Source organism: Schistocerca serialis, chromosome 11 (assembly GCF_023864345.2).
Source record: "Schistocerca serialis cubense isolate TAMUIC-IGC-003099 chromosome 11, iqSchSeri2.2, whole genome shotgun sequence".
NCBI classification, from domain to species: Eukaryota; Metazoa; Arthropoda; class Insecta; order Orthoptera; family Acrididae; genus Schistocerca; species Schistocerca serialis.
This window is the reverse complement of record NC_064648.1, coordinates 92791637-92935815: the sequence shown is the minus strand read 5'-3', so window position 1 is coordinate 92935815 and position 144179 is coordinate 92791637. Positions and strand designations below refer to the sequence as shown.

The window sequence follows — 144179 nt, the reverse complement described above, 5'->3', positions numbered from 1 at the left end:
ACAAAGTACGTAATGGATGCGACTGTGAGAACTTCAATGGTTTAAGACATGTTACTATTACGGCTGGTCCTGCCATCGAACGGCGGGCCACGCAACTACACCGTGCTGCAAGCCGGCGCCCCAAGATGGCAGCACGGCGGGCAGTCTCGCGCTTGTCACGATCGATCGATACTCGATGGGCAGACTGTAGCGTAGAGCTCGCCGTCGTCAGGCAATGCCACCTAGAAACAAATTATCATTTTAAATAACGTAAAATAAATGTGTTCATAATTGCCTTCACTTATGCCTATTATCACTGTAAGTCTCATATTTGCAATATCCTCTTTTGAAGAGCAGCTTTGTAGTTTTAACATATGTTCTTAGAGTGACAACACCTCAATCGTAATTTGTACCTTTTTGTGCTACAGTTAGAGATCTACGTCTGTGAATGTTTTATGTTATATATTTCATCACAGAAATCATTAACACCTTTTAATGGAAAACAAGTGCGGATGTGAACTACGAATTGTAAAATATAGCTAGAGCATACCATGTTCATTTTCCGTTACTGGAAAATTACCGAATTCGCTAAAACTTATATAGAAAATTTTGTTTCATACAAATACACATTTAAAGAAACAGCGCATAAATTAGTGCAAGTATTTTGAAATCTATTGATTCGTGTAATATCATGAATGAGTAAGGAAACACACATTCATAACTCTTTAAAATAATTGAGACATTTTGTTACATGTAATTTTCACTCTTACACATGCAGACAGGAAAAAACCGCACACAAACAATCACAGAAAGCAAGGGGGTGGGAAGAAACGGAAAATAATAAATAAAAATATTTTGTAGCGCCTTTATATTTCTTGCAGAGTAATTCTGTCTTGCTCGTTCGAGAGCCATCAGTAACAGCGCTTCTCGATTGGGAAATGAATGGCCTATTAGCGTCATTCCGCATCGTAGTTGATATACCACTCCTTAACCAGGAGGAAGCCGCCTGGTCGAATTTTGCACAGAGCACAACATAATCATAACTAACACTTGGTTTAAGAATCATGAAAGAAGGTTGTATACATGGAAGAACCCTGGAGATACTAAAAGGTATCAGATAGATTATATAATGGTAAGACAGAGATTTAGGAACCAGGTTTTAAATTGTAAGACATTTCCAGGGGCAGATGTGGACTCTGACCACAATCAATTGGTTATCACCTGTAGATTAAAACTGAAGAAACTGCAAAAAGGTGGGAATTTAAGGAGATGGGACCTGGATAAACTAAAAGAACCAGAGGTTGTACAGAGATTCAGGGAGAGCATAAGGGAGCAATTGACAGGGATGGGGGAAATAAATACAGTAGAAGAAGAATGGGTAGCTTTGAGGGATGAAGTAGTGAAGGCAGCAGAGGATCAAGTAGGTAAAAAGACGAGGGCTAGTAGAAATCCTTGGGTAACAGAAGAAATATTGAATTTACTTGATGAAAGGAGAAAATATAAAAATGCAGTAAGTGAAACAGGTAAAAAGGAATACAAACGTCTCAAAAATGAGATCGACAGGAAGTGCAAAATGTCTAAGCAGGGATGGCTAGAGGACAAATGTAAGGATGTAGAGGCCTATCTCACTAGGGGTAAGATAGATACCGCCTATAGGAAAATTAAAGAGACCTTTGGAGATAAGAGAACGACTTGTATGAATATCAAGAGCTCAGATGGAAACCCAGTTCTAAGCAAAGAAGGGAAAGCAGAAAGGTGGAAGGAGTATATAGAGGGTTTATACAAGGGCGATGTACTTGAGGACAATATTATGGAAATGGAAGAGGATGTAGATGAAGATGAAATGGGAGATATGATACTGCGTGAAGAGTTTGACAGAGCACTGAAAGACCTGAGTCGAAACAAGGCCCCCGGAGTAGACAATATTCCATTGGAACTACTGACGGCCGTGGGAGAGCCAGTCCTGACAAAACTCTACCATCTGGTGAGCAAGATGTATGAAACAGGCGAAATACCCTCAGACTTCAAGAAGAATATAATAATTCCAATCCCAAAGAAAGCAGGTGTTGACAGATGTGAAAATTACCGAACTATCAGCTTAATAAGTCACAGCTGCAAAGTACTAACACGAATTCTTTACAGACGAATGGAAAAACTAGTAGAAGCCAACCTCGGGGAAGATCAGTTTGGATTCCGTAGAAACACTGGAACACGTGAGGCAATACTGACCTTACGACTTATCTTAGAAGAAAGATTAAGGAAAGGCAAACCTACGTTTCTAGCATTTGTAGACTTAGAGAAAGCTTTTGACAATGTTGACTGGAATACTCTCTTTCAAATTCTAAAGGTGGCAGGGGTAAAATACAGGGAGCGAAAGGCTATTTACAATTTGTACAGAAACCAGATGACAGTTATAAGAGTCGAGGGACATGAAAGGGAAGCAGTGGTTGGGAAGGGAGTAAGACAGGGTTGTAACCTCTCCCCGATGTTGTTCAATCTGTATGTTGAGCAAGTAGTAAAGGAAACAAAAGAAAAATTCGGAGTAGGTATTAAAATTCATGGAGAAGAAATAAAAACTTTGAGGTTCGCCGATGACATTGTAATTCTGTCAGAGACAGCAAAGGACTTGGAAGAGCAGTTGAATGGAATGGACAGTGTCTTGAAAGGAGGATATAAGATGAACATCAACAAAAGCAAAACAAGGATAATGGAATGTTGTCTAATTAAGTCGGGTGATGCTGAGGGAATTAGATTAGGAAATGAGGCACTTAAAGTAGTAAAGGAGTTTTGCTATTTGGGGAGCAAAATAACTGATGATGGTCGAAGTAGAGAGGATATAAAATGTAGGCTGGCAATGGCAAGGAAAGCGTTTCTGAAGAAGAGAAATTTGTTAACATCAAGTATTGATTTAAGTGTCAGGAAGTCATTTCTGAAAGTATTCGTATGGAGTGTAGCCATGTATGGAAGTGAAACATGGACGATAAATAGTTTGGACAAGAAGAGAATAGAAGCTTTCGGAATGTGGTGCTACAGAAGAATGCTGAAGATTAGATGGGTAGATCACGTAACTAATGAGGAAGTATTGAATAGGATTGGGGAGAAGAGAAGTTTGTGGCACAACTTGACCAGAAGAAGGGATCGGTTGGTAGGACATGTTCTGAGGCATCAAGGGATCACCAATTTAGTATTGGAGGGCAGCGTGGAGGGTAAAAATCGTAGAGGGAGACCAAGAGATGAATACACTAAGCAGATTCAGAAGGATGTAGGTTGCAGTAGGTACTGGGAGATGAAAAAGCTTGCACAGGATAGAGTAGCATGGAGAGCTGCATCAAACCAGTCTCAGGACTGAAGACCACAACAACAACAACACAACCTCTTCACGCTTAGCATACTGGCGCGAGCGCGCATACACAGCGAATCTAGAACACTGATTAGAGGCCCAAACCGTACGGTTTGGGCCTCTGCCAAAAATTAACATAACATTTGCGATTGGAAATAAATACTCGGAAAAGTTGTAAACTATATGCATTTGTCACGAACTATAAGAACGAGTATGAAATATTCTTGGAATAAGTAGTGTAAACAATCGCTCGCTTATATAAAGGTCTTGAAAGAACAAGAGATATACAGTTGTAGGTTTGAGCTCTACTTCAAATACTTTCCGATTTGACGCCAAAATGCGAAATAAACGTGCCTGCCAGCTGTCGGCTGCTACTGGATGGCGAACGGCGGCCACACAGCTGTTGCCTGTCGTCGCCAACAGATGGCAGCGCGGTAGTCAATGTTTTGCTCACGGCAGTACGTGTTGGTTAACTATGTAGTATTAACACCTGTATTCAAGATGTTGACCTCTTTACAGATTCATTGTAAGTAAAATATAGGCTTAGTATTATACATATTCAGTGTTAAAACTGCAATTACGCATATCGAGAAGAGAAAATTAGGACTGAGGGGAAAATGACAAATGTAAATGTTTGTTAAAATGTCACAAAATTTATTCCAAACTAGTTTACAGTTGAAAACTTTCTCTTTTTATTGTTAGTACCGTTATGGCTATCGTTAATTTTTTTAACATAATTATTGAGTAACATATTACACACTACTTTTACAACCGGTACACGCTAAAGAAATCTGTAGTCTGTGTGATCTACCTTACTACAAGACAACTCCCTTAGGTAGCAGTCTCTTTTAATTGCATCAACAGCAAATTTCTCTGGGGAGAGCATCTCAAATAAGTAAAAATAACATCATTAATAACCTCATTATTATGACAATACGACCTATTTCTGTCTGTGTTTCTTATATGTTCATCATTTCTATTACTAGAAGACTTTATCTAGCTCTAAATATGTTTTAGATGTCTCACATCTCAGCTTCTTAGGAACAGATCTGGCATAATACCCTGACAAGTATGTGAAAACAGGCAAGTATTCCTGAACAGACTGAATTTGTTCCTCACTAAAATCGATTATACCGTAAATGTTTGTTGGAGGTAAGGTCACATCATCTTCAAAGTCAGTTATAAAAGAATCTGAATCTATTCCAACTTCCCCAAGAGCGGATGATGGAATTTTCAGGGACAGCAGCATCTAAAACCTAACCTTGAATTGAATGTCAAAATCTGTCTCAAGATACCAAAGATACCAATCACTGAGATCCTTCCACTGTTCGCTGTTTCCAAAATCTCGCTTCTACAGCACCTGTCTGAACATTTCATGGCAAAACATATTTAAAATTCGTGTCCTCGCTGCAGTACTTGGTCGTCTCTAGACTGCGAATGGAATCTGAAGTGGCCAAAGTGTGTTATTTTATAATTCAAATGTGTGTTCAGGACGACATTCCCATATATCCAACAATGATGAAAAACTTTCTAAATAGCTGATATTTTGGCCGTTTGTTCCGGAAAGTGGTTTTTGCAGTGCATCCTTGAAACGGATAATCTACCAGGACATCAAACATTTTGAATATTCCACCATGTACAAATTAATTTTGATGAATTTAGCAGTGCTCTCAAAACTTTCAGCAAAATAATGTTCCTCCAAGGCTAACTAAGCGATCTCACCGAAACTATTAAGCACAGGTTTGGCATTTTTGTTGCTCAATGATGCTTTTACAAAGAGCCTTTAAATTAAGTTTGTTGGCAGATTTTATTATCTGTGGATGCACTCCATCGTGTACCTTTTTAACAGCAGGGAACTTGGTCACAAGCAATTGTATACTTTCTGAAATTGTTTCAAACTGTGGGTACTTTATTTTCTCATCAGTATCTTTCTTACTGATTCAGTTGTTTGTGACGCATTTTAATATTTGAACAGAACATAAAACACAAAGAGGGGTTTTGTGTCATCACAGGGGTGTTTGTAAAAATTTGACAGTTGAGGAGGGGAATGATGTGGCACATGTGTTAATTGAAATCTTATCACTAACAACACAGGCTAATTAAAACAAATTATGCCTATGAAATATTTTCTTAAGTAGAGTGTTCATCAACTGGAGGTATAAAAACCTGAGTACTAGTCGCCACAATTTTAGAACTGAATCCAGTCTCCAAAATGTTACCTCCTGTGTACTCCAAATAAAGTTTCAAGTGCGTTTTGTCAACCATTAGTGAAACAACATAATCTGATTCACAAAGGAACTGTATCTTCTGTTTTGTACAACAGAAAATTGCCACCTAGCTACTCACCTGTTTGGTGTGTTTCAAAATATGGACTAATCTTATGCAGTGTATTAGGACAGGGTAGCACAAGACACTCGTGATACTGAAAATAAAATACTACAAAATATAATAAAATCTAGCTAATATCTGTAATGTTTCTTTTGTTCACCCATTACATTCACTTCCTCACATAAGAAATTAATGTTTCTACTTTCAGTTTCTTCAAAAAAATTTACCGTATTTTCAAATATGGCTATGAATAGTGAGTGAGTGGTCTGTTGTGAACAATCATCATTGTTTCTGGTGAAATTTCCCAAGTTATCAATACAGTCAATCAAGTCTTTTAAATGGTTTACAGTTACTGGGAAACTCCTTGTACCAAGTTTTGTGGTTTCACTTTTACCAACTGCAAAAAAAAAATTTTAGATTAATGTACTTACTTCTCCAGTAGTCTATCTATTGAAGGTATCGGTTTCCTGACTGTATTTCGTTCTAAAAGGAAGTAATTGGTAAAGGCTGATAGTCGCTAGTTTGTTTACGTTTTTTAGCCGTAAATATGGCATGAGTGTAGATTTTCGTTTCTGACTAGAGTTATTCCTTCAAATCCTAACTAATTCGTTTCTCTCATACAGTGTTTGTGTAGATAAAACTTTCGGAAATAAGTTTAAAAGTTTGTATACATTAGTGTTTATTTACGGATTAGTACAGGTCTTGTGCCAACTTATTGTCTGCTATTGTGTTAAGTTTGTCTATCAATCCATATGTGAGAAATGTGCTGTTTGCATAGGAATTTGAAAGAGGGGGTGCGCTGTGTGGACTGTAAGTTATGGTTTCGTGGAGGGAAGAAAATGAGGCTCTTCGATGGCAGTGTAGGTTATGTAGAAAGGACAGAAAAATCGATGAACATGAGGCAAAAAGTTGTGCCCTTAAGGCTGAACTAGAAAACGCAGACTAGGAATTATGTAATTTAAGGAGGGAAAAAGAGACTGAGAACTTGGAAAAAGTAGAAAGCAAAGGGTGAAAAAGGGAAACACTTGAAAAGACTCCAGAAATTCAAATACTAAATCAGTTTGGGTTGCTATCTGAAGTGGAGGAAGGGCGTCATCCAGATGTAGTTGAAAGTAGGTTGAAGCAGAATATTAGCTTAAAGAAGAAAGACAGGTCAGGATCAAACTGGAATAGGAAAAGAAGAAGTCTGCTTATAGGGAGCTGTCATGGGAGGAGTGCGAGAAATTAGGTTCGGGGTACCAGGAAACAAGTTTTGTGAAACAAAGTGCTAGCCTTAGGCAGGTGACAGAAAAATCAGCTATGCAATGACTTTGAGAAGGAAGATCAGGTAATTATAGTTGTGGGAGCAGGAAACACCCTGGCTATGAATCTAAGATGTGACCTGGATGAAACAGGAGCAGAAACTGGGCACACAAATGTGGCGTCTGTGGAGGTAAACACTGCTTTAAGGCATGTTAACAGTGAGTTGAATGTGCTGCTCCAGACACCGACAAAATCTCACGTAAGTGTTGTTCCAGTTAATGCTATTGGTACGTTGGGATACACAACATACAGCCTGCACCTGATTAGGAAGGGGAAGAAAAATAAGTTGGCTTCTCTATTAGCACAAATCGTAAGGAGGGGGGGGGGGGGCGGACAGTCACACAAGAGGTGATACCCGTGGTGAATGGGTCCGGGCAGACAGGTTTTTTAGCTTAAAGTCAAAGTCCAGACAGACAACAATCAAAATAAATATAATAAAAGAAACTTCATGTACAGTAAATAGGGGCAAAGCTAAGGGCAGTATCAACTTACTTCATCAAAATTTCAGGGGAATAAAAAATAAAGTAGATGAGCTATTAGCATGTTTAGATGGTCTCAGAAATAAGAATGTGGTTGATATACTCTGTCTGTCTGAACACCATGTAACTGTAGGGATGGATAGTGTCATTATAAATGGGTATAATTTAGCATTTTAGACTTGTAGATGTAGGATGGATAAAGGAGGAGTTGCCATTTTTATAAAACAAGGGTATAAATACAAAATGCTGGCCGGAGTGGCCAAGATGTTCTAGCCATTATAGTCTGGAACCGCGCGACCGCTACAGTTGCAGGTACGAATCCTGCCTTGGCATGGATGTGTATGATGTCCTTATGTTAGTTAGATTTAAGTAGTTCTCAGAGCTAAGGGACTCATGACCTCAGAAGTTAAGTCCCATAGTGCTCAGAGCCATTTGAAACATTAAATACAAAACTATAGAAGTAAGCAAATTCTTTGTTGATCAGCACTTTGAGATTTCTGCATGTGAACTTCACCTAGATAATGTAGTACTGATATTAGCAACAGTGTACAGGTCCCCATTAGGAGACTGGGAGCTATTCATTATAAAGTTTGACTCACTATTTTGCTGTCAAAAAGGAGAATTTATTAATATGTGGTGATTTCAGTCCAAACTTTCTGAGTAATTCTGATAGGAAAACTGAACTAGAAGTGTTATTAACAACATATAACTTAGAATCAGTGGTCAATTTCCCTACACGTATAGCACTCTAATACATAATGTATTTGTACAGAAAGAAGATGTAAAACAAACACATGCTTTCCTGTGGTAAATGGATTGTCAGACCATGACGCACAATTGATTAACTTACAAAACCTAACAGCGTGTCCAGTTGAGAAGCCATTAAGTAAAAGTGTTAGGTTGCTCAACATGGTATCTATAGATCACTACAGAGAAAGTTTAAGAAATGTTAATTGTGGAGATGTATATAATGAACCAAATGGTAATGATTAATGCAACATATTTCTTGATAAATTTTATCCATTTTTGAACATTGTTTCACAAAGAAAATTACTAAATGTAACATCACAAACTTTTCAAAGAACTTTGGATTATTACAGGTATTACAATGTCTTCAGAAAGAAAAAGAAAACCGTATGAGACAGCAAGAACTAGTAAATATTCAGGAGTAGTTTTACACTATAACAATTATTGTAATACTCTGAGAAAAGTTGTAAGGAAATCAAGAAATATGTATGTTAGAGAAGAAATTAACAACTCTGGCAATAAAATCAAATCAATGTGGAATATTGTTAGAAGGGAGACAGGAAAAGTAACCACTGGGGGAAGTAATATTACTATTAAAGTACATAGAAGAGTCAGTTTTGAAAAATTTTAGTCAGATTGAGTTTCACCTAACAACCTCTTGTGAAATGAGTAAAGTTATTAAATCTTTCAAAAATAACTGTTCTGTTGGAGTAAATGACATCTCAAATAAGATATTAAAACAATGTGGAGCAATTATAACTGATGTCCTGAGTCGCATATGTAATGCATTACTAACTCAAGGTATTTTCCCAGACAGGTGAAAATATACACTTTTCAGGCCTCTCTGCAGAAAGGGGGACACCACAGATGTCAATAATTATTGGCCAGTATCCTTGCTTACAGCATTTTCAAAAATCTAAGAAGAAGTAATGTACTCAAGAGTGGTTAACCATCTCAACAGTAATGAGATACGAGTAAATCACAGTTCGGATTTCGAAAATGCTGTTCCACCGAGACAGCAATATACAAATTCACTGTCCACATAATAGGGTCTTTAAATAGTAAAATGTCACCAGTAGAAATTTCTGTGACTTGTCCAAAGCATCTTATTGTGTGAACCATGACATTATGTTACAGAAAGTACAATACTATGGTGTAAATGGAATAGCATAAGAGTGGTTTAAGTGATACCTACAGAACAGCAAACAAAAAGTTTCTTTGTATGGGTCAAGTGATTTATGGAAGTTTCCCACTTCATCTAACTGGGGTAAAATTACATTAGGTGTTCCACTGGGTTCAATCATGGGGCACCTTTTGTTCTAATATATGTGAACGACCTTCTTTCTTATCTGAAACAAGAAGCTGAACAGACACTCTTTGTTGATGATACGAGCACCATTATTACTCCGGTAAAAGAATATACATTTCAAAATGATAGAAATAAAGTCTCTGGAAAAGACATTAATTGGTTTCCTTCAAATGGGCTTACTTTAAACTTTGAAAAAACCCAGTACACCTAGTTTTCTTCTGTAAAAATTACAGTTACTTCAATACATATAACTCACCAACAGAAGTCAGTAGACAGGGTAGAGCATACTAAATTTCTGGGTGTACGTACAAATCACAATCTTAATTGGAAAGTATTTTAGATCTTCTAAGGCGACTAGGTTCCGCAACTTTTGCAGTCAGAATAATTGCCTATATTGAGGATACAGAAATCGGTAAGCTATCATAGTTTACATACTGTCACTCTCTGATATCATAGGGAGTAGTCATTAGGGGTAAGGTCAGCAATAATTTTAACTGTCAGGGCGGGAACAGTCTCAGTGTTAAGAGACTATACAGGAATTCGAAATATTTATGTCTGACTGTGCGGAAAGGGAGTCGCAGACTTCGACAGTAGGATTGCAGTCAGATGTTTCGGCAGAAGCCGATGGAGGTTTCCGTCCTGATTTCGCGTTTTTACTCAGAATTGACGCAGCAGACATACCGTGACCATGAGTGTCCGAAATTCCGTTCCCATTTCTAACAAAATTTTAACCCGGAGTTGTTTTGGGGGCACCCTTTTTTTTGTTACAAGCCATCTTAGTTGTTCCGTTATCCGATCCTGACGAACTGTAAACTAGTGAGCTGGGGTGACATGTAGTGACGATGGCTCCGGACCTCTGGCAGGCTGCTCGGACAGTGGAGCCAACTGCAGTCGATATTGGCTACTTGTGTGTCCCGTCATAGCATGATACTCAAGTGTGTCGGTCCCATACCAGATAGCACCGACAGCAGCTACTGAACGTCTACGGAGAAGGGCAGCACAAATAATCACAGGTGTGGTTGACCCACGTGAGAGTGCCACACAAGTGTTGAAACAACACAATCGGCAGACACTTGAAGAGGGCGCAAGTTACCCCACGAGAGGCCGCTTACGATATTTCGCAGGCGACTGTTAAGTGAGGAGTCTTCTGTTTTTGTTTTGAACTGCCAGTGTCGGTTGGTCACAGCCAGTGTGCTCCCTGCCGCCGTTGGACAAGCAGCTGCCAGCATAAAGTCGTATACTCCTAGCTCACTCATTTGTTACATAGTTTAATTCTTAATTTCTTTGCGTGTTTTTGGTACTTGCGTTGTTTAAATTAATAAATTTCGGGCGTGTTATAGTATTTGAGAGTTGTAGCATCGCGTTTTAGTACCTGAATAGTGTAAAATCACGTAGTCTCAATCCGCCGCCAAGCAGTGAGTCAGCAGTGCGCAAGTAGCAGCATTACTGCATTTACTAGGCAATCTTGTATTTTAATAACCGTTTAAATTTTGTGTTGATTTGTTTGTGCTCTCTGTAGATTAGTTCAGACGTTCTTTGCATAACAGTTTTTAGCATGGATAGGGACTGCAACTGCTGTGTTCGGATGCAGGCTGAGTTGGCATCCCTTCGCTCCCAGCTTCAGGTAGTGTTGGCTTCGGTCACACAGCTTGAGGCTGTTGCCAATGGGCATCACTGTGGGGGTCTGGATGGGGGTTTGTCGGGGACGGCCAGCTCGTCCCACGCATCCCCCGATCGGACTACGACTGTGGCTGCCCAGGATACTACCCACATCGAGGCTGATCCCTCACCTGTGGTAGAGTGGGAGGTCATCTCGAGGTGTGGCAGGGGGCGAAAGACATTCCGGAGGGCTGAACGGAAGGCCTCTCCAGTTTGTCTGACGAACCGGTTTCAGGCTCTGTCTCCGGCTGATACTGATGTTCGGCCGCAGATGGCTGCTTGTCCTGTTCCAAAGGTTGCCCCTCAGTCTGCAAGATACGGGCAGTCGCAGAGGTTGGGCTTACTGGTAGTTGGGAGCTCCAACGTCAGTCGCGTAATGGGGCCCCTTAGGGATATGGCAGGAAGAGAGGGGAAGAAAACCAATGTGCACTCCATGTGCATACCGGGGGCAGTCATTCCAGATGTGGAAAGGGTCCTTCCGGATGCCATGAAGGGTACAGGGTGCACCCATCTGCAGGTGGTCGCTCATGTCGGCAACAATGATGTGTGTCGCTAAGGATCGGAGGAAGTCCTCTCTGGCTTCCGGCGGCTATCTGATTTGGTGAAGACTGCCAGTCTCGCTAGCGGGATGAAAGCAGAGCTCACCATCTGCAGCGTCGTCGACAGGACTGACTGCAGACCTTTGGTACAGAGCCGAGTGGAGCGTCTGAATCAGAGGCTGATACGGTTCTGCGACCGTGTGGGCTGCAGATTCCTCGACTTGCGCCATAGGGTGGTCGGGTTTCGGGTTCTGCTGGATAGATCAGGAGTCCACTACACGCAGCAAGCCGCTACACGGGTAGCAGGAATTGTGTGGCGTGGACTGGGCCGTTTTTTAGGTTAGATGGCCTCGGGCAAGTACAGAAAGGGCAACAGCCTCAAAGGGCAAAGTCAGGACATGCGGGGACCAAGCAGCAATCGGTATTGTAATTGTAAACTGTCGAAGCTGCATTGGTAAAGTACCGGAAATTCAAGCGCTGATAGAAAGCACCGAAGCTGAAATCGTTATAGGTACAGAAAGCTGGCTGAAGACAGAGATAAATTCAGCCGAAATTTTTACAAAAGCACAGACGGTGTTTAGAAAGGATAGATTGCATGCAACCGGTGGTGGCGTGTTTGTCGCTGTTAGTAGTAGTTTATCCTGTAGTGTAATAGAAGTGGATAGTTCCTGTGAAATATTATGGGTGGAGGTTACACTCAACAACCGAGCTAGGTTAGTAATTGGCTCCTTTTACCGACCTCCCGACTCAGCAGCATTAGTTGCAGAACAACTGAGAGAAAATTTGGAATACATTGCACATAAATTTTCTCAGCATATTATAGTCTTAGGTGGAGATTTCAATTTACCAGATATAGACTGGGACACTCAGATGTTTAGGACGGGTGGTAGGGACAGAGCATCGAGTGACATTATAGTGAGTGCACTATCCGAGAATTACCTCGAGCAATTAAACAGAGAACCGACTCGTGGAGATAACATCTTGGACCTGCTGATAACAAACAGACCCGAACTTTTCGACTCTGTAAGTGCAGAACAGGGAATCAGTGATCATAAGGCCGTTGCAGCATCCCTGAATATGGAAGTTAATAGGAATATAAAAAAAGGGAGGAAGTTTTATCTGTTTAGCAAGAGTAATAGAAGGCAAATTTCAGACTACCTAACAGATCAAAACGAAAATTTCTGTTCCGACACTGACAATGTTGAGTGTTTATGGAAAAAGTTTAAGACAATTTTAAAATGCGTTTTAGACGGGTACATGCCGAGTAAAACTGTAAGGGACGGTAAAAGCCCATCGTGGTTCAACAACAAAGTTAGGAAACTACTGCGAAAGCAAAGAGAGCTTCACTCCAAGTTTAAACTTAGCCGAAACCTCTCAGACAAACATAACCTAAACGATGTCAAAGTTAGCATAAGGAGGGCTATGCGTGAAGCGTTCAGTGAATTCGAAAGTAAAATTCTACGTACCGACTTAACAGAAAATCCTAGGAAGTTCTGGTCTTACGTTAAATCAGTAAGTGGCTCGAAACAGCATATCCAGAAACTCCGAGATGATGATGGCATTGAAACAGAGCATGACATGCGTAAAGCTGACATACTAAACACCTTTTTCCAAAGCTGTTTCACAGAGGAAGACCGCACTGCACTTCCTTCTCTAAATCCTCGCACAAACCAAAAAATGGCTGACATCGAAATAAGTGTCCAAGGAATAGAAAAGCAACTGGAATCACTCAACAGAGGAAAGTCCACTGGACCTGACGGGATACCAATTCGTTTCTACACAGAGTACGCGAAAGAACTTGCTCCCCTTCTGACAGCCGTGTACCGCAAGTCTCTGGAGGAACGGAAGGTTCCAAATGATTGGAAAAGAGCACAGATAGTCCCAGTCTTCAAGAAGGGTCGTCGAGCAGAGACGCAAAATTATAGACCTATATCTCTGACGTCGATCTGTTGTAGAATTTTAGAACATGTTTTTTGCTCGAGTATCATGTCGTTTTTGGAAACCCAGTATCTACTCTGTAGGAATCAACATGGATTCCGGAAACAGCAATCGTGTGAGACCCAACTCGTTTTATGTGTTCATGAGACCCAGAAAATATTAGATACAGGCTGCCAGGTAGATGCTATTTTCCTTGACTTCCGGAAGGCGTTCGATACAGTTCTGCACTGTCGCCTGTTAAACAAAGTAAGAGCCTACGGAATATCAGACCAGCTGTGTGGCTGGATTGAAGAGTTTTTAGCAAACAGAACACAGCATGTTGTTATCAATGGAGAGACGTCTACAGACGTTAAAGTAGCCTCTGGCGTGCCACAGGGGAGTGTTATGGGACCATTGCTTTTCACAATATATATAAATGATCTAGTAGATAGTGTCGGAAGTTCCATGCGGCTTTTCGCGGATGATGCTGTAGTATACAGAGAAGTTGCAGAATTAGAAAATTGTAGCGAAATGCAGGAAGATCTACAGCGGATAGGCACTTGGTGCAGGGAATGGCAACTGACCCTTAACATAGACAAATGTGATGTATTGCGAATACATAGAAAGAAGGATCCTTTAGTGTATGATTATATGATAGCGGAACAAACACTGGTAGCAGTTACTTCTGTAAAATATCTGGGAGTATGCGTGCGGAACGATTTGTAGTGGAATGATGATATAAAATTAATTGTTGGTAAGGCGGGTACCAGGTTGAGATTCATTGGGAGAGTCCTTAAGAAAATGTAGTCCATCAACAAAGGAAGTGGCTTACAAAACACTCATTCGACCTATTCTTGAGTATTGCTCAACAGTGTGGGATCCGTACCAGATTGGGTTGACAGCGGAGATAGAGAAGATCCAAAGAAGATCGGCGCGTTTCGTCACAGGGTTATTTGGTAACCGTGATAGCGTTACGGTGATGTTTAGGAAACTCAAGTGGCAGACTCTGCAAGAGAGGCGCTCTGCATCGCGGTGTAGCTTGCTCGCTAGGTTTCAAGAGGGTGCATTTCTGGAAGAGGTATCGAATATATTGCTTCTCCCTACTTATACCTCCCGAGGAGATCACGAATGTAAAATTAGAGAGATTCGAGCGCGCACGGAGGCTTTCAGACAGTCGTTCTTCCCGCGAACCATACGCGACTGGAACAAAAAAGGGAGGTAATGACAGTGGCACGTAAAGTGCCCTCCGCCACACACCGTTGGGTGGCTTGCGGAGTATAAATGTAGATGTAGATGTAGAGTCCAGAGGCGCTCTCCAGCCACTACGCGTCGCTGCTGTAAAGAGGCTGAAGGCAGAGGCAGGCCAGCCACAACACCGAGTCGTCTCAGCACTCGCCCTTAACGCAATCTGTACGCGAAAGGAACGGGAAAAAATGTCGAAACTTGTTACCATGCCAAGTATTCTGCCATGTACCTCACAGTGGTTTTCAGTGTAGTACGGGAATGTAGATGTGACGGTGAATTTGGTGCTTGTAAATACATCACGTAAGTGGGCGATTTAATGGCACAATTGTGAACAATCGCGTGAGACATGCAGCCATCAAAGGAAATATACGGCACACTTCCAAAGTTCACTATTACGTCTCCCTATGCGTTTTAGAATCTGGACGACGTTGACGTATTCTTACGATCGGGTGTGATGTAATCGCTTGCCGATTCATAGAGAAAAATGTGAATATTAAGAAACTGAACATATAAATATTTTTGGATGGGGTCCGCATTTAGCAAAACACTATTTTGTTTCATATCCGAAACGTGTTTCACTACAATTGCAGCATCATCAGTGGACTTTTATTTCATGGCTGTTTCATAAAGAATGTTCTTTGCTATTTGCAATATTACGTTTTTTTGAAGAACACATAAAGTTATATATTCATACATTTTGGTGAGAGATTATTTTTTTATAGTGCCTACTTTCTTTCACAGATATAGATCCCACACTGAAGAGCAGTACTCAAGTATTGGTCAAACGACTGTCTTGTACACTACTGCTTTGTTGATGGATTACATTTCCTGAGGATTCTTCCAATGAATCTCAGTCTGGCATCTGCCTTGTTTCCTTTCTACAAGTAGTTTATCTTTCTAGATCGCTGGAGCAACGAACGGTATGTAGTGTTGGAGAAAAGCACAGGTCATTGCAGTTCCAAGAAGGGTCTTACGAAAGATGCACACAATTACAGACTTATGTTGTTGATGTCAATCTGTTATGGGAGATATTCTGCATGCACGTATTAATATGTTTTTGCGTAACGAAAATATCTTCTGTAAAAATGCACACCGATTCCAAAAACAGGGACTTTGCGAAATTCAGCTCGCTCTGTTCCTCCACTAAACATCAGCGCCCAGGTCCATGCCATGGAGAGAGGGAGGTATACAGCAATAGAGTTGCAGCAACAGGGGTGGGGTGGGGGGGGGGGAATGGAGAGGAAGGAGGAAACCAGGGGGTGGGGGGATCAAGCCTGTGGGCAGTTTAAAGGATGTGAAGATGTTGGGGGAATAAGAAGAGGTGGGGGAAGGTGATGAGGCCATACAGGAGTCTCGTAGGGGAAGGAAGGCAGATACGGAAGGAAAGGCATGGCATTGTAGCATCTGGGGAGCCTTATAGAAGTGGGGGAGAGGGTGGAGATCCAGGCACTACTAGCATGGCAGAGGATAGTATGCATGAGGGATTTGTAGGTGTGGAGGATGGTGTAAGTTTGCAATCCCAATGTCCAACCAGACAGGTGTTTCAGGAGGCAGAGGTGGGAATGGGCTTTCTGCTGGATGGTCAGGAGATGAGGGGTCCAGGTGAGGTGATGGTCGAGGGTGAGGGCAAAGTATCTCAGGGTGGGGGTGATCTGGATGGGATGACCATAAATGGTGAGGTAGAAATGAAAACAGTGGGTTTGGAGAGTGTGCTAGGACCATTAAAGGGTAGGATAGAGAGGCAGGAACGTGGTGACATCAGCGTATTGGAGGAGGTGGACAGGAGGAGGTGATTTGGGCATATTGGCAGTGTGCAGGAGATAGAGGAGTATGTAGAGGATGGAGGTCGGGGGGACGCCAGCAGTGGGATAAAAGAGATAGGATTTGGTGGCTTGGAGAGTGAAATAAGAAGGACAGCATGAGAGGAAGAAACCGGCCAGACAGACAAAATTGATTGGCAGGGCGTAGGCTTGGCGTTTGAAGAGTAGATCGGGATGCTACATGTCGTCGTAGGCATTTTGGAGGACGAAGGAAACAAAAAAGGCCCGGCGATAGGAGTTAAGCTGGAGGGAGAGAAGGTGGACGAGGTTAAGGAGTTGGTTGGGAGTTAATTTGGAGGCAGAGAAGGTGGATAAGGTTAAGGAGTTGGTCTTCGGTGGAGAATGAGGGTCGGAAACCTCACTGGGTACGGGGGAGGTGGTGGTGTTGATGGAGGTGGATATGGATACGACAGGAGAGGATGGATTCAAAGACCTTACTGAAAACAGAGTTGCGGCAGATGGGGTGATAGGAAGAGGTGACAGATGGGGGTTTGTTGGGTTTGAGGAATAAAAGGATGTGGGAAGTTGTCGACAGGTTGGGGCAGAAGCCAGCAGAGGTGATGACTTTGTATAGAACCTTTACATATTTTAACTACCTTTTAAATACAGTTCATGTAACTTCTGGCTGAAGTGCGGTTTTAATCTGCTATCAGTGCGCCCACTTTGAGAGGAGTTGAAATCACATTAAAGAAGGAGACTTTTTTTATTTAGGGCTTTATCACAGTCTAACATAACAGCCGCTACACTCACTGGTGTAAAACTTATTACCGTTTGACAAGTGGAGCGACACTAGCACTCAAAGCGGCGAGGAAGCAGAACTTAAGATGCCTCGTAAGCATAATCTTCTTTTGCATCCCTTTGCTATGTGATTTAAGAAATATTTGAATAATTTTTTTTTCCTCCAAGAGTTTGTGTAACATCAGAAGACATATATGTTTCTAAAAATGATCAGTGGCGTAGCGTGGTTGTAAAGGTTGGGGAGACTCTACAGTTATAGGGAGACAAAAGAGTACAATAAACAATAATTTAAGCAAATGAAACAAAAGGCATCAAATTAAACAACAACTACTACTACTAGTACTACTACTACTACCACTACCACTACCACCACTACCACTACTACCGCCAGTAATAATAATAACAGTAATAATAATAATAATAATAATAATAATAATAATAATAATAATAATAATAATAATAATAACACATTTACTATACATGGATGATCTAAAACTACTGGCAGCAACAAATCAACAACTCAACCAATTACTAAAGATAACAGAAGTATTCAGCAATGATATAAATATGGCTTTTTGAACAGACAAATGTAAGAAAAATAGCATAGTCAAGGGCAAACACACTAAACAAGAAGATTACATATTGGATAACCACAGCGACTGCATAGAAGCGATGGAAAAAGCGGATGCCTATAAATATCTAGGATACAGACAAAAAATAGGAATAGATAATAAAAATATTAAAGAAGAACTAAAAGAAAAATATAGACAAAGACTAACAAAAATACTGAAAACAGAATTGACAGCAAGAAACAAGACAAAAGCTATAAATACTTATGCCATACCAATATTGACCTACTCATTTGGAGTAGTGAAATGGAGTGACACAGACCTAGAAGCACTCAATACACTTACACGATCACAATGCCACAAATATAGAATACATCACATACATTCAGCAACAGAAAGATTCACATTAAGCAGAAAGGAAGGTGGAAGGGGATTTATAGATATAAAAAACCTACATTATGGACAGGTAGACAATTTAAGAAAATTCTTTCTAGAACGAGCAGAAACTAGCAAAATACACAAAGCAATCACTCATATAAATACATCAGCTACACCATTGCAATTTCATAACCACTTCTACAACCCTTTAGATCACATAACATCAACAGATACAAAGAAAGTAAATTGGAAAAAGAAAACACTACACGGCAAGCACCTGTATCATCTAACACAGCCACACATAGATCAAGACGCATCCAACACATGGCTAAGAAACGGCAATATATACAGTGAGACGGAAGGATTCATGATCGCAATACAGGATCAAACAATAAACACCAGATATTACAGCAAGCATATTATTAAAGATCCCAATACCACAACAGATAAATGCAGACTTTGCAAACAACAAATAGAAACAGTAGATCACATCACAAGCGGATGTACAATACTAGCAAATACAGAATACCCCAGAAGACATGACAATGTAGCAAAAATAATACATCAACAACTTGCCATAAAACATAAACTAATAAAACAACACGTTCCCACATACAAGTACACACCACAAAATGTACTGGAGAATGATGAATACAAATTATACTGGAACAGAACGATTATAACAGATAAAACAACACCACATAACAAGCCTGACATCATACTCACCAATAAAAAGAAGAAATTAACACAACTAATTGAAATATCCATACCCAACACAACAAATATACAGAAGAAAACAGGAGAAAAAATTGAAAAATACATCCAACTGGCTGAGGAAGTCAAGGACATGTGGCATCAGGATAAAGTCGACATTTTCCCAATTATACTATCAACTACAGGAGTCATACCTCACAATATCCACCAGTACATCAATGCAATACAGCTACATCCAAACATATATATACAACTACAAAAATCTGTAATTATTGATACATGTTCAATTACCCGAAAGTTCCTAAATGCAATATAACATATACCATACAGTTACAAGGAAGTCACGCTTGACCGAGGTCCGCGTCACGTTCCATTTTTAACCAGACTTAAGTCTGAGAAAAAAAAAGATAATAATAATAATAATAACTTGTTGAAGAAACGATGACAAACTCCAAGTAGTGTCTTTTCTATTGCTAACGTGCTCAAACACGAGAGCCGGGTGTTGGACATTGAATTCCTTAAATAATTCTTCACTCGTTTAAGAGTATTTATGCTTCGTTCACCTGCTTGCTGTCGTTGCCCGTAGGGTCAAAACCAAACGCAGAAACTTCGTTGTTTCTTCATAAACAGAGTCTAAATCATTGTTGACAATGTACTTTAAGAGGATTCTTGTAGATAAGTGTTTTTCACATCAGCGTATATATTACTCAATTCATTTTCTAGTTTTTCTTGTTTGAAAAAAGGGCACTGTTCTAATAACTGAAGCAGTATCAACTTTGAGAATTCTTTTTGATAGGTCTGGAAACACTTTTCGTTCAAAAATTCAACAACTGAATTTGGGGAATGTCTTGAAATCTTCTTTACATCTGAACAATTTGCAAATTCAGTATCTCGTAAGCTAGTGCCCTGAGAGATGTCTTTTGACTATCACAGAATGATAAGTTGCCATTCAAAAACAAGCTGCATTTAATGCATTCATCAACGAATGCTTCCCTGTTTAGCTGTCGGAAGTTTCTCAAAACAGTTCTTATTTCGTCGTGGCAAGCAGTTATACTGACAGATTTTTACTGAAGAACATTAAAGAGATGATCAACATAAACAAAGCACCCTCGGTAGAAGCAAAGCAAGTAGACAAACGTAGTATCATCCATCCGTTGTTTCATTCCCACAGCGCAACTGAAAGATTCTGGGTACCACTGAGAGTCTGCATCATCAATTATATAATTAAAAACACTATATAGCTCTGAGAAATTACTAGATATTGTTGAAACTGCCTTGGAACGAAAGTTCCAGCAAGTGTTGCTTGCATATGGCAGTTTAAATCCTTTCTCAGTTAGCAATACAGTTCTTTTCGATGATTTGCTGAAAAACGAATGGATTGCAGTAAGATCACTTACAAACATGTGTACTTGTCGTATGATTTAGGAGACATGTAACAGTACCAAATTCAGATGGTGTGCGTAACAATGAATAAACAGCGCATAGGGCCAGAACTGCTTCACCAATTGTTGTAGTCCTCTTTCTCTGTTCTCTGCCCATCATTCCTGAAGCGTCATCATATGTTTGACTAACCACTTTTCCTTCCACATTCCATTCTTTGGATACTGCATGAATAATGCTTGACAAACCTTTAGCGCTTTTATCTCCAGCAACATCGTAAAATCCTTCGAATCTTTCCTCAATTTTGTCTGCAATACAGTACCTGAATATTATACTCATTCGACTCTTGCATAACACATCTAATGTTTCATCAGCCTGAATCGAACTGAAATTGCAGTTCTGAATTTTAGATTTTACTTTCTCATTAACTGCCAGAGTTATCATTTCTATTGCATCATTCTGTATATCTGGAGAAGTTCCTTTAAAGGTTGAAGATGATGATAGATGGTCTCGGATTAACTGCTCTCCCTGAGCTAGTAAACCCAACAATGCCAGGTAGCTTCCTTTGTTGCTGGAGGATTCGTCTTCTCGATGGCCGCGAAAGGCTAGTTCTCGTTTACAGAGAAATACAATTGCCTGACTAAGACGAGCCAAAACTCTCCTGTTGGATGCAACTTGTTCGTTGTATTTTATTGCTGTCAGAGGAGCGGTTTCAGAAAGGGCGTGCTCAATTCTACTTTTGCCCAATAACTGAAATGATTCTTTGTTCTGCAGGTGACGTTTTGATATGTGATGCTTTTGTGCTTTCCTGTCAAAGTTCTTTATTATACAAATGCCCTCATTGCACCATTCCTTTCACCACCAAACAGAAGACATATATAAAATATAATCTGTTATTAACTGCATTCGCAGTCAGTCAAGTATACTTTTCGTACCAGGCTGTCTGAAAAGTGCGTTTTTGTATGGCTTCACTTAAAACTAAACTGACTATAGGAGTAGGTCGTCGCACTTTTTTTCGTACGTTAATGTAGAAAAAGGCGTCTTTAATAAAAAATTCTATAAGGTATTCAGTTGCTGGCTCACTCATTTGGCGACACAACGAAAATATGCACGAAAATCGCACAGGACTGTCTATGAATACAAACAGCGCGACTGTTCACTTCCGTGTTAAAAGCCAACATAGAAGCAGCAGAGACTAGTCTCGATACCTGCTAGCAAGTGTAGCGCACCGGCCTTCGGGGAAGAGGGGAACTGGAGGGGAGCCGAGAATGCCACTAACACAGCCAGGTAAGGGAAGGGAGGCAGAGACTGAGAGCAGTCGAGTCTCAAGCAGGCAAATACACCAATACTCAGGGTGCGGCGCGGGGTACAAAACTGTTGTCTTCACACATTTAGAGCTCTTAGTAGAAAGTGGTTTATATTTTTGTTATAAATTAATATTGCATCTTTTTTAAGCACGAATACAGGGGACACTAAGTCTCAAAGTCTCCCCTCACTCTACGCCACTGAAAATGATTCTAAAACAAGTGCAAGTAGGGATAAAACTCATGAATCCAGTGGCAAGCTACAGCACACTCGTGAAGAAACGCTTTTGACCTTGCATAGAACTGCAGCTTACCGCCTTTATATTCACGGAATATAAACACATAGATTCACACTTACGAAGCACAGACGCGTACCTCTACATGCAAAAGGGACCGACGCCCAATTTGTCATTCCGTAGGTCTACTGTGTCTTAGTCATTGTCGTCTGTTGCCACTAGTACGAACTTCATCTTTATATTATTCTAAGTGGGGCAATTAACTGCCAAATAGTGTAAACTCCAAGCCCTGAAAGCCAAAAACACTGTCAGAAGTGCTACCATACATTAAATTTGCCTTTAAAGACTTTTCATCCAATGACATACGCACTAGTTTATCAGTGACGGAGAAATGCTGTACCTTCTGCTTTAAAAGGTGGAACATATTGTCACTTATCCCACATTTTATTTGTGTGCCTTTCATATACCTCTGTAATGTGCACACTGATGGAAACATAAAACATTCTGACAAAGCCTGTATGCCTGAGTGCTGTAATATAATAAATTTAGAGCGAACAGCTTAGTTTTGTCTTTCCATGTTGCACATGGCATGCTAATCTGGTTTTACAACAAGCCAATGGCATCTAGTTTTAAACATTGGGATTCTACAGCCTTCAAAATTGGTTTCCCCCTTCACTTGATCCTTTTTATACAGTTTCTGTGACTGTCTGCACTTAATATGATAGGCACTGTCCTTGTACCATAAAAGTTTTTCGCCAAGTCTAGCTATCTGTACAATCTCATTCTCCAAACACATTTTATAAACACGAATAACTGCACTTAATTTCACCATTTCATCATCAACGCAGATCTGTGTTGTTGATTCAGATGAATCTGGCACTGTCGTATGGAGAGTTGAACCGATTGCTCTTGTGCCATAGGAGAGTTTCACAGCTTTAGACGGATTGTCGAACATTTGTGGCAGTCTCCTCTTCATAATCAGTTGAGATGGCGTATTTGGAATGTCAAACAGTGTGGTTAACTGCATTCCACAAGAGTTTTTTATTCATGAATTTGTTTTTTTCCACTTGCAGTGGACAAAACTCAACATTATTATAAATGTAATTACGGTCTTTCTTCATAGGCACTTCTTGTCTGCTATTCACTAGCCATTTACTACTCCTAAAACTAAACTTGTTTTTTCTTTATTGTCACTTCGCTCCCCAGAATGGGGCAGGCTGACAGCGGCACAATATGCCTCTCTTCAGCCAAGAGAGTTACAGAAAAAACATAGTCAAATGAGAAAATAACACATAACATAGAATGGTATAAAGTGATGAATAAACATGAACAAAAATAGATGAGTATAAACGGTAGATTTAGAAACAAAATAGATGAGAGCCACACACGCATACAGAGAATCAACACTGTGTCAACACAAAAACAAAGAAACACCATACTGTGGGAACACAAATGAATGATGCTGGCGACACTGTTGGTGCTGGTGGGGCATAGCACTGCACACGGCACTGGAGTAACACTGACACCACAACGAAAATGTTAAAAATCATGGTACTGAAGGGGACCTACCACTGGGTGAAGGGAGGATGGGGGAAGAAAAGGGGGAGAGACGCTAGGTGGGTAGGAGGCGGGTAGGAGGGGCAGTGGAGGGGAGAAGGAAAGGAGCTGGAAGCCTGGGGGGGGGTGAAAAGGAAAAAGAAGGTGTTTGGCTGGGGAAAAGGAGAAAGAAGGGATGGGGGAGAGGGAGGGAGAGAGGGAGCCCTGAGTGGGGGGAATAAGGAGGGTTTAGATCTGGTAGGAGGGATAGATGGAAGGCACAAGGACATCATTTGGGAGGGGGAGTTGGTGGAAGCCACCTTGGGCGAGGGTATGGAGCATGTGGAGATGGAGACCAGGCAAGACACTGTGGTACAGGCCGGGCAGTGGGCTAGGGTGGGAGAGGATGTGTGAAACCAAAGGTTGGGGGAATCCAGTTTGCAGGAGACATATGGGATATGTATTTGTTCTAGGAACAGGAGGTGATGGGGGAAGGGAATCAGATCATAAAGTATCCATGTGGGGGCAGGAGACGGATGCAGTAAGTGAGGTGCAGAGCACAGTGCTCAAGGACTTGGAGGGATTTCCAGTAGATTGGGGGGGGGGGGCAGAGATCCAAGTTGGGTGGGCATAGCATAGGATGGGGCAGATGAGGGACTTATAGGTATGTAGGATAGTGGAAGGGTCTAATTCGCATGTTCGACCAGGGAGGAGTTTGAGGAGACAAAGGCGGTTACATGCCTTAGCTTGGACTGTGAGGAGATGGGGGGTCCAGGAAAGGCAGCGGTCGAGGATGATGCCAAGGTACTTGAGGGTGGGAGTGAGGGCAATGGAGCAGCCATAGATGGTAAGGTAGAAATACAGAAGGCGGAAGGAGGGGGTGGTATGGCCTATGATGATTGCCTCAGTCTTTGAGGGATTAATCTTAAGGAGCCATTGGTTGCACAAGGTGGTGAAAAGGTCAAGGTGTGACTGGAGGAGGCGCTGGGAATGTAGGAGGGAGGGCGCAAGAACAAGGAAGGTGGTGTCACTGGCATATTGCAGAGGATGGTGGTGGGGACTGCAGCATGTCTGCCTCGTATAAGAGGTAGAGGAGAGGGGAAAGGACAGAGCCTTGGGTCACACCTGCCGAGGGGTAGAAGGTAAAAGTGGTGGAGTTGTAGATGGTAACGTAGGAGGGGCAGTGAGAGGGGAAGGACGCTACGTTCAAGGGACACAAAGATGGCGGAGCAACAGGAATTGAGGTCAGTGGGAAGGAAGTGTGTCAGGTGGAGGAGGAGATCATCGGCAGAGAAGGAAGGTCAAAAGCCACATGGGGTCAATGGAAGGAGACAGTGCTGGTGGAGGGGTGGTGGATGCGGCGGGTAAGGATGGATTCCAGGACTTTGCTGAAGACTGATGTGAAACTCATAGAGTGGTAGGACGAGGTGTTGGAAGGGGGTTTGGCAGGTTTGGGAAACATAAGGATCTGGGAAGTCTTCCACAGGTCGGGGTAGAAGTTGGTGGAGAGGACAACATTAAAGACGGTGGCTAGTACTGTATCGAAGGAGAGGGGGATTCTTTGAGGTTGTGGTATGTAATACGATCGTGACCGGGAGCTGTGTTACATTTGGTGTGTAATGTGGTGACGATTGGGGTATTGAGATCGGTTGGTGGTGTGGCCCGCAAGTACTGGAAGCTAGGAGCAAGTGGGGGGAGAAAAGTGTCAGTGTGGTCCTGGATGTCATGGAAGAGGGAATAATCAAATCACGGATCATCAGGGTTGGAAAGGTCGTCAGACAGGTAGGATGCAAAATGATTGGCCTTACTGGTATTGTTCAGGAAGAAGGTTTTGTGTCAGTAGGGCGGTGGACGGTTGACTAGTACTTCGAGGAATTATTATGCAGTGAAGCATTAAGACTGGTGCATGTCTGTCACCAGGCCTGGCGTTTTTTGGCCATGAGCATGTTTCTAATATGGTGTTGGAGTTGCCAGAGGTGGAGGAGTGTGTCCCAGTTCCAGGTATGGAAGAAGGAGCGGTAAAAGCGATGGGATTCGTGGAGGAGGAGTATGGCCTGTGGTGGTAAGGTAGGACGGTGAGGGTGGTTAGTTTTGGTGGGGATGTGCACCTTAATGGCCTCTGACAAAGTCCAGTGGAGAAAGGAAGCGGCATGGATGATGTCATCAGGGTGCTGGTAGGTGAGAGGGTGGCGTCCGAACTGGGTATTTAAGGTATCCCAGTAGGCATCCCAGTCAGCACGGGAGTCATCATGGACGAGACTCGGGGGCGGGTCTGGGTCGTGGGCTGAGTAAGGGCGAGGTCTGCCTGGTAGAGTGAGCAGTATCGGAAGGTGATTGCTACCTATAGGGTCAAGGATGTCTGTAGTAATTCCCCCAAGGAGGTTTCGAGGGGCACAGACTACATCGGGAGTGGTATTGGATTCTGGGCAGGTATGTTGAAGGAGACGGGGGAGGTCACCTTGGAGGGTGGCAATGAACCAATGCCACCGCCATAACTGTGTTAATGTGCGGCTGTGGATGTTGAGGTCGGCGGCAATCATGTAGGAGGAGAAGCTGCGGTCTATGTGGGCGAGGAAATCATATGGGATCGGGGTATTAGGGCGGATATAAATGGTGGCACAGGTGACGGTAAGGCCAGGGAAGAAGAGACAGAGAATCAGGTGTACAGTAGGGTCATTAAAGAGAGGTTCAGGTCGAACAGGGAGATGGCAGAGGTGGCCAATGACAACTACACCACGCAGAACAGGAAGGGGATTGTTGGTGCGGTGAAAGGTATACAGAGAGGTGTTAATTGTGTGAGTAGGCTGAAGAAATGTTTCATTGAGGATGAAGGCATCCACGTGGTGGTGGGGGAGGGTGTGGAGTAGGAGATGTTTGTTGGTGGGGAGGGAGCGGATATTGTTGAACAGAATACGGTGCTGCCGTCGCACCTTAGCAGGGAGCCTAGACTACGTAAGACTAATTTTTTTTTCTTTATTGTTATTTTAACACCTTACATAAAAAGGTGGGCCAGCAGTGGCAATAATACGCCGCTCTTCGGCCACAGACAGTACAAACAGAATCAAGGAAGATATAGAAACATAAAACATAATGGTGGACAAAAACAGTAGACACAGGAGCAAAAAAAAACACGAAGCTGTTCACAGGTGTAGAAAAATAAAAAACTGTCAGCACTGATGGTTGAGATGACCTACGTGAATGATGGAGCGTGGGCGGTAAAAACACTGAAGCACTAACACATGATGGCACACACACAGAACTGATGGCGATGATCCCCAGTGCACGAATGTTCACTTGACGTGTGCGAGTCTGGGGACTTGCCAAAAGGGGAAGGTGGAGGAGCAGGGAGAGGGGAGAGTGTAGATGCCATGGGCAGAAGAGAAGGGGGGGAAGAAAGATGCTACAGGGGTCTACGTAAAGCCTGGGAGTAGGAGGGGGAGGAAGGGAGGAGGGAGAGAATGGAGAGATGGTGCCCTAGGGAAAAAACACAGGAAGTGGAAGAGGAGGATCAAAGTTGATAGGAGGGGGAGATGGAGAGGATGAGAGCATCATCAGGGAGGGGAAGCTGGTGCAAGCCACCTACGGAGAGGGTATGGAGAGTGGAGAGATGGAGAGCAGATGGGACGTGGGAATACAGGCGCGGCAGTGGACAGGGGTGGGAGAGGATGGGAGAGACAAGCGGGTGAGGGGGATCAAGTTAAAGGGTGGTGTAGAGGATCCATATCCGTTTGAGGAAAAGGAGAAGGTGTGGGAACAGAATAAGGTCATTGAGGATCTACGTGGGGGAGGGGAGACGGATGCAATAGGTGAGTTGGAGAGCATGTTGTTCTTGGATTTGAAGGGATTTGTGAAAGGTAGGAGGGGCGGAGCTCCAGGCAGAGTGGGCATAGCAGAGGATAGTGTGGATGACGGATTTATAGGTATGGAGGATGGTGGCGGGATCCAGACCTCATGTGCGGCCAGAAAGGAGCTTGAGGAGATGTAGTTGAGAGCGTTCTTTGGCTTGGATTGTCCAGAGATGGAGGGTCCAGTAGAGGCGAAAGTCAAGTGTGACGCCAAGGTACTTGAGGGTGCGGGTGAGGGCGATAGGACGGCCATAAATGGTGAGACATAAATCAAGGAGATGGAAGGAAGGGGTGGTTTTGCCTACAATGATCGCCTGGGTTTCACAAGGATTGACCTTGAGCAACCACTGGTTACACCAAGTGATGAAGCGGTCGAGATGGGATTGGAGAAAGTGTTGGGAGCGTTGCAGGGTGGGGGCGAGGGCGAGGAAGGTGGTGTCATCGGTGTACTGGAGAAGGTGGACAGGGGGTGTAGGCAGTGGCGTGTCTTGTACAGAAGGTAGAGAAGTAGGGAGAGGACAGAGCTTTGGGGCACACCAGCAGAGGGGTAGAATGTGTAGGAATCCATGTTACGAATGGTGCAAAAGTAAACATAAATGGTCAATATAAATATAATTTGCAAGCAAATCCTGAAGACGCAGTTTTGTAACATGATGGTATATACCTCTCAGGGTCCTTAGGAAACCTAAAAAAAGGCAGATGTGTTATCTTCTTCTTGTTGTTGCTGCAATTTACGCTACCGCTCCCATTTGTAAAAACTATTGTACAAACTAAAATAAACAACTACTGTTCGCTCTCGCTTTCTCCGTCGCGCTGAACTCAACCGTTAACTTACTGGCCCCTTGGCGCGCTTCTGGCGTAGTAGGCGACAAAACCGAGGCAAAGTGTCGCATCTGTTATGTTAGACTGTGGCTTTATGCCGAATAGCTCGGACCTGCTCTCTGTCGGTGTCAGTCCGTACTACGTGGTGCCGGCTGCGAGCATCTGCCACCAGCTGCTATTCTCTGACGTCAGTATCTTGCACCACGTGGAGCCGCCCTTGTGCAGACTCCCCGCCTTTACACGACCTGCAGTCTTTTGCTGCCCTGTTCCTTCACAGCTGAACGTTATGGTCAGACAGACTGCAACCTTTTTTTCTCGTTTATGATCATTACACTACTGGATCGAAGAAAGACTGATCCCGAATCAGTTGGTACGAAAATAGGAGTTCGTAGCTGATACCATAGCAAGTTTCATTGGATAAGACGCAACATGTCAAATAATTCTGTGTGTAGCAGCTCTCTTTGACGGTATGGTGCTGTTTGCGGCTGGTGCACGGAAAACACCGGAAATTTGGGTAACAACCTAAGATATTACTACTCTTGAAATTCAATTACAAGACTAAGAAAAAAGTATGCACAGGCAAATAATTGATAAAATTCGTAGAAACTAAGCGTGAGTTTTTATCTCCACGGCAGGGGTTCCCAACAAAATTATCTCGAGGACCCCCTCATCGAGCATGATTGGTACCTTGTCATATCACAGTATCAAGTACCTAAAAAGCCAAATTAAGAGTCTTTTTATATGTTTCCTATTTTTGTAACTTAGAAAAAACACTGACATATTCATTATTGAAATAATATTGAGCTTAAAACTTTTTCAATTTAACCATCATTGCTATTGTTAAATTTTTGATTATTGCTCAAAATCTTTGTCTTCAGATCTTGGTGTTTAGTATAACAAACTCCTTAAAAAATAAAAAATTGAGTATGAACTGAAATTGTCAGGAAAAATTTAAAACTGAATGTATTGGTCTTTCAAGTGTACTACTCTTGACATTGCATTGAGGAGACATGTGTGAAAAATAAGGAAACACTAATTTCATACAAGGTATTATTTATATGAAAAAAAAACGGTTGCAACAGAGTACTCCATCCGTAAACAGTTAGTTTTAATTTTCAGTTCTTAGTGAGATCAGTTCAATCTGACCTTTGGGTCCATTATTTCTGAAATATTAGGTTCCAGACTTGAAACTTTCACTCTGAGATCCGACCACATGTCGAACCAATTCCTATATGTGTTTTTCATGAAACACATGGGGGAAAATGCTTACCTTTACCGATACGTGGTTGCAAATGGATGGTTCTTTTTCACTCCTTATCTTCAAGTTTCTTGTGGTCCTTGCGTGCTGATGCCCAGAAGTCTGTAATTCAACACCGATGAAAATGTTTATTATTGTACCACAGCTGGCCAAATCCACAAGCCTCGGATTTTGTTTATTTCTTCACAGCTGAAGGGATTTCGAATCCATCTGTCGTCAGGGTCAGGTTCAGGGAAATACTCTTTAAAAGCGGTGGCTAGGCTGCGTAGATTCTCGGATACATTGATCTTGATCTGGTCAGGCAAACTCTCCTGTGATGACTCCAAGAATTGTTTTAAAGTAGAAAAGTTAGGGAGTGACTCGTTTTCTCTCCTTGACGCCCAGATCTGACACTCTTTGACCATAGCACTAACCTTATCCTCAACTTTGATCATATCTACATTTTTTCCTTGTGAAGTTTAACATATTCAAGTGTTCAAACGCTTCAGCTAAGGACGCAACTGAGCAAAGCCAAGAGAAGTTAATGAGAAAATCCGCGTACTTTGTGTCAAGAAGGAAGACACGAAACTTCGTCTCTAAGTTAAAAAAATCTTGACGAGATCCTACCTAGAGAAAGCCGTCTTACTTCCGTATGAATAAGAAATTGCTCATGCTCACTGCCGATCTTTTTACACAACAAAGAAAATAATCTGGATTGCAGATGTCGAGTTTTAATGTAGTTGATAACTTGAAGTACTTCATTAAATATCTTTTGCAATCTTTTTCCTACTAAGGCTTCACGATGAATACAGCAGTCAGTCCATTTCACCTCAGGGGCTACTGCTTTGATACGAGCTAGAAGTCCTGTTTTTTTGCCAGCCATTGACTTTGCTCCATCTGTCGACATGCCCACACATTTTTTGCAGGTGACATCGTGTTCATTGAGATAAGTATTCAATCCAGTAAAAATATCGTCTGCTCTTGTACGCAGTTGTTCGCATGAAAAAAGAAAAGTTTCAAACACTTGGTCCTCCCAGAAGAATCGTGCGAAAACGAACATTATAACTTTTTTTTAATGTGTCTGTGCTTTCATCCAATTGTAGAGCGTACATGTCACTCATGCAAAGTCTAGCCAGCAATGTTTCTTCGATATTAACTGCCATATCAGTAATTCGTCATCGAACAGTATTATTTGAGAGCGGGACAGTTCCTATTACCTTAGCAGCTGCATCACCTAACATTCTTTTGCAAAGTATTATTGCTTATGGCAGTATAAGTTCCTCAGCAATTGTTTGGTTTTTCCCACATTTAGCAACAAGCTGAGCCACCTCATAAGACGCAAGGGTTGCATTTTCAATTTGCACCAGTGTTTGGCAATTGTTTTACGCGATGTTTTCAACTCTCCTAATTTATTTGTCAAAAAATTTAATGACTTACATTTGTACTGTGGGTGAGTTTTTTAAAATGGCGCCGGAGTTTTGCTGGTTTCATATATTTCTTAGAAAGGCTTTCACAGCAAATTATACATTGAGGTTCAAGCTGTAGCTCGGTCCAGTAAACGTAAAATCGATTTCCAAGTAATCAGAGTTGTATTTTCTAATTTTTCCAATAAGCTTAACACTGATCTTGGAAGGGTTAGGTTCAAGGGACGCCGACGATTTAGGTTCAATGGACACTGACAACTTCGGTTCGAGAGTCACTGACTTACTTGCTTGAACATCAAATGCATTATCTTCCTCTTCATGTTTTAATGAAACACTTTTTAACCAACGGTCGATTTTTAACTGTAGCTTCCGCGAAAACATCGCTTTACAAACACAATTGTTTTAATACAGATTATTGAATATATAAGCAACATGGTCTGTGAAAGCACTGGCAATAAATTTATCAATGGGCTATTGTCGTCTGAAAAGCGAGTTTCTGTGCAAAGTGACTGGCAGTTGTCAGCTGCAAAGAGGCAGCACGCGCAGTCAATCGGCACACAGAAGAACTATATGCCTCTATCTAATTCTAGTTTTGCGCTAGAGTGTCCTAGTGTCAGTTGGCTCTAGGGAGACGCCAGAAGTAGAAGTTAGCGTTCGCTAAAACTCTGCTCATGCAGGAAGCGGTCAAAACAAAAACTCTGTTATCATACGAAATATATTTAATATATCTTTTATCCTAATAGCATCTTGCAGACCCCCTCTGGCATAGCTCGCGGACCCCTGGGGGTCTGCGGACCACCTGTTGTGAACCACTGGTCCACGGTAACTGAAGATGATGATGAATAGATGGGCAGGGAAAGGAGTAAACTCTTAGGACCTCGAAAACTAAGTGTCTCATTTGTTCAAAAGGGGATGTTTAGAAATACTTCAAGTAGCAATTTTGTTGGTTTTTAACAAAGAGATATGATGATGGACATTAAACACAAGTATTTATCAAAGAGCTGAGTGTTGTAGTGAGAGCAATGTGAAGATGCATGATGGCAGGGGGAGAAAGGAAACCACAGAAATGGGCCAGAAACCACACAACTGGGCCAGAAACCACATTGCTGAAGTTGACGAAAATGCAGCTAAGAAGGAAATAATGAATTAGAAAAAAAATGGCGTTTGCAGCGACGCGAATTCGTGATAGGAACAGGTTCCTCACTGCCTTTCTACCAACCCGAAATAAAGATATACATAAACACGCAAATTGGTGACGTGCACAGACACGAACACTGGTACCATTCTTACAATACATTCTTTGGCGCGAATCTAGTGATTCACACCGCTTCAAATATTCGTTACAGAACAGTAGCGGTCAGTTGCCTATTGTCTCAAGATCTTTTTGTTTTTCCTTTATTGTATTTCAATGCCCCCATCTGGGGCAGGCTGGCAGCAGCATATGCGCTGCACTTCAGCCGAAAGACAAGAATTATTCAAAAGAAGACACTTAAAATAATAGAAAGGAGAAAATATGGTGTACATAGATATAAAAAAGGGGGAAAAGTACGGAAGAGAAGAGACAAGAAGGGGGCAACTGTAAAAATGAGATAAAAACCGTAATAAAAGTAGCGCACACAAAACAAAATCACACACAGGATTATAAGAGTAACGACGTAATACATAACAATCACTGGCAGTAACGCTATGTATAAGTCCAGCACACAATTAAAATCACAGCTCTTGACACACAGGAGAACAGCACCAAACACAACACTGACGTAGCACACTGATGACGATGAGCAAACAGCGGATCTGCCAGGGGCATGGAGATGAGGGACAAGGGAAGATGGGAATGAGGGGTGGAGAGGGGAGGAGATGGGCGGGGGCGTGCCGAAGAGGGCTGGGGAGGAAAGAAGTGGGAGGTTCAACATGGCTCTGAGCACTATGCGACTTAACATCTGAGGTCATCAGTCGCCTAGAACTTAGAACTAATTAAACCTAACTAACCTAAGGACATCACACACATCCATCCCCGAGGCAGGATTCGAACCTACGACCATAGCGGTCGCTCGGTTCCAGACTGTAGTGCCTAGAACCGCACGGCCACTCCGGCCGGCAGACGTGGGAGGGAAACAGTCGAGGAGGGGGTGCAGGGACTCAGGGGGGAAGGAGAAAAATCCATTCTGGGAGGAGGAGGGGAGAGGAATAGGGGGCCCTGGGGAGTGGGGGGAACAAGGCCAGCCTACAGTTGCAAGGAACGGTAGATGTCATGCCGCAGTTCAATGTCAATGAGGGGTGTTGGTGAATTTGGCCTTATAAACGAAATGGGGGGTGTGGAGGTGGAGAGAGGAAGGAATACAGCAATATAGGCACAGCAACAGGCAGGGGGTGGGAAGGAAGGAGGAAACCAGGAGGTGGGGTGGATCAGCCTGCAGTGTAAGGGATGTGGAGATGTTGGAGGAAAAGGAAGAGGTGGGGGAAGGGGGTGAGATCATATAGGAGACACATGGGGGAAGGGAGGCAGATATAGAAGGCAAGTTGGAGGAGATGGCGTTCTAGGATTTCAGGATCTTATAGAAGTGGAAGGGAGCGGAGGATAGGACCAATGAGGGATTTCTAGGTGTGGAGGATGGTGGAAGGATGCAATCCCCATGTCCAGCCAGACAGGAGTTTCAGGAGACAGAGGTGGAAATGGGCTTTCTGCTGGTCATGAGATGAGGAATCCAGGTGAGTTGATGGTCGACAGTGAGGTCAATGTATCTGAGGGTGGTGGTAAGGTTGATGGGGCAACCATAAATGGTGAGGTGGAAATTGTGGAGACAGAAAGAGTGGGTGGTGTGGCCTATGATGATTGTTTGGGTTTTACAGGGTGTACATGAAGGAACCACTCATTACACCAAGTGGTGAACTGGTCAAGGTGCGTTTGGAGGGCGCATTGGGATCGTTGAAAGGTAGGATAGAGAGCTAGAAATGTGATGTCATCAGCGTATTGGAAGGTGGCTGGGCATATTAGTGGTGTACAGGAGATAGAGGAGAGGGGAGAGGTGAGAACCCTGGGGGATGCCAGTAGTGGGATAAAAGATATGGGATTTGGTATCATGGAGGGTGACATAGGAAGGATGGCGTGAGGGGAAGGATGTGACCAGCTGGACAGAATTGATAGGCAGGGTGGAGGTTTGGCATTTAAAGAGGAGACCGAGATAGCATACATGGTCGTAGGCGTTTTGGAGGTTCAAATGGTACAAATGGCTCAGAGCACCATGGGACTTAACATCTGAGGTCATCAGTCCCCTAGAACTTAGAGCTACAAAACCTAACTGCCGGCCGAAGGGGCCGTGCGGTTCTAGGCGCTGCAGTCTGGAACTGCGAGGCCGTTGCTGTCGCAGGTTCGAATCCTGCCTCGGGCATGGATGTGTGTGATGTCCTTAGGTTAGTTAGGTTTAACTAGTTCTAAGTTCTATGGGACTGATGACCTCAGAAGTTGAGTCCCATAGTGCTCAGAGCCATTTGAACCATTTGAAACCTAACTAACCTAAGGACATCACACACATCCATGCCTGTAGCAGGATTCGAACCTGCGATTGTAGCGGTCGTGCGGTTCCAGACTGAAATGCCTAGAACCGCTTGGCCACTCCAGCCAGCTTTTGGGAGGTCGATGGAAATGAAAACAGCAGAGTGACGGGCGTTAAGCTGGAGGGAGAGAAGGTGGACGAGGTTAAGGAGTTGGCCTTTGGCAGAGAAGGTGGGTCAGAAACCACACTGGGTAAGGGGGAGGAGTTGGTGTTGATTAAGGTGCTGATGGATGTGATGGGAGAGGATGGATTTGAAGACCTTACTGAAGATGGAGGTCAGGCAGATGGAAGAGGTGACGGAAGGTGGTTTATTGAGTTCGAGGAGTAAGAGGATGCAGGAGGACGGTGGAGAGGATGACATTGTATAAATTGGCAAGGAGAGTCAGAAAGGAGAAGGGGTGTTCTGTAAGGTGGTGGTAGGTGACACAGTGTTGACAGGGCCCATGTTACGTTTGGACTGGAGGATAAGTTTAATTTCGTTTGCTGTGATTGGAGTGTTGACATTGGAGAGGGGAAAGTGCCACAAGTACTGGAGACTTGGAGCAAGTGGAACGAACGAGGTATCTGTGTGGGGAAAAGACAATAATCAAAGTGTGGATCATGAGGGATGGAGAAGACGTCAGAAAGGTGGGAAGCGAAGTGGTTGGCCTTACTGAGATTATTGGGAAGGAGTGGTCGTTATAGAGAAGGAAGTAGTGGGGTGCATAATGGGAGCCAGTGAGATGGACCAGTACTTTGAGGAGTTGGTAGGGAGGGTGTTATTGAGTGGCCTGTCCTGGCGTTTTTTTGCTGCAATAAGGTTCTGTAGGTGTCACTGTATTTGTTGGTGCTTTTGGAGTGTATCCCTGTCACGAGTGTGCGTGAAGGAGCAATAGATGCGGCTGGATTCACAGAGGAGGAGGACAGCCTGTGGAGGGAGAGTGTGATGGTCTGAGCGGATGGTTTTAGTTGGAAAATGGGCCTCCATGGCATCAGTAATGGCCTTCTGAAGGAAGGACGTGGTGTGGATGATGTCGTTAGGATTGTGATAGGTAAGATGGTGGTCTTCAACATGGGTGGCGATGGATTCCCAGTAGGTATCCCAGTTGGCGCAATGGTAGTCATGAACTACCTTGAGAGGGGGTGATGGGCAATGAGGCAGAGGGGAGTGGTGAGTAGATGTTATGGTGAGAAGGATGGAGAGGTGGTCACTACCTGTGGGGTCAAGGATGTCGATGGCGACACGCTAAAGGAGGTTGGCAGAGGCAATGACAACGTTGGAGGGTCGTGTTGCTTTCGGGCAGGTGTGCCAGAGAAAGGTAAAAACGTCTCCTTGGATCTTGAGGAAGAACTGATGCCACCACCAAAGTGCGGCAGGGGAGCAGCTATGGATGTTGATACTGGTGGCAGTCATATAGGTGGAGAACATGGGGTCAATGTGTGAGATAAAGTCATAGGGAATAGGAGCAGTGGGGAGAACATAGGTGGTGGTGCAGGTAATGGTGCAGGAGGGAAGGAGACGTTGAGGATAAGGTGTTTGGTGGGCTCATTGGGGAGGGGCTGTAACCAGACGAGGAAGTGCAGATAGTATGGGGGGGCTGGAGAAAGGTTTCATTCAGGAGGAAGGTGTCGATCCAGTATTGAAAGAGGGTGTTCATCAGTAAGTATTTGTTGGTGTTTAAGAAGTGGATTTTCTGGAATAGGGTGCGACACTCGTGCCATGCCATGATGGGAAGATACGGGGGTGAGGAGAGAGGAGATAAGAGGCTTAAACTAGGGTGTCAAGGCGAGTGAAGGTGAAGTGGGCTTGGTTGTGGGAGTAAGTGGCGAAGGTGTTCAGGTGAAAGAAGGAGCAGGCAGTGAGGGAGATATGTTGGTGGGTGTGGGGGCGTTAGAAAGGGAGAATATTTTGGAGGACTATGGTGAGGAACTGGATGATGTCTTCAGCAGTGGGGGGTGGACAAAGGGAATTGTTGAGGTGGATCAGAGGGATCAATGGGATGGACAAGGACAGTAAACTTGGGGATGGCAGGAGGCAGTTTAGTTTTACACTTGTGGGAGTAGGTGGTATGGTGGCCATTGCATCTGTTATAGAAAGGAGTGGTGGCAGGGTTGGGGCTGTTTTTAAGAAAGTAGGAGACCCTGCAATGCGGACAGGTGGGATGGGTGGTTTGCATTTGGGGATCAGGTGATCACTGTGCATGAGGCTGTACTAGCAGTTGTAAGATTGGGGAGGGGATTTTGAGGATTCAGCAGGGTGGCAGCGATGGAAAATCAGCACACCCTGGGTGAGGAGGTGGTCAGTGGAGGGGGTGGACTGCAAAAAGACAAGCATGAGATAAGTGGGACCAGAAGCATTTTGGATATGGCGGCCAGAGCGAATTTCTAGATCCCGGTGTGAGTTCAGTTCTGCCAATCCCTTATCCTCCATGAACACCAGGTTGTCTTGGTGGAGGAGGGGTGGTGTCCATGGAGATGATGGCAGGAGTGGGAGGAAGCAGTGACTTTTTGTGTGAAGTGGGGGTGAATCGGCAATGTTGCACTGATGGTTTTTTTTGGTGATTGTAGGCCAGGAGAAGAAGAGAGGGCTGGGGAAGAGAGGGAGGTGGCAGGTGGCAGATCCTGTAGTCATGGTAGAGGTGCCAGGAGATGCAGCTGGTTCAATTGTGGTGATTGTAGTGCAGCGTGATACGATGCATGTGGGGGCACAGATGATGAAGTGATGGGGGTGAGAGAGGTGAAGCCAACCACCTGAAGGGTGGCAGGAGAGGGGCAGTGGAGGTGTAATTGAGGGCAGGGGCAGGAGTGGGAGCTGTCGTGGTTGTGGAGGCAGGGGGAAGGGTGAAGATGTTAGGGTAAACAGCAGGGGAGGAGATGGAGGAATGGGTGAGTGGGGGGAGGGGAGGCGAAGTATAAAGAGGGAGGCTGGGTGCCACACTCCATGACGTGACAGTGGAAGAGGGAGAGGGGGAGGTTTAGATGACAGTTGAGGCAGGAAGGCTCATGACAGATGGATGGCGAGATGGATGGCGGTGAATGGATGGATAGACAGTGACAATAGGTGGCAATGGATGGATGGACAGTGACTGACCGACAGCAGGCAGGCAGATGATGGACGGTGGTGGGTGGACAGCAGGCGGTATGACGATGAACGGTGGTGGGCGGACAGATGGATCGCAACAGACAGACAGCATGCGGAGGTGAGCACCAGGCAGCGGTGAGCCCTGGACGGCAGCTAACAGGCAGGCAGGCAGCCATTCAGACAGAAATACGGCTACAGCAACAGCAACACGTGCTTCGAAACTGCAGATTACCCCTGAGGGTAGTCCAGGCTGTGTAATCCAGAGACTTCAAAGGACGTTTCTGAGGTTTTTTTTCCTTTATTGTAATTTTAATACCTGTACGTCAGGTAGGCTGGCAGCAGCATTCTACGCTGCTCTTCAGCCTTCTAGTCCTCAAAGATAATACAGAAAGAAGACACATAATAGACATATTGACGGGCAAAAAACAGTAGACATAGAACACAAAAACACGGAGCCATTCACACTCGACGAAAAATGCAATGAAACACGTTGGCACAGCGCACAAACACCGATGATTTCGACGGCACAGGTGAACGTTGTGAGCGTGATGGCGAACAGTAAACACAAACACGATGGCACACACACGAGAAATGGATGGCAATGATCTCCAGAGCGCGAATGTCCACGTAACATGCGAGTCCGGGGACCTGCCTAGTGGGGAAGAAGGGGGAGGGTTAGGGAGAGGGGAGAGCAAAGACGTCAATGGCAGAGGAGATGGGAGGAGGAATGGAGGGATGGGGTTAGGTGAAGCCTGGGGGAGGAGTGGGGAGAAAGGGAGGAGGGAGGGAAGGGGGAGAGAATTGGAGAGGGGGAGCCCAAAGGAGCAAACACAGGAAGAGGGAGGATCAAAGTTGTTAAGAGGGGTAGATGGAGGGGAGGAGGGAATCATCAGGGAGGGGGACCTGGCAGAAGCCTCCTTGGGAGAGGGTGTAGAGAGTGGAGAGATGGAGAGCAGATGGGACGTGGAAATACAGGTGCGACAGCGGGCGGGGGTGGGAGAGGATGGGAGAGACAAGCAGGTGAGGAGGAGGATCGAGTTTACAGGAGGTGTAGAGGATCCGTATCCATTTGAGGAAAAGGAAGAGGTGGGGGAAGGGAATAAGATTGTACAGGATCCGTGTGGGGGAGGGGAGACGGATGCAATATGCGAGGCGAAAAGCATGGTGTTCTAGCGTCTGAAGGGATTTGTAAAAGGTAGAGGGAGTGGAGATCCAGGCATGGTAGGCGTAGCAAAGGATAGGATGAATGAGGGATTTATAGGTATGGAGGATGGAGGAGGGGTCCAGACCCCATGTATGGCCGGAAAGGAGCTTGAGGAGACAGAGTTGGGAGCATGCCTTGGCTTGGATCGCCCAGAGGTGGGGGGTCCAGGCAGGTGACGGTCGATGGTGACACAAAGGTACTGAAGGGTGGGGGTGAGGGCGATAGGACAGCCATAGATGGTGATGTAAAAATCGAGGAGGCGGAAGGAAGGAGTGGTTTTGCCTACAATAATCGACTGGGTTTTGGAAGGATTGACCTTAAGCAACCACTGGTTAGACCAAGCGGTGAACCAGTCAAGATGGGATGGAGAAGGTGTTGGGAGTGCTGCAGGGTGGGGGCAAGGGCAAGGAAGGCGGTGTCATCAGCGTACTGGAAAAATGGATGGGGGTGAAGGCAGTAGCATGTCCGCCATATACAAGAGGTACAGAAGAGGGGAGGGGACGGAACCCTGGGGCACACCGGCGGAGGGGAAAAAGGTGTAGGAATCCATGTTGTGTATGGTGACGTAGGAAGGACGTTGGGGAAGAAAGGACGTAGTTAATAGGAAGGGCAAAGGTTTGGAACTTGAATAGGAGACTGGAATGCCACACGCGGTCATAGGCTCGTTTAAAGACAAGGGAGAGGAAGATACCGGAGCGACGGGAATTAAGTGAGGTGCAGGTGACGGGTATTAAGTGAGGTGAAGGTGAAGGTCATCAGAAGAGAAGGACGGATTGAAAGCCACACTGGGTAACGGGAAGGAGGCGGTGCTGGTGGAGATGTTGGTGGATGCGTCAGGTGAGGATGGGTTCCAGGACCTTGCTGAAGACCAAAGTAAGGCTGATGGGACGGTAGGAGGAGACAGCGGATGGCTGTTTACCGAGTTTAAGGAACATCAGGATACGGGAGGTTTTCCACAGGTCAAGATAGTAGCCGGTGGACAGGACTACATTGTAGAGCCTGGCCAGGGTGGAGACGAAAGGGACAGGAGCTTCACGGTGGTGGCGGTAGGTGACACGATCGTTACCAGGAGCGGTGTTGTGTTTTGTGCGGAGTGTAGCAATGAGGTCCTGTGTAGTGATAGGGGCATTGAGTTCTGTGTGTGCCATGTTGTCCAAGTACTGGAAACCAGGTGCGACGGGGGGGGACAGAGGTGTCAGTTCGATCGCGGACATCCGGGAAAAGGGAGTAATCGAACTGGGGATCGTCAGCGATGGTAAAGACATCAGAGAGGTAGGAGGCAAAGTGATTGGCCTTACTAATGTTGTCGGGGAAGGGTTGGTTGTCGTGAAGGAGATGATGGAAGGGGGGGGGGGTGTTAGATCTGATAAGGAGGCGGAATGCTGACCAGTACTTGGATGAGTTGATACGAAGGGTAACGTTTAAACGGGTGCATGTCTATCGCCAGTTTCTGCGTTTGTTAGCTGCGAGCAAGTTACGGAAGTGCCTCTGCAGTTGCCGGTGGTGTCGTAGTGTGTCTGGGTCACACATGTCGAGGAAGGCACAGTAGAGACGGCGAGATTCACGGAGGAGGAGGACAGCCTGTGTGGGTAAGGTAGGATGGTGGGGGACGATGGCGACAGAAGGGACGTGGGCCTCCACGGCCTCAGATAAGTTCTGCTGGAGAAAGGAGGCGACATGGGTAATATCATCAGGGTGGCGGTAGGTGAAGGGGTGACCATCGACCTGGGTGGATAGGGTATGCTGGTAGGCATTCCAGTCGGCACAGGAATAATCATGGATGTACTGCAAGGGGGATTCATGTTGAGGGTTGGGGTGGGGGCGACGACTGAAACAGTGTGGAGGACAGGCAGATGGTCACTACCAATGGGGTCCAGGACATCCACCATTATGCGGCCAAGGAGGTTAAGAGAGGAGAGGACGACATCAGGAGTGGAGTTGAATTCAGGGCAGGTGTGCTGGGGTTTGGGGATGAGGTTGCCTTGAAGGGAGGAGGGGAGCCGATACCACCGCCGTAACTGGGTGGCGGAACGACTATGGATGTTGAGGTCGGCGGCGATCACATAGGAGGAGAAGGTACGGTCTATGTGGTAGAGGAAGTCAAAAGGAATACGGGTGTTAGGGCGGACATGGTGGCGCTGATGATGGTAAGGCCAGGGAAGAAGAGAATAAGGATCAGGTGTTCTGAGGGGTCGGGAAGGAGGTGTTGGAGCCGAATTGGGGTCTGGCTGTGGTAACCAATGGCGACTCCGCCACGCACTATCAGGAAGGGGTCATCAGAGTGGTGAAGGAGGTAGGGCGAGGTATGAATGGTGTGGTGGGGCCGAAGAAAGGTTTAATTGAGGAGGAAGGCATCCACGCGGTGGGTGGCGAGGGTGTGCATGAAGAGGTTCTTGTTGGCGGGAAGGGAACGGGTGTTGTTGAACAGGATACGGTGCTGTCTCGCCATGACAGCGATTTAGACGAGGGAGTCGAGACGGGAGAAGGTGAAATAGGCCTGGTTGTGGGAGTAGGTGGCACACATTTTTAGGTGGAAGATGGAATGGGCGGCAAGGGATATCTGCTGGACGGTGTGAGGGCGCTGGAAAAGCTGGACATTCTGTAGAACAATGGTGAGGAACCTGATGATGTCCTCAGCGGTGGGGGGACGAAGTGAATTATCAGGAGGGGTGGGGGTGTCCAGAGGGCAGACAGGGACGGTGAGTTCAGGAGTCGTTGGAGGGGTCGGGCTTTACATGTTTGGGAGTATGTGGGATATGGGAGATTACAGGAGGGAGGGGACTGAAGGTTAGGGCACTGCTGGAGGGGTGAGTGGTGACATGCGGAACAGGAGCAACTGCGAGGTGGCAGGAAGTGGCAGGTCCCGGCGTGGACGCAGGAGCCAGCGCTGGGGATGGCGATGATGAGGGCGACGGCGACGGCGATGATGGAGATGACGGTGACGGCGAAGGCGAGGGGGAGAGCTGGGCATGAGCAATGGCCTGTCAGGCCACCACCCTAGTTGGAGCTGCAGTGACAGGCTGGGGGAGTTGGGGGAATGGATCAGAGGTGGAGGTGCAGGAGGAAGAAGATGGGGAGGGGGTGACGAAGAGCGCGAGCAAAGAGAGAGTGAGAAGAGGAGGGATGGAAAGAGGGGTGGGCGACTGAGCACACCATGTAATGGTGGTTGTGGCGGCGGAGGGGCAAGTATAAACTATTGCGGTGGTGGTGGTAGTGGTAGTAGTGGTGGTGGTGGGGGGAGGCTGACATGATGACAGGTAGGAACTAAGACAGTACAGGACGAAAACAATCGAGGAAATCCGGGGACGGACGAAGACGGACGAATACGGACGACAACTGGGGCCAAAGTCCCACGCTGCTGGCGCTGGCGACTGCTGGCAGCAACGCTGGCTGGTAGGAATGCCGCAGCTGGTGCTGCCGCGGACGCTGCTGCTGCTGCTGGATGGCTGGCTGGCACCTGCAAACCTAACACTTCGATTAGTGACAGAAATCACGAATCGCAGGGCGGTACTCGTTACAAGGTACCACTGGACAGGTTTCTGTTTTTTTTTTTTCTTTATTGTTATTTTGAAACCTGTAGTACAGGCAGGCCTGCAGCAGCATACGACGCCGCTCATTGGCCGCAGAGAAACACAAATATACAAATGAAGACAATTAGAGAAAAAACATGGTGGACATATAAACGGAGACAAACACTTTTTAAAATACAAGGTGCCGTTCATGGGCGTAGAGTCCAAGATAAAATTGTTCAGACACTTGGACACAGACAGAGACGAAAATTGGCACACATGAACGTAGGTGCACAAAACGAATAACACTGAATCACTTAAGCACAACAACGGCACACACAGAACACGAGGATCCGTAGCCTTTCAAGGAAAGGAGGAGGTGGGGGAAGGCGATGAGATCATACAGGATCCGCGTGGGGGAAGGGAGACGGATGCGATAGGCAAGGCAGAGAGCATGGCGTTCAAGGATTTGTAGGGATTTATAAAAGGCAGGGGGGGGGGGTGGAGATCCAGGCTGGATGGGCGTAACAAAGGATAGGGCGGTTGAGGGATTTATAGATGTGGAGGATGGTGGAGGGGTCCAGACCCCACGTACGGTCGGAAAGGAACTTGAGGAGACAGAGTCGGGAGTGTGCCTTGGCTTGGATTGTCCGGAGATGGGGAGTCCAGGAGAGGCGATGGTCGAGGGTGACGCCAAGGTACTTAAGGGTGGGAGTGAGGGCGATAGGACGGCCATAGATGGTGAGGAGGCGGAAGGAAGGGATGGTTTTGCCTACAATGATCGCCTGGGTTTTGGAGGGATTGACCTTGAGCAACCACTGGTTGCATCAAGCAGTGAACCGGTCAAGATGGGATCGGAGAAGGTGTTCGGAGCACTGCAGGGTGGGGGCAAGGGCAAGGAAAGTGGTGCCATCGGCAAACTGGAGGAGGTGGACGGGGGTGACGGCGGCGGCATGTCCGCCGTATACAAAAGATACAGAAGGGGGGAGAGGACGGAGCATTGGCGCACACCGGCGGAGGGGATAAAGATGTAGGAGTCGATGTTCTGGATGGTGATGTAGGAAGGACGGTGGGAGAGACAGGAGCCGATCAGACGGACGTAGTTAATGGGAAGGGCGAAGGTTTGGAGCTTGAAGAGGAGACCGGAAGGCCATACGCGGTCATAAGCTCGTTCGAGGTCCAGGGAGAGGAAGAGTGCGGAGCGATGGGAATTAAGCTGGTTGGAAAGGAGATGAGTGAGGTGAAGGAGAAGATCGTCGGAGGAGAAGGACGGCCGAAAGCCACACTGGGTAATGGGAAGGAGGCGGTGGTGGCGGAGATGCTGGTGGATGCATCGGGTGAGGATAGATTCCAGGACTTTACTGAAGACCGAGGTAAGGCTGATGGGACGGTAGGAGGAGACGGCAGACAGCGGTATGCCAGGCTAAAGGAACATCAGGATACGGGAGGTTTTCCACAGGTTGGGGTAGTAACCGGTGGACAGGACTACATTGTAGAGCCTGGCCAGTGTGGAGAGGAAAGAGACAGGAGCTTCACGAAGGTGGCGGTAGGTGACACGATCGTGACCAGGAGTGGTGTTGTTTTTAGTGCGGAGTGTGGCAATGAGATCCTGTGTAGTGATAGGGGCATTGAGTTCCGTGTGTGCAATGTTGTCCAAGTACTGGAAACCAGGTGCGAGGGAAGGGACAGAGGTGTCTGTTCGATCGCGGACATCTGGGAAGAGGGAGTAATCGAACAGGGGATCATCGGGGTTGGAAAAGACATCGGAGAGGTAAGAGGCAAAGTGATTGGCCTTACTAAGGGTGTCAGGGAAGGGGTGGTTAGCATGGAGAAGAGGATAGTAGGGGGAGGGTTTAGTTCCGGTAAGGCGATGGAAGGCTGACCAGAACTTGGACGAGTTTATAGGTAGGGTAGCATTTAAACTGGTGCATGTCTGTCGCCAGTCCCGGCGTTTCTTAGCCGCGAGCAAATTTCGAACGTGTCGCTGGAGTTGCCGGTGGCATCGTAGTGTGTCCAGGTCACACGTGTGGAGGAAGGCACGGTAGAGACGGCGGGATTCATGGAGGAGGAGGAATGCCTGTGGGGGTAAGGTAGGATGGTGGGGATGGATGGCGACAGTAGGGACATGGGCCTCCATGGCCTCAGACAAGGTGTGCTGGAGAAAGGAGGTGGCATGGGTAACATCGTTAGGGTGGTGGTAGGTGAAGGGGTGGCTATCGAACTGTGTGGAGAGGGTATCCCGGTAGGCATTCCAGTTGGCACGGGAATAGTCATGGACGTACTTTGGGGGAGGGTCATTACGAGGGTCAGGGCGGGGCCGACGACCGTCTGAAATGGTGAGGAGGACAGGGAGATGGTCGCTACCAACAAGCTCCAGGACATCCACCATTATGTGGCCAAGGAGGTTAGGGGAGGAAAGGAAAACATCGGCAGGGGAGTTGGATTCGGGACGGGTGTGCTGGGGAATGGAGATGAGATCGCTTTGAAGGGAGGAGAGGAACCGATGCCACTGCCATAACTGGGCGGCGGAACGACTATGGATGTTAAGGTTGGTGGCGATCATGTAGGAGGAGAAGGTATGGTTAATGTGGGAGAGGAAGTCGATGGGAATAGGGGCGTTTATGCGGACATAGATGGTGGTGCAGGTGACACTAAGGCCGGGGAAGAAGAGACTAAGGATCAGGTGTTAGGTGGTGTTGGGAAGGAGAGGTTGGTGCCGAACTGGGATCTGGCAGTGGTGACCTATGGCAGGGGGGTCGGGCATTACATTTCTGGGAGTAAGTAGGATGAGGGAGGTTACAGGTATTACAGGAGGGAGGACTGGAGGTTGGGACACTGCTGTAAGAAGCGGGCTTGCTTACAGTTCGGGCAGGTGGGGTCCTCGCAGTACTCAGATTTCGGGTGTGCATTATACTGCAAGCACCTCTGGCAGCGGAGGGATTGAGGAGGGGAACGGGAAGGGTCAACTTGGTAGCGTTGGTGAAAGAGAAGGGCACCCTCCTTCAGGAGACGGTCTATGGAAGGGGCGTGTTCAGTAAAGACCCGCATAAGGCGGGTGGGGCCAGCGGAGTTGTGTATACGGTGAACTGCGTGCACCTCCAGATGGGGATGCGCCTTGAGCTCCACCAACACCTCCTCCTCCGTGATCGTCGGACTAAGCCGAGTGATCACGGCGGTGAGGGTTGGCGGGCGATGTGGGGGTTGGGGTTGGCAGGAGGGTGGTGGGGAAGGGGCAGGTTTGAGGGAGTCATTAGGGCCAAAGCGGGTGGCAGGGATGCGGGAAAGGAGATCTGTGTGAATGGTAGGTCTGGTGGAGGAGATGAGGACCGAATCATGGCGAGGAGTGAGGAGGGAGATGGGGGCACCAGGAAGATGCTGGCAAATGAAGAGGGCAAGGTTCTGGGCCTCAAGAAGGGAGGGATCAGGACGGGAGAGAAGGTACGGTAGGAGGAGGTGGAGGAGGAGGGGAAGGGGCAGGGACGGGTGGGGAGACATCCATAGCATCATGGGCTGGGGAAGGGGGACGAGGCGGAGAATTTTTAGGAGTAGAGGAGGCAGGGGTGCCACTGGGGCGTTTGACGGCGGCGGAGGAGGTGTGGGGGATGGGAGCAACTGGAATGTGGCAGGGAGTGGCAGATCCCGGTGCTAGAGTCGGCGCCGGAGATGGTGAGGGCGATGGCGAAGGCGATGGTGAAGATGAAGGCGAAGGGGAGAGTTGAGCATGAGCCGTGGCCCTCCAGGCGACCACCCTAGCGGGGGCTGCGGAAACGGAAGGAGCAGAGGGAGGGAGTGGAGGGAAGGGATCAGAGGATGCGAGGGAGGGGGGAGCCGGGGATGGGGTGGCAAATAGTGAGGGAAATGGGAGAGTGAGGAGTGGGGGGATGGCCACATTGGTCAACCATTACTGATTGTATACAGCATTCGTCAGAGAATGCATCAACGATTGTGATATATTATTGTCATAAATCGCTCAAGCGCAAGATGATTCATAGGAAGGTAATCAAATAATTAAAAATATATACCTATTGGCCTGAGCTTTAATTCAACTACTCTCCCTTGAAACGTTAAACTGCGGAAAAAACTCGACTGCCACAATAGGCTATTATCGAACGGTGGAACGGCCACGGCACTTTTGCTTGGCGCCACCAACAGATGGCAGCGCGGTAGCTGCTCTTGCAGTTACTCCAGTGTTTGTTCGTGGGAGTGAAGTTTTTAACGTTAGTTTAAAAGGAAAAAAAAGCGAGCTGAATGTGTGAATTAGGGTCTTCAACGTGTCCGATAGGTAAAGATGACAGACTAGCGTCGTATGTATTAAGGCCAGTTCCCAGCAACGACAGTGGCAACCATTTTTTGTGGTGACGCGTCTTCTGGAGCAATTGCATTCCCACCTGGAAGTGGCAGACGCTAGCGGCAGCCAATGGCTACTTTGCTTGTGACATATCCTTCCATGTGTTTCATGATTCATGTTCACTTGTTTCACCGTACAGAGACTGGATGAAATATAGCTCATGATTGGTCCCTGTTTCATTATGTAGTCGATAACATTTAGAAAACTAATGGCCACTTGCTGTGACCCCTATAACAACTTTTAGTATTGACAGATGCAGTACCTAAATACAATTTACGAGAATTATAATGCTTTATGCAGCAGACATTTACCACACATTCGAGGGTTGCATCCCCTCAAAAGCCACCCACTTGCCCCGACCTTTCCCCAGACGAACTACACGACGAATACGATGTCCTGATAGCTGTTGCCGCTTTCCGCAACCATCCACCTCTGTCTGCCCCCTGACGCCCATGGCAGCGGATCCTACGACGGAAATGTGGCCGGTGAGCCCCTGTATTGGACGGAATTTTCAATGAACATCATTGCCGCCTTCCGCATACACCTCTCATCTTGTTCACAAAGATTTTAAATGGTTGTCTCACGTCTGGCTTTTCCCCCTTCAGTGGAAGCATGCCCAGCTGATTGCGATACCCAAGTGGTTCAAGGACCCTGTTGTCCTCACTAACAAAAGGCCCGTCAGCCTCTTAAATACCAGGGCGAAGGTCCATCAATCTGTGATCCCCCATCGACTTTCCCAATCCCTGGCGGTGTTTGGGACGATCCGACCTGAACAGTTCGAATTTACTTCGCACCTCTCTGCCGAACTTCAGGTCCTACGAATCACTGAACAAGTCACCAAAGGTTTCAACACCATCAAGTCGACAGCTGCCATTTTTATCGACTTGAAGAACTCCTACAACAAGTTCTGGCATGACAATTTTCGTTGATTTGGGGGAAGAGACCAAGCAGTGAGGTCATCGGTCTCGTCGGATTAGGGAAGGATGGGGAAGGAAGTTGGCCTTACCCTGTGAAAGGAACCATCCCAGCATTTGCCTGAAGCGATTTAGGGAAATCACAGAAAACCTGAATCTGGATGGCAGGACGTGGGAATCAACTGTCATCCTCCCAAATGAGAGTCCAGTGTGCTAACCCCTGCGCCACCTCGCTCAATGGTATGACAACCTAGTGCACAAGATGCTGATGCAGACCCCTACACCGGATATCTATGTCAAGATTGTAGATGACTTCCTCTGCAGTAGGTCTTCCCTAGTGGCTCAACAGGGAATGTGTTCCAGCATTCACCAATTGTCGGTAGGCACTCCACAAGGATGAGTGCTGTCTCCCATTCTTTCTAATATCCATGTGAATAATATGCCAGTCACCCTTGAGTGCCACCTGGCACAATATGCTCACGACATAGCACCATATGCCACTGGCCATATCATTGATGCCATCATCGCCCGCCTCCAGTGACAGATAGATGCCACCATCATCTGGTGCCGGAAAAACAGAATAGATCTTAATGTCGCCAGAACTATGGCTGTCTATTACATGAAACACCGCCCAGTCCTCCACTTCAATCTTTTGGTTGCAGGCGGGCAGGTGAACTGGTCCCTATCTAGGGGTCTGGATAGACCAAAAGTTACTATTCCGCTGACATGTGGTGTATGTAACCAACAAGGGGCAAAATTTGACCAGGGCTTTGTACCCCGTCTTTCGCATTAGGGAACTTAACTTGCATACCAAACTCCGCATCTGCTGAGCAGTTATCCTGCCTGCCCACACGTATGGCTCCACTGTATAGGCCACAGTTAGTGTCACTAGGGTGCGGGCGTTGCAACACTTGTAGAACAAGGTTCTCAGGTGCAGCCTGCATGCCCCACCACTCAAGAGAATAGTGACTCTCCATGAGGAAGCAGATATTGTCCCTCTCAAGACAACCACATGCAACAATGCACAGTGACTCTATGAGAAAGTGAATGCCCTGCAGTACGCTGTCCATGGGCTACGCCATGTTCGGACCACACTTATACACCGCTGGCATCGATATCTCGTTCCTCTAACCATCCTTGAGGAATCGGATACTGATCTTGGTTAATGATAGACCTGGCACACCCCATCCATCCATCCTCATTCCTTTGGTGGTACAAGCCCCAATTCTAAACCCAATGCTTTCCCACCCTACCCACCAATGTCGGGCTATGTTTTTCTGCCTGACTGATGTAGTACTGTCACCATTGGAGGGTGGTACAGTAAGTCCCACCATCACACCTCCAAAGTGTATTGCAGTGATGCAGCATCACTGCCGTGTGGATAAATTTACTGCCTCACAAACACAGTTAGACCTCGAAAGACCAATGATGCAGTATCACATATGAAAAAACATCCTCTACTGGATATGAGGGTTGGATATCCTCAGTTGCAAAGAGTAGAATTACGCTGTTTGGGCTACAGTCAGGGCCTAATCGTCGCTTTGGAAGAGCCCCTGCCATTGCCGTCTGTCTGCTGGCCACTGCCATCTGTCGGTTTGCTCACCATCGCTGCTACCCATCACCTGCCACCTGACGCTTGCCGCCGCTCTGTGCTCGCCACCATTGGCCCCTGTATTAGTTCTTTTCCCACTTTGGCGACTCCTGTCGCCAGTGGACACTGCCTTCAATCATGGACACCCCCACTACCGTCATAATCTACACCTCCCCTTCGCCTGCACCCACTGTAACCTTGTGGGCCAAACCCTTCTACTCCAGCTCCCCTCTTCAGTCTCCTCCCCTTCTATGTCCCCCTCATTCCTATAAAACCATCAGTATGGTGCTCCTGCTCCTGCTCCTGCCCCCCCCCCCTCCCACTGCTATCGCCAACCGAAATGACTCCCTCCCCCCACCTGCCCTGCTACAACTACTCATGCTTCCCCTACCTGAGTCACCACCTGCGGCACCACAGTCGCCACCACATAGTGCCCCACCTCCATTCCCAGTGCTGTCACCTCACAAGAGGGGCCTGCCTCCCACCACCCCATCCATCCAGTCCCTCACCTCACCTTCCAGGCCACACCTGGCAAAAAACCTCCCAAGCACCCAAGTAGTGACCTCATCTCCTCCCCCTCCTCCAAAAAACCACTGCCCGCCCCACTTTCCTCTGATCCCTTCATGGATTCCACCCCTCCTCCTGCCTCCCGAGCCTCCACCCTGTATACCTTCATCCTTGCCAACTGAGATCTGAAATCCATAGATGCCCGCAGCCCCACCCTTGAAATCTGAAAATACATCCCCAGTGCCCCTATTACTCAACTTATCCCACACGGAGACTCTGTTCTCATCCAATCCTCCTCTTTGTCTTTCCATACTGATCTCCTCTGGCACCTTCCCCGTATCACCTTTGCCCCCATACATCCCTCACCCCCTTCCTTATATCCTCCTCTCCTCAGCACCCCCAACCCCCTTGTCATCTGCCAACCCTCACCACTGTGATCACAAAACTCAGTCCTGTGATCACCGAGGTGGAGGTGTTGGCAGAACTGAAGACCCATCTCACCCTGGAAATCCGCTCAGCCTGTCGTATTAACAACTTCTCTGACACTACCTTCCATAGGCATATCTGTACTGAGTCCGCCTCCTCCATCAACCACCTCCTCACACTGGGAGCCCTGAATTTCATCACTACTACCTGTCCCGTTTCCCTCCTCAATCCTACCACTGCCAATGCTGTCTCCTGTACAATGACCACCTCACCAAAAACTGCAAGAACCCCCACCCCCACCTGTCCCCATTGTAAGGCCTGCCACTTCCTTAAACAGTATCCCAGCCTCGCCTCTCCTCCTTATTGCAACACCTGTGAGCTGCAGTAAAATTTGCTGCTTTGAAGAGCACACCACAGCGCGTAGTGTGAAACAGTTGTCCTCCATTTCTGGCGGTGGCGCCGCTGTGGCAATTGCAGCTTTGGTGTCTCCCTCTGGTGGGAAAGGTTGCCTGTTCACGTGCATTTAAGGGGTCCTATGAGCTCAGCAGTCGGTCAGTCTGTCAGTCTCAGGAGTCTGGAGTTGGTCAGCTGGGTCAGTGTGGGGCAGTCAGTGTCTGTCTGCCGTCAGAGTGCTAGTATGACACGAGAGCAACAAGACTCAAACCATGACATGGGGCTGGCTGGGGCGAGCTGCAACGCCATGAGACGGGAGATCAGTGCGCCTTCCTGCGTCCGTTGAAGCGGCTGGCAGCGGACGATTCGGGAGAGTGTTGGGGGTGCTGCGCCAGGTCTTCGACAGAAATCACAGTTTATTAGAAGTTAAGTGAGTGGAGATATGTTGTTTCATTTTCTTGTTAAATTCTTCCTGTTTTCTCGGTGAGCTCACCAGCCGCTTTGTTTTGGGGTTGTCCCACCATTCTTCTCCCTTTGCCCACCTGCAGGAAGGTGGTTATTTATGAATTTGGTGGTCCGTTTTCCCTTGCGGAGTTGCGGCAGGTTAGAACAAGCTGCAGTTCGGGTTGTTCAGTAATCCCCCTGTCAATCTGCCATACGTTAATAGCTGCCTCTGTCATGTTTATCAGATTCGATGTTAACGAATTTATAGAATTAAAATGTAAAGGCAAAATTCCTGAAATATGTTTTTATCTTGCCTATCATCTTGTGAGGTGGTATATGTGTAATGTAGAGCATGTTGGTACATTTTATGTAAAACTGCATTTCATTGATTTTATTTAAGTGGTCATTTTAGTATATAAAGTTGCCACCCTTCCACCGTAAGAGTTCTTTTAAAAACAAGTTGCACTTTCGGTGGCAAATAATTTTTATTAGAGTTTTGTACCATTTCCATCCCTCTTATGTGTTTGTGTGAGTTGTTAAAATTTTTTGTTTAAAGTAATCTGGTGTGTTGCAGATTTGCACCAGTGTAGTCTCAAAGGTTGTTGTGAGCGGTCGTGACTACAGCTGTGTTAAAAGGGAGCGGCAAGGTTCTCAGCCCAGAAGCTCATACTATAAATAAAAATGTTATTTCTGCCTCTGAATAAATTGTAACTTGATATTTACAGGGTGCTTTCTGATTATAATTTTAAATCTGTTTGAAAAAAAAAAAAAAAGGCTTTTAGGAATAAAATTTCCATTGATTAAAAAAAAAAAAAATTGTGTGTTCAGTTACCATTGGCAACTACTTCCACACTCACATAGTGTGTTAATGTTCTTGATGAATCGCTAGTAAATAAAGTAAATTCTTAAGAAAAGGTTTTGAAAGTAAATTCACGGTTCAACATGCAATGAACTCCCACCCCACCTACTCCACCAAATGGAAAGCCAAACCCACTACCACCAACCCTGAGCTCACTATCCCCGTTTGCCCCATTGACCAGCCCACCCTCCCCAACAATTCCGAACGCCCTCCCCCTATGCCTGAAGACATAATCCAGTTCCTGACCATCATCCTGCAGAGCATCCACCACTTCCAATGCCCCCACACCCTTCCGCAGATTTCCCTTTCCGCCTGTTCTGTCTTCCATCTGAATACCTACGCCACCTACTCCCACAACCGGGCCCGCTTTACCTTCAATTGCCTAGACACCCTCGTTTAAGTCCCTCTCTCCTCCCCCCTCCCACATCCTGTTGCATCAACACTATCATCTCCTCTATGTCAAAATTCGCTCCCTCCCTGTCAACAAATACCTCTATCCCAGCACCAGGTCGACTCCTTCATCATTAATGAAACCTTCCCCCAACCTCACAATGTTGTCTGCACCTCTTCCTATCCTCTTCACCACACTGACAATCCTCACCTGAGGTAGAGTTACTGTTGGCCACCTTAAGCATCTCCCTGTCCAGCCAGCCACAACCCCCACTCAGTGACCCAACTGAAAACCTTCTTCCCCAGCATCTTTCTTCCCTCCCTCCCCATCACCTGTGCCACCATCTATATCCGGAGCGCCCCCCCCCCTCCCTTACGACTTCATTTCCCAGATTGATTATACCTTCTCCAACTATGTGATTGCTGCCAACGTCAACACCCACAGCTGTGACCATGCCACCCTTTGGCAGTGGCATCAGTTCCTTGGCACTCTCCATGGTGACCTTGCTCCATCCATACAACACACCTGTCCTGAAAGTAACTCCACCCCAGATGTTCTCGACCCCATTGGTAGTGACCACCTCCCTGTCCTTCTCACTGTCTCCTCTGCCCATGATCCCCCCTCACAGCCCACTGCTAAGTTGCCCCTCCAGAGTCCATCCACAAGTACAGCCACACTGCCTGGGATGCCTACTGGGAATCCATTGCCTCACTGGTTGACAGCAACCCCTTCACCTTTCCCCATCCTGCTGATATCATCCACGCCTCTTCCTTCCTTCCGAAGACCATCACTGATGCTGTGGAGGCCCACGTTTCTACCAAACTCGTCCACCCTCACTGTCCTGCACTTCCTCCACAAGCTGTCCTCCTTCTTCGTGAATCCTGCAGGCTCTACCGCTCCTTCCTCCACACTGATGACCAGGATACACTTATCTACCACCGGCAATTACAGCGACACATCTGGAATCTCCTTACAGCAAAGAAACGCCAGGACTGGCGCCAGACATGCACGTACCTCCATCCTCCCTGTCATGTCCTCAAGTAATGGTCAGCCTTCCACCACCTTACTGGTAGCCATCTCACCCCACATTACCCTATTCTCCATGATAATCACCCCTACCCTGACAACCTCAGTAAGACTAACCATTTTGATTCCCACCTATCTGAGGTCTTCCCACTGTCCTTGACACAACTGATATCTCTCTCCCACCACTTGCCCCTAGTTTCAAGTACTTCATTTACTTAATGGAGCAGAAACTTTAAATTTAAATAGAAAGAGGGATATTGACGAAATTCAAAAGAAAGAAAGAAAGATTGATAGATTAATAGGAAAATATTAGGCCCACAGTTACTGATGGAGAAACTTATAGGCTGAGAAGTAATAAGGAAATACATGACTATACGAGAAAACAAAGACTTAAATTTTATGGGCACATTAAAAGAATAGTACACACTAGGTTGACAAAAAACAAATTGCAGAATTCTATGAAAACAGAAGTAAGGCCAAATCTGAGCCAATTAAATGGATCACAGTAATTAAGGATCTTAAAGAAGCCGGTATAATTCAGGCAGATGTTAAAGATAGAAAAACATTCAGACAAAAGATATTTGATTGGAAAGCTGGTCCGAGGGAAATTAGAAAACAGACTGGAACACCATGGTCTGATGAAAGAAAGCGACATCACTCTGAAAGGATCAAACGAATTTAGACATAAAGGAAGGCCAACCATAAAAAGTGCCAGAGATGGATTGTACCTCACATAGTCTTATTGGGCCTGTATGTGAATAATAATAATAATAATAATAATTAAGCGTGGAATATACCAAGGAGACTCATTAAGTCCTTTCTGGTTCTGCCTTGCTCTGAACCCAGTATCCAACATGCTAAATAATACAAATTATGGATACAATATTACTGGAACATACCCACACAAAATCACACATTTGCTATACATGGATGATCTAAAACTACTGGCAGCAACAAATCAACAACTCAACCAATTACTAAAGATAACAGAAGTATTCAGCAATGATATAAATATGGCTTTTGGAACAGACAAATGTAAGAAAAATAGCATAGTCAAGGGAAAACACACTAAACAGGAAGATTACATATTGGATAACCACAGCAACTGCATAGAAGCGATGGAAAAAACGGATGCCTATAAATATCTAGGATACAGACAAAAAATAGGAATAGATAATACAAATATTAAAGAGCAACTAAAAGAAAAACATAGACAAAGACTAACAAAAATATTGAAAACAGAATTGACAGTAAGAAACAAGACAAAAGCTATAAATACTTATGCTATACCAATATTTACCTATTCATTTGGAGTAGTGAAATGGAGTAACACAGATCTAGAAGTACTCAATACACTTACACGATCACAATGCCACAAATATAGAATACATCACATACATTCAGCAACTGAAAGATTCACATTAAGCAGAAAGGAAGGAGGAAGGGGATTTATCGACACAAAAAACCTACATTATGGACACATAGACAATTTAAGAAAATTCTTTCTAGAATGAGCAGGAACTAGCAAAATACACAAAGCAATCAATCACGTAAATACACTCCTGGAAATGGAAAAAAGAACACATTGACACCGGTGTGTCAGACCAACCATACTTGCTCCGGACACTGCGAGAGGGCAGTACAAGCAATGATCACACGCACGGCACAGCGGACACACCAGGAACCGCGGTGTTGGCTGTCGAATGGCGCTAGCTGCGCAGCATTTGTGCACCGCCGCCGTCAGTGTCAGCCAGTTTGCCGTGGCATACGGAGCTCCATCGCAGTCTTTAACACTGGTAGCATGCCGCGACAGCGTGGACGTGAACCGTATGTGCAGTTGACGGACTTTGAGCGAGGGCGTATAGTGGGCATGCGGGAGGCCGGGTGGACGTACCGCCGAATTGCTCAACACGTGGGGCGTGAGGTCTCCACAGTACATCGATGTTGTCATCAGTGGTCGGCGGAAGGTGCACGTGCCCGTCGACCTGGGACCGGACCGCAGCGACGCACGGATGCACGCCAAGACCCTAGGATCCTATGCAGTGCCGTAGGGGACCGCACCGCCACTTCCCAGCAAATTAGGGACACTGTTGCTCCTGGGGTATCGGCAAGGACCATTCGCAACCGTCTCCATGAAGCTGGGCTACGGTCCCGCACACCGTTAGGCCGTCTTCCGCTCACGCCCCAACATTGTGCAGCCCGCCTCCAGTGGTGTCGCGACAGGCGTGAATGGAGGGACGGATGGAGACGTGTCGTCTTCAGCGATGAGAGTCGCTTCTGCCATGGTGCCAATGATGGTCGTATGCGTGTTTGGCGCTGTGCAGGTGAGTGCCACAATCAGGACTGCATACGACCGAGGCACACAGGGCCAACACCCGGCATCATGGTGTGGGGAGTGATCTCCTACACTGGCCGTACACCACTGGTGATCGTCGAGGGGACACTGAATAGTGCACGGTACATCCAAACCGTCATCGAACCCATCGTTCTACCATTCCTAGACCGGCAAGGGAACTTGCTGTTCCAACAGGACAATGCACGTCCGCATGTATCCCGTGCCACCCAACGTGCTCTAGAAGGTGTAAGTCAACTACCCTGGCCAGCAAGATCTCCGGATCTGTCCCCCATTGAGCATGTTTGGGACTGGATGAAGCGTTGTCTCAAGCGGTCTGCACGTCCAGCACGAACGCTGGTCCAACTGAGGCGCCAGGTGGAAATGGCATGGCAAACCATTCCACAGGACTACATCCAGCATCTCTACGATCGTCTCCATGGGAGAATAGCAGCCTGCATTGCTGCGAAAGGTGGATATACACTGTACTAGTGCCGACATTGTGCATGCTCTGTTGCCTGTGTCTATGTGCCTGTGGTTCTGTCAGTGTGATCATGTGATGTATCTGACCCCAGGAATGTGTCAATAAAGTTTCCCCTTCCTGGGACAATGAATTCACGGTGTTCTTATTTCAATTTCCAGGAGTGTACATCGGCTACACCACTGCAATTTCATGACCACTTCTACAACCCTTTAGATCACATAACATCAACAGATACGAAGAAAGTAAATTGGAAAAAGGAAACACTACTTGGCAAGCACCCGTATCATCTAACACAGCCACACATCGATCAAGACGCATCCAACACATGGCTAAGAAAAGGCAATATATACAGTGAGATGGAAGGATTCATAATTGCAAGACAGCATCAAACAATAAACACCAGATATTGCAGTAAGCATATTATTAAAGATCCCAATACCACAACAGATAAATGCAGTCTTTGCAAACAACAAATAGAAACAGTAGGTCACATCACAAGCGAATGTACAAAACTAGCAAATACAGAATACCCCAGAAGACATGACAATGTAGTAAAAACAATATATCAACAGCTTGCCTTACAACATAAACTCATAAAACAACACGTTCCCACATAGAAATATGCACCACAAAATGTACTGGAGAATGATGAATACAAATTATACTGGAACAGAACCATTATAACAGATAAAACAACACCACATAACAAACCTGACATCATACTCACCAATAAAAAGAAGAAATTAACACAACTAATCGAAATATCCATATCCAATACAACAAATATACAAAAGAAAACAGGAGAAAAAATTGAAAAATACATCCAACTGGCTGAGGAAGTCAAGGACATGTGGCATCAGGATAAAGTTGACATTATACCAATTATACTATCAACTACAGGAGTCATACCACACAATATCCACCAGTACATCAATGCAATACAGCTACATCCAAACTTATATATACAACTACAGAAATCCGTAATTATTGATACATGTTCAATTACCTGAAAGTTCCTAAATGCAATATAACATATACCGTACAGTTAAAAGGAAGTCACGCACGATCAAGGTCCGCATCACTTTCCATTTTTGACCAGACATAACGTCTGAGAAAAGAAAGAAATAATAATAATAATAAATAATAATAACAATAATACAGTAAGTATAAAATTCATTGCTTGTTCTGCATGTTTGGCATAAATTTGGGGTGATAACTGTTTGTTGGCTGAATTATATGCCTGAAATTGATAACAGTGTTTGAAACAATTTTGTATGTATGTCCAAATAACTTGATGTGATAATTTTTAATTTTAATATCTAAAGTCTGTACTGTTAACAATGGAGTAATTGTTCAAAAGCAACTGTGAGAGTGTGAGTTAGTTCACTAGACAGCACTGTTAATCAGAGGATCTGTAACAGACTACCTGTGCCACTTTGAGCAATGAAAATGTAATGAAAAGCATAAAGGGACATCTGTAACTTAATCCAAATAGCACACTAAACGAACTTTAGAGCTGAATCCAGTTCTTGTGAAGAATTCCAGGATAATGAGCAAGAAAACAAGATAAGTATCCTAGTTACATCTGCCATACAGGCTGTTCACATTTCATCAAGTTTAAAATTGCAGCAAGCTCATATCTTTTTTTTTGTCAAGATGAAAATACATTTAGTTCAGAGAAAGAAAGAAGTTACTGCACTGAACCATGAAAATGCTGCTATGCCCCTTGCACTAGCTCCAGGCCATAAACAAACAAGTATGCCCCTTGCATGTCTTCATATCCTAATCTCAGTATGCCTGGAAAAACTGTGTCAGCACCCCCGATGATGAAAGAGAAGTTGAGTTCAGGAGAGTGAGAACATATTACTATCAAGCACTGTAGATCTTGGCACATGATTTTCTTGCAAAAACATTATATTGTGATCATACTTTTAGATTAAAGAAGACCACTCACCAAAAAGCAGAAGCGCTTAGTTGGGTTGGATTAGGTTGTTTGGGGGAAGAGACCAAACAGTGATGTCCCTTTCAGAGGAACCATCCTGGCATTTGCCTGGAGTGATTTAGCGAAATCACAGAAAAAATAAATCAGGATGGCTGGACGTGGAATTGAACCATCGTCCTCCCAAATGCGAGTTCAGTGTGCTAACCACTGCGCCACCTCGCCCAGTACAGCCACACACATAAAGAAAGGAAATGTGGTACAGTAAAAACACACACACACACACACACACACACACACACACACACACACACACACACACACACAAACACACACACACACACACACACGTGTGTGTGTACTTTGTGTTACATATGAAGAATGTTTATACTGTCTTTTTAAACAGATATATTTTAGTAACATTTTTTAAATTTATTTCATTATGAGCAATACTGTTTTGCGTTTGTTTCTCCATGGTGAATATAAGTCCAAAGTGGCACTTCCTCCATGATTATGAATAGAAGTGTCAGTGAGATACTGAGAAAAGTTTTCTCTGATTTACACAACACATTGGTAGATTTACTCCTTGGTGAAGTAAGGATACCAACTTTGTTACTTAGTTCCATACAGTGAGGTTGGATTATCTGTTTTTTTGATAATCCTGATGGCCTATGGTCTCACCTAGTCTAAATAACTGACGTCTCACTGTAACTATGCTTTACTGGTTCATGAATCTGTACAGGAGGTAGAGTTAGGTAAAGAAAATATTGTCATTAATAGATTATGAGAGATGGAACAATGATTGCTGTCTAACATGAAGTGAGGCCACTACCTGTACCATCCCACATTACATGGTTGCATAGAAAATGGAACTATAATACTATGAAACTGGTACGCAGAACAAATGCATTTGGTAGATGAACAATAAAGATGGGAAGGACTGAACAGAAACTTCCAAGAAAGTAATGGTTCAGTCCAGTGAAACTGGAAGGAAGAGGTGTAGAAAGAAGCAAGTCTGCATTTAATTCTTTACACTACAAGCCACCTTGCAGTGGTGTGTGGCAGAGGGTACTTCTGGGACCACTGTCAATTGTCCCTCCACCTGTTCCATTTGCAAATAGTCAAAGGAAGGATGGCTCTCAATAAACTTCTCTAGGAGCTCTCGTTTCTCTAAGTTTCTCATTGTGGTCATTTCACAACATGCATGTGGGAGTAAGTAATTCAATGCTTGGCCGTTCTTGGAATATACACTCTCACAATTTCAACAGTAAACACCTCCACGATCCACAACAGCTTTATTCTAGACCCCCCCCCCCCTGTCGTCTCTCTCTTTCTCTCTCTCTCTCTCATTTTGAGGTAGAAACCACCAATGCTATTGCAAGATGGAGACATCGGTAGAAACCACCATTGCTATTGCAAGATGGAGAAATCTAATGGTATACTGAGGTACTTCTACAAATATATTGCATTATCACTCTGTGTTTATTAACCAAAGTGGCAATTCTTCTGGAACCCCTGGAATTCTTAGGGAAAAATTTGAGGCATCTCATGGAATTTTGTAAAATGTTGGGGATTCTTTTTTTTCGTTTTTTTATGCAGTACTGAATTTTAATTTTATTGAGTTTTATGAAACACAAATTTTAAAATACTTGGTTGTTTCTATATGTGTTAATTATATGAATATTATTCCATCTAAATTATCGATGTTTAAAAACTGCAATTGAACAACAGATAATATATTTTAGCTGAGAAGAAAGGAACATCATTATTGTGTCCCCCCCCCCTCCCTCCCTCCTGCTCACCATTGATTTATCACGAACTTCTTATGGCACCATCTTTCCCCCATACCTGGAATTCTCAGGGATTTTTTTTCCCAAGTATGAGTAGGCACTGTGTTAATAAAACTTGCTGTTCATATGTTTGGCAACTACTTTAAAACAACTTTTTCAATCTCAAGCCTGACCTACTGAGGCTACACCTAAAGTTCCTGATCTTCATAAGACAAATCCGAGTCGCAGTACGTGCTTTACAAAGTGATCGCAGGTGACTGTCCCACTCAACATGCCCCTACTTAGCATGTCAAAGTGATCGCAGATGACTGTCACACTCAACATGCCCCTACTTAGCATGTCAGAGTCAAACTTACAGGCGATGTTTGTTGTGAAGATCAGGCACTTTCAGTGCAGTCTCAGTAGGTCAGGCTTGAGTATGAACCATCTGGTTTAAAACTAGTTGTCAAACTATGTACTGCAACTGTGACTGATCTGTTAATAAACACTTAATGAAATACCGAAAAAAACATTGCTCGTCATGTATCAACAAAATGTTGAAACTGAAAATTGTGCATTATACAGAATTTAAAGCACCAGTCAGCACAAATGCAACTCACACACACGACTGCAGTCTCTGGCAACTGAAGCCACACTGTCATATGTGAGAGAGTTGTGTGTGTGTGTGTGTGTGTGTGTGTGTGTGTGTGTGTGTGTGTGTGTGTGTGAGTGTGTGTTTGTGTGTGTGTGTGTGTGTGTGTGTGTGTGTGTGTGTGTGTGTGGGTGGGTGGGTGGGTGCGTGGGTGGTCTATTTTCAATGAAGCCCTTGCTGGCCGAAAGCTTATTTGTGACAGTGTTTTTGTTGTGCCTATCTGCGACTCCGCATCTCCGCCATGTGGTGAGTAGCAACTTTCCTCCCATATTGTTGTACTGTAAATTTAATTTTATGCTACTGCTTTCTTGAGTGGTTTCAAAATGAATTTATTACATTTTATGCCTAATTTTATTGTTATTTTGGACTATAGTTTGTTTTAGGCATTATGAGATCATGGGAGTTTTGGAATGTCGGATCGTGTCTAGGAAAAATGTGATATTGCTTTCAATATATCACTTAAAATAATGGGTGATTAAAACCGTATGTCCCATTGGTTCCAAAGTGAAACCACCTGCTTAAAACAATTGACTTTTTACTTTTTATCCATTTCTTCTTATACTCATTGCTTCCTATGATAATAGAGATTAATTATATGAAAAATGTTTAAAAATTATATTCCAAAGTCAAACCATCTCCTGAAAACAATTCATTGTTTGCATTTGCCGATTTCTTGTCATATTTGTTGCTCATGACAACGATAAAGGTTAATTTTGTGAAAAAAAATTGAAATAGTTTTTTCTTATTGTTGGGACTGATGAGAAAATAGTCCGGAATTGCTCATACAAATGTTCTGTAAGCCACTCCTTTCATGTATCATTCAAATATCCTTACTATTTTTTGAATGAATTTCAGCCTGTCATCAGGCTTTCCTACTTTTAATTTTATATGGTCAATCCAGTTTAGGTCATTGTGAATGTTTGGTCTGTGGTATGTCAAGTTTGTTGATTTATCCGGTGGTTTGTCAACAGTAGTGTAATTGGACAGTAGTGAATCTCTCTAGCTTTTTACACACAGCATGTTGTTATTTGCATTCTGGGCCAACTGCAAGTCTGTACACCAATAACGGATTCATCGCAAGACTTCTTGCACTTTACTACAGCTTTCTGGCATTTCGACCTTCTTACAGAGAACAGCATCATCTGAAAACAGCCTCACAGAGCAACTGGCATTATACGGTAGATCTTGATTGTATACTGTAAATAGTAAACATCCTTGGAGTTTGAGCAGCTGCTTATAGCAGGTGCTCTGTCACACATTGGTGTGGATCCAATTGATTCTGTTAGCAGATGGGATTATACTAGGTACAGCCTTCGCCTCAGATAGAAACTCAATGGTAAACTGGCTGGGCTAGTAGCAGGGGACTTAAATGGGGGGGGGGGGGGTCACTCTCATGAGTGGCAAAACACCAGTGCTTACTGGTGTCACAGCAGCACATTTTTTTAGGACAGGAAAGTCAGAAAGAAATAGTTTTAAGAGAAGTTAGGATGGAAATAGACCTTCAGTTTAAGAAAGACACTGCATCCGCACAAACAGCTGTTGGTAAAAAATTTTCAGCAATCAGCAGAAATTTTTATTTTCAACCACTTACAAAGGGCTGACAGATAAAAACTGAACGCCCATCACAATGGGACCATGCAATGGTTCCATTCAAAAGTAATCACCTCACAAATCAAGACATCTATATATATACTAAGATGGTATCTGTTCTTTCAGACATGTCCGAAAGAACAGATACCATCGGTGACCATGCAGCTCGTTAGAATAAAATTATAATGAAATGAACACCCTTAGCTGCTTACAGGCATTGACATACGTCAACGAGGACAGATGAAAATGTGTGCCCCGACCGGGACTCAGACCCAGGATCTCCTGCTTACATGGCAGACGCTCTGTCCATCTGAGCCACTGAGGACACAGAGGATAGTGTGACTATAGGGATTTATCTCTGGCATGTCTCCTGCGAAACCCACATTCTCAAAGTATTGTCCCACACTACATTTGTAGTGCCCCCACCCATTATACTCATTTCTCGCGGTGCATTGCCTATTCCTGTAAGAGTTCGGCCACTGTTTGTGCATTTGCACAGAAGAAGAAGATGGTCAAGTGGCCGGTGAGCCTTAACTTCTTCTGTGCGAATGCACAAACAGTGCCAGAACTCTTACGGGAATCGGCAGCGCGTCGCGAGTAATGAGTATAATGGGCGGGGGCACTACGAATGTAGTGCGGGACAATATGTTGAGAATGTGGGTTTCGTGGGAGGTGTGCCAGAGATAAATCCCTGTAGTCACACTATCCTCTGTGTCCTCGGTGGCTCAGATGGATAGAGCGTCTGCCATGTAAGCAGGAGGTCCCGGGTTTGAGTCCCGGTCGGGGCACACATTTTCATCTGTCCCCGTTGACGTATGTTGATGCCTGTAAGTAGCTAAGGGTGTTCATTTCATTGTAATTTCAAGACATCTATCACATTGGCACAAAAGATCATCAATTCACGTTTCACAGAACACAGTCGGCTGCTGACATATCCACAACCTCACCCTCTTGCACTTCCTAGGCTGACTGAAACTGATGTCCACACGTATTTCTTCAGGTCATCAAAGATGTGAAAATCACAGAGTCAATTCAGAGAACCATAGCCTTCATCTGATTGGAGGTGTGGGGGTGGGTGTTATCGTGCAATAGGATGATTCGATCAGACAGCATTCCTCGATATTTTGATGTTATAGCACGTCACAGTTTTGCCAGAGTGTCTTTCTGGCATTGCACATTGATTGTGGTTCCACACTTGAGGAACTCGACAAGCAGAGGAGCAGAGGAGTTGAAGGAGGAGGTTATCGTGACCTTACTGGAAATTGTGTGAACAGCTTTGGATTTCTTAGGCAAGGGAGACGTGGGATCTTTCCGCTGTCTGTTTTACAATTTGCCCTCTGGCTGGAATCAACCTGTTGCACAATTATGCCTGCCGCCACACCACCAATCGGACCAAAGCTGTGCCTCAACAATTTGGCTGGGAAATACTGCAACATCCCGAATACAGTCTGAACCTTTTGCTGTAAGATTTTTACATCTTTGGCAATGCCTTAACAAGTTTGGTGATTACTTTTGAATGGAACCATTCCACGCGTTCAGTTTTCGGATCCCTTATATATTTAAGTCATCATATATTTGAGTACTAACAACTAAAATTAATGAACTACAGTACTTATCTGCCTTGGTGAATAAAAGACATCAAATCATCTGACATAATTTACCTCTATGAACATTATATGCCCACTGATACATAAGTGATAAGTATAACAGGATTTAGATTAGTCTCTTGCTTCTGTAGAGCAGAAATGGAAACAGAAGGAGCAGCTGCATTCATCAGGAATTGTCATCTGCCTAAAGCAGCTTGTGGAAGCATGCAGGACAGAACTAGAATTTCATAATAAATCATTTATAATGGTAAGGTTGTACTGAACGCCACTGGGTAATTTTAATCTGTTCATAGATCACATTGATGTTATATAGGCCTATGTAACAGCAATAAAAAAAGATAAATAGTGATTCTGATAACTTTAATGTAGATTATCTTAAAGACTTGTCCAGTACGGATTTATCAGTTAGTAACACTATCATTCACGTAATCCATACTGTCAACTTCCAAAATAGGGTAGCTAATTGTTCAAACACAGCTATTGATAACAATGCACTATTAATATTATCTGCAGGGTCATTTATATACAACAGGAACAGCAAGGTCCCAACACGATTTCCGCACATCTGAAGATACTTCTACATCTGACAATAAAATTCTATGACTTCTCTACCAAAAAGTCCTCAATCCAGTCATAAATTTCACTCGACATCCCATAAGATCGTAGTTTTGATAATAAGCATAGGTGAGTTACTGAGTCAAATGCTTTTCAGAAATGAAGCAACACAGCATCTTCCTGACACCCTTGATCCAAAGCTTTCAGTAGGTCGTGGGAGTAAAGAGTGAGTTGGGTTTCACATGACTCATGTTTTCGGAATACATGGTGGTTGGCAGTGAGGAGATCATTCTGTTCAAGATGCCTCATTATGTTAGCGTTCAGACTATGTTCTAATATTCTACAACAGATCAGTGTGTGGGATATCGGACAGTAGTTTTGTGGTACACTTCTACTACCCTTCCTGTATACATGTGTGACCTGTGCTTTTTTCCAAGAACTGAGCAAGGATTTTTGTTCGAGGGATCTGCAATATATGAAAGTTAGACGAGAGGCCAACTCGGATGCGAGTGCAGTCAGACCTGCAGCGAGAAAGAGAGGAGACGAGGATGAAGGGAAAGATGTCAGAGAGAGTAGCTCAGGGATAAAGTACACTGCCAGCTTCAGTGCAGAAATGACTCTGGCACAGTTAAAAGTAAAGATAGATTAGAAGGAAGAGGAATGAATAGTACAATTAGGAACTATGACAGTATAAGGGGTGGACAGAAAGAGGGCAGGTAGGTAAGAGAGTGAAGGTGGACAATAAAAGGAGAGAAAAGCTTAGTGAAACAAAATGAGGAGGAGGGATGTGTTAATGAAGATTAAGATCAGGATAGGATGGTGTCGAAATGTGAGGATGTCACAGATGGGCAGCTCCAAACTATGGAGTCCAGGAAAACAGTACCAGGTGGGAGCTGGAGGGGGGGGAGGGGGGGGGGGAGGGAGATCCAAATGGCCTGTGTTGTGTAGCACCCTTGAATCATGTGGTGGAGTATATTGAGCAACTGGGTACTGGATGTCCCAAAGGCAGAAAGTTCTTCCATGCACATTTGTATGCTCCACCAGTTTAGTGATGGTCAGGTATGTATATAACACAGTGTAGTGGACACAAGTTAATTGATAAACAACATGCACGGTTTTGCAAGTTGATCTGCCTTTGATATTGTAGGATTTACTAATGGTGAAACTGGAGTAGGTGGTGGTCGGTTGGTGCACGGAGAAGGATTTACACTATGACAATCCCAATGGCAGGAACACTGGAGTGTGGGTAATGGTTTGGGAATGTCATATAGTCTGACTAGGATGGTACGGAGATTAGGAGGGTGTTAGAAGGTGACACTGGTTGGTGCGAGAAAGATATAAGGGACAGAGGATCCCATTTCAGGGCTCAACTTGAAAAAGTTGTAGCTGTGGCCTCATAAAGTAATACCCGATATTTGAGGCTGACTGCTGAATGAATCCACTGCTCCCAAAGTACATTTTCCACAAGGTCCATGACGATAAGATGTGAGATATTAGGACTTGTATTGACATTTTTAGGCAGTTGTTTTTTCCTCACTCTTTTTTGCTAGTGGATTAGTACAGGAAATTACTAGTATGGTAGAAGTTACCCTCTGTCGTGCTCTGTGCAGTGATTTGAGCAATGTGTATGTAGATGTAGGAAATATAGAATCATTTGAGGCCCGGGTGGTCCTGGGCACAAAGAGGGGTCCGTCAGCACTCTTTTGTGATTGAGAACTGCATTAACGAGAGGGAGAGAGTATGAAATTGGCCAGAAGATTTGTTTGTGAATAAAATCTGTGAGGTAGCTGTAGTTGAGGACAGTCAGAGAGAGACTGTCAGTGTCAGTGTATGTGTTGAGGGATTTTGTGTTGTTGTTGTTGTTGTTGTTGTTGTTGTCGTCTTCAGTCCTGAGATTGGTTCGATGCAGCTCCTCATGCTACTCTATCCTGTGCAAGCTTCTTCATCTCCCAGTACCTACTGCAGCCTACATCCTTCTGAATCTGCTTAGTGTATTCATCTCTTGGTCTCCCTCTACGATTTTTACCCTCCACGCTGCCCTCCAGTACTAAATTGGTGATCCCTCGATGTTTCAGAACATGTCCTACCAACCGATCCCTTCTTCTAGTCAAGTTGTGCCACAAGCTCCTCATCTCCCCAATTCTATTCAGTACCTCCTCATTAGCTATGTGATCTACCCATCCAATTTTCAACATTCTTCTGTAGCACCACATTTAGAAAGCTTCTATTCTGTTCTTGTCTAAACTATTTATCGTCCACGTTTCACTTCCATACATGGCTACACTCCACACAAATACTTTAAGAAATGACTTCCTGACATTTAAATCTATACTCAATGTTAACAAATTTTTCTTCTTCAGGATCGGTTTCCTTGCCATTGCCAGTCTACATTTTATATCCTCTCTACTTCGACCTTCATCAGTTATTTTGCTCCCCAAATAGCAAAACTCCCTTAGTACTTTAAGTGTCTCATTTGCTAATCTAATTCCCTCAGCATCACCCTACTTAATTCAATTAAATTCCATTATCCTCGTTTTGCTTTTGTTGGTGTTCATCTTATACCCTCCTTTCAAGACACTGCCCATTCCGTTCACCTGCTCTTCCAAGTCCCTTTCTGTCTCTGACAGAATTACAATGTCATCAGCGAACCTCGAAGTTTTTATTTCTTCTCCTTGGATTTTGATACCTACTCCAAACTTTTCTTTTGTTTCCTTTACTGCTTGCTCAATATACAGATTGAATAACATCGGGGATAGGCTACAACCCTGTCTCACTCCCTTCTCAACCACTGCATCCCTTTCATACCCCTCGACTCTTATAACTGCCATCTGCTTTCTGTACAAATTGTAAATAGCCTTAGTTCCTCTAAGTCTGCAAATGCTAGAAACGTAGGTTTGCATTTCCTTAATCTTTCTTCTAATATAAGTCATAGGGTCAGTATTGCCTCACGTGTTCAAACATTTCTACGGAATCCAATTTTGTGGTGGAGCAGATATTTTTGCTGCAGATGTGAGTGTTTATCAGAGATGAGAGTATTGCCACCAGTGCCCCAGGGAAGTGTAATCAGACTGCTGTTGTTTTCTATATACATAAATGATGTGGCGGACAGGAGGGGCATCAATCTGCTGTTGTCTGCTGATGATGCTGCAGTGTATAGTAAAGTGTAAAAGCTGAATGACTGCATGAAGCTTCAAGATGACTTAGACGAAATTTCAATTTGGTGTGATGAATGGCGGCTAGCTCTAAATGTGGAAAAATGTAAGTTAATGAGGATGAGTAGGAAGAACAAACCTGTAATGGTCAGATACAGTATTACTAGTGACCTGCTTGATACACTCCAGTCAGTTAAATATCTGGTCATAATGTTGCAAAGCAATATGAAATGGAATGGGCATATAAGGTTTGTGGTAGGGAAGGCGAATGGTCAACTTCAGATTATTGGGAAAATTTTAGGAAAGAGTGATTCACCTGTGAAGGAAATCACATACAGGATGCTGGTGTGACCTATTCTTGAGTATTATTCAAGTGTTTGGGACCTGTACTAGGTCAGATTGAAGGAAGACATTGAAGAAATTCAGAGATGGTCTTCTGGATTTGTTTCTGGTAGGTTGGAACAACACGTAAGTGCTACGGTGATGCTTTGGGAACTCAAATGGGAATCCCTGGAGGGAAGGCAGCATTCTTTTCGAGAAATACTATTGTGAAAATTTAGAGAACTTGCATTTGAGACTGAGTGCCGAATGGTTCTACTGCCAGCAACATACATTGCGTGTTAGGACCAAAGATATAAGATATGAGAAATTAGGGCTCCTACAAAGGCGTACAGACAGTCATTTTTCCCTTGCTCTATTTGTGAGTGAAACAGGAAACAAAATGATTAGCAGTGGTACAGTGTACCCACCACCACACACCATATGGTGGCTTGTGGAGTATCTCTCTAGATGTAGATGCAGATGCCTGGGTTGTAGGGAAGGAAGCATTTGATGTAGACGGGGTGGTAGCTTTCATAAAGTGTAGGTATTGTTGGTTTTATATGGACTGAGGTTTGGATGTGAGCTTCAGTGAGGCAGAAGTCAGCATGAAAGGAATTTTCTTTGGGTTTGAAAAAAGACCAGGTGAATTTGATTTGGGAAAATTAGTTAAGTTTTTGCAGGAAGAGGAGGAGAAATTGTTCTTCACCACGAGTCCAGACCACAAAGATGTTGTCGGTGAATCTGTATCAAACCGGGGGGGGGGGAAAGCTTATAGGTTTTGGGGAATGCATCTTTCATGCACCCATGAAATGGTTGTCGTAGGAATGGGGTGCCCTGGTCCCCATGGCTTTGCCTCTGGTTTGTTTGCAGGTCTGGTCCTCAAACGTGAAGTAGTTATGGGTAGGGCCGGAGCTGGCTTGTGTGACAATAAAGGAAGTTTTAGAAAGACTTTCAGGCAACTGTTGGAAGAGGTGGCATTCTAGGACAGAGAGACCATGTGTATGTGGGTATTAGTGTAAAGCAAAGTTGTGTTGATGGTACATAACAAGGATAGCACCCTGTGGGAGAGCATTGGAAATAAATTGGACACATTCCAGGTGGTGATTGGTGTAGGAGTTGGACACAACTATTGAGGTATTTGAGCAATTAGAAACACAGATTCTTAAGATGGTGAGAGGTTTTGTTCAAGTTTATGGCTGGCTTCAAGGAGAACCACACTGAGTGTGTTAGCACATTAAGGGGCTGAGAGGTAGGATTTTCAAGAGAGAAAGCAGCTGTTGGGAATGGCAGTTTGGGAGGCAGTTTATTTGTCAAGGGCAAGGTGGGTAAGGAGTACAGATTTTTCAGTCTGGAATATAAGGAGGGAATGGTAGAATAAAGGGCCACATCCAAAGATGGGTCTTGGCCTTTGGGAACAGAAACAAAGGTTAAGCATGTTGGGAATGTGCGTTTCGCGGGGAGCATGCAAGGGATAAGTGCCTGCAGGTGCACTATTCTCTGTGCCCTCGGTGGCTCAGATGCATAGAGCGTCTGCCGTGTAAGCAGGAGATCCCGGGTTCGAGTCCCAGTTGGGGCACACATTTTCAACATGTCCCCAATGAAGTATATCAACGCCTGGTTACAGCTAGGGTGTCCATTTAATTATCATTTCGTTCTAGCAAAGCTGCATGGTCATCTACGGTAACTGTTCTTTCGGGAACAGATACTACCGTCATATATAGTTAAAAAATATGGCTTCCCGGCCATTGACCTTCTTGTGTGAACGCACACACTATGCCCGAACTTGTACGGGACTTGGTAGATTAATCTGCCACGAGTAATGAGAATGATGGGCGAACATCTATTAGGCGCACTACGAATGTAGTGGTGTGGACATGTTGGGAATGTGCATCTCACGGGGAGCATGCAAGGGATAAGTGCCTGCAGGTGCACTATACTCTGTGCCCTCGGTGGCTCAGATGCATAGAGCATCTGCCATGTAAGGAGGAGGTCCCGGGTTCGAGTCCCAGTCAACGCACACATTTTCAACATGTCCCCAATGAAGTATACCAACGTCTGGTTGCAGCTAGGGTTTCCATTTAATTATCACTTGATTGTGGAATTAATCAAGCCTTAAAAAGGAGTAATTTTGCTGTAGTGTTTCTAGAACAGTTTTGACATCTTGTGCTGAGTTTGATAGCGTTATCTTTATGAACAATCAGTAAATCACTCAGAGCATATTTCCTGACGGACTTAAATACGCTGTCACACCAATCTAGAAACTGGACAAACACAGAAAATCACTTTTAATTACAGAACTATATCACTCCTTTCAGGCTTTTCAAAAGTGATTGAGAAAGTGGCATGTGATAGAATACGGACTCAATTAACTGAAGAGAATTTGTTAACTGCCTCCCAGTTTGGCGTTTATAAAGGATTATCCACACACAAAGCAATACAAGGCCTCTGAAATAAAGTCTTAGCTAGCGGAGCTAAACAAGAAAAAAATCTTATTGTCATATTCTGTGAGCCAACCAAACCCTTTGATTGTGTGGAACGCAAAGTTATACTTTGCAAAATAAAGCATTACAGCATTAATGGTGTCTCTCTTGCATGGATGGGACCTTACCTTCATGACAGGAACAGACTGTACCTCAGGCTTGAAAATAACTTCAGAATGGAGGAACATAACACATGGAGTGCCACAATGATTGGTACTAGGCCTGCTCTTGTTTCTAACCTACAAACACTGATCAGCCAGACCATTATGACCACCTGCCGAATGGCTGGTTGGTACCACATCTGCACACACAAGTCACCTAATTCCTGTAAGGGGGGTGATGAGCTCTGATGCCAGTTTCAGTCACATCCCAGATGGGTTTGGTCGGGTTCACATCTCGAGAGTTGGGGGGCCAGCACATCAATTGGGACTCGCCACTGTATTCCTTGAAACACTCGATCACACTCTTTTCATTGTGACATGGTGCATTATCTTGCTGAAAAATGCCACTGCCATCAGGAAACATCAACATCATGAACTATGTGGTCTGCAACGAGTGTACAATACTCCTTGGCCCTCATGGTGCCTTCCACAAGCTCCAATGGTCCCATGGATGTTTACATGAAAGTTCCCCAGAGCACAATGTAGTTGCCACCAGCTTGTATCTATCCTGAAGTATGGGTGTCAAGGAGCTGTTCCCTAAAAGACTGGGACTCATCACACTGTGCGATGCTCTTCCACTACCCCAACGTCCAGTGCTGATGGTCACGAGTCCATTTCAGTCGTAGTTACCGACATTATAATGTTAACATTGGCACTTGCCAGGGTCTTCAGCTGCAGAGGCCCTTCGTTAGGAGTGTTCCGTCTTCTGTGTGTTCAGACACACTTGTACTCTACTCAGATTAACGTCCGATGGCACAAGTTGCTACCTGTCCTGTTTTACGAGTCTACTCAGCCTACAATGTCCAACATCTGTAGTGAGCGGTGGCTACCCAACCCTCTGACATCTAGACTTGGTTCCACCTCGGTTTCGCCATGTGTTGAAGACACTAATCACAGCACTCCTTGAACACCTGACAGGTTGTGCTGTTTCCGAAATGCTCGTGCCAAGCCTCCGGGCCGTTACAGTCTGCCCTCGCCCAATCTCAGATAGATCATGTACCTTCCCCATTGTACACACAGACAGCATGCTCACCGATACAACATATACCGTGCATGTGCTGGACTATGTTATTCCTCGGCAGGTGACACTGCTATCACCTTGACGGATTTATATTTATAGTAGGTCGATGGTTTAGTTCTGTATCATTTTTTTATGGTACAATCTACATCCCCCAAAATATTGTTCAAGCTTTTAGTAAGGGTTCGAAGTTTTTTTAATAACCCAATAGTCCAAAATACTTTGAGTTGCTTTCATGCTATGCCCCCAACCACGGCCGCCTGTATTAGAGGCCGGAGGACTGAAATGTGGCAACGTTACGTTAAGGTCTACCGCATGGCTGTGACTATAAGGTACCGAACGGAAGCAGTTGTTTACATACTTTAAAGGTGTCTGTTTTATCCGAAATTACAGTGTAATTACGCTATACTGGACTTATAGCAAGTAGTCGTGACTACAGTTGAAGATATAACACAATGTAAGTATACAATTCTGTGAAGTTTGCAGTGTTTTTACATGTATATGTGCAAGTGTGCTACGTGAACAACTTTCGTCTACACAATTGCAAGGAAAGTTCTACTATATTCTAGATACAATTTGAAAATAAAGTTTTGAATTCATAAGTTTAGTATCAGAATCTTCTCCTAAGTGATTTTGTGTTAATAGTATGAATATTTCTACACATTTGATTCTGTTTGTAGACTTCTGTTTCGTGATATCCAAGCAGTAGAAAAAAACCAGTCCACTCAAATTCTCATTTGCTATTTTTACATAATAGTATTTTGATTTAAGATGTTAGCAATTAATGCATCATTCTATTTGCAGATGCCAGAAAAATGTTGTGTTCCTGGTTGCAACAGCAACTACAAATCCAGCAAGGAAGAGGGTTACATCTCAGTGTTCAGATTCCCTACTGAAGAGGAAAACAGAAAACGGTGGACAAGAAATATCCCCAGAAAGGACTGGACTCCATCAAATAGAAGTGTCGTTTGCATTAAACATTTTGAAGAATGTGATGTATCAAGAGTGGAGATTTACAAGGACTCTGATGGGAACTGTCACGAGTTTCCTCGTCAAAGGCCATTGCTTTTACCAGAAGCTCTGCCAAAAATATTCCCTGGGTTACCGTCGTATTTAAATAAGGTGCAGCCTCCAAGAAGGTGTGACCCAGAAATAAGAAGGAAGCGTGCACGCCATGAAGAGGAGGAGAAGAATGAAGCCATGCTAAATGAGGACATTATTGCAAATTTTCAATGTTTGTGTGCTGAGTACCAGGATAGAATAAACAGTGTAGGAAAGTGGAGTGTTAGTGTTAAAGAGAATAAGATATTCTTTTATACTATAGATTTTTCTGAAGACATTCCTCAGGTCAGAGCGAGTATGGAAATTAATGACAAACTCATTTCAAGTGTGTGTGTGAATGGTTTCATTCTGTCACATGAGCAGCTCAGCTGGATTTTACCTTCCTCACTTAGAGTAACCAGATGGTCACAAATTGAAAATATTTTGAGTAGAGTTATCAACTGTGATAGCTACACACTCACCTTTAGTTCTCTTTTAAATGAATTAAAGAATATTGTAAAGAAACTTACTCTGCATTGAGAAGCTAATCCAAATTGCTGTGCCACACTCTTGTTTCTGTTGGAACAGATAGATTTGTTGGCAATGAATAAGCGGACATATTCGGTTGATATGATGATGCATGCATTTATCATCCACAACCAATCTCCAGCATGCTATGCAGCACTCCGGTCAAGTGGATTGCTTACCTTACCACATGTGAAACACATTCAGCAGCTTTCATCTTCACTGAAGATTTGTCCAACCAATAAATCACAAAATGCCCATTTTCTTAAAATTGTTGTGGATAAATTAGATGAGAGAGAAAAATTTGTAATTCTGCAAGTGGATGAAATTTATGTTAAGCCATGTATTCAGTTTAAAGGGGGGAAACTCCATGGATATGCAGAAAATAATGCCCCATCTGAGGCAAGAACTGTACTTGCCTTTCTCACATCATCTTTATATGGCAGTTTCAAAGAAGTTGTTCATTTGGTTCCTGTCAAACAGTTTTCAGGCTCAGATCTCCATAAATTAACACTTAATGTGTTGCAGTTTCTTTCCTCATGTGGTCTGACTGTTGTTGTTATTATATCTGATAACAACAGAATTAATAGGAATATGTTTTCACTATTGGTAAAAAATTCCAGCAGTCCATATTCCTTTCTGTCATGTGGTTCCCCTGTATTTGTAATGTTTGACACAGTTCATTTGTTAAAAAGTATTAGGAACAACTGGTTGAACCAGAGGGACAGTGACAGAACATTTAAATTTCCCCATTTTGACTCAACAGCCAATGATCTGCTAATGCTCGACCAGCTTTTGAAATTAGCTCCTCGGTTGACTCACAAGTCAGTGTATCCCAGTAGCTTAGAAAGACAAAATGTCAGTCTTGTCTGCAATATTTTTAATGAGACAACACTTGCAGGCTTAAAAGCTGAATATGGTGAAATTTCAGGAACTGTACACTTTGTTGAAATCATTCTCCGTTGGTGGAATATTATTAATGTTAAGAACTGTACAAAGGGAATTCACAAACAAAATGAATTGTGTCTGCCTTTCACTAGTGCTTCTGATGACAGGCTTGAATTTCTTGACAAATTTTTAGCTTGGTTAGAGAGATGGAGGGCTTTGGACACTACCAGTTGTCTGACCACAGACACTCATCAGGCACTGTATCAGAGTACTTCTGTTATTTCAGAAGTTGTTGAATATTCTTTCAGTGGTGTAGGTGTGCAATATCTTCTCACGGGAAAACTACAAACTGATAATTTGGAATCAAGGTTTAGTAGGTATCGTCAATTATCGGGTGGAAACTATAACGTTTCTGTAACCCAGGTATTTGAATCTGAAAAGAAGTTGCGTATAATGAGTGTTTTGGGAATAAAGTCTGCAAAATATGGCCCAGTAAAATTTTCTCCAGAAATAATGAATGACAAGCATCTCAGATGTAATGTCTACAGATGTTGACGTGAATCCGTTTGTTAGTGTTTTGAACTACATAGGCAATGAAACCGTTGATGTACACCAATCTGTGCTTCTGTATGTTTGTGGTTATGCAGCACACAAAACAACACAATTGCTCAGTTGTACAACATGCACTGATTTTGTTTTAGGCACACATACCACAGATAAATATTTTGATAACCTTGTCCGAAGTGGATTGACTGTGCCATCAGATATTGTTGTGGAACTTGGCACTTTTGTATATACAATTATGCAGCTTTTAATATCTGAAGAGTATGAAACAAAATTCTTCACTTGTCAAAATCAAAAGCAGTTACTACTCAATCTGGTTGGCCAAGGAGTTAAATCACATGTTTCTCTGCAAATATTTGTAACAGATTCATGTCTCTGTGGAAGGCCACTTACTGATATCTACAAAAAGCTGGTTTCCATTATGTGTAACATATTGTTAAATAATTATACCAAACTCCAAAATGATCATTTAATATGTTCCAAGAAGGAGGGAGTTAATAGAAAATTAAAAACATTACATAACTTTTGACACAAAATTATGAAATTTCTTTCTTACCCATAACCTCAGTCCTTAAATGCTTCGATTAGTACTGGTAAGGAGGAGGTCGCCACTATGAAATAAACTTTAATGCACTGATAAATTTCAGTCATGCTTCTTATGCAAATCCTACAGCAAGGTCCCCAGTTCATTCTGACTCAGAAAGATGTGTGAAAGTATTTAAATAGATTGTGTATCACCTATGATTTTAAAAGAAATCTAACATACCAATGAACAATACACAAAAAAGTTCGTTAAAAATTATTATTATTATGCCACCCTCATATATAAAGGTGTGAAAGATATGTTGCAGCTGCCAGAAACTTTTATATTAGTTTGTCATTTATATAGGAAGGAACATGACAATACATTTCAAATAACAGACTGAAATAATTGCAAGTCTGCAAATAATGTTACTAGGCACCTCACAAAATTGTTTGCTGAACTTGTATCTCCAAATCTCGGGTAAGAAACGTCATAGTATACTGCTATGAAGCACATGTGAGTTATTTAAAAGTTCATCGTTGCAAGGAAACGAGAATAAAATGCGTAATTCCGACATAAAGTCGGCGTAATACTGCGAGAAATTAGCTTTTCCAGGGTACTGTGTTATTTATAGGGCCCAAATCTACAAAAAAAGAAAGTGATTGCGTATTTATATCTGACACGTCGTCTGCAATCGGCGAAATCTAAACTTCAGTCTGACATGCGTAACCGAAACAGATTTTCGGGATTAGCAATGACTGATGCAGCAAATGGGCGATCGAAATAATTTGAAAAAAGCAGTCTCGATATAAAAAAATTCTCACTTCCATGTCAGTGAGAGAGTGATTTTCGATTAAGTAAAATGAAGATACAACAGGTTCACGTAATTTAAACGCCTTTAGAAATAGAATTAATGTTTGAAACAACTTAAAAAAAATAAATTTGTGATATTGAGGAGCGTGTAGTGATACTTTCGCGATTTTGATCTGCCTGCAGCTGTTGGGTAAAAAGCAATAATTTGGTTTTTGTCGCCAAAGCTACGTAGTACGTTGGTAGCTTTGGTCTCTGTTCATTTGTTTTAGTTATTCCGTAATAATATATGGAGCAATATGTTTGTTATTGGTTACAAACAAAAACAAATGAATAATAGTGTGGTAACGGGATTACTGTGTTCAGTAATGCCCGATTTGAATTCAAAAAACGTTACCGAAGATCTGCAGTTTTTGTACATTTTAATACATGGCTGTAAGTGGTTGTACGTCACTAGTGTACCGCTTTTGCTGTTAATCAAGGCCTGTGAACAAATAGTACAGTAACTTGAAGAATGAGCATGTAATGTGATGCAAGTATTTATCATCCTTGTTATTCGTTTATTTTTGAAACTATGTTAGGTACGTCACGTTACATTGAAAAATGCGTAAGCGTTGGCAGACAGACAGATGGTTTCAGTTTTGCCGTAATTGAAGCTCATAATATACATTTGAACTTCATCTCACTCATACCACTACTCTAACACTTCTTCCACTGCCTTAATTTTGTACCCAGCGTAGTCTATACTAGATCAGACAAATTTGATTAAGTTTTGGACCTTGATGTCCCAGTTGTCTCAGATTTTTTGAACATCTGGCCATACCCAGGTAGTTAACAAACACCGCGAATTCCAACAGCGTTTCCCTATGCTAGACTATTTTCTTCGAAATCGTGATAAACTGCGTGAATTCCCAAACCTTTTGAGAAATATTTCTGCATATAGCTCTATAACTATTGAAGCTAGATAGTTAACACTTGTCAGTTGAAAGCATGTGAACTATACGTTAATTACTGTCAGATTAAATTTTCCTTGCAAAAATTGAAGAAAAAATCTATTTGAAAATCTCAAAAACACACTTTTTATTTTTCTAAGAAAAATGTGTTGCTGCCGTATTTCTGTTTGCTTTTGATAAAATTTGAAGGTGAGGAGAGGATGAGTAGAAAGGGGAATTGATTTTTAAATGTACAAGTCTACTGCACTACATTGATTTTTCTTAAGTTACAAGGGATCATCAATAATGAGGAGTGGAAGTTTTGGTGTAGCTTCTATTCTACTTTTAGATGATAATTACGCTGTTATGTTATTGGAGAGATTTTTTTAGAAATTTGTGGTAAGGTCTTATGAGACCAAACTGCTGAGGTCATCGGTCCCTAATGTTATTAAGGGGCAATCAGTTTTCTTATGATACAAGATGACTCGCAAGTTCTCATAACCTATAATTTTGCTGAAAATTACTCATTTGTGCTTTGATGTATGAAATTCAGTCTTACCGGTGGACCGTCGGCCAATCCACAATGCATCCTTCGGTTGCATACTGCAATGAGGATAATACTGAATTCGGATACATGTATTACACATAGACATTTTAGAATGCGTAAAATGCAGCACAGTGATATTTAATGTTTTCCATTCAACAGCCTATCTTAAAATGGCAGCATTCACAAGACTTCAACAATAATGAAGGAGAATTCACTGTCTTCTCATAACAAATTGTAAAAGTGCTTATAGCATATTTATGGGCCAGTGACAACAGACTTTCTGCTAATGCGATGTCGATTTGAAAATGAAATTATGACACACAAACAGCTGTGCAATAATAGCTCAAGAAACCATTGTCGGAATCTGTTTTGAACAAAGGAATACCGTCAGAACCAAGCGATTCAGAAATCATCCGAGGGACTTCCCTCTCTCATTCCAATGTGTGAATTTTAGGTTGCAATTCAGCCATATGCTGTGAATGATAAATCAGGTGCACAGACCATAGACCATTCCTAAACAGAAGACTTCTACAGAAAATGTGTCATTGGACCTCGATTGATTGCATCTGCTTGAACCAAGAGTAGCCTACCATTTTTCAAAGTTGATGGTATGTTGCTTGCCAACATTCAAAGAAATTAAAAGTTAGTGTTCTGTGCCCAAAAGGATCAACTGCTTCATTGTTTTTCCTTATCTATATCTTGAAATATCTTACACATCTTAACTGGTTGTACTCTAGGATAAGCTGAGCCCAGTACGGCCACTGGGGAGTCTGTACTTTGATTTTTTATAAACTATCATAATAACCACTTTGTTTGTTCTTGTTTACAATTTGTTGTAAAATCCAAACAAAAGGCATCTTACAAATGAGACTTCAGGTAACATAGCTCAAGTGACTGCTTTGTGTAATCTTATTTTATTCATTTTTATTCTCTTGTGGGAGAAAGGGATTGCTTAAACCTTTCCAAACAAAATGCAAATGATTTTCATTAAAGTCATTGTTAGCCTTTGTTTCTATGGTGGGTAACTTTTATTACTTAAATATATCATCATATTCATACTATATATAGGATTGATAAACATGTAGTTCAGTTCTTAGTAAGACTAATACCATAGCTTTGCTTCTGGAGGAAAGTTGTTGGTAGGTCGATTTGGGAGAGGGGACCAAACAGTGAGGTTATCAGTCCTGAAGAAAAGTCATCATTTCGCAGCTTGTTACTTAAACAACTTAAAATGTACATAATAGAATGGTCTTAACATTGTATCTCAAATACCTTGCTTTCTTTATCTTGAAATTTAACCCATTGTACGAGGGCCGTTCAGAAAGTAACCTCCGGTTGATTTAAAAAAATACACCAAGTTAAATAAAAATATTTTAATATATACATCTTACAACTACATCTTTGCACTATTTTTCTACATAGTCTCCATAGCGATTGAGGCACTTATCGTATCTCTTCACAAGCTTTGAAATTCCTTCTGCATAAAAATCACCCGCTTGTGCCTGGAGCCAGCCTGTGACCGCACCTTTGAGCTCTACGTCGTCATCAAACCGCTGTGACCCGTGTTCTTTTGTCTCAGGGTTCACGTACTTAATCCAGGTTTCGTCACCGGTCACGATTCTGTTTAACAATGGTTCTCCTCCGTCCTCATAACGTGACAGGAAGTCTAATGCAGAGGCCATTCTTTGAGTTTTGTGGTGGTCGGTAAGAATTTTGGGCACCCATCGTGCACAGAACTTACGGTAACCCAATCTTGCTGTCACTATATCGTACAAGAGAGTCTTAGAAATCTGTGGAAAACCAGTAGACAACTCCGACATTGAGAAACGTCGATTTTCACGAACTTTTGCATCAACTGTCTGAACGAGTTCGTCAGTCACCAATGATGGTCTACCACTCCTCTCTTCATCATGAACGTTTTCTCGTCCACTTTTAAATAAACGTACCCATTCACGGACAACTCCTTCACTCATAACTCTTGGTCCGTACACGGCACAAAGCTCACGATGAATAGCTGCTGCAGAATATCCTTTGGCTGTAAAAAACCTTATGACAGCACGCACTTCACATTTGGCGGGGTTTTCTATTGCAGCACACATTTAAACTGCCACAAAAACTAAACTAGCGCAGGTACGACGTTCACTCGACCACGGCTTGATGCCGACTGACCTGTTGAGTGCGTGAACGCACAGATGGCGTCGCTACTCCCCCCACAACCCGCACTGTGACCAATCGGAGGTTACTTTCTGAACCGCCCTCGTATGTAAACAAAAGGACTGTTTTTGACACATACCAAACTTTTTTTAATTTTTTTTTATTTTTATTTTTTTTTTCATTTATTTAAATTGAGCATCACTTTAGATTTCTAATCAAAGCTCAAACCAAGACATTTACATTATTTATGTTGCTGGTGATTGACAACTGTTTGAAATTAATTCGCTAAATAGGAATAACTTGGTACCATTGTATTAGGTACAGATGCTGTACCTTCTGGTGTTATATGAAAATATGTGCCAGACTGGGACTCGAACCCGGATTTCCCGCTTGTCGCAAGGACTCCTCTTACCATTAGGCTATCTGTTCACACCTCCTGGACCGATCCAAACACTGCGTTCCTATACTGTAGTCTTACTTTCATCACTGAATGCCTGCAGCTTAATTCTGTATGCCTGCATTAGTGGGAATAAGACTGCATAGCTATTCATTATAATCTAGGGGCTGCACCAGTATGGAGTATTACGTTAATAATGATTAACAGCCGCTTGAATTCAGATCAAAATAAATTAACTGAATGTGAATTACCTGGTGTCAGCTATTTTAGGTACTAATGTTTTACCTGTTGGTGACATTTGAAAATTTGCACCGGACTGGGACTAGAACCCAGATACCTTGCTTATCGTGAGTGGTTGCCTTAGAATGAAGCTATCTGTGCACACCTCTTGGATCGACACAAACTGCTATACGTTACGTTGTCCTCATCCCGACACCATAGGTGCTGGTCGGTCTGGGAGGCAAGTACAGACAGCCTAATCCTGAGGCGAGCACATGTGATAAGTGGGAAAACTGGGTTCGAGTCTCCATCCGGCACAAATTATCACGTGACCATCTGGTAGGACATCCGTATTGTAACAACTGATGTCAAGTTACTTGGATTCGGTGAATTTATTTCGATCTAAGTCATTTATGTTAACATCAGTTTCAGATTTCTAGCAACAGTAGTTTTGAAGTTTCATGGCAATCTCAAAAAATGCTTCTCTTGTTATTTGAAAAACAAATAACCTGTGCTTCAACAGAATATTACATTTGTTAGGCCTACTTTTTGTTTAGTCTGTGGGTGTATACTGTAAATAAAAAATAATAAATACCTGACACTTTGATGTCAAAATCTTTTGGCGATTTGTTATAAACTAGCCCACAGGTACCAGAAGCACGGGTGATAATTTCTACATTATCCATATTGGTATCATATATCACGTTTAATAATGATGACGATAAGATATGTAATAGTAGTCCTAAGCCTCGACAGTACTAAGAAGAGGAATTGACATTTTGTATTAAATAGTCACAAGGGGACAAGATCACAATAAAGCAATGGACAGCACTAGATCTGCTGTTCCAAAAAGCTGACAAAACAGAATGGGGAAAAATAGCACTGCATTGCACCACATGATCAAATAGTGTTCACTCTGTGACAAACCCCATTGCAGTGTCCTTGCTAATCAGTGAAATTACCTTTTCACCTGTCAGCCCCAAACACACACACACACACACACACACACACACACACACACACACACACACACACACACACACACACACACATTGATTACATTTTGTGTAATGTAGAATGGAGTATATGGGAAGCGGCCTGTTCTTTTCAGTAATCACAAAGTTTTTCATGCTCAAATTGTAAACATTCTTAGTGTGGTATCCACATTTTTAGTGTCTCCCAACTTATCTTCAACCACGTTGTTGCCATTTGACCTGACTTATATCCCTAGCCGTATTGCTTAGCAATCTCCCACCGCAACCAAGATTTCAGGTGAGAAACAGTGCCTTAGTGTTGGCAGTAATAACTAACATTTAGAAGGGTGCATAAACATTTTCAGGAAGCTGTTTCTAGGAGTTCTATGTGACACGGTGGGGTTGGGTGGGACTAGTGAATACAAAAGGGGGGGACCCCAAAATCACTGGAATTTCTTTGTAGAAAGCATTTACTTTATTGTTTTTCAAACACAACCTTGACCTCCTCCTAGGTACACTCCATTAGCATCAATGCACTTGTCCAAATGTTTATTCCAATGTTGGCAATACCTTCTAAATTCATCCTCTTTGTGAAGTGCTAATACCTTCGTGACACTGCGTCTTACATCTTTGATATCGGCAGAAAAGTTCCCTTTAGAGTCTCTTTTTATCCTCAGGAACAGGAAGAAGTCAGAGGGTGGTAAATCTGACGAATAAGGCACAGGGTCAAGGTAGTCGTCTTTGCTGAGGACAAAAACTGGTGAACACTGAGAGCTGTGTGTGTGTGTGTGTGTGTTAGTGTTGACAAGATGCAGGGACCAATTACTGGAATCCCACAAAGTTGGACGTTTTCACACCAAACTCCTGTGCAGACTTTTCATAACTTCCATATAGAGTTGGTGTTCACTGTATGGTCTTGAGGGACAAATTATGAGTGTGCAATCCGTTTGATGCAAAAAAAAAAAAAAAAAAAAAAAAAAAACGTGTCTTCACGTTCGATTTCACTTGCCGAGCTTTTTCTGGACAATGTGGGCCAGTTAACTTCCATAGAATTGACTATTGCGTACTATCTGGATCATGCCGATAGCACTGTTTCTCATCACCTGTGATGATTTTGTTGAAAAAGTTTAGATCGTCTTTGAATGTATCCTTCAGTTTGTGACAGGCTCAAACGTGATGATCCTTTTGATCTGTGGTGATAATTTTCAGCACAAACTTTGCTGCCTCTTTACACCTCCCCAAATCAACAGTCAAAATGCTCTGAATTGAGCTCCAGGACAACCCTGGCATGTCCTCAAATTGGTCAGTTGCCTGCATAGATCTTTGTTAATCAGATCACGCATTTTGCTGACATTGTCCTCGCTCCGAGCAGTCGAAGGGCGATTGGAATGAGGCAGATCTTCAGTGGCCATTTCTCTGATTTTGAACTGAGAAAATTGTTTGTACACTTGAGTTTTGCTGAGAGCATGTTGTTTGTGCGTTGTTTTAATCATCACATCTGTTTCCGTTACTTGTCAAGAACATAGCGGAAACAGCTATGATGATGCAAACAGCTCACAAACAACATGCTCTCCGTAAGACTCAAGTGGTTAAGTGAATTTTGAAAATAAAATGAAAATGATAGTAATGATGAGGAAAATAATAAGAAATGGTAATAGCAAGAAAAAAAAGCATATGTTTACCTTATGTATCAGGAACGTGTGCCTTTTAAAAAGCAGACATAATTAACATGAAAGTTTAAGTAAAAGGAATTGAAGAAAATATGTTTAAGGTCAGAAACTGGTTATTTTCCTTGACTTCAGTAAGTGTGGTAAAACTGTAATAAGCCTGATCATAAACTATTTGTACTGACATTGTTTCACTACTTCTGTGGACTACACTGCAAAGAGAGCCAATTAGCTGTTAGCATGTCTTGCTTAATCATTAATCTTTTAGTTAAACCAGGTTAAGCAATTAATGTAACTACGTGAAGTAAGTTAAATTAACCTTCCCTGAAAATCCATACCAATTAATATTACTGCACCCAGTATAAAACAGTGTAATCCCAGTTTTGTCATGTAGCAGATGAAATATACAAAACCCATTTTAACTTATACAACATAAGAACTTCTTATGTAATTTGTTGTTGGAGAGTCCTAATCATTTATTCACAAAAAACCTTAATCTACACTTGTTAAGGCACCAACATCAGTAAATAATAACTTACCTCTCATACAAGACTTAGAGGATGTTCCTTTTCTTCAAGCATTTTGATTACTGTTAGCATTACCATTTCTGGAGGACTCTCCCTTCTGAGCAATTCCAGCCAAAAACTAGCCAGTGTCTGTAGCAGGGGAAAAAGGAAAAGAATTGTGTCTCTGCAGAGAAAAAAGGGTTTAATTACTATTAGATACATGGGTAAATCAATTGTTATCCACAATTTAGTTATATTTTTGTTTATTTTGGTAGTACTGTCATTTTACGTTGATGACGCATACTTTGTTCATTGGCTGCTCTGCTGTCTATTTGCACCAAAGAAGAGCAATGTTCGGTGATGCTTTTATTGTGGTCAGAAGGCGTATCGGGCCGAAATTCATCGAAGACTTTCAGTACAGTACGGGAATAGTGTTTTGCCACAACGGAGTGTCTAGGAATGGATTGAAAAAGTTCTGAAATGGTCGCACAAGTGTTACACACGATGAAGGAGCCGAACAACCGTTTACCGCCACAAATGAAGAAACCACTGAGCATTCATGTGAAATGATTCTCTTAGATAGACGATTAACTATCGATGAAGTGGCACATCGTCTGCAAATCAGTCACAGTTCTGCCTATGTAATCATCCACAACAGACTTGCGTTTCATAAAGTTTGTGCAAGATGGGTCCCAAATTAACTCACACAGTTGCCTAAACGAATGCGGTTGGACACCTGCAAAAAATATTTGGATTGCTATGGTAATGAAGGGAACAACTTCTTAGACAAGATCATTATTGGTGACGAAACATGGAGCCATCATTACAAGCCGGAAAGTAAACAGCAGGGTGTGGAATGGAAACAACCAAATTCGCCATGCAAGAAAAAGTTCAAGAGACAACCGTCTGCAGGAAAACTGATGCTTACTGTTTTTTTCGACGCACAAGACCCAATACTGGAACATTATGGGGAAAGGGGCACAACAATAAACAATGTACATTATAGTGAGATGTTTACTGCCAGGCTAAAGCCTGCAGTTCGAAGCAAATGCCCAAATGCTGAGGATTGCTGTCAAAAGGTGTTGTGTTGTTGCACGACAAAACCCTTCTGAATACTGCTGCCCACACTGCTGAAACGCCCCAGAAACTCAAATTTGAAGTACTGGATCATCCTCCATATAATCCTGATCTTGCCCGTTCTGACTATCACTTGTTTGGTCCAATCTAACAGGCATTAAGGGGCCGTCGATTTGCCTCGGATGAAGCAGTGAAAGAAGCGGTGCATTCCTGGTTCACAGCTCAACTGAGAACCTTCTTTTATGAGGGAATCAGGAGGCTTATACAACGATGGACCAAGTGTGTTGAAACGCAAGGAGGCTATGTCGAAAAATGATGTTCTTGTTAAGTTTCCTGTTTGATTACAATAAAATTTTATAACTACTTTGTGTATAATAATTGACTTACCCTCGTAGGTTCTTCCTTGTAGCAAGGGGAGAAAGATTTCGCACTACATTAATCTACACCGTGTAGGTGCTCACCCCCCTCCCTCTTTTTTTAATGAAAAGAAGGAAGAAGAAACATTACTTGACCTCAATACTAATTTTAACATTCGCAATTTTAACATTCGCTATGAATTTTTACATCATTTGGTTCATCATAATAGACCCTAACAAATGGTACCTCCTAATCAGGGCACAAAGTCCTTAGGCCACCATCCAGTCACACTTATACAGGGTATAAATGATAGAAGCTGCCATAATTATACAGCAGGTACATGTCATTGTGCTTGATAAAAAAAATCTATTGAGATATCACTGTATCACATTCTTTATTTTGGTACTCCTAAAAGGCAGATATTTGTGGGTTTGATAGTTGATGCACTTCTGTTTACATTGTCATCTGACGGCATAGAGCGTTTCTTGTCTATTACAGACATTGACACAGTGGTCAGAGAAAGGTAATGGATGAAGCAGAGCAATGTAAGCATTGGACGTGTACAAGAATGCTGCGTGGTGTCTTAGATATTAAAATACTACCGAAACAAGCAGTTTAAACAGTCACTGGGTGGTTGACAACATATAATCCATTTTACATAACCAATGAATTAAGTATAACCAAATGTTTTCTCTTTTACAACATTACCATAAAGGAGGCCATGGTAGTAAAGAAAAGCTACATAAAATAAAATGTGTTTCCCGTAGTACAAAATGAACCAATTATAATTTGTTGTGCATTAATTACAATCAACTGTTTTCTCTTTTTACAATAAAACTGCAATGAAAATTAAATTCAGGTTGTTTCCCTTTGCTACAAAAGTACTGTAATGAAACCCACATTACATTGTTTAGTGTTACACCAGTGTTCAAAATGCCCGCCATTCATTTCAACACGTGCTTCATGATGGCGACCCCAGTCTTGTCACACTCATTCACACGTGTGCCCATTTGCCTTCACGGTATTGGCAGCATCGAATATCCTCTGTGTAAGTTCATCCACACTATTTACTTTCTGGACATAAGTAAATCCCTTCATAGGGCCCGAAAAGTAAAAAAAATCCAGTGGATTTAAATCAGGACTGCATGCTGGCCATCAATGTGCACAAAAACATCCTATCCATTGTCCTAGAAATCGTCCATTCACAACCTCCATACTGTGTGACCAGTGTGGGGTGGAGCACCACCATGGAGGAACCATGTATTGTGACATATGGCTAATGGAACATTTTCCAATGAAGTTGTTAGCAATGTCTCCTCTAGATAGTTTCGGCAATTGTTAGGAATCCATCATGCAGGTAAAACGTAAGGCCCAATAATTAAATCATCGATTGTACCTGCTCGTACATTTACAGAAAAGTGGTACTGAAAATGTCTTGCTACTACTTGGCATGGATTGTGTTCATTCCTCGTGTGCACGTTATGAAAATTAGTTATTCTGTCGTGAATCAAACACGGTTCAATCTGTGATGAGTATTTAGTTTACCATACGATCTGTTGTTGCCTACCTGTTTCCGATTCACTCTCGCTATATCTTTATGCGCAGGGGCAGGGGTGATCCTAGAAGTCGGTCTAGGGGGGTTTTGGGGGAATGGAATATCGCTTAACTAAACGAGAGTTGGGGTCCTCCACCGACAAATTGTTAAAATTTGGTGTTGCTTAAAGTAGTTTTTGGTAACATGTCTACAGAATGTGTGTGCTCGTGAAAATAATACGATTTGTCCCAGATGTCTGGCAATTTCGAATTTGTTTGTCTGGGGTCAGCAGTTTGTGTTGGTAGGCATACCCAGCATAGGCCTATTTAGCTTCCTTGATTGTTGTAGGTGGTATTCGTACGTTAATAATCATCCAGTGTATATTAATAAATAATAAGATGCCCTTTTTAAGTTAATAATCATCTAGTGTATATTAATAAATAATAAGATGCCGTGTTTAAGTTAAATGATATTTATTGGTTTAGATAGTAAGCAATTTGCTGCTCTTATTCTTTTGTTGAAATGTGTTTGAAATACATAGCCCCATAGCTAACTCCTTGCCACCGCCCCTGCACAACAGTAAATAATGCAAACCGATCGCTTACATAAGCGTACCTGTGTTGGAGGACGTGTGGGACAGGCTACCTTAGTTTTTCATTCTCTTTAATGGATTCTTCCAGTCTACTATGCATAATGTTTCCACAAGTCACATCTAATCCGTGTGCGCTGTCCAGTGTCAACTTTTCCAAAAACATTGTCCTGAGCCGAACTTTTTTTTTTTCCCTGGAACATTTGTAGGAAATGGACAAACATTTTACTAGATGTTTTAAATCATTTGGTTGTGATTTACTAACATGATTTTTTTTTTTTGGCAGCTTATACCAATTACATCTTGTATGTCGGTTTGTATATGCCTAAAATACTTCTCCTTAACTTTCTGCCAGTTACTCGTCTTGTTCGCATTGTGATAATCTAACTACTTCTCATCTTGTAGCAGACTCTTACAGTTAATGAGACAAATGTATTGTCATCTATGAAACTTCCAAAATAAATATAATCTTAAATCATTGCAGTGCCAAATGTTTTATCTGCCAAGTGCCTAAACCTAGTCTGAAGAGCCAGTAGTTACTCAGATACCCTGAATTTTGAAAATACGTGTTGGTCAGTTGATAAGACTGTCAGGTTTTCCATGATAATAGCTTACCCTTGCTCTTTGTAGGAAGGTGCTCCCACAAACAGTGATGTTATTTTATTCCTTATTTGTCTTCCGCATGTACACTACTGGCCATTAAATTTGCTACACCTAGAAGAAATGGAGATGATAAATGGGTATTCATTGGATAAATATATTATACTACAGCTGACGTGATTACATTTTCATGCAATTTGGGTGCATAGATCCTGAGAAATCAGTACCCAGAACAACCACCTCTGGTCGTAATAACGGCCTTGATACGCCTGGGCATTGAGTCAAACAGAGCTTGGATGGCGTGTACAGGTACAGCTGCCCATGCAGCTTCAACACGATACCACAATTCATTAAGAGTAGTGACTGGCGTATTGTGACGAACCAGTTGCTCGGCCACCATTGACCAGACGTTTTCAATTGGTGGGAGATATGGAGAATGTGCTGGCCAGGGCAGCAGTCGAACATTTTCTGTATTACATTTTGCCATTCGTGCACCCAGGTTCGTCATTGAGTACACCATTGCAGGCGCTCCTGCTTGTGATGCAGCATCAAGGGTAACCGGAGCCGTGGTCTCTGAGCTGATAGTCCATGCTGCTGCGTCGTCGAACTGTTTGTGCAGATCGTTTTTGTCTTGCAAACATCACCATCTGTTGACTCGGGGATCGAGACGTGGCTGCACGATCCGCTACAGTCATGCGGATAAGATGCCTGTCATGTCGACTGCTAGTGATACGAGGCTGTTGGGATCCAGTACGGTGTTCCGTATTACCCTCCTGAACCAACCGATTCCATATTCTGCTAACAGTCATTGGATCTCGACCAACGTGAGCAGCAATGTCGTGATACGATAAACCGCAATTGCGGTAGGCTACAATCCGACCTTTATCAAAATCGGAAACATGATGGTACGTAATTCTCCTCCTTACACGAGGCATCACAACAATGTTTTACCAGGCAACGCCGGTCAACTGCTGTTTGTGTATGAGAAATCGGTTGGCAACTTTCCTCATGTCAGCACGTCGTAGGTGTCGCCACCGTCGTCAACCTTATGTGAATGCTCTGAATAGCTAATCATTTGCGTATCACAGCATCTTCTTCCGGTCGATTAAATTTTGCGCCTGTAGCACGTCATCTTCGTGATGTAGCAATTTTAATAGCCAGTGGTGTAATAAAATAATCTTCAGTCTTGATAAATTTGCTACACGATCAAAGTCCAAACAGAAAAGGGTAATAAATTCCTGTAGTAATTTCTTGATGCAAATACTTAGTCTCCTCATGTATTATAAGTTTCAGTACAGTCCAGATATCTAAATCCAAGGCATGAGATGACAAAAATATAGTAAATTTTGATTACAAATATGTGTAGCAAGGTGTTAGTAATTATTTTCTATTTTAACTGTCAAACCAAATTTCTTCCATTCCAGATTCATGTTACACTCCAGGACTGCCATGTGAGAGAGTCTGCTGTATGTAAAATCCATTAAAATTTTGTTACTCTTAAAGTGTTTTCCTTTTCACTATATTCTTTACTATTATTTATCATTATTATTTACTCCTTCATACTGGGAAATAGTTATCGACAGAATTAGATAACAGAGTACCTTGTTATATGCTACCTCTGTATATACATCAGAGCAACTTTTAGTACTCACTGTCAGCTTTTCTGTACAAGTTTTTACAGAAGCATTTTTGCGTGTAGCTTTCATTGACGACATGCTCCCTGCCCTTTTACTAGATGACTCCGCCATGGTGGACTTAGTTTTGCATTTTATTCGGGCAGGGGTTTTTTATAGTTTAAACTGAGTGTTTGTTTTTTTTAGCGTTGATTCTGGCTTTTAGCCTCTGATTTTAAACTGAGTTTTTAATGTGTTCTTGGTGATTGGCTTTTCCTCTTTTTTTTCTCTATGGTCGGCCAACCACCGTCACACTCTGTTTTTTTTACTTTGTTTTGTCTGATCTCTGTCGGAGTCTTTCTCATCCTGTGTCGTCTGACGTCTTTCCTGCTGTTTGTTTTTTTATTCTCTTTGGGCGGTTTTAATTTTTTTTTGGAAAAAGGGACCGATGACCACGCAGTCTGGTCCCTTTAATCCCACAAACCAACCAAGCTTTCATTGACAGTGTTAGATATCTCTTACTCTGAGGCGCTCCTTAAGACATCCATGTAGAGTTGGAAGCTCTGTCATGTACTTGGTGTGACATAAAGGCATTTGCTGACAAAATTCTAATGCCACACGTCTCCCAAGGAATACCTCAAATAAACAATAATACAACACAAACAAAATATGTGTACTAATATGTAACAATACATGCAAAATGTGGGCCTATGTGCCTTACATTATTAATAAACTGCACAATTCCTCATTTCTAGAGTTCCGTATCTCAGCTGATAAGAATGGAACCCATACAGGATCACTATGTTATTCGTCCGTCTGTCTGCCTACCCGTGCGACCATTTTTATTTTATTTATTTACACGTCAAGTTCTGTAAAACCAAATTGAGGAGCAAATCTCCAAGGTCCTGTAACGTGTCAGTACATGACATTACAACATAAAAGTAATAACAGATAAAAATAAAATGTGTATGAGCCTGAAAAACGTCAAGCCATAAGTTTCAGTAAACCCAGTCAGCAATATAACGTAAGAATCAGCTTAATTTTTAAGGAACTCCTCAACAGAATAGGAGGAGTGACCCATGAGGAAACTCTTTAGTTTAGATTTGAAAGCGCATGGATTACTGCTAGATTTTTGAATTCTAGTGGTAACTTCTTGGAAATGGTTGCAGCAGTATACTGCACGCCTTTCCGCACAAGAGTTAAGGGAGTCCAATCCAAATGCGGGTTTGATTTCTGCCGAGTATTAACTGAGTGAAAGCTGATTATTCTTGGAAATAAGCTAATATTGTTAACAAGAAATGACAGTAAGGAATATATATATTGAGAGGCCAATGTCGAAATACTCAGACCTGTGAACGGGGGTCTACAAGAGGTTCGTTAACTTACACGACTTATTGCTCGAACCACCTGTTTCTGGGCCAAAACTATCCTTTTAGAATGGGAATAGTTACCCCAAAAACATAATACCATACAACATAAGTGAATGAAAATAAGCAGAGTAGACTAATTTTCATGTCGGGAGATCACTCAATTCAGATTGCATTCGAATCATAAAAATGGCAGCATTAAGTCTTTGAACAAGATCCTGAGCGTGTGCTTTCCACGACAGTTTACTATCTATCTGAACACCTAGAAATCTGAACTGTTCAGTTTCACTAATCATATGCCCATTCTGTGAAATTAAAATGTCAGGTTTTGTGGAATTGTGTTAGAAACTGTTAAAACTGAGTCTTACTGTGATTTAGCGTTAGTTTATTTTCTACAGGCCATGAACTTATCTCATGAACTGCACTATTTGAAACCGAGCCAATGTTGCACGCAACATCCTTTACTACCAAGCTAGTGTTATCAGGAACAGAAATATTTTAGAGTTATCCATAATTATTTATTTATTTACATAGTTTATGCCCACATTGGAGCACTAAAATCAAACATAATACAACAGAGTCTACAATGATTAAATTTAGGTCTTAGCAGTCAGCAATTTCTTCGTTTTCCAAAACTTCTTCATTCGCAGTGATCTGGCTGCTCGTTCTTCTGCAGGTATGACATATTTCTTCCATTCTGATGGTTTGAATCTCAGCCGTGTGTATTTGTTCTTCAGAAGCAGTTTCTCTTCACTTTGTTGAATTTGGTGTGTGGTGATGTTCAGTTCATCCAGATCACTTTGTACTTCTTTAACCAGATGTTTTTGGTTTTACTGTTCCAGAAGTAGTCAAAAAGTTGCTTCAGGATTCTAGTATTTGGAAGGTGAGATATGTGGCCGAAAAATGCAATCCTTATTTTCTGCATTTTAACAAATATGGATTCACTTTCTTTATACACTACTGAATTTGGCAAAAGTCTCCTCTGCCCATTAACTTGATGTTTCTTACTGATAATTGTTAGGAGTATTCTTATCTCAACTTTCTGCTATTTGTCAGTTGCTTGAGTATTTGGTCGGAATAGTGTTTCGCTTGCATATGTTGCTTCCAGTTTAACGATGGAGGAGTAATGTCGAAATTTAGCATTTATTGAGAGAGATTGTTTTTAGTAGGTGGCCACATTGTTCTCTGCGCTCACTGAAGTTCTAATGTTCTACTATCTACTGATGCTCTTTCATTAACATTCCAGGTAATAAGCTCACCAAGATATTTAAACTTTATTTTAATTTTTTGATCATTATGGAGTATGATATGGGATGTGTCAACCGAGAAAGCTGGGCATCATTTCTGTTTTCTCAAACGAAATTTGCAATCCAATCTTTGCAGCTAGTCGTTCTGTTTGTTCTGTCTGAACCTTTTCTTCATTAATATTGTTTGCTAACAGCGGCAAATCATCTGCAAATGCAAGGCAGTTAAGTTGAATCTTTCATCCAGTCTTAACAGGTGGTGGGCATATCTTTTTCCATTTACACATGATTTTCTCCAGCACCCAATAGAACAATAATGGAGACGATCCATTGCCTTGTCATAGACCAGTATGGATCTCAAAAGGGTTAGAGAATTCATTTCTGAACCTTACTCTAGCTTTAGTATTTTGAAGGGTGACTGCAACGAGGTTGACACGTTTCTGATGTAAACCAAATTCTTTAAGAATTGGCAGTAGAGATTCACGAGGGATACTATCGTAGGCCTTTTTAAAATCGACAAAGGTGATCACTAGCTTCTTGTCCCTGACCCTTCGATGTTTCATTATCCATATGAGACTAATAATTTGATCAGGACAGCTTCGTCCTGGACGAAAGCCTCCTTGATATTCGCCTACTTCACCATCAAGCTGTTCATGAATTCTGAAATACAGAACCTTGGAAGAAATTTTATAAGTAATATCCAGCCAGGATGTACCCCTATAATTATTTGGATCCAATCTATCTCCTTTTTTGTGTAGTGGATGGATTATCGCAACATTCCATTCCTCTGGTAACTTCTCAGTATTCCAAATGTCAGTAAGATGTTTAAGTTCAGGATAATTTGTACATTTGCATATTTCCAAAGTTCTGCCACTAGTTGGTTCTCACCTGCTGCTTTATAATTCTGAAGTGAGTTAATCGCTGCTTGTACTTCATCTGGAAGTGGTGGTATAAGTCTTTCTAAATGTGTTTTGTTTCTTGGATATGGGTCAGATTCAGAATGATGTTCAGGTTCCACACTATTTAGTAACTGTTTGAAATATTTAGCCAATATCATTGAATTGTCATAATTGTTGTGTGCTACCTTTCCGTTTGTATCCTTCAGCATAAGAGTAGGTGGAGTGTATTTCGACTGGTACTGTTTGAATGTCTGTTAGTAATGTCTGGTTTTGTGGTGATTAAAAGCATCCTCAATAGATTTTTAGCGATTCCTTATGAAATTGCCTTTTGACCCAACTGATTTCTTTGGCAGTTGATCATCTAGCATTTATTAATTCCTCCCTGGAGCTTTCAGTTCTCTTTTGTTGGTAATTTAACCAGGTCTTATGTTTACATTGAATCACTACATCGCATTCCTCATTCCACCAAGCATGTTTCTTGCGTTTCCATACAGGAGCTACTTCTTCAGCTAAGGCTTTTAATCAATTGACAGTGGCTTCTAGATTGTCACTTAAAGGTATTCTTGATCTCTCGTAATATATTTGATTATTAATATTATAACTAGGATCATATGTTCTTTTTGTATCTAACTTTTGAGGTTTGCTTTTTCTTTTAGGTGTCAGTTAGATTTTAATTTTAGAAATGTGGTGGTCTGAATAAACATCAACGCCATGCAGCACTTAAAATAGACTTCCTTATGGTATTTCTGATCCATCACCACATCTATCTGGAACTCTACTAGCTTGACGTTAGGACATTTCCATGTCATTAACTTATGTGATCTTCTCTTAAACCTTGTTGTCTTAAACACCAATCCATTTGTAGCATAAAATTTAATTAATCATTCCTCATTCCTGTTCATAAGTTTATGAGCTGGCCATCGCCCCACCACACCTTCGAAATTCCTTCTCTCGTCTTGTCTTCGCATTACAGTCTCCAAGCATCCAAGCAGAATTTTAATGTTAGTTTCTAGTATGGTCCTTACTAGTTGATCAAGTTCATCCTAGAATTTTTCTGTTCCATCCTTGTCAGTTCTATTTTTAACATTAGTTGGAGCATGAATATTTATCAGTGTGTATCTTTTGTTTTCCACCTTAATTGTCAACAATGCCATTCTTGAGGAATTGGACGAAAGATCGTCAATGGAATCAAATATTCTATTGTGTACCAAGAAACCCGCACCAAATTGGGAAAGATTTTCTATTACCCTTTCTCCTGGTGGTCCCTTATAAATTCGATATCCCCCTGATTCGATAGTGTCCTGGTTAACTCTTGAAGGGCTGTGATAACTATGTTCTGTTGATCTAAGACATCTGTTAAATGTTTCAATTTACCAACTTTCCTTAAAGAATTAATTTTAGCACCTTCTTATGTGGAATATGTTGCTTGTTTGTTCATTCAGTGCATCGCTAGGTGCTCAGACTCGCCTTTGTGCTCTACGTGACACCCCACCGTATTCGAATGGTGTCTTCGCCTGGATAATCTCTACGTGACTGTCCAAACCGGTGGATTCTTTTAATAGAAGACTCCTCATATTTGTTTGATTATCTGATCAATGATTAAGTGTCTGACCAAGGTCAGGGTTTACAATTCCAGTTACCCGTAATACTAGAGGGCATATCATTTATATAAATAAGGAACAGGAGTGGCCCCAACATTGATCCATTTGTTGAGACTCCTTTTTTCTGGGAATGGGTACAGGTATCAAGTGTGCCAAGTTGAAATTTTTTGTCAGCTACTATGGTTCCTTGGCAATGTAAAATATTTAAGCTTCTCCAAGTCAGTGCAGTATGGCCACTTATTTCACATATTTGACACCCATAAACCCACTCGCGAAATCCTATAGCGTGCTTTACATTGGCTTACAATAGTAAAATTTGGCAAGAAGCACGGTTTCACAGTACAAGTAAAGGAATAAAATCCAGAAACTGTTGAGTTCTTACTATGTCACATAAAGCAATATTTTTTTGCTATTTATTGGCCCCAGTATGCTGTTCGCCTGCCTGTCAAGACACCTTTTCCTCAGGAGCAGGTATAGGTATGACAATGAAAGTTATGTCAAGTACTAAGCTCTATGGTTCCTTGACTGTGTAAATAATTTAAGTTTCTAATTAATTGCAATCAAAAGATATCACCATATATGTCACATTTTTTATATATATATATATATTTGCAATCTGTAGGTGAACTATCCAAGCACATGTTGGACCTGGTGGTTTAATGGTAAAGTGCATGCCTAAAAACCGAGAGGTGTGGGATCGAATCTCAGTTGAATAATGGCTTTTTCAGTCTTCATTTTAAAATAGCCTTCACCTCCCAACAATGTGAGAAGTCTCCAGAAAGCCCCATATCTAACTACAGTCGGGAATAAATCCGAGATTCAACAGTGGGACTGGATTGTGTACGTAGCATACACTTATGACACCAACTCCAGCTGGTTCATACCAACTTGTGTCAAAAATATACACAAAGACAAAAATGGTGAACAGTTTAGAGTCAGAAAGAAAAAAGTTGCAGAAAAATACCACACTCAGGTTCCATGAAAACAGTTGGAATTTATGGATCTGCTATGTGATATAAGGCATGCGCATATGTAGTGTATGTGTGTTTGCAAAATGACTGGACAGAATTCACACCTACACACAGAAATACACCTCCTATTGTTGCAGTCTTTCCAGGATTGGAAGGTAACTGTTGATGGTGAATACTTTGGAACACCAGCTCCACCCCAGAGAGCACTAGCCTCCTCCTCCAAACCCTACAAATGCTATCGGCCGACTCCTCGATTTCAAGAATTGTGAACTGCTTTCACCCGATCGATTTAAGCAACAGAATTCAGGCATTTCCATTGCCTTTTATTGACACCCACTAACAACACGTACTGCTCAGTAATTCGTGGGACATATATCGAAGAGACATTGATAAGAATATTTTCTCGATTGAGTTTTAATTAGAGTGTGATGGAGAAGTTGTCTGGTCCTGTATAAGGACAGTTTTAGAGTCATTCGAAGATAGTTTGACCACTGCACAGACCCTCATATGGAAGATAGAATAACAGATACACTACTGCTAATTAATTTCAGTACACCCAATGAATGACATCTAGATTCTGTAGATAAGGTCTAATACCGTGGGTACGGTTGACGAAGCAAAGGAATAGTACAACAGTTGTACACATGTCATGATTTTTGTTTGTGGTCATAGAGATACAACAGTATCCAACAAACAATGTTGTATACATAAATATTATGTACCTATCTGATACGTTTGTTTACCTATTTGGCGACAGATGCCGCATTAATGGACCTGCATTTTCCCTGTAGTGATGTGATGTCCGCAGTGAATGACAAGCGTTGCTAAGATACGTAACGTGTGGTTCCTGCATTTCAGTTCCTTCGTGACATTGAAGTGTGCACACTGCTAGTATGGCTTCACGAGTGGAGATGTCCGTAGAAAAACTGGCTGGTATTGTAGCACTTAGCCAAGCAGGTTTCTCTATTTGCCAAATTGTGAAACAGTGTAGTGTGTCTGTAGGGGGAGTGCAACACACCTTTCACTGCCAGGAGACAATAGGTAGCAATAAGGACATACCATGACCAGGACGACCTCGTAAAACAACCAAAAGTGAGATAAATATATCAGAATTACCAGTAAGAGAAACAGATTTAAAACAGTGCCCCAAATTCATGCAGAATTGGTAGAAGTGAACACGACAACAATATCTGTTGCAATAGTAAAAAGGAGACTGACTGAAATCGGGTTGAAAGGATATGTCATAGTAAGGAAACCCCTTCTAAGGCCCATAGATAAACAGAAGAGATTTGAATGGACTAGAAAACACCGTAGTTGGACACTGGAAGAGTGGCTGAAGGTGTTATTCACCGATGAATCAGAGTTAGAGATTTTTGGAACCAGAAGGATAATATTTGTTCGCCGATTTGTAGGGCAAACGGTAGTCCAGAAGTGTGTTCTACCTACAGTTAAACACAGTGGAGGTTCTATTATGGTTTGGGGATGTTTTACTGGGGATAGAGTTGGTGACATAGTGAAAATAGAGGGGTGTATGGATCAGAAGCAGTACCACTGCATACTTCAGTATCGGGCAATATGAAGTGGATTGTACTTAATAGGGAAAGGGTTCACCTTAAGACAGGATAATGACCCAAAACATTGGTCAGCATACTGTAGAACTACATTGCATCAAAGGAAGATCAGAAAGTACTGAATGATATGGTATGGCTGTCTCAAAGCCCTGATTGTAATCCCATTGAAATAGTCTGGGATGAAGTGTACAGATATATCATGGAAGTTAATATATCCAGCAAGGAATATCTCTGGAGTATTGTTAAGGATGTGTGGAATCATATAGATCCACAATACCTACAAAAACTGATTGACCGCATGCTTCGACTTTGTGAGACATTCATTAAATCCAAAGGAGGGTACTGTAATGAAAGTGAAATATAATGATTGCGATTGTATTATATATGTGGAAGTTAACATAATAATATTTTGTGAGAAATAATGTTCGATTTGTGTTGTAAATCTGAAATAGCAGGGTGTGTCGAAAATAATGAGCGGTAGTGTACCTCTGGCATAGAGAAACAAGGGAAACAGCTGAAAACAAGTGTCACCAGGTTGGTTTCAAAGAGTACTCTATGGCATTGGTTCTGTACTTAGCTTGCATTTATCTTGAATCTCCTGCCCAACTCAAAGTCCAAAGTGAGTGGAAAAAAGCGTAAAGGTCTCCTGTATGTAAGAAAGTTTGAAGAACCGATCCACAAAATTACAGACTAATATCTTTAACATTGATTTGCTACAGAGTTCCTGAATGTATTTTCAATTCAAATGTAATAAATTTCCTGAATACTGAAATGCTTCTGTCCTTCAGTCAGCACAGTTTTAGAAAGCATCACTCATGTGTCATGTGAAACTTGGCTTTTCCTTTTCCCATATGATATCCTTTGAACTGTGGATGAAGGGCAGGGTGTAGATTCCATATTCTTAGATTTCTAAAAAAACATTCGACACAGTGCCTCACTACAGACTGTTAACGGAGATACGAGCATATGGAATAGGTTCTCATGAGTGGCTCATAAGTAACAGAACACAGTATGTTGTTCTCGATGATGAGCGTGTCATCAGGAGTGACCCAGGGAAGTGTAATAGGAGCTATGTTATTTTCTGTATACAAAAATGATCTGGCAGATAGGGTGAGCAGCAATCTGTGGCTGTTAGCAGATGATGCTGTAGTGTATGGGATAGTATCATCACTGAGTGACTGTAGGAGGATACAGTATGACTTAGACTATATTTCTAGTTGGTGTGATGAAAAGCAGCTACCTCTAAAAGTAGAAATATATGAGTTAATGTAAATGAGCAAGAAAAACAAACCTGTAATGTTTGATTATAGCATTAGTAGTGCATTGCTTGACAGTCATGTTGTTTAAATATTGAGGTGTAACATTGCAAAGTGATCTGAAATAGAATGAGCATGTAAGGATTGTAGTAGGAAAGGCAAATGCTTGACTCGAGTCTATAGAGAGAATTTTGGGGAAGTGTGGTTCATCTGTAAAGGCGACAGCATATAGGGTGCTAGTGTGACCTGTTCTTGAGTAACCTATTCTAGAGTGCCAGGGATGTGCACCAGGGAGAATTAAATGAATACATTGGAGCAATGCAGGTGTGGGCTGCTAGATTTGTTACTAGTAGGTTCGATCAGCCTGCAAGTATTATGGAGATGTTTCGGGAACTTGAACTCAAATGGGAATCCCTGGAGGGAAGAGTTAGAGATTTTTGGAACCCAGTTTTCGAGGAACACTGTTGAGAATATTTAGAGGACCGGCATCTGAAGCTGACTGCAGATTGATCCTACTGCCACAAATGTACATTTCATGTAAGGACCACGAAGATAAGAGAAATTAGGACCCTTAAGGAGGCATGTGGACAGTCATTTTTCCCTCGCTCTGCTTGTACTTGTAGAAGGGTTATGGATATCTCAGCCCTCTCCCTGGGGAACCGTAGCCCCCGTCGCCAGAATACCAGAAACCTAGTGTAGCACCCACAATGGCGAACACGACAAAGACACGTATGTGGCCAGGAAATGATACACAACGAGGCTTTTTGCTACTGTGTGTTTCTTAAATATGAATAAGTTTTTGGAATACTGATACCAGTCACAAAATTTGTTGACTACTGAAATTATTTAATTAGCAACATACTTTGAAGTTAGGCATCATCATTGAGCTGCAGTGGCAGTAGAAAAATATTTAGCGCAAGGGTGCGTAGATGTTAAAGTTTGTGTGTGTAGTCTTGGCAGCTGCTGTGGGCATCCTGCAGAGAAACAGAAGGATAGCTTAATAAGAGGCGATCCCTCTCTGTTTGTTGGTCTGCTGTTCACACGGAAAAATTTTAAATAACAACTCACTTTGTTCATCTGAAGTGGCTGTCTTCTTACGATGTGTTCAGCAACCTCCATTTCTATGAATTTGTTAGCCATCATTAACAAATTCCTGAAGGTAACTCGAAACACGATATCGCAAAAGAACTTGACTGTGGAGCAAAGCAACATGGCAGTCAGAACAGACTGTGTTTTGATCTACCTATCAGTATGTCTACCTGGCTGTTGGAAGTCACTTGCGATGCATTCTACATATTATACTGTCACATCACTGATATTGCTCGACAACATATATTACAGAATGGGAGACTGTGACAATTTTATTGTAGAAATGACACTATAAAATTTTATTTTAAAGAATTTCAATGGTGTTGCTCGGACCTAGGTTTGTATATGATCTTAATGTGTATATGTTTTCTATTGAATTGAAGTTGGTCAACAAATGTGAGTTCTTAAACTCCACTGTTTCATTTACGATCTTGTTTTTCAACTTTTAACGTGGAAGACTCGTCCATTTCCCCCGAGATGGCCATTTTGCAGCTCTTTTTGAAATTATGCTGTTGCAACACTGTGGCCTGTTTTGTCCATGTGTTTTGCTGTGGCTGACTTCTTAGGTTCATCAAGTCTGAAACGGTCAACAAGTTCTTTAAAATGGGTTTTAAAATTTCTGTCCATTTGATCATTGTAGTATTACAGTAGTTGCAATGACTGCATATAGCTCTGTAAGTTTGTAATTTGCTCAGTTCTTCTGTTGATTGTGAGATGTCATGAACCAGTTAAGTTGTTGTTGGCAGAAATGATCCTGATACCTCTGCTTTCGAACAGGTTGGCTGTTTTGTATAAAATGGCTCTGAATTGCGGTATAGTTACACAGTTGGGTTTTTGTATGTTGGCTGATGGCCCTGTCAGTTTGTTTGCTTTTGTTTTCTGGTATGTGTTGTGATAGCGCACCTAGTTCATATTCATCATAGCCATTGTTTTGTGAAATCTATTTGATTGTGTGTGTTTGTGGGTCATTGTCGCCAGCACAAATTGGGAATTTCTGTATTCTGTTTAAGAAAGCAGTGAATGCAAATTGTTTTGCATGTGTTGTGTGTGTGTGTGTGTGTGTGTGTGTGTGTGTGTGTGTGTGTGTGTGTGTGTGGTGGGGGGATTTGCAGTGACAGTGACTGTTTGTGTTGGTTTCTGTGCACATTGATGTTCAGGGTCTGCTTTGTATTTGTTATTGTCATGTGAAAGAAGTTTATATTGTTATCTTTCTGGTGTTCTCTCTGTGTGAAATGGCTGTTGTTATGAAAGCTGTTGAATCTACATAACAACATCTCTATTTGCTCTTCAATTTGATTATATGTTATGAATGTGCCATCTACATATCTGCTGATTTTGTTACTGTTAAGTCAGGTATATGTACAATGCTTAAGTTGCAACATAAGCAGTAGTAGCATGCACTAATAAGTACCCCATGTGCATACCAAAGGAACCAACTTTACTTCCCCACCAAAGGGGTGACTGAACAACCTAATGAGTAGCAGACAGTTCATCTACGGAGGGGAGCAGTTGTCCACCATTGCAGTTATGTTCTTAAGTGCACATTTTAATTTTAAACAAGTAGCCAATGAAATACAGTCAGTGAATTTTAAAAAAATACATTGAGTGATATATTTAAACAGCTGGAATCGGGGCAATTCTGATGAATGTAAACAAGACTTTTATTCACAATATTTCAGATTTCAAGCTCTAACACCTCGACACAGGATTCGTTGACACCAAATATAAAATGAAAGATGAGATCTTATGATATCAAGATGCTGGAACCTGTTCAATATTATAACAAGAACAAATGAAATAGGCCAAATGACTTACAGTCTTTGGATAAACTACACTCCTGGAAATGGAAAAAAGAACACATTGACACCGGTGTGTCAGACCCACCATACTTGCTCCGGACACTGCGAGAGGGCTGTACAAGCAATGATCACACGCACGGCACAGCGGACACACCAGGAACCGCGGTGTTGGCCGTCGAATGGCGCTAGCAGCGCAGCATTTGTGCACCGCCGCCGTCAGTGTCAGCCAGTTTGCCGTGGTGTACGGAGCTCCATCGCAGTCTTTAACACTGGTAGCATGCCACGACAGCGTGGACGTGAACCGTATGTGCAGTTGACGGACTTTGAGCGAGGGCGTATAGTGGGCATGCGGGAGGCCGGGTGGACGTACCGCCGAATTGCTCAACACGTGGGGCGTGAGCTCTCCACAGTACATCGATGTTGTTGCCAGTGGTCGGCGGAAGGTGCACGTGCCCGTCGACATGGGACCAGACCGCAGCGATGCACGGATGCACGCCAAGACCGTAGGATCCTACGCAGTGCCGTAGGGGACCGCACCGCCACTTCCCAGCAAATTAGGGACACTGTTGCTCCTGGGGTATCGGCGAGGACCATTCGCAACCATCTCCATGAAGCTGGGCTGTGGTCCCGCACACCGTTAGGCCGTCTTCCGCTCACTCCCCAACATCGTGCAGCCCGCCTCCAGTGGTGTCGCGACAGGCGTGAATGGAGGGACGAATGGAGACGTGTCGTCTTCAGCAATGAGAGTCGCTTCTGCCTTGGTGCCAATGATGGTCGTATGCGTGTTTGGCGCCGTGCAGGTGAGCGCCACAATCAGGACTGCATACGACCGAGGCACACAGGGCCAACACCTGGCATCATGGTGTGGGGAGCGATCTCCTACACTGGCCGTACACCACTGGTGATCGTCGAGGGGACACTGAATAGTGCACGGTACATCCAAACCGTCATCGAACCCATCGTTCTGCCATTCCTAGACCGGCAAGGGAACTTGCTATTCCAACAGGACAATGCACGTCCGCATGTATCCCGTGCCACCCAACGTGCTCTAGAAGGTGTAAGTCAACTACCTTGGCCAGCAAGATCTCCGGATCTGTCCCCCATCGAGCATGTTTGGGACTGGATGAAGCGTCGTCTCACGCGGTCTGCATGTCCAGCACGAACACTGGTCCACCTGAGGCGCCAGGTGGAAATGGCATGGCAAGCCGTTCCACAGGACTACATCCAGCATCTCTACGATCGTCTCCATGGGAGAATAGCAGCCTGCATTGCTGCGAAAGGTGGATATACACTGTACTAGTGCCGACATTGTGCATGCTCTGTTGCCTGTGTCTATGTGCCTGTGGTTCTGTCAGTGTGATCATGTGATGTATCTGACCCCAGGAATGTGTCAATAAAGTTTCCCCTTCCTGGGACAATGAATTCACGGTGTTCTTATTTCAATTTCCAGGAGTGTATATATGTGAATCTAAAAAAAAGTTAAGTCATGCACAAAAGGATGCCATCTACTGATACCTCAGAACCACTGAACGAAACACTGATATGTTTCGGTTTGAACATTAAAACATTAACTTCCAAAATTCTTTACTCAACACTCATGCACGAGTAGCATTTTGCTGCCTAAACAACATTACCAGATTGGCGTCCACTGACAAAAGACACCAAAACACCTCACATGCTCTCGGCTCAGCAAGTCACCTGAGCAAACTGCCCTAGTCAGAAGTCCACTGTGGTCAACCACATTTGGTTGCAAAAAGTCATTTATGCTTAACATTTAAATTATAGACAATTGAAAATTATTAATTACAAATATTGAAACATCCTTTCATTTCATGCATAATTGTTATAAAACTCTCTTATTTTTTTATATCATTACATCACTGGAATACACACAGTAGACAAAACTCTTACTTTAAAAATGAATTAAAAACAGTTTCGACCGCAATAAAACATTTGTTTACAATGTTATTCAGTTTCGGTTGCAATGTGACCATCTTCAAAAGATTTATACCACGATGCTAGGTAGTGGCAGTGAATGGAGCTGGTGTTATTACTCCATGAATGTCAAAAACTCACTTTGTGGAGTCATATCACCTGTCCCGTTCAGCACTGCGCCATCGGCTACCGTCATCATATAAATGGTCTGAAGATGGTCACATTCTGACTGAAACCGGTAACACTTTTAAATAAATGTTTTATTGTGGTTGAGACAGTTTTTTATCCATTCTTGAAGTACTGTTAGCCAGTCTGATGTTTCTCCATGAGAATTGTCCTCAAAAATTTCTAGAAGTCTTTACTAAGTTTACTCCTACCATTTCCAAACTGTGTTATTCAAATATTATCTTTATCATACCAATTTCCAAATTTTTGTTCAATAAACATACAGTCAGATCTTGTCAGGATTAATGCAGCACCGCAACTGTTTTTTGGTGGATGACTTGTCTCGGCACTTAAATTTCGAAATCAGTTTCCTCTTCTCTTCTCGGAAAATTCTCAGTAAAATTCACGCACATTACACAGGGTCAGTGGACAGCAGTGCCACAACTATGATAGCTTTGCTATTTTGTTACACTTACAGAGTCACTTTCTAAAAACAGCTATTGAATTAAATTAAAACTTAGTTTCTGTAGGGAGTAATTCAACTCTTAGAAAATGGCTTTCCGTGACTGCTACACGAATTACAGCTCTGTGGTACTGACAATGGGGGGATCGAGTCACTAATTAAATTGACGAAGACTAAGGATTTCCGTGGATTATAATGGGATGTGTAGCAGAATATGTAAATGCTGTGGCACATATGTTAGCCCAGTAATTAGCCACATTTGTAATTTTTGCTTTGGGAATGGTCAGTTGTATGAACTGATCTATGAGAAAAGGATAATGTAGGGGAATTTTAGACCCATTCCTATGCTATCTGTGTTCTCTGAAGTTTTTAAAAAGGATGTGACAAACAGCACTCGATTTTCAGTGAGCTTTAAGAGCACGGAGGGAACTCACAGGCTGTGAGTTTGTGAATGGGTGTAGAGGCTACTATGACCATCACTAGGAGGATCGGAAATGGGGGCTGGGCAAACATCATTGAAAATTCCAATATTATCAGGGTTGACACAGATTATGGAAATCAGGGAATATCAGGGAATTTCAAACACATGAGGGAAATCTGAAAAAAAAAACACTGGAAATATTTGGTTTTTGTCTCAGAAAATGAAATGGTTGGTGTTTACTGAGGTGTCGTGCATCATCGCGGCTGGGAGCAGCCGAGAGTGTGCGCCGCTTCCTCAGTTTCTCATTCCCACTGCTCCTTCCCTTCCTACCACTCCCCTCAGCTTGCAGTCAGTGCTGCCACCACTTCTTGCCCCTAGCCTAGCAGCTGCCAACGAGAGCCAAGGAGGCAAGAGTAGTAGTTTATTTGGATCTGATTCTCCGAAACTACAGATGCTGTGGCCGGAGACAGAGGTTATGTGTGACTGAGTTGTGTCTGAGTGGAGAGAGAGAGAGAGAGAGAGAGAGAGAGAGAATGAGTGTGTGTGTGTGTGTGTGTGTGTGTGTGTGGGCCAAAAGTGCAGGCTGCTCGTGTGGGTATCTGTAATGGGTCGGGCCTGCTGACCTAAAGCCATTTGGTTCCCACTGAAGTGCAGGCCCTGCCTGTCGGATCTAGTCTCACCGACCTGCCCGCAGGCTGGGTCTGTTTGTGTGTGACGTAATGCAGCGGATTTTCACGGTTTATCCGTGGGCCCAGGACTATGGTGTTCCCCGGCAGGCCAGAGGCCGTGGGCGATGGACTTCAGGAATTACAACTGTCTCATCATAAGTATGTTGTACAGTGTGGCATTTTATAGACATTTTATTTGTTATAGTTCATTCTGGCACTTAAAAGTACTGTATATGTTGGAAAGCGTGGAAAATAAGAAGAAAAAGATTATGCCAGTTGCTGGCGGTTTGTGCTTGTATATTTCTCGAAAGAAAAATCCCTGAATACCTGTAAAATAATAGATATAGCACAGTGGGTAATAACCGACAATAACGAACATTGTAGAACCGATATTTCATTGGGGGTCCCCTGCAGTGTTGCTTTACACAATTCTTTCCCACCTTGTACACTTCTTTCAAAAGGTCAGCTTTTTCCTGAGGTTATTTCTGAAATCAGTGAAGGTATTTTAAATCTGTCTTGCAACTCCAAGGAAATATGCATTTTTATCACAATATGTGTTTTGTTTTATTGAAGTAAAATAATATCAGTGGTCTGAATGAAACACACATACCATTTGGCTTGGTTTCTCCATCTAAAAACGGTTCATTACAAAAGAGTTTGATGTTAGTACTTAAGATTTTTGCTCACATCAGGAAACCCCATCTGATTGCTAGCTTTTTAAAATATTTCCTCATTTGCACTATTGTACCATAGCTGCAAAGACAGATTGTCAACTTATGTCTTAACTTACCTTTGAGATCTCAAAATTTGTCATGGAAAAATGCTAAAACCTGTCCGGAAATCAGGGAAATATCTTGGATATTTGTGGCAACCCTGATTATTCTCTGTTAGTATTTGGGGGCTGATGTATTGCACTTTTAGTTACAGTTATGGAGAATGTTCTAGAAGTGTTGAAATGTAGAAGCTTTTTTCTTTCTTTCTTTTTTTCTATTGTGGTATTTTCTGAGAAATTGTTCATCTTCCTAAACACAAAGAGGCACAGGTAAACCTACATTTATACTGCATCCAGTTGATACAGGGTCTGTGTTAAACAAGAAACTATAATCAAATGGGGAAGTTGGTTTATTTGAAAAACTATATGGTGTGTCCTCAGATGGAAAACCAGTCGTAAGCAAAGAAGGGAAAGCTGAAAGGTGGAGGAGTATGTATAAGGTCTCTACAAGAGAGGTGAACTTGAAGGCAATATTATAGAAATAGAAAATGAAGTAGATCAGATGAGATGGGAGATACTATACTACGAGAAGAATTCGACAGAGCACTGAAAGACCTAATTCGAAACAAGGTCCTGGGAGTAGATGAGATCCAACTACTGGTAGCCTTGGGGGAGCCACACCTGACAAAACTGTATCTGGAGTGCAAGATGTATGCAACAGGCGAAATAACCTCAGACTCCAATTAGAATGTAATAATTGCAGTTCCAAAGAATGTAACTACTGACAGGAGCGAAAATTATCAAAATATCATTTAATAAGTAATAGTTGGGTTATAAACACAAAGTCAAATAGGGGTAATGCAGGAGTAGGTTTAATAATGAATAAAAAAATAGGAATGCGGGTAAGCTACTACAAACAGCATAGTGAACGCATTATTGTGGCCAAGATAGATACGAAGCCCACACCTACTACAGTAGTACAAGTTTATATGCCAACTAGCTCTGCAGATGACGAAGAAATTGAAGAAATGTATGATGAAATAAAAGAAATTATTCAGATAGTGAAGGGAGACGAAAATTTAATAGTCACAAGTGACTGGAATTCGAGTGTAGGAAAAGGGAGAGAAGGAAATGTAGTAGGTGAATATGGATTGGGGGGAAGAAATGAAGGAGGAAGCCGCCTTGTAGAATTTTGCACAGGGCATAACTTAATCATAGCTAACACTTGGTTTAAGAATCATGATAGAAGGTTGTGTACATGGAAGAACCCTGGAGATACTAGAAGGTATCAGATAGATTATATAATGGTAAGACAGAGATTTAGGAACCAGGTTTTAAATTGTAAGACATTTCCAGGGGCAGATGTGGACTCTGACCACAATCTATTGGTTATGACCTGTAGATTAAAACTGAAGAGAATGCAAAAAGGTGGGAATTTAAGGAGATGGGACCTGGATAAACTGAAAGAACCAGAGGTTGTACAGAGTTTCAGGGAGAGCATAAGGGAACAATTGACAGGAATGGGGGGAAAGAAATACAGTAGAAGAAGAATGGGTAGCTTTGAGGGATGAAGTAGTGAAGGCAGCAGAGGATCAAGTAGGTAAAAAGACGAGGGCTAGTAGAAATCCTTGGGTAACAGAAGAAATATTGAATTTAATTGATGAAAGGAGAAAATATAAAAATGCAGTAAATGAAGCAGGCAAAAAGGGATACAAACGCCTCAAAAATGAGATCGACAGGAAGTGCAAAATGGCTAAGCAGGGATGGCTAGAGGAAAAATGTAGGGATGTAGAGGCTTATCTCACCAGGCGTAAGACAGATACTGCCTACAGGAAAATTAAAGAGACCTTTGGAGATAAGAGAACCACTTGTATGAACATCAAGAGCTCAGATGGAAACCCAGTTCTAAGTAAGGAAGGGAAAGCAGAAAGGTGGAAGGAGTATATAGAGGGTCTATACAAGGGCGATGCACTTGAGGACAATATTATGGAAATGGAAGAGGATGTAGATGAAGATGAAATGGGAGATACGATACTGCGTGAAGAGTTTGACAGAGCACTGAAAGACCTGAGTCGAAACAAGGCCCCCGGAGTAGACAACATTCCAATGGAACTACTGACGGCCTTGGGAAAGCCAGTCCTGACAAAACTCTACCATCTGGTGAGCAAGATCTATGAAACAGGCGAAATACCCTCAGACTTCAAGAAGAATATAATAATTCCAATCCCAAAGAAAGCAGGTGTTGACAGATGTGAAAATTACCGAACAATCAGTTTAATAAGCCACAGCTGCAAAATACTAACGTGAATTCTTTACAGACGAATGGAAAAACTAGTAGAAACTGACCTTGAGGAAGATCAGTTTGGATTCCGTAGAAATACTGGAACACGTGAGGCAATATTGACCTTACAACTTATCTTAGAAGAAAGATTAAGGAAAGGCAAACCTACGTTTCTAGCATTTGTAGACTTAGAGAAAGCTTTTGACAATGTTGACTGGAATACTCTCTTTCAAATTCTAAAGGTGGCAGGGGTCAAATACAGGGAGCGAAAGGCTATTTACAATTTGTACAGAAACCAGATGGTAGTTATAAGAGTCGAGGGACATGAAAGGGAAGCAGTGGTTGGGAAGGGAGTAAGACAGTGTTGGAGCCTCTCCCCGATGTTATTCAATCTGTATATTGAGCAAGCAGTAAAGGAAAAAAAAGAAAAATTCGGAGTAGGTATTAAAATCCATGGAGAAGAAATAAAAACGTTGAGGTTCGCCGATGACATTGTAATTCTGTCAGAGACAGCAGAGGACTTGGAAGAACAGTTGAACGGAATGGATGGTGTCTTGAAGGGAGGATATAAGATGAACATCAACAAAAGCAAAACGAGGATAATGGAATGTAGTCGAATTAAGTCGGGTGATGTTGAGGGTATTAGATTAGGAAATGAGACACTTAAAGTAGTAAAGGAGTTTTGCTATTTGGGGAGCAAAATAACTGATGATGGTCGAAGTAGAGAGGATATAAAATGTAGGCTGGCAATGGCAAGGAAAGCGTTTCTGAAGAAGAGAAATTTGTTAACATCGAGTATAGATTTAAGTGTCAGGAAGTCGTTTCTGAAAGTATTTGTATGGAATGTAGCCATGTATGGAAGTGAAACATGGACGGTAAATAGTTTGGATAAGAAGAGAATAGAAGCTTTCGAAATGTGGTGCTACAGAAGAATGCTGAAGATTAGTTGGGTAGATCACATAACTAATGAGGAAGTATTGAATAGGATTGGGGAGAAGAGAAGTTTGTGGCACAACTTGACCAGAAGAAGGGATCGGTTGGTAGGACATGTTCTGAGGCATCAAGGGATCACCAATTTGGTATTGGAGGGCAGCGTGGAGGGTAAAAATCGTAGGGGGAGACCAAGAGATGAATACACTAAGCAGATTCAGAAGGATGTAGGCTGCAGTAGATACTGGGAGATGAAGAAGCTTGCACAGGGTAGAGTAGCATGGAGAGCTGCATCAAACCAGTCTCAGGACTGAAGACCATAACAACAACAAGTAATAGTTGTAAAATACTAACAGGAATTATTTGCAGTAGAATGGGGAAACTGGTAGAAGCCAACGTCGGGGAGGATCAGTTTGGATTTCGGAGAAATGTAGGCACGCACGAGGCCTATAACTTATCTTAGAAGATAGGTTAAGGACAGTCAGACATACATTTATAGCATTTGTAGACTTAGACACTGTTGACTGGAATACTCCCTTTGAAATTCTGAAGGTAGTGGTGATAAAATACAGGGAGAAAAGGGCTATTTACAACTTATACAGAAAACCAGAGAGCAATTATAAAAGTCTATGGGCATCAAAGGGGAGGAGTAGTTGGGAAGGGAGTGAGACAATGTTATCGCCTACCCCTGATGTTATTTAGTCTGTACGTTGAACAAGCAGTAAAGAAAACCATAGAAAAATTAGGAGTAGGAATTAAAGTCCAAGGAGAAGAAGTAAAGACCTTGAACTTTGTCAATGAGATTGCAATTCTGTCAGAAACAGGAAAGTACTTGGAAGAGGAGTTTAACGAAATGAGTGGAATGTACAATGAACAGCAACAAAAGCAAAACAAGGATAGTGGAATATGATCAAATTAAATCAGGCAATTGTGAGGAAATTAAATGTAGTCAAATTAAATCAGGTGATGCTGAGAAAATTAGATTAGGAAGCAGGACACTGAAAGTAGTAGATAAGTTTTGCTATTTGGGCAGAAAAATGACTGAAGACTATCATAGTAGCGGGGATATAAAATGTTGGCTGGCAATGGCAAGAAAAGGTTTTCTGAAGAAGATTATGAAAAGGAAAGTTGCTACTCACCACACAGTGGAGATGCTGAGCCACAAATAGGCACAAAAAAAAAAAGACTGTCACAAGAAAATAAAGCATATCTAATATATGGTGAGTAGCAACTTTGCTTTTCATAATATTGTTACATTCCATCCTGGATTTTCCATTGTTGCATTTTTTGAAAAAGAGAAATTTGTTAACATCGAATACAGATTTAAGTGTTAGGAAATCTTTTCTGAAAATATTTGTCTCAAGTGTAGCCATGTAGGGCAGTGAAAAATGAACTGTAAACAGTTTAGACAAGAATAGAAGTTTTTGAAATGTAGTGCTACACATGAATGCTTAAGATTAGATGCGTAACTAATGAGGAGGTACTGGACAGAGTTGGGGAGAAAAGAAGTTTGCGGCACAACTTGACTGAAAGGCACAATTTGACTGAAAGAAGGGATCAGTTGAGGGGACTCATTCTGAGACATCAAGGGATCACTAAAGTGTGGTGGGTAAAAATCGTAGAGGGAGACCAAGAGAGGAATACAGTAAGCAGGTTCAGAAAGATGTAGGCTGCAGTAGTTAGTATGAGATGAAGAGGCTTGCACAGGATAAAGTAGCATGGAGATGTCCATCAGACCAGTGTCGAGATTGATGACCCCGACAGCAACGTGTTGCTTCTGTAAAAATAAATTTGCCCAAAAATTTATGTATTCTTCTCCCAGAGAGGAAGCTAAAAATATTGTTTATAGTCAAGTTTTATGTTACAGTGCATTGAGCGTGTAAAATATGTAGCTTTATAATTGGTAGACAGTACTTGTACATTTCAAAATTTGTTCTATAGAGGACTTGCATAAATAAATAACTGTGCAGTGGTGAGTAATCAGCTGGCTTGTTATGAGAATGATAAGCCTTGCCTTAGATATGCCAGTGCCTTTATCAGAGCAACTAAAATATTCAGTCCTGTAAGTTCAGGATTTTTAGTGTAAAATGAGATGGAAGAAACCTATGCAATATAAGAAGAATATTTCAACAATTAAATGCTACCAATCAGACTACTGGGTGTCGTACTTGTCATCGACACCTACATCAACATCTACACTCTGCATACCATTGTGAGGTGCATGACAGAGGGCATGTCCCATTGTATCAGTTATTAGGGTTTCTTCCTGTTCCATTTACATAAGTAGCATGGGAAGAATGGCTGTTTGAATGCCTCTGTGCATGCAGTAATTATTCTAATCTTATCCTCACGATCCCTGTGTGAGCAATACATAGCGGGTTGTAGTATATCCCTAGAGTTATCATTTAAAGCTGGTTCTTGAAGCATTCTTAATAGATTTTCTTGGGATAGTTTATGTATATCCTCAAGAGTCTGCCATTTCAGTTCCTTGTGTATATCTGTGACACACTCCCATGGATTAAACAAATCTGTGACCATTTGTACAGCCCTTCTCTGTACACATTCATTATCCCTCGTTAGTCCTTTCTGGTATGGAGCCCACACACATGATCAATATTCTAGAACCAGTTGCACGAGTGATTTGCAAGCAATCTCCTTTGTAGACTGATTAACTTCCCCAGGATCCTGCCATCTGCTTTACCCGTGACTGAACCTTTGTGATTATTCCATTTCATATCCGTACAAAGTGTTGCACCCTGGTATTTGTATGAGCTGGCTGATTCCCAACAGTAACTCACTGATGTTGTAGTCGTAGGATTCTACATTTTTTTCATTTTGTGAAGTGCAAAATTTTACACTTCTGAACCTTTAAAGCAAGTTTCCAATCTTTGCACCTCTTTGCAATCTCGTCAAGATCTCACTGAATATTTATGTAGCTTCTTTCAGACAGTACTCCAACATAGGTAACTGCAGCATCTGCAAAAAGTCTGATGTTACTATTAATATTGCCTACTCACCAAGCGCCGGCAGGGGAACACACACACAAAAGGATTTGACTTTTGCAAGCTTTCAGAGCCAGTGGCATTACATTGTATTATCAATAATTGATTATTTCCATTGTTATATTAATATTGTCTAAAAGGCCATTAATGTACAACACATATAGCAAGGGTCCCTACAAACTTCCCTGGGGCATAACCGAAGTTACTTTACATCTGACAATGACTCCCCATCCGAGATCATATGCTATGTTCTCCCTACCAAAAAGTCCTCAATCCAGTCTCGAGTTTCACTTTATACACCATATGATCATACTTTTGACAATAACAACAGTCATTCTTATCCACTGTACCCATTGAACACTGTGTAAGAGAATTTGTAACTTCATATCTAAATGCCCTTATAATATTGTGTAATGTTGATTTTTTTTTTTTTTAAAGAAAGGGAAAAAAAAGAACAACAAAACCGTTTGTAAGATGGCTGTACGAATAAAACCAATTTAAAGAAAAAAAGGAGGAAATAAAGAAAAGAGGACAGATAATTGAGTGACCTTTTTTTCCGCTTTCAGATACCTGGCCAATGAGATGAAGTTGTACCACTTCCATCAGTCCAGACATTTGTCAAAGAAGTGCAGTTTGTAAGTATTCTGAAACATTGACTGTCGAGTATGCACTGCAGTAATGTGAATATTGACTGAATTCTGTCATGTTGAGAACTTGGATGACGCAGTCTGTGTTTCGTGAGGGGGAAAAAGCTTTCATTAGCAAAGATCACAGAAGTTAGTCTGTATTGTTGACAGTCGGTTTCAACAGTTGGAGCTGTCGTTTTCTGGTCTTAAGAAATTTCTGTGATGAAACATGTGCCATTGTGAATTTGTAGTTTATGGATAACAACCAGCACATTATACATAGGTTTTTCAAAAACAAAACCATTTACAGTTAAAAAAGCAGCTTGTGCACACGAGCATGTTCACATACATAGCACTCGCAGAAGCTCGTTAAGTCTTAAAATGTACAGTATACATTAAACTGTAGTTGCACCGTATACTTCGGCTGAGGTGTGTGGAACATTTCTGCAAACATAAACAGATGTGCATTTTGCTGTATATCATGTGCTTCAAGAATTAACAAGACTCTGCGAGCACTACGTATGCAAACGTGCTCGTGTGCACGAGGTACTTTTTAACTGTAAATGGTTTTATTTTTGACAAAATTATGTATAATGTCCTGCATTTTAAGCAGTGCAATGACAGTGTGGCATAAGGTACAAGCTCACAGTGGAACATGTTTCATAACAAACTTTTTTTGAAGACAAGAGGATGACAGTTAGAACTGTGAAAACCGGTTGTCCACAATAAAGACTAATTTATGCAATATTGGGTATTGAAAGTTTTTCTCAAGGAATAAATATTACTTCTGTTCCTTATAGCTATCGCAGAGAAGCTGTATGGATGCAGTTTCATATCATATCTGCTACAGTGAAAGACTGAAGTTGAAACAAGGCTGCTGGATAGACACAGGGTGTATATACCTCAGGCTACTGGGAAATCTTGGGAGAACACAGGAATCTTTAAGATTTCTGATAATTTTTCATTGTTTTAGTTTCCAGTTAAATTTTTGTAATTTTGACGAGTAAGAACTGATATTCGTAACAAAAATTTTACTTCGGCCCACTACAGCAGGATAATATTGCAGAAAGAAAACATAAATGAGAGAATAACACCAAAATGAAATTTTAGTTGCAAAGAAAATGCGCCATTTTCTACAAAACAAAGTGCACACACAAGTGTCTGCCAACAGCAAAATGTGTTGAAGGCTTTAGGATGAAAACTGTGTTATATTTTGTAACAACAAACTGCTTTCAATGAGTATGATGTCACAAAAGTTTACTTTTATAACAGGTCATGGGAAAATATTGAGGATGGTGGTTTGAGAAGCGTTATTTACGAAGTAAATTTCCTATTAAGCAAGATGACTTACGTCGCATGTGAGAATCTGTGATTAATTTCTTAAATCACAGAGCGTTTGACTGTCACTCAAAACTTAACACTTTGAGGGACAGCCGTGTAGAAAAATTTTGAATCTAGAAGACCAGCCATTTATGCCATTATTTAAATATTTACAGCATATTAGACCGAGTAACACCTTACAGTGGTTAGCACACTGGTCTCCCATTCGGCAGGACGACGGTTCAGGCCTGCGTCTGGCCATTCTGATTTAGGTTTTCCATAAAAAAAACTCTCCGAACAGGCCTCGGAAGGCTCAACGGTACCGAACGGCCGCCGTGCCATCCTCAGCCCACAGGCATGACTGGATGCGGATATGGAGGGGCACGTGGTCAGCACACCGCTCTCCCGGCCGTATGTCAGTTTACGAGACGGAAGCCAGTACTTCTCAATCAAGTAGCTCCTCAGTTTGCCTCACAAGGACTGAGTGCACCTCGCTTGCCCACAGGGCTTGGCAGACCAGGTGGTCACCCATCCGAGTACTAGCCAAGCCCGAAAGCGCTTGACTTCGGTGACCTGACGGGAACCGGTGTTAACGACTGCAGCAAGGCCATTGGCTAGGTTTCCCATGATTTCCCTAAATCGCTTCAGGCAGATGCTGGGATGGTTCCTTATAAAAGGGCATGGCTGACTTCCCCACCCTTCACCTATCCGATAGGACTGATGATCTCACTGTTTGGTCCCTTCCCCCTAATCAACCAACCAATCAGTGTATTTGTGTTTGATATATCTTGAAAGGTAACACATTAAAAAAGGACAAGCTTAGTTTTTCATATCTGTTTTATTTCTGTCATAGATTACAAATTATGCAATAACGGTGGCAAAAAGTAAAATTATCCTTCAAAAGCAGTTCGAGGTGAAATCTTGAGCAATTTTCCATGTAACTGGCTTTTCTATGGAATTGGAGTGCTTGTCAAAGGATCCATCGTATCCTAAAAAAAAAAAAAAAAAGGCAAAAAGCTTTCGATGACTGGTATATTGTAGGTGATAGCTTATCTTTTCATGTAGCTACACTGAATGTATGTTAATTTAAACCATTAACTTTTCCTATTTGCATATTCACTCTACTTATCAGTGATGTTGCTATTGGCCGACTACAACACAAGTCCTGTGCTCTGAATATCTGCTGTCATTGGTTGGGGAGTACTGTAACTTGAGCTATGATTGGTTGCAATGGCTCATCGCAATCTCGTTTTCGGTGCTTCGAAAGATACCGTGCTTTAATTGGTGGAATTCGTATTTATACTTTTGTAATTTGAAAATATGTGCTGTACATGATGCTGCACATCAAATATTTTTCCAAAACAAGTTATTTTTTGCTGAAGTACCGGGAAGTTCTACGCTTGTATATAATACCTTTACAATTCAAAGGATTTGTCAGTTCGGCAGTGCCAAGGGAAAGTATACTGTCACTTAACACAGGGAAAGTTTATTTTTAACTGGGAAATTTGGGAAAAAATCCCCCTGCCCCCTTCCTTGTCAGCGTATATACCCTGAGACAACATTTGCCCAGTATTACTGATGTGTCTGAGAACGCCAACCATTATATAATTATTGCATGTGCCGTGCAAGATATATGAGACAGACAAACTATCAGTTTAATAACTCATCAAACTTCCTGGCAGATTAAAACTGTGCGCTGCACCAGGGCTCAAACCAGAGATCGTTGCCATTCTCAGAGCTTTACCTCTGCCAGTATATCTCCTACCTTCCAAACTTCTCATTCAAAACCTGTGGGACTAACACTTCTGGAAGAAAGGGTGTTGCAGGGACATTGTTTAGCCACAGCCTTACTCAGGAAGTTTCCTAATGGCATACACTCCGCTACAGAGTGAAAATTTGTTCTGGTTAATAATTCATGATATTGTCACAAATAATTTACAGAAGAATGGAAAAATTGGTAGAAACCGATCCCAGGGAAGGTAAGTGCAGGTTGAGGAGAAATGTAGCGGTATGTGAGGATAAAATTACTCTGTGATTTATACACTCCTGGAAATTGAAATAAGAACACCGTGAATTCATTGTCCCAGGAAGGGGAAACTTTATTGACACATTTCTGGGGTCAGATACATCACATGATCACACTGACAGAACCACAGGCACATAGACACAGGCAACAGAGCATGCACAATGTCGGCACTAGTACAGTGTATATCCACCTTTCGCAGCAATGCAGGCTGCTATTCTCCCATGGAGACAATCGTAGAGATGCTGGATGTAGTCCTGTGGAACAGCTTGCCATGCCATTTCCACCTGGCGCCTCAGTTGGACCAGCGTTCGTGCTGGACGTGCAGACCGCATGAGACGACGCTTCATCCAGTCCCAAACATGCTCAATGGGGGACAGATCCGGAGATCTTGCTGGCCAGGGTAGTTGACTTACACCTTGTAGAGCACGTTGGGTGGCACGGGATACATGCGGACGTGCATTGTCCTGTTGGAACAGCAAGTTCCCTTGCCGGTCTAGGAATGGTAGAACGATGGGTTCGATGACGGTTTGGATGTACCGTGCACTATTCAGTGTCCCCTCAATGATCACTAGTGGTGTACGGCCAGTGTAGGAGATCGCTCCCCACACCATGATGCCGGGTGTTGGCCCTGTGTGCCTCGGTCGTATGCAGTCCTGATTGTGGCGCTCACCTGCACGGCGCCAAACACGCATACGACCATCATTGGCACTAAGGCAGAAGCGACTCTCATCGCTGAAGACGACACGTCTCCATTCGTCCCTCCATTCACGCCTGTCGCGACACCACTGGAGGCGGGCTGCACGATGTTGGGGCGTGAGCGGAAGACGGCCTAACGGTGTGCGGGACCGTAGCCCAGCTTCATGGAGATGGTTGCGAATGGTCCTCGCCAATACCCCAGGAGCAACAGTGTCCCTAATTTGCTGGGAAGTGGCGGTGCGGTCCCCTACGGCACTGTGTAGGATCCTACGGTCTTGGCGTGCATCCGTGCGTCGCTGCGGTCCGGTCCCAGGTCGACGGGCACGTGCACCTTCCGCCGACCACTGGCGACAACATCGATGTACTGTAGAGACCTCACGCCCCACGTGTTGAGCAATTCGGCGGTACGTCCACCCGGCCTCCCGCATGCCCACTATAGGCCCTCGCTCAAAGTCCGTCAACTGCACATACGGTTCACGTCCACGCTGTCGCGGCATGCTACCAGTGTTAAAGACTGCGATGGAGCTCCGTATGCCACGGCAAACTGGCTGACACTGACGGCGACGGTGCACAAATGCTGCGCAGCTAGCGCCATTCGACGGCCAACATCACGGTTCCTGGTGTGTCCGCTGTGCCGTGCGTGTGATCATTGCTTGTACAGCCCTCTCGCAGTGTCCGGAGCAAGTATGGTGGGTCTGACACACCCGTGTCAATGTGTTCTTTTTTCCATTTCCAGGAGTGTATTAGAAGATTGGTTAAAGAAAGAGAAACCTGAATGTATAGCATTTGCAGATTCGGAGAATGCTTTTGACAATGTTGACTGGAATAAACTCTTAGAAATTCTGTATATAACAGGGATAAATTATAGTGACCAAACAGGTATCTGCAACTATTACAGAAATCAGACGGCAGTCACAAAGACTTGAATGATGTGAGGGGGGGATAGTGGTTGGTAATGGAGTTAGGCGGGGTTGTAGCCTATCCTCGATGTGTTTCAATATGTACGTAGAGCATGCAGTAAAGGTAACCAAGAAAAAATTCCTAAATGAAATTAAAGTTCAGGAAGAAGAAATAAAACTGAGGTTAGCCGAAGACACTGTAATCTCTTCAGAGTCGACAAATTAGTTGGAAGAGCACTGTGGTGTGGGATGTGTAATGTCTTCAACAGAGGCTGTAAGATGAACACCATCGAAGGTAAAACAAGGTCAGTGGAAGGTAGATGAATCGTGATGTTGAAGGAGTTAGATTAGGAAATGAAACGTGTTTTTCTATCTGGGCAACAAAAAGCTGATCATGGTCAGTGAAGGAGAATATAAAATGCAGACTGTTAGTAGCAAGAAAAGTGTTTTGAGAAAAGAGAAATTTGTTAACATCAAACTAAAAGTATAAGTGTTTGGAAGTCTTTTCTGAGGGTATTTGTCTGGTGTGTAGGCCAGTACTGAAATAAAACATGGTTGATAAACAATTCAGACAAGAAGAGAATAGAAACGTTTGAAATGTGGTGCTCTGGAATGATGCTGTAGATCAGGTGGATAGATAGAATAACTAATCAGATTTGCAAAAAAAGAGTTTTGTGGCTGAGTTTCACTAAAAGAAGGGCATGGTTAATAATGCTCATACTGAGCAATCACCAGTTTGGTAATGGGAAAGTAACTGGGGGGGGGGGGGGGTTAATAATTGGAGATAATGACCAAGGTTTGGCTACTGCTAGCAGGTTGTAATGGAAGTAGGTTGCAGTATCATGCATAGATGAAGAGGCTTGCTCAGCATGGACTAGCATGGAGATTTGCATCAAACCAACCTTTGGACTGAAGGCTACATCATCAACAACAACACACTTAATATTGAGGAAATTTAGAAACCACACATTATAATAACAGCAGAGTCTTCTTTTTATTTTTGTTTTACCCGACTTTGCGATATGTTAAATTAATCACTTTTTAATGTTTTGTGCCTTTCTGTTAGCAGCTCAGTATTGTTTCATTCTCTTGACCTTGCTTTCCTATCTTCATCAGAGATGTGGATGTTCGTTTGGATTTGATTTTGGAACCTACCCCCCCCCCCCCAACCTCTCCCTCCCTCCCTCCCTCCCTCCCTCCCTCCCTCCCATTGTGTTCTTTTCCTCCTCTCTCTTTTTCTCCGTTTTATTTTTGAACATAGCTCTTTTGATTTGGAGTTGTCTGAAGTCCTTTTCCATTTCAGTAATCCATTTTTTTCCTGCAGAAGTAGTCATAATTTATTCAGTTGATCTATTTTGGTTCAGAATGAAGATGTATCCATAAAAATGAATTCTTTTTGTCCTAATTGTGTCTGAGAGTTTTTTGGTAGTTTGGTAAAGGGTTTCATTTTTGGTGCGGATTAATTTTTGTGAAATCTGGGGTCAAGAAATGTTTCTAATATCTTTGTTTCTTCTATCTCCAGTCTTTCAACTAGGCCATGGTTGGTGATAGTGTTTCAGCTGGATACAGGGCTTCTGGTTTGACTACTACACTGTTACAATGCTTATTTTTGCGTGCTGTGAGAGGGACCTTTTGTTGTATGTGTTTTTTGCGAGATAGAAGACCAGATCAACTTTACTTCTAATTTCCATTGCCTTTTTCTCGAGCCCATTCCAGCCGATGGATTCTCCAAGGTATTTGAGTTCTTTGATTATCTCTACTTTTTGTTGTCCCACTTTAAAATGTTGTGGTGGGTTTTTTATGTTTGTTGTTACATTGGTCTTTTTGAGGGTTTTGAGACCTGTTTTTTCTGTTCAAGGGTCTGTTCTTTGGCTGTTTCCCAGGTCTCAGCTAGTAGGGTTATATCATCTGCAAAGGCTAGATAGTTGGCTTTGATGCCTTTTGTTTTGTGCTCCGAGGCAGATTCCACTATCTCTGTGTTCAAGTCTCCAACAATTTTTTCTTGGGAGCACTTAACTAGCAGTGGGGGATTCCATCTCCTTAGCTTATACCAGTTTTTATTTCAAAAGGGTTAGTGTTCTCCCATGAATTTGGCTTTGGAATATGTGGTGATAAGGGTCTCTGTGATTGGTTTTATATTTTTTGTTATCTAGGGTTAATTCTTTTAGTATATATAAGGGATTCCTGGTGTATTGAGTTGCACGATTTTAAAAACTCAATGACGGTCATAACATATCATTTTGCTCTTCATTTTTGGTATGTCATGAAGTTTTTGAGGTTTAGTGTTTGTTTTGGGCAGGCTCTTCCTTTCCTGAAGCCAATTTCATATACTTCAAGTTAATTGTTTAACTGGGATTTTGCTCTGTTTAGTAAGACTAAGGAGAGTATCTTGTATGTTATGTCTAGGGGGAGATTCCTCCATAGTTGTGATCTGCTTGGGACACTTTCTTATGGAGTGGGTGGACGAGGGCCGTCTTCCATTCTTCAGGGGTTTTTCATGTATTCATATTTCTTCAAAAAACTTGTGGTGAGCGTCTGTGACATTTTTTCCTCAAAGTTCAGCTCTATTTGGTCCCTCTGAGACCTTGTGGTTTTTGAGATTCTAAATGACTGTAATTCCTCAGTGATGGACGTTTCAGAGTTAGGGCTGGTTGTCGAGCTCTTCGAGACCACTTTTCTGTGTTCTTCATAGTTGAGATGGTTTTGGAAATATTGGAAATTGTTTGCACGTATCTCCATTTCTGTCTTCAGTTTCCAAGTTCAGTGGGCTGTATTTGGTTATTTTTAGTTTAAAATTCGTATAAAAGTTCGTTGTGTTGTTTTTTTATGAAGATCATTGACTAATTTGTTTTCCACTAGCAGATAAATGACCAAGTGGATGAAGCAGCCACACTCTCACCGGTCCAGATATTCCTCAAAGAAGAGGAAGGTATAAGTATTCATGAAATACTGACTGTCAGTTACACACTGAAGTAATGAGATAACTGTTAATTGTATTTCATTTACCAGTAGTAGAAAACGCATATACATAAAATTTCTTATATACTATAGTTGAAAGTCAAACTGGAGAATACACATTATAATAAGCCACAATTGTACTGTGTATACACACACAGATTAGGTAGATATTTCTAAGGGACTCTTTGCAAATGATACAGTTGTGTACAGTGATTTCACATAACTAGAAAATTATTGTTAAATGCTGGAGGACTTGATGATGTGCATGTGGTTCAGGGACAGGCAAGTGAAGTACTGTAGATGTGTAAACAGATGAAAAGACTGTCGTTGCTCAGTTACTGGAAAAAGGACACAACCAGCAATAGCAGCAGTTTCAGGAGAAATCAGATGGCAGAAAATTCGTGCTGGACTGGGACTCAAACCCGGATCTCTGGGACTCAAACCCGGATCTCCCGGTTTATGTGTTAGGTCGCCATAACCACTTTGGCTATCCGTACAGGAGTCATGACAAGAAACACTTCCATGTGTCGTCATCTGTGCGTCACAACCTGCACTCTTGCACTTGCACAGGGATTGGAAAAATTTACGTTTCTGCTTCAAAATGCAAAATTACGTTTTAGATGCTATTTTGTAATAAATTGTATCCAGATGAACTATTTTATCAGAGATAATTTGAAATAGCTTGATTCCTGCATAAAAATATTGAAAATGTAACCAGTTTTTGGTTAATGGTATTGTGCATCTTCTGGTGAAGGCCAATTTGTAAAGGTAATGTGTATAAGAACCTTTCTGCAAAATGAAAGTGTACAAATGCAACGACATATCAGTGCACTAAATGATCTGATGCCAGGCCAGTTGTGGGCAGTTGAATGGTCTATTTAAGATACGTGCTGTGTAATACAATGTAGTACTCAGCTGTGGGACCAAGTATTTTATAACAAAGAAATGTGTACATTTGTTTGTTAAAAAAGCCCAAAATATGGTTTAATGTGGACATTTCTAAAGTGTCAGATTAGGTGGAGTATGTTTTGAGCAGTGGTTGTATCGAATACTGCTAGATATCAGGCCTGCACTGAGTCGTTAACAATAGTCCGCTAACATCAGCGAGCAGTTGAGCTGTAGCTTTCCCCCAAATATTTTGTGTCACGTGTTGCTTATCGTTTTCTGATTTTGAAATAAGTGAAGCTACTATTCCTGATCCGTTACGGATTTCGATTACGAACCTTACAACGTTAGAAGAGATGGGTGATCCCTTTGACAATACTGTTGGCTGTTGCCATGTGAAAGGGAGGTGGGGTTTGTTTCTGCACACCACTCTTCTTCCCTCTGGCAGTTAAAATTCTAGTTTGTTTATGCTTGTTGTCATCTGCCACTGTAGCCTGTAGTGTCTGCACTATGTGCCAAAATTCTTCTCCTAATGTTAACATAGCGTTATGATATGTTCAGTTCTGCTTCTATGCTAACTGCCTTGTCTGTTCTGTCTGTAGCATTGTAAAGCATGGGTCGCACACGTACGAATGCCCACAAAAGATAGAAATTAATAGTTTGTAGATTTTGTTATCATCGAATTGTGTAGAAAAGAGAGATACTGTCCAGAAACGCCTTAAATTAGAGACGCATTCAGCTCACTGTCAGGAAAAAGCTGTGGCTTTTCAACAGAACAATCATTTTTAAATTCTTAAATATAGGCAAATGAAGAAAACAAAGGCTAGTTTGGAAGAAAAAGGTTTTGGAAGTTTTTGCAAAAGCAAACATTACTGTCACAAAGTTCCCAATCAGCACCTTTCTGTAGCAGTCAGTTTCAAAGAAATAAGGCTTTGTGTATTTTCACTCAGGTGACAACCTTTGAGGTATGTGCATCTGATCATTAAAAGAAATATGAATCTCAACAAAAATAGATGCAAATTTTGCCAAAAAAGAGAGACAGAGAGAGAGAGAAATTCCAGTACATGGGGTACATATAGAAGTTTGGGCCTGGCCAAGAGTTGTGCACAGATAGCCAAAACAGTTAAGGTGACCACTTGTGTAAAGCAGGAAACCTAGGTTCGAGTTCCAGTATGGCACAAATTTTAGTTGTTTTCATTCCATTATACAGCTGATAGTTGTCCATATTTGCAACTGCAAATATGTTTTGTGTATTCCATGTTGGGCTGTGGTCAGCACAGTGCTTGTTCTTTTGGGCATGCATGTATGTCCAAAGGAACATTGCATCATACTTTTAACAACACAGGCCCTGCAATATCATAAAATGTCTGTGTTTATACAGTGTGTGCATCGTCACAATATAATGCTCTTCAGACACGCATGCCTAAAAGCTGTGGATGAACATTATGAAATAAATCTACTTATTTCATATCTGCATCGATGTCAGCATTTTGTTACACACGAAAGTTTGTGCTGGACCGAGACTCGAACTCAAATTTTCCACTCGTTACGAGCGTTCACCTTAACTGCTTCAGTGATCTGAATGTTCCCCCGGGACTGATCCACACTTCTATACATTGTGTAGTCACATCCCGTATGCCCACACAATTTGCGATCTTCGTGCAGGGAGAGAAGAGTGTTATATTGTCATTTTAGCCTCTCGTTGGTGCATATTTGTAATATGCGAACTTTTTCACAACATTATGTTATTGTATATAAATTAGTTGTCAGTTGACAGCTCCCACCAGCAATACACGAATGGGACCTGTGCTGGTTTTGCAGGCTCCAACCCTGTTGGCAGTCCCACTATGCAAATCATTGTTCTTGCTGGTACTCAAGTAGCAAATGTATTTTAATGCGAAAATGTTGTCTAAATGAAGAAAAAATGTAACCCTGGCACTAATGACAATTAACAGCACTACGGAGGTCTAGATCGTAGTCAACTTAGAGAATTTTTATGTACTTTTTGTAGGAAGTACAGACATCAAACTTAATACTTGTTACGAGTTAAATGTTGACAAAATTTCAAAACGATGTCATCCTCGAGCATTATGCACGAGTCTCTATAGACCGTATGCTGAAGCTGTGGCGCGATCCCAACCGAGGGATGTTTGGTGAAGACTAGGGACCGTATTATACGCATTTGCATGCTGCATACGCATTTGCATATTTCGCTCCTTTTCACCAGTTATTGCATATTTTAATAAAAACTGGTGACGATACATATTTTACTCTGTTTACAATATTTTAAAAATTGAGACAGGTAGTCTCTAGCTCTATCTAGTTTTTATGTCTCACACATTCACCGCACCTAAAACTGCGTGTAATAGCTAACCGAAAGCCCACTGCATGGCGAAATCATTACAGAATAGGAACAGGAAGAGTCAGTGCTCCTGCGCCTGTGCCCCCCGGTTAATCCCCCCCACTGTCCCGCCGTATGCGTTCGCAACAAATAAATTAAATTACGCGAGCTTTTAGTCGCACATCCGCTGTTTCAGTTTAGCTTTCTGCTTACTTGTACACAGTTGAACGTGTTAATGATGTGCAGTGTATAACGTGTCGTGTGCCATACCACCCGAAAAAAGAATGGTCGTTTCGTGGATAGCTGACCGTCCCGGAACATTTACATATGACGGAATTATTTTATGTTGTCAAGTCTGTGAAAAAATTGTTTTGTGCAAAAAAAAAAGTTTCAAGTAGATCAGCATGCCGAGACAAATCTTCCTATCACAGGAATGCAGAAGAAAAGGTGATGACAAAAATTTCTGACAACAACAAGTTGCAGTAGCAGGGACTTGTCCAGAGGTAACCAAAAAAGTCTGTTTAACATGGATCTGTGCAGAGCATTCATTGCAAGCAATATTCCTCCTCACAATCTTATAAACTCTATCCTCTAAGGCTTCCTGCAGAAATATTGCTTAAATCAAAATATACCAGATGAATCGACATTGTGTAAAAATTACATACCGACAATGTGCGTAAATGTTCTGGAAGAAATACACAATGAACTCGAGGGCAACATGATCTGGATTTCAGTTGATGAAACTGCAGACAGTTGTGACCTGTACTTTGCAAATTTAATTGTTGGTGTTTTAAAAGAAGAGGCTTCTTCTTCCTATTTAGTGTTATGCAAAGAACTTGAAAAAGTAAATCATTCTACGATCACTAGATTTGTGATTGAGGGTATTAGAAAAATATATCCAGAATCTTCTGCAGATGCAAGTGTGTTTGTGTTTATTTGAGATGCTGCTCCCTATATGATCAAAGCAGGAAAAACCCTCAGAGTATTTTATCGTAATTTGATTCGTGTGATTTGCTTTGTTCACTGAGCACATCGCCTTGCTGAATGTAAGTAAACTGATTTGACCCACAGAGAAGGTGTTTCTAAAGGCTCCTGCTCGCATCAAGACCTCCAAAGAAAAACTACCAAATGTGCAAAGATTATAAAGAGTCCGCCTCGATTGCAAATAGAAACCGGATGTTCGCCTAGGTTTCGGTGCAGATAACCACGCCTTCTTCGGAACACACTAAAACTACAAACTGCCTAAATAGGCATCGCCCAGCATTAATACAGTTTGTAGTTTTAGTGTGTTCCGAAGAAGGCACGGTTATCCGCACCGATACCTAGGTCAACATCCGGTTTCTATTTGCAGTTGAGGCGGATTCTTTATAATCATTAAATTATTCCAGCCGTAACTCATTGGGGTACGTAGGTTGAAGCTGTGTCATTTTACAATGAATATTTCAAGGCCATTAGAGGGGTAGTAAATGACTTTAATAGTGCAAAGGCTTTGGAAGTTTGCCAATCCAAGGAAGCTTTTAATGATTCCGGTATTAAAAAAGACATTGCTGTGATTAGCACTACTTTTCCCATATGCCTGCAAGTATGAAAAAGCTTGAAACTCAAGGTTTGGCATTAAATTAATCTATTCAGTTAATGATTGAAATTATTCTAGTGAACTGCTCATTGCCGGAGGTATTCCCGAGAAAACTTATAGAAAAGTTTGAAAACATTTTATACAATAACCCCGGCTTTGAACCCTTGTACCATATTGATAGTTTTATTAATGGGACGGGTGAACTTTTACCAGAAACGGTAAGTGCCAACATAGCACCCAAATTCAAATACTGCCCAGTCACCTCAGTTGATGTAGAACGGTCCTTTTCCACTTATAAAAATGTTTTGAGTGATCGAAGACACAATCTTACCACCAAACTTTTGGAACAGTACTTGTTTGTATGTATGTACAATAGTAGAAAAATGTAAAATAAATTGTAAATGATGCTTTGGTCCAATAGTATTAATTAAAAGTTAATGATGTTAAAAAAATTCATGATTGTATGTTGTTTGTTAAATAAAATATTACTGGGTTTTTGAGTGTACCACCCCTGCATGCAGTATATCTCGAAGTTGGTCCTGTACGTATCGATTGTTTTGCCGTGACTCAACTCACATCATGTCTGTTTGTTACCAACTGCACTTCGTAATTGATATGCACAGGTTCGACTTTGAGATGTAATGCACGCAGTAACTCCTATGTTTTTTCATTATTTGATCTTGCAGATTTCTGCACTTTTTGTGCATTTTTAAGCATTTTTCATGCATATTTTAAGATTTTTATGATGCATATAATCCAGTGATGACACACCCTCAAGAATAGCATTTTAGAGCAGTTTTGAAAAAATTGTAAGCTTTCATCAACCTGAAGGTGGTTTTGAGCAGCACAGTGCTCTACTAGGGACAGTCCTACTCAAGGCCATACACCATTTCCCTTCTCTGACCTTTGAACTCATTCATCTACAGTTTGTCAACTCCAAACTGTGGTGGAACTTGCCGTTTTTCACAATAACAGATCCATCAGGAGGTTAAGGAAGTGATTAACGACAAATAAAAACGTGTAGCTACCTCAGTGCTTACACCACTCTTCACCTGTCTGTCAGCGATGTCGCGAACGACCGACGGTGGAAAGATGGTGTGCTCCAGCAGTCAGTACCTCGCTGCCTGCCATGGCGCGAGCATCAGTGTGTGTGCAGATAATGGATGTGTGTTACTTAAAGTAGCAAGCGGGATTATGATATTACGTGTGTTATCAGTTGCTTGTCTTATTACTGTGCTGACTAATAAAACATTATTATCTCAAAGTGTAGTGTTTGATTAGCTGCAAAGGTGTTACTCATACTGGCACGCTGCCAGCTTCATACTGTATTTACTTGAGTGTAAGACGCCCCTGAATATAAAATGGCCCAATTTTAAAAAAATTTTTATTTATTTATATTTTTAATGAGAGGCTCCTTGAGAGAAATTTATTTTTAACAGATTCTGATTTACTAGAATTACAAACTGTTTTATACACATAAAGTATCTGCCAAAATGGTAACCTTATAACTATTCTAAACTTTTGCCATTTATTGATTGTCTAAATTTTGATAACACTTGGAGAAATAAAATAAACAACAAGAAATTGTTCACATGAATTTTTGGACTGTTTTCTTTTCTGCCTTTTATGCTTACAATCCCTGTAGTGTGTGCTACCACAATCTTGGGTCATCACCATCATCAACCTAATGGCACAGCCGTGAAATTTATACCTTCATTGTCACAAACATATGGCTGTTTCTTCAGAATATGTGGCTATTTCTGAGGTGGTTGTTATGTTGGAATTTGAGAACACAGCTATTTTTTCCTGTATACATACCAGATTTCACCTCTATCCTGAAATGTGTGTGTTATAATCTCACTTCCAAACATGTCACCTCCCCCCACTCTGTGTAGAACCACCTGATATACCCCCTTTCATTCTTGTCATACGTCACGGAGAGTGTTGACAACATTGCAGCAAGAAACACAGAAGTACATCACTTGCCTAGATCTAGGCTTTTATTGTCTTGTGCAGAAATGAATACTATTGTTGAGTATTTGTCCAATTTTAAAGTCAGTTCAATTCCGACTACAAATGCATTTGGACAAACTGCAGTTTAAACACAGTAGATGTTCATACACTGAAGTGCTGAAGAAACTGGTATAAGCATGTTTATTATAACACAGAGATTTGTGAACAGGCAGAATACGGCGCTGCGGTCGGCATTGCCTTTACAAGACAACAAATGTCTGGGGCAGTTCTTAGATCAGTTACTGCTGCTACAATGGTAGGTTCCCAAGATTTAAATGAGTTTGAATGTGGTGTTACAGCCAGTGCATGAGTGATGGGACACAGCATCCCTGAGCTAGCAATGAAATGCAGATTTTCCTGTACGACCATTTCATGAGTGTACTGTGTACTGTGACTATCAGGGATCTGGTAAAACAGCAACTCTCAGACATCACAATGGCTGGAAAACAGTCCTGCGAGAACAGGAGCGACGACAACTGAAGACAATTGTTCAATGTGACAGAACTGCAACCCTTATGCAAATTGCTGCAGATTTCAATACTGGGTTATCAACAGTGTCAGTGTGTGAACCATTCAATGAAACATCATCGATACGGTATTTCGGAACCGAAAACCCACTCGTGTACCCTTGATGACAGCATGACACAAAGCTTTAGGCCTTGCCTGGGCCCGGTCAACACCAACTTTGGACTTATGATCACTGGAAACATGTTGCCTGGTCGGACGAGTTTTGTTTCAAATTACATACAGTTATGGAGACAACCTCGTGAATCCATGGACCCTGCATGCCAGCAGTTGACTGTTCAAGCTGGTGGAGGCTCTTAATGGTGTGGGGCATGTGCAGTTTGAGTGATATGGGACCCCTGATAAGTCTAGATATGACTCTGACTGGTGACACATACGTAAGCATGCTGTCTGATCACCTGCATCCATTCATGTTCATTGTGCATTCCGACAGACTTGGGCAATTCCAGTAGGACAATACGGGGCAATTACAGCAGGACAATGTGACACCCCACACACCCAGAATTGCTACAGAGTGCCTCCAGGAACACTATTCTGAGTTTAAACACTTTTGCTGGCCATCAAACTCCCGATCATTGTTGAACATATCTGGGATGCCTTTCAACGTGCTATTCTCAAGAGTTCCATCTCCTCACACTCTTAGGGATTTGTGGACAGGCCTTCAGGATTCCTGTTGTCAGTTCCCTCCAGCATTACTTCAGGCATTAGTAGAGTCCATGCCACGTCGTGTTGCGGCACTTCTGCGTGCTCGCAGGGGCCCTACGTAATTTTCGGCAGGTGTACCAGTTTCTTTGGCTCTTCAGTGTAGAAAGCAAAAGTAGTTGGTATAGATTACCACGCATAACAACATGATGAAATTTGCTGTGGGCTCAGTGCTTCCCTCCGTGCAATCATCATAGCTCTCAGCCAAACTGGTGTCACTGTTCTCCTTCCAAGCTTGAGTAACTGTCAAAAACAGACTGCAATATCTGCTAGTATGCAGGTCATATGTAACAACACCAACTAATATGTAAATAAAAGATTGCATTTAAGATTGCGTTCCACTCTCGAAGTTTTGCTCATCCCGCGATCTACTGACGTCTGTCGGTACTATCTCCACAACGGGTCTTGCGACTGTAATTTATTTTTGCTTTGACAATTACAGTCTGTTTAATATGATCTACTTCCTTTGTTATCCACGTCATTCTATATTAATTTTCCTTCTTGTTTCAACTGAATTTCACCAACGTGGTATACAGCTGAGTAAAATCAAGTAATGTTTTTACATGGTATTGTAATACATGAACAGTGGTCAAATTTCTCATTTGCAATCTACCTAGTAAATCATTACAGTGTCTCATAACCAAATAAAATTTTGATCTGGTTTCTGAATCAACTAATGTTCTTTGAAGGACAAAAATTTCTATATTTGAATGTTACCTTTACTTAAAAAATTGCACTAATGTTTGTATAGAATATTTATACATGTATGAGAATGTTTATTGGAAACCTGTTAAAATACAACAAAAGCTTGTAAATTGATAGACTTTAATTCTATTTCCTCCTGTGTTTCACCAAACTGTCAAATGTCAATCAGAGCAATAGACTGTTGTGGCTAGTTCATTATTTCTTGTGTATCTCTTGCACTAGTCAGTGTCACGTGATCGTTCGAGTAACGTCGATACTGTACCGAGCACTTCGGTGTATCGGGAACTCTCGAGCTTGTCGGAATGTATCATTTGCCGAGCCCTGCCCTTCAGAATTATTTAAAATAAAATTGCACAAAGCTTCATCTTCATGATGACCACTGTAAATGTAATACTACTACTGTGCACATTACTAAACAATGTGATAATGGTGACCTCAGAAAAGTAGTTCAATCAGCCAATTTAAGACTACTACTGTGCACATTACTAAACAATGTGATAATGGTGACCTCAGAAAAGTAGTTCAATCAGCCAATTTAAGACAACCCTGTAGCTTTTGAATGACACATTTGGAAAGAACCCTCATCCTATAATTATGTAAATACTCTAGATGATGCAGGGTTTTCAATATGTTATCTGCTGATACATATTTCACCATGAGTGATCTGAAGATGATTGTGTGGTCAACTGAAATTAGTCTTCACATTTTAATGTTTTATAGTGCACAGGATCTAGACAGTAAAAAAGTTTTACTGACTTGAGCTATTAATACCTGCTGGGTCGAAATGGAAACACAGTTTCCTTCTGTAATGTGTTTCTGTTGTTTTAGAGGAGGACACCAGACAGCGAGGCCATCGGTCTCATCGGAATAGGGAAGGACGGGGAAGGAAGTCGGCCGTGCCCTTTCAGAGGAACCGTCGTGGCATTTCCCTGGAACGATTTAGAGAAATCACAGAAAACCTAAACTGGGACGGCCGGACGTGGGATTGAACCGTCGTCCTCCCGAATGCCAGTCCAGTGTCCTAACCACTGCGCCACCTCACTCGGTGTGTGTGTTTCTGTCGTGGCAAGATTGACGGTGGGTCGAGTGGTGTCGCTAAATGACTGCCGCATCTGGGAGTGTGGTGGCTCATCAGTTTGCACGAGGGCCGCACTGTTTTGGAAGACTTGTAGTGTTGAGGACTGCAATGTGGCGGGAGCTCTGTGTCTAGTGGTAGCCTGCATTGAGGTAGGCTGGTTTGCACCAGGACGTGGACAGTGCTGTGTCTACCCCTTTAATGTGGAGAGTGAGTGTGCTAGTGTTGTGTCCTGTGAATGGATTTGAGCCTCAGAAGGGCGGTTCCAGTGCTCCACACAGTGGACCGTGTCAGAGGAAAATGTGGTACGTCATTGCCAGCTCTCTGAGAACAGAAGTAGTCCGTTTTCAGTGCCGTGTTGTTCCACTCGGTAAGTAAATGTGGAGGGTAAGAATTGTAGAGTGAAACCTAGGTGTAACTACGGGAAGCAGGTCCGAAAAGATATAGATTGTGGTAGTTGTGCATGAAGAAGAGGTCTGATCGGGATACACCGATGTGGGAAGCTGCTTATCTGTTGCAAAGCCATTGTACAGCAGGCATGTGAATCGATACTGAGGATGTTATGCCACCAGTTGTCAGATGGGTGATACTTTTACCGCAACATGTTTGGGACTATGTTACCTCATTATTGAGTGCTATAAAATATGGAAACCAGTTAAGAAATCACAATACTACACATACTGACCCATATAAAAATATTTATATCTCCCTTTAATGTAACATACCATAAAGCTTCTGTGCCATTAGGCATCATCAGCAGTAAAATCCAGCAGCAAATGTGCATTGTCATACATAAAACTCTTCTCAGAACATCTCATATTGACACGTTACACTCTCGAGGCACAGTTTGCGTGTTAAATTGGACGACACTAGTGTCACTTTAGCGATATCTCCTCAGGGAACAGCAACAGATTTATTCGAATTAGCGGCATTAGGTTTAATGTTTTCAGTTGTCTTCCGTATGGATGCACACAATGAAACACAGGTGTAGTAATTGTTTTTAGAATCTTTAGAACTTTTGATTTTCATAAATTTTACAGTAGAAAGTAACATTGTTGAGGGCTCTGACATATGCTTTGCAGTCGAGTGCTATTTTTGGTAGGTGACAGCAGCAGCTTTAGTTTAACAACTGTGCCTTGAGAGCATAACATACTAACATGAGGTGTTAGAGGAAGAGTTTTATGTTTGACAGTGCATGTTTGCTGTTGCCTTTTGCTATTGATGATGACGCCTAATGGCACAAGAGCTTTGAAGTACATTACACTGTGGGCCGACATAAATATTTCAGTATAGGTCAGTAGGTAGAGTGTTGTAATTTATTGGTGGGTTTCCTTGTTTTATAGCACTTGATAAATGCGTTGTGGTAAAAATACCAGACATTTGACCACTCATGGTGTAACATACTCAGTACCATTGGGGTGCAACGTAAAAGAAAAGTCTTTTGAATGAAGACCACAGCAACATGCAGTTGATATTGATGAAGTTATAATAAGTGACAGATGATTATTATTCACGTATGGACCCAGTAGGACCACACGAGTTACAATCCATCAATGTCACGTTTGAGGGTTGGCCTTTCTTTGTGCCCAAATTTGTTTCATCCTTTCAGAATGAAGTCTCTTTCTTTCATCAGACCACGGTGTTCCAATCTGTTTTCTAATCAGATTATTGACTGATTTCTCCCCTCCCCCCCCCCCCCCCTGTTGACTTTCATCTACACTCTGAACTAATGAGATACCTATTAATTGAATGTCCTTTAGCTGTAGCAGAGAAAGCGTGTGGATGCAATTTCTTATCTACTACAGTTGATAGTGAGTGAATTGGAAAATACACATTGTATTGAGTCAAAATTCTACTGTGCAACAACCGAGCGAGGTGGTGCAGTGGTTAGACACTGGACTCGCATTCGGGAGGACGACAGTTCAATCCCGCGTCCGGCCATCCTGATTTACGTTTTCCGTGATTTCCCTAAATCACTCCATGCAAATGCCGGGATGGTTGCTTTCAAAGGGCACGGCCGGCTTCTTTCCCCGTCCTTCCCTAATCCGATGAGATCGATGACCTCGCTGTCTGGTCTCCTTCCCCAAAACATCCAACCAACCTACTGTGCATAAGTGTACAGGTAGGCTAGCTTGCTAGCTCTGTGAAGCCCTTTGGAAATGTTGCCATTGTGTACAGGGATTTCATTTTGTTAGGAAATTATTATTAAATGTAGTGAGTCTTGAGGATGATTTGCACATCGTTCAGGGACTGACAAATGATATAATGTAAATCGCTCGATTACTAGAATCGAACACAACTGTCAATAGGTGCAGTTAAGTGTGTGAGTAGTGAGTTTATGTGTGTGTGTGTGTGTGGGGGGGGGGGGGAGGGGGGAGAGAGAGAGAGAGAGAGAGAGAGAGAGAGAGAGAGAGAGAGAGAGAGAGAGAGAGAGGGAGGGAGGGAGGGGATTTGCCCTTAGTTATGTGGGATTTGAAGAAGGGAAGAGAGAGATATGGAACTAAAAGTACTGTCTAATTGAACTTTCCCAAAAATTTTGTAATGCAGGCTACATTCGACATTTGCTTTTTACCAGGATAATGTGTCATATTTATGGGTACAGCCCGTATTTGCGTGCAGCCTATTGTGGATAATGAAGTCATAAATATTGTTTGATATCACATACAGTTGTACTGTCCATAAGCATTGCCATCATACCAACTCAAATGCTTTTTGAAAGTTTAGGAACAATCTGTTCAGCTGTTTGGCCCACACAATGCGTGGCTCTCACAATGTCATAAGAGAAGAATGAAATTTGGGTTCTGCACTGCTGATCCTTCTGGAATCAGAGCTGGTTGACACAGAGAAAGTAATTCTGTTAGAGACAGCCATTGTAATGCTACAAGACATAATGTAGGGTAAGTTCATATGACTCTGTTGTGGACTTGGACTGGTTGCCCATCCACAAATGGGGTCTGCTTAGCACCACGGTCACACACTCTCCTGTCAAAATTGTGTACAGTTAGTACCAATTGTTCGTTGGTAGGACTGAGAGTGTTGCTCAATGTGTAGTTGCGTATGTTGCCTAACTTTGCATTTTTTATTTTAGTTGTGATTGAGCTCCCTTTTGTTTGGATTAAAGTTAATGTTAACTAGTCACTTTTAATATCTAGTGTACAGAGATACAGGTTTAATTCTTTTTTCAGGCGTATTGTAAGGCAGAAGAGCCTGTGTTGGTCTCACTTGTCCCAGTGCTTCTCAAAGAAGAAAATGTGCTAAGTTTTGTTATTAAGACATTTGCATTTGGTAATGAATTGGCTTAAGTGGAGACAATAATGACCCATGATGTATCTTAGAACATAGATTGAAGCATACATTTTAGATAGATGTGTTAAATCTCTGACACTGTGGACTGGAATACACTATTTAATATATCAAAAAAATTAATCAATTTTTGAAAATATAATGTAATTGAATAGGTAAAAAATCTACTCACCAAGTGGCGGCAGGAGGAAACATGTACAAAGATATTGAAATCTGCAAACTTTCAGAGCCAGTGGCTCATTCTTCTGACAGAAGAGTTGAAGGGGATGGAAAGAGGGGTGAAGGAAAAGGTCTGGTCAGCTTTAGGCACTGGAGAGGAGAAGACACTGATTCCAAAAGCCTGCGGATTTTAATACGTTTATATTTTTCTCCTGCTGCCACTGCTCGGAATGCACTATTTGGAATTCTTAAGTTGTCACGCATAAAATACAGGGAGCGAAAAGAAATGTCTTGTACAGAAACAAGACTGCAGCTGTAAGAGTCAAATTGCTGCAGCGCACCTATCACGGACCGCTGGCAGCCCAGTGTCTGCCAGCTGCACAAACCACGGCAGGGCCGAGAAGTCGGCAAGTAGATTGTGTTAAGAGGGCATTGCCAGTGGCCGCACCAAAACGACACTTGCTGCACGCTGTTAGCATTGGCGTTAGGCGATTGAGGCTGTGTTCCGCTTCTGTGACCCAGCCGAGCAGCCAGTCGAAAAGCTGTAGTACTCTGCACACTGAGGATTTAAGTTCGTGCTATGGTAGCAGAAGGCAGTGACATTGCCAGTCCGGAACTGTCGAATTCACCACAGCCGCTGCCGTCCAGTTTGCCGTCCACTGCCACTCGCAACTGAGATGTCGCACGCCCTAGGAACGGTCTCCGCCAGCTTGGCATATCAAATGCATTGTGACAGTTGCGAGCAAATCGTTTCTGAAAAACAGAAAATTTTTAATATTGAATATTAATTTAAAGCCTTGGGAGTCTTTTGTGAACGTCTTTATATGAAGTATAGCCTTGTATGGAAGAGAAATTTGGACGGTCATCATTTCAGGCAAGAGGACAACAGCTTTTGAAATGTCATACTACAGAAGGCTGCTGAAGATAAGTGGTAGTGGATAATTAGTGAAGTAGTTCTGGATCAAATTAGAAAGAAAAGAAATTTATGTCACATCTTGGCTAAAAGATGATGTATGCTGGGGCATCAAGGGATTGTCATTTTGGTGATGGAGGGGATAGGGCTGAAATTGTGGAGGAAGAACAAGGTTTGAATACACTAAGCAAACTGAAGTGGACGCAGGTTGTTGTACCTATACTGTGATCAGGAAAGAGGCTTGCCAAAGATAGACTTCACGGAGAGCTGCCTCAAACCAGTCTTTGTGCTGAAGACCGCAGCAGTGTTGAAACCGTAATTTTGTATGAAAGATCAAATTGAGTGAGTTCGCCATAATGTTCCAAGCTATAGTGTAATTAGTGGCTGCTTAGAATGTGTGAACTGTTTCAAGAAGTGTTTAGGCCATACGGTATATAGTGCCGCACTTAATGCTGGAAATGGGTACTGCACTCAAACATGGTGGCAACAGAAGTGCACATTAATGGTCACACATAAAGGTAACACTGTTCGTAGCATCTTCCACTGTGTAAATGTAAAACAAACTGTTGGCTTGTTGGCTTATTTTATGAAAATGAAAGTTGCTACTCACCATATAGCGGAGATGCTGAGTCGCAGATAGGCACAACAAAAAGACTGTCACAAATAAGCTTTTGACCTACAAGGCCTTTGTCAGAAACACACACACACACACACACACACACACACACACACACACACACACACACACACAGGACTGTGGACTTTGGCAGCTGAAGCCACACTTATTCGTAATATATCATTTGTTCTAAATTTTAGATTGTTTGATGTTGGCTTAACCCCCCCCCGCCCCCATAGTGTTCACAAGGAGTTGTCCTCTGGGATAAAGCACATAAAATAAATAGCTATGGGCACCCATATGGAGTCATTCTATGCCAAACTATTCATGGGCCATCTAGAGCAATATTTTCTAACTGCCCAGAGTCCAACCCCTCACCATTTCAGATTCATTGGTGACACCCTCATGATCTGGACTGAGGGTGAGGTCACCCTCACCATATTCCCCCCAAAACCTCAACACCTTCCTCAGTGCTGACCCCCACCTCAAGGATAGCTTCATCAGTACCTCCGTCCATACCAAACCTTCCAAACACCGACAGTACCTCCACTTTGACAGCTGCCACCCATTCCGTACCGAGAAATTGCTCGCGTACAGACTAACCACCCGTGGTCATCCCATCTGCAGGGACGAGCAGTGCCAGAGCAAATACACAGAGTATCCCACCGGGACCTTCGCAGACCGAAATTACCCTCCCAACCTTTTACAGAAGCAGATCTCGCATACCTTGTCTCTCCAGCCATCTACCACCTCCTACATACTCACCATCTGGCTACAGAGCAGCATTCATCTCGTGCCTCGGCACCACGTACGACTGGAGCAACGGTTTTCACTACCTCTCACTGTGCCCTGAAGTAGACCTAGAGGTAAGACCTATGTCGTACATTCTCCCAACCACATACTCCGGTCAGACATCTTCTACCCCATCAGAGGTAGAAGCACCTGTGGAAGCAGTTTTTCTGAACTGTGCAGGTGGGAACTCTGCCTGCAATATATCCTATATTACCGTAACCCCCCAGGCCTCAGCCTTCATTAGTCTCTGTCCTCCACTTACCTATCCCCTCCCTGCTCTCACTCCAGCAATACACAGTCTTCTATTCCACTAACACACCCATTAGTCACTAGTCTTTTTCCCCATCTCTTCTGCTCTCCTCCTTTCCCAATCGCCTCCCCTCCCATCCTCCGCCCCCCCCTCCCCCCCACTCCCCACACATACAAACCTCCCAAACCTAAATGCCCTACCCTATCCCCACTGCCCCCTTGCCAGCTCCCACAAGCAGCACGACACCTTCCCCCACCCCACTCTGCACCCCATGCAGCCTCCTTACCATCACAACTGGATAGCTGCTCCTGTCCGGCGCATATACGACTGCAGAGAGAGAGAGAGAGAGAGAGAGAGAGAGAGAGAGTCCGTCCGTCCGTCCGTCCGTCCATCCGTCCTCTAGTCCTCTGTATGGCTTTTCACAATATTGTTAAAATAAATAATGTTTTTATTCAGGAGAAATGAGCAGCAAGAATATTGTGTAAAGTAGATAGATGGTGGTGCCCCTTGCAGAGGCTGCTTTACAGATCTCGAAATTCTTACACTCACTTCCTGGTACATTTATGTCACAACGATTTTTGTTGCTTATAATAAAAATTTCCTTCAACTGAAAAGTGATTTGCACAGGTTCCTTTGGGTCTAGTATTCGGAGTTAAGTTACGTACTCTGGTGCAAAGGATTTCAACATATACTACAAACAGAAAGCAAAGATATTTGGGCAGGAACATTTGGCAGTTGATAAGAAAACGGAAAACATTCCTTGTTGGCCATTCCTTCTAAAATTATCTGAATCTGTAGATTTAAGAATTGAAAATTCATATTAGCTACATGACAAATCACAATGTTCATAGGAATCTACATCTACATCCAGATTCCGCAAGCCACTGTATGGTGCATGTTGGAAGGCATGCTCTACTACTACTAGTCATTTCCTTTCCTGTTCTAGCTGCAAATAGAGCGAGGGAAAAACAACTGTCTATATGGCTCCATGTGGCCCCTAATCTCTCTGAGCTCATCTTTGTGGTCGTTACAAGAACTGTACATTGGTGGCAGTAGAATCGCTCTGCAGTCAGCCACAAATGGTGGCTCTCTAAATTTTCTGGATAGTGCTCCTCGAAAAGAATGCTGTCTTCCCTCCGGTGATTCCATTTGAGTTCTTGGTGCATCTCCATAACACTTGATTATTGTTGAAACATATTAGTAACAAATCTAGCAGCCTGCTTCTGAATTCCTTCGATGTCTTCGTTTAGTCCGACCTAGTGCGGATCCCAAACATTTGAGCAGAGCTCGAGAAGAGGTTGCACTAGTGTCCTACATGTGGTCTCCTTTACAGATGAACCTCACTTTCCTAAAATTCTCCCAATAAACCAAAGTGGACCATTCGCCTTCCCCACTGCAGTCCTTATATGCTCATTCCATTTCATATCGCTTTGCATTACACCTAGATATTTAACTGACACGAGTGTGTCAAGCATCTCATTATTTGTAAACTGTGGGTATGTTTTTCCTACTCATCTGCATTAACTTACATTTTTCTACATTTAGAGGTAGCAGCCATTCATCACACCAACTAGAAATTTTGTCTGAGTCATCAACAACCCTCCAACAGTCACTCAACAATGGCACCTTACTGTACACCACAGCAACATTAGCTAACAACCGCAAACTACTGTCCACCAAATCATTTACATATGTAGGAAAACAACAACTTTCCTGTCACACTTTCCCAGGACACTCCTGTCTCTGATGAACACACACCATCAGGCACAATGTACTGGGTTCTGTTACTCAAGAAGTCTTTGAACCACTCGCAAAATCTGGGGACCTATTCCGTATGCTCGTACCTTCATTAACAGTCGGCAGTGTGGTGCCGTGTCAGATGCTTTACAGAAATCTAGGAGTATGGAATGCTGCATGACAAACAATTTTGTGTTTTAAACAGCACTGTTGTGACCTCTCTGGTTATCTCAGGGTGACTGATCAAAGGTGTACACTCTGGTGTTTTGCTGAGTTGTCGTTTCCATCTCGTGCACAATATTTCAACAACTGGACGAGCCTTCTTCTTTAGGTGCTGTGAGTTTTACTGTTTTGTGCACTTGCTGGGTGGATTCCACTCCACACAGTCTGGTTGGAATCTGGGAAGTGAGCAACAGAAAAACTCGTAGCATCCATGGAAGACGGCTGCGTGAGATGTCGAAATATTGTGCATAAAATGTAACTGACAACTTGGCAGAACGGCCGGTAGCACACAGTTACAGATTTTGTTTTTAGGATCTGCAGCTGTTTTCTTTTAAAACTGACAGTGTAATAAACTAAATGCACTCACAGAAACAGCAAGTGTCATATCGTGAAGCACCAGTCTGATACTTGTCAACCTTCACGGTGATGTTTATCGTGTAACAGTTATTTCGTGATTAAAATTTCATTCCATTTTGAACTTATCCATCCATAAAAACTTATCTGGTTTTGATGGTGTTCCAGTAGAGTACTAAAGATTTATTCTCATAAAATAAGCTTGGTATTATTGGAAATATGTAATGCATCAACTGAGTCAAGACATTTTTCCAGAGAAACTGAAATACACCATTGTTAAACTCCTCTTTAAGTAAGGTGATAGGAGAGGTCGATAACTGCTGACCTGTTTCATTGTTGACATCATTTTCCAAAATGCAGTTGAATACCAGCAGCTGCCAGTCTTGTGATGGCTTTTTTTACCACTGGAAAGTTGGCATTGGTGATGCCAAGTTTCCAGACAAGGTGTGTGTGTAAAGACCTCTTTCACAGTTTTGGTAGCACTTGATTCATAGCTATTGAGCTCACAAAAGATTACCTTTCTTTTAGTGTGGATCATCCAGTAATATTCAGCAGCATTAAGCCATGAATCCAATCATCTAAGCACAAGATGGGGGAAGGAGGGGCAGTGAAGGTGCTCGTTCGTTGGATTTCTGCACCTGTAGCAGGACGTTCACATTAATTGTTGTGCCACAAGTAATTAATTTTCCTACATTGGAGCAATTTGATCACACCTCTTCTGCAACTCTGCGTAACGCATGCACGAGTCAAATGACATAAACCGTACTGCGGTAGAGAATTTGAAGCCCTCAGCTGCTTTAGCCGTGTATGAAGCACCATCTGTTGCTAGAAGCAAAACATTTTCTCTGCTCGCAACATCTTGTCACAGTAGCTTCACAGAGTTGTGAAACAAAATGGCAACTGTTTGTACTCTCTCTCAAGAGCTTCACGCATTAGGAGGAACATTTTTCCAGGCCTGTCAACTTTCAGAACACCCCATAACATCTGCAACATAATGTCCACCCACATTGGTACCTTTGTATAGGGACGTTGATCTTTAGTTCAGCAACACTAATTCATTTTTTGTTTTTTTTTTTTTAGCTACTCTTCATAGCACACTGATAAATAGTTCTTTCTCAATATAGATTAACCTGGAACAGGATGTTTTGTGTACTTCTCAAGAACTGTCTGAAATGTGGATCCTTCAGCTTCTCAGATGGGATGTTGCAAGACACCATCATTTCACCTGTCTTTAAATGTTTGTACAATTGAAGATGAACCTGTCTGCTCAAATAACAGCATTTGTCTGCTGCCATTTTCAGCATTTCTCTTCACACAGCTGCTGTATTTGGTGGTATTACAGTGCTGTTGCACATTAAAGTGCTGTTCTGCACTAACTTTGACTTCACTTAATTAACAAAATTCCATTTCCCCACCAGTGCTGAAGAACTTATCATCAAACTCACAAACGAAACCTTGCAACTCCATGCTGATGGACCGCTTTTGTTGAACCACTTGAGTTTATATTCTCACTGAATAGTGTGACCACGTGTGCGATGTATATCATGTCGGGAGGTGCCTTTGTTAGTTTTGAGAATGTTTTGTTAGCCCCACCCAACAGTGTCTTACATCAGCAAACTGACTAGTGTGTAATGCTACTTGTCTACTGTTGTTGTGATCTTCGGTACAGAGACTGGTTTGACGCAGCCCTCCATGCTACTCCATCCTGCGCAAGCTTCTTCATCTCCAAGTAACTACTGCAACTTAAATCCTTCTGAATCTGCTTAGTGTATTCATCTCTTGGTCTCCCTCTACGATTTTTATCCTCCACACTGCCCTCCGATATTAAATTGGTGATCCGTTGATGCCTCAGAACATGTCCTACCAACCGATCCCTTCTTCTTGTCAAGTTGTGCCACAAATTCCTCTTCTCCTCAATTCTACTCAGTACCTCCTCATTAGTTACATGATTTACCCATCTGATCTTCAGCATTCTTCTGTAGCACCACATTTCAAAAGCTTCTATTCTCTTCTAATTACCGTACTTGTTTCACTTCCATACGTGGCTACACTCCATACGAATACTTTCAGAAAAGACTTTCTGACTCTTAAATTTATACTCAATGTTAACAAAGTTCTCTGCTTCAGAAACACTTTCCTTACCATTGCCAGTCTACATTTTATAGCCCCGACCATCATCAGTTATTTTTATCTCCAAATAGCTAAACTCCTTTACTACTTTAAGTGTCTCATTTCCTAATCTAATTCCCTCAGCATCACCTGATTTAATTCGACTACATTCCATTATCCTCTTGTTTTGCTTTTGTCGATGTTCATCTTACATCCCCCTTTCAAGACACTGTTTATTCAATTCAACTTCTCTTCCAGGTCCTTTGCTGTCTCTGACAGAACTGGTATGTCATCGGTAAACCTCAAAGTTTTTATTTCTTCTCTGTGGATTTTAATTCCTTCTCCAAATTTTTCTTTTGTTTCCTTTACTGCTTGCTCAGTATACAGACTGAATAACATTGAGGATAGGCTACAACCCTGTCTCACTCCCTTTCCAACCACTGCTTCTCTTTCATGTTCCTTGACTCGTATAACTGCCGTCTGGTTTCTGTAAAAATTGTAAATAGCCATTTGACCCCTGGCACCTTCAGAATTTGAAAGAGACTATTCCAGTCAACATTGTCAGAAGCCTTCTCTAAGTCTACAGATGCTAGAAACATAAGTTTACCTTTCCTTACCGTATTTACTCGAATTTAAGCCGCACTCAAATCTAAGACGCACCTGAAAAATGAGACTCGAAATCGAGGAAAAAAAAATTTCCCGAATCTAAGCCGCACCTGAAATCTGAGACTCGAAATTCAAGAGGAAAGAAAAGTTTTAGGCCACACTTCCAAATCGAAACAAAGTTGGTCCATTGTAATATGAGACACAATTTAGGTTAAATGAATGACGATACAGCTGTAGTAGTTTGGTTTAGGCCGTAAGGTTAGCAGTTAAGCTTTACCAGGTAGCCGTTGTTATGCGTCAGGCGCTCAGTCCGTATTTATACGGGTACCCTTCCTTTTTCACGTGCTTCGTCTGGTTTGAATTGATTGCTTATTTTTCTTTGATCTGACAAGTGCAGTTCTCTTTGTTATAGGTGTTTCCGTCACTCAGAGCTGAAAATGTATTACTGTACTGTGTCACGCATTGTTTGTCGCATTCTGAAAACGAGGGTTTACGGCCTGTCGCCGCTCGCGGCATGGCTTGCTTTTGTGCACGCTACCGCCGCTTACAATTAAAAAAAAACAAAGAGTGGAATCATCTCATTAGCGAAACAATGGCAAGAGACTGCTATTCGTTGCTACTTACACTGCTGCTTTCTTTGATAATGATCAACAAGAACCAAATAATAGACTGCGTATGACAGAAGATGTTCTGAACGAGAATTTAGTGAAAATTTTTTCCGTTTGAAAATCTTTGCAGACGCCTCTTTAGTACATTACATTATGCACAGAAATTAGAGTCATCTTAGATTTAAAAATCTAATCAATTGCCGTGCTTCATTTCTGACTGTATCACTATTAGGCATAAGAATAATACGAATATAAACATGACATGGTATGTATATTCTTCCGTGTCTGCTGTTGTCTCACTCTAGTTTCGTAGTTTATTAGGCGGACAGGATTTAAATGAGATAGCAGCAAACACGAAAGAATACATGGCAAAATGTTTATATTCGTATTATTCTTATGGTGAAGAGTATACTGCATGTGATGCACAATTCATAAAAGTTCCTATTAGCAACCATTTCTTCTCACAGTTAGGAAAATATTCATAAAGCAGAGCTGGCCATATTGACAAATATCCCAAACAGTCTTGCCAGTCGGATTTTCGTAGTAGATTGAAATGCTGCTAAGTTCGAATAGGAACAATACGGAATTTGTATTTACTTCGTTGGATAATGTATGAAAATGCAGTGGTCGAAACTCGGGGCGGAGAAAAAAAAAAGCTCGTCTTCCACCTTTTTTTTTATTTATTTACTGACGCAGAGGTTTTGGTGCTAGTATTTGTCTTTGTGCCTGCGAAGCATGCCTGCGTAGCGCTACATATATTCGACGACAGAAGTTAGTTGTGGCGGCACCTACCAACATTTTTCAGAACTTCCGCTTACTTTGCACTCGATTCTAAGCCGCAGGCGGTTTTTTGGATTACAAAAACCGGAAAAAAAGTGCGGCTTAGATTCGAGTAAATACGGTAATCTATGTTAAGATAAGTCGTAAGTCGTAGGTCAGTATGCCTCACATGTTCCAACATTTCTACAGAATCCAAACTGATTCTCCCCAAGGTCGGCTTCTACCAGTCTACTAAAGTTGTGATAAATAAAGCTTTGTAGTAATTGTTGTGTTTATTTGTGGCATTATAATCTGAAACATTGTCATGTGAGCAACATTTTCATGTTTTTATTCGTGTGTCCATATAAGATACAACAAATATATAAAGTTTTGCAAAAGTTGGTGGAAATATAACCTGTTACTGAAAAAAAAGATGTAAATATGACTTTGGATGCATAATAGAAGTACATTTATCTATACTATAACACCTGAATTTATGCATAAATTGTTGTTAAATTCACCATGAAGTTCAGGAAAAAATATGACTTGTCATAAAAATGTGGGCCCTTGTTATGATTACTTGAAGTGAAAAGTGAAGTGTCAAAAGTATTCAGTAATGTACCATAAGGAAACAGAGAATTAAACCTTTTAAACATAACTTCTGTCGTGTAAATTTCATACACCACGAAAACATTATAAATCTGACATCTGTTGTAAATTTTTCCAGCTTGATGAATCGCTGGAGGACTTTGAAGTTGGCAGTCACCCATTGCTAATAAATCTGGTGAGTGACTGAGTTTTATAATATTTCAGTACTTACAACTAGAATACAAGTTGCAATAAGCTCAGTAAGAAGGCCTGACTGCAACTCATTTTCTCAATGAAATTGTGGTTCTGTTGTTTGTCTTCTTCTTCTTAGTTCTTCAATCGTCAGGTTGGTTGTCGGCAGTGCACAATGCTTTTCTTTCTTGGGCCTTCATCTTGAGAATGGTATGTGGTGCAGTCGGTACTGTCTATGATCTAGGCAAAGTATTCCAGTCTCGGTCTGCCGCTTGTATTCTTATCTCATTCTGTACAGCGAAACACTCCAAACAAATGCCTTTATGAGGTCTTTCCTGAAATGTCTGTCTATGCAGCTGGGTGTGAAAAGGTTCCGCAGTTTATAAATATTTTAGCATACAGTCACTAGTATTAGGAACAAGTCGAGAGCAATGTGTTTCGAGAGTCGAGCTCTCATCATCAGGCTGTCTAAGTTAACCCTACATAAAATGCACTTCAGAAGCACTGGAGGTCAAAATATAAGATTATTCAGACATGGAGACTATCATCTTACTTTAAAACTGGAAGCACCAGATTCCCTGCATCCTTATCTGCATATTTTTCAAAACATTGTTTATGTAAGGCAGTAAACATCAGTCACACCAGCTGCCTCTCAGTGCACGTCAGAGCTGCACACATGTTTATAAATGAGTGGTGCCTTAAAAGCAGCACTTCAAAGGATGTGTGTTAACATGGATAAGGAAGCAGGGAATCTGATGCTACCACTTTTCAAGTAAGACAAGGACTTCGTAGCTTAGTAATTTTATTTGTTTTTCTATTTTTAACTTGAATGTTTTTGAAGTGCAATTTATGTAGGATTAATTTTGAAGCCGGATGATGGCAGCTTGACCCCAAAAGCATGTCGCTGTGGATTATGTTCCTAAAATTAGTGGCTGTATTTAAAGTAAACTTTCGTCTATGCACAGCTTTTGGAATAGTTGAAATGACTGACTAAATTTTTTTTTGTAATAAATCAGTGATGATGTTCTGTATTTTGTATAACAATCATTGGTAGAACCGACATCATGGTTGAAATGCAGCATTCATAGTAATTTGGAATAGTGGTCTCAGAGCCATTACTTCTCCAAAAATATTGCTTCGCAGGAGTTTGTCTTTACTCCAGTACTCTACTAAATATAATTTCTTGTTCCACGTCATTCAAAATGATATGGTAAAAAAACATAGTTTGGCTACTCCAGTTCTTTCTGAATTGTTTGTTACTATTATCTTGCTGTGGCCAACAGTGATTTGTTTCATTTGCAATTAACTCTACGAGATCTTCAGAGATAATCACATTTCTGTTTTTCCCTTGGTCTTAAGAATGAAACCTCTCTTCAGCTTCTATCTGTTCCTTCCACAGAAAGAACTCCAAAAATAAAATTACACTGTATAAGTAGCGCAAATGTAAGTGCAGCATTTATGTGTTATTCTGAGGAAATAATTTAGTTGAAATACATAAGATAACGTAGTAGGTGAATATGGATTGGGGCTAAGAAATAAAAGAGGAAGCTCCCTGATAGAATTTTGCACAGAGCACAACTTAATCATAGCTAACACATG

General features: G+C 42.4%; 1 long non-coding RNA gene and 1 other non-coding gene across 2 annotated transcripts; both read left to right on the top strand.

The window, feature by feature from the left end:
- The first annotated feature begins 62554 nt into the window (after positions 1–62554).
- Positions 62555–62628, top strand: Trnat-ugu (transfer RNA threonine (anticodon UGU)). Its single transcript has one exon. It is a non-coding gene; the product is annotated as a tRNA-Thr (tRNA).
- A 13149-nt stretch (positions 62629–75777) lies between these two features.
- On the top strand, positions 75778–119578 carry LOC126427115 (uncharacterized). Its single transcript, XR_007576533.1, has 3 exons — positions 75778–75920; positions 111592–111660; positions 119455–119578. It is a non-coding gene; the product is annotated as an uncharacterized LOC126427115 (long non-coding RNA).
- The last annotated feature ends 24601 nt before the right edge of the window (positions 119579–144179 follow it).